This window comes from Ursus arctos, unplaced genomic scaffold (assembly GCF_023065955.2).
Source record: "Ursus arctos isolate Adak ecotype North America unplaced genomic scaffold, UrsArc2.0 scaffold_36, whole genome shotgun sequence".
In the NCBI taxonomy this organism is placed as follows: Eukaryota; Metazoa; Chordata; class Mammalia; order Carnivora; family Ursidae; genus Ursus; species Ursus arctos.
Window position 1 is genome coordinate 10,095,519 of NW_026623050.1, and position 144,179 is coordinate 10,239,697.

The 144,179-nt window shown below is 40.9% G+C and overlaps 4 protein-coding genes and 1 pseudogene across 5 annotated transcripts; 2 read left to right on the plus strand and 3 right to left on the minus strand.

The window, feature by feature from the left end:
* The first annotated feature begins 499 nt into the window (after positions 1-499).
* On the plus strand, positions 500-20,273 carry EIF3J (eukaryotic translation initiation factor 3 subunit J). The gene is made up of 8 exons (XM_026479833.4): positions 500-658; positions 745-848; positions 10,258-10,312; positions 10,806-10,897; positions 14,668-14,782; positions 16,626-16,787; positions 18,082-18,155; positions 18,487-20,273. The coding sequence occupies exons 1-8, from the start codon at positions 619-621 to the stop codon at positions 18,616-18,618; spliced, it is 774 nt and encodes a 257-aa protein (XP_026335618.1). The 5' UTR covers positions 500-618; the 3' UTR covers positions 18,619-20,273.
* Positions 20,172-99,386, minus strand: SPG11 (SPG11 vesicle trafficking associated, spatacsin). Of its 2 annotated transcripts, XM_026479831.4 has the most exons (41): positions 99,097-99,386; positions 96,020-96,204; positions 94,603-94,827; positions 92,963-93,164; positions 88,362-88,499; positions 87,738-88,186; positions 86,320-86,465; positions 77,726-77,858; positions 73,560-73,715; positions 72,964-73,139; positions 70,479-70,655; positions 69,584-69,655; positions 69,173-69,300; positions 68,675-68,850; positions 67,768-67,981; positions 64,739-64,942; positions 62,929-63,035; positions 60,731-60,876; positions 59,567-59,728; positions 57,494-57,560; positions 56,995-57,160; positions 55,490-55,695; positions 55,128-55,236; positions 53,809-53,968; positions 53,165-53,437; positions 52,348-52,548; positions 51,493-51,600; positions 37,597-37,762; positions 35,599-35,813; positions 34,180-34,930; positions 28,202-28,341; positions 27,106-27,304; positions 26,550-26,687; positions 25,489-25,622; positions 24,709-24,816; positions 22,972-23,140; positions 22,457-22,545; positions 22,118-22,273; positions 21,246-21,397; positions 20,619-20,794; positions 20,172-20,365 (listed from the first exon to the last, which is right to left on the minus strand). In XM_026479831.4, exons 1-41 carry the CDS (start codon positions 99,348-99,350, stop codon positions 20,313-20,315), a joined length of 7,386 nt encoding a protein of 2,461 aa, XP_026335616.2. In that variant the 5' UTR covers positions 99,351-99,386; the 3' UTR covers positions 20,172-20,312. The 2 variants fall into 2 exon arrangements, with proteins under 2 accessions (XP_026335616.2, XP_026335617.2); XM_026479832.4 differs by having other exon boundaries at positions 20,172-20,794.
* Positions 73,632-77,185, minus strand: LOC113242087 (F-actin-capping protein subunit alpha-1-like; annotated as a pseudogene).
* Positions 99,387-101,774: 2,388 nt separating the features above from the next.
* On the minus strand, positions 101,775-110,096 carry PATL2 (PAT1 homolog 2). The gene is made up of 14 exons (XM_026479818.3): positions 110,081-110,096; positions 109,260-109,477; positions 108,310-108,390; positions 107,451-107,593; positions 106,853-106,921; positions 106,495-106,636; positions 105,076-105,196; positions 104,878-104,975; positions 104,613-104,666; positions 104,381-104,514; positions 104,079-104,238; positions 103,453-103,593; positions 102,554-102,651; positions 101,775-102,003 (listed from the first exon to the last, which is right to left on the minus strand). Exons 1-14 carry the CDS (start codon positions 110,094-110,096, stop codon positions 101,850-101,852), a joined length of 1,629 nt encoding a protein of 542 aa, XP_026335603.1. The 3' UTR covers positions 101,775-101,849.
* A 21,582-nt stretch (positions 110,097-131,678) lies between these two features.
* Positions 131,679-137,781, plus strand: B2M (beta-2-microglobulin). Its single transcript, XM_026479829.4, has 4 exons — positions 131,679-131,807; positions 135,417-135,692; positions 136,234-136,261; positions 137,272-137,781. The coding sequence occupies exons 1-3, from the start codon at positions 131,741-131,743 to the stop codon at positions 136,245-136,247; spliced, it is 357 nt and encodes a 118-aa protein (XP_026335614.1). The 5' UTR covers positions 131,679-131,740; the 3' UTR covers positions 136,248-136,261; positions 137,272-137,781.
* Positions 137,782-144,179: the final 6,398 nt, after the last annotated feature.

Sequence of the window (144,179 nt, forward strand, 5' to 3'; positions counted from 1 at the left end):
CGCGCGACGCCCCCGTCCGAAGGTCGGGGCCGCCGGTCCACCGCCCCCACTGGCGGGCCTGGCGTTCACAGCCCGCTTCAGAGCGCAGCTTGGAAAGTTTGGGGGTCTCCTTGGTATCCGCCAACAGCCCCGAGCGGCGACCTAAATGAACAGAGGGAGGGCGCACCCGACCCGTCGGGGCGGGGCTTGGGTTGGCTGGGGAGGGCTGGCGAGGACAGGCGAGGGCCAAGCGCCAGGCAAGGGGCCGCCCTTCTAAATTCCTCGCACGTAACGATTCCTCCCGGAGCCCAGACTGGGGCAGCCGTGTCCCGGCAGCTTCCTCTCTTCCCGCCCACTACCTCCAAGACCACTACCTCCACACCGTGTAGTATTTTACACTCAGTCTCACCCTCCCGCCCCACAACCGCGCCGGCGGCCGCATTCCACGCCCCCTTCTCGCCTGCGCGCGCGTCGCCCTGCCGCCGCCGCCAGAGAGGGCGGGGCTTGGGTCGCGGCGCACAGTCAGCCACGGTCCCAGCCTGCCCCGCGCCGGCCAACGAGAGCAAAGCCAGTGACTCACCTCCGCCGCGCTAACTCCGCGCTAGCTCTCCCCTCACACACGCTCACACCCGGTTCGAGATGGCGGCGGCGGCGGCGGCGGGGGACTCTGATTCCTGGGGTGAGGAGAAGTTACGGGGGCAGGGCCTGGGCCGACGCTAACCTGAAGCCGAAGCAGGCACTAACGCGGCTCGCTCTCTTCCGTAGACGCGGACACATTCTCCGTGGAAGACCCGGTGCGGAAGGTGGGGGGCGGCGGCACCGCCGGCGGGGACCGCTGGGAAGGCGAGGACGAGGACGAGGACGTCAAGGTGGGTGCGGGCCGGGGCTCCCGGCAGCGCGGGAGTGTACTGGCGCTGTCGCGGGCGAGGATGCCCGCCAAGGGGCGGGCGGGTGGACTCTGGGCCCAGGGGCGCCGCCCGGGCCTGCGGGCTGTGGGTCCAGACGCGAGCGTAGGGCTCCCCGGTGCCCTTCTCTCCTCTGCTCGCTGGCCATATGGGCCGGAGTCGAGCAGCGGGGCCTTTTAGACTTTCTTGGCGAGGTTGGTGGCGGCCCCTACCCCAACCCTACTTTAAGGGTCTGAGCCCAGGCCTGGATCCCACCCGCCAATTGGCGACGGGAGGTGACAGCAGCGGCAGGGCCCGGCCCACGTGCAAACTTCGCGGTCTGGAAACGCTCGCCAGAAGGATCTGGGAAGTTGGGGATTGAGCCCCATGGTTTTTCCCATATGGAAAGTCTTGCAGCCCACCTGCCTTTTTGAGCTCAGGTCTCCCTAGGGGCAGTAACTCATTTATAAATGTCTCCGAAGGCCCATTTGTAAAGTTTGTTCGAGCAGTTAGATGAATGAAATACTGTGGTTTAATTTGTCTTTTTTTGTTTGTTTTTTTTTGTTTTTGTTTTTGTTTTTTTACACAAGATTAAAAGAAACAATAAAGTAAAATAACTTTAGGCTTCCCTCCCCCACCCTGTGGTAAAAGGATGAACCAAGTACTGAGATAGCCAGCGGCTAGTGGTCAGAAACAGGTAGTCCACACAGGGAGCTGGAAAACGGACAGTTGACAGAGTAAGTTATTTATCTACATACGAACAGCACCTAGGGAAATAATGGTTGGAATAGACGAGGGGACCATTGTTTTTCTTCTATGCCTTCTTGCTCTGAACCAGATGTACCTTTGTCGTTTGTTTTTGAAGACTCCTGGGGACTCATCAAATGGCTTCAGAGGACAGTATGACTAGTGCGTTATTTTTTTGTTGTTTTTGTTTTAAGTAGCTAACAAACCTTTCAAGCCCAGAATGTTAAGATTCTTATTAACAGAACTCTCAAGATCTTTTTATATTTGTGCAGATAAAGTTTTGTATAAATTGAGAAAATGGTTTCTCTTGGTTTGATTCGCTTAGTGGATGTTTTACTTTCCTAACTTCTACCCTTCAACACATATTGGGAACCCTATTAAGTCCTCTGCTTGGGTTGAGAAAATTTAAGCTGGGTAATTACTATGAACTTAATACTACTTTTCTTTGGATTTTACCTTTTTCTCCTGAGTCGGATGATGTGGATGACCAATTTATGGAACAGCTTGAGGTTCAGGAATAATGTGAGCTTTGCACACATTGGGATTAATAAATGAGTAGTACTCTTGTGAAGATACTTAGATGCTCCATTTATATGTTATAAGGGATGGGAATGGATTGTATATCAGTCTCATTGAGACTTTAGTTACCTCCCTACATTGTAGTGGACTTTCTGTTTTGAGCCTTCAGTTCAGATTTGTCCTTTCACTTTTTCTGTGCTTACTGGATGCAGCTGTTAGAACATCAGTTTTGAAAATTGGGAATAATTTAGCAAATGAGAAGAAAAGATTAGAGAAATCGGGAAAGAAGTACCAGAAACTGAAGTCCAAATGGAGTAGTCTGAAGTGATACCGTGAAGTAGCCTTCCTGAGATTATTGGATCTAAAGGGTGTCAGTCCTAATAAATATAATTCTGAGCACTTGGATCTAAGAGATTTGCAGGTTGTAAGAGATCATAAAGGTCATCTTGTCCACTCTTTCAGCGCAGATTCTTTCTTTTATGCAAATCTTAATTCTTTTACATAAATATTGAAGTTGATCTTGGAGAAAAACTGAACTTGTCCGTTTTGTTTCTGAGTTGAAATGTTGGTTTATTTCTTTTGAATTTCTTCAAGATTCCCAAGTTATGGTATTCAAGGAATAGTTTGATTCCTGGGCTTTGGAATCAGACAGACCTGGGTGTGTATTATTGCCTTGACATTTTCTCTATTTGTGGTTATAAACAAGTTTTTTAATCTTTCCTTTTAGTTTCCCAATCTAAATTTTCATTATAGGAGATAACTTCAGTGGGTTCTTTTGCATTTTACTTATTTACTTACTTACTTACTTACTTACTTATTTATTTATTTATTGTCAGGGGAAAGGGAGAGAGAAAATCTTAAGCGGGCTTAATGCCTAGTGCGGAGCCCGAGGCGGGGCTTCATCTCATGAGCCCGAGATCATGACCTGAGCCGAAATCGAGTCCAACCCCAACTCAGTTACTCAGGCGCCCCTGTTTTGCACCTTAAATTATTTAATATGTCTAGCATTAAGCAGAGTTACCTAGCACTTGGGAGGCACTCAATAAATGTTAATACTCTATTACTTCAAGATGTAGTCTAAATTTTTCTGGCTAAAGGAAAATATACTGGTTAGATCTAGTATCTGGGGTTTATTTTGTGCCACATTTTTTGATTTCCTGAGCTCCAGAGTAAGTTCTCTCCACAGTGGCAATTTACTGTGAATTTTGTGTTTTGAACGGGATGACCTTGGTTATCAAGCAAGTTTTGGCTCGCTCAGAGTTTACCAATTAGTTGAATTTTGTCACTTTGGATGGTAGTGAGTGATACCGAATTTCTGAATTCTCATGTTATGTACTTAATTCTTTAGTAAGGATACAAAAACAAGGCTTAGTTTTCATGACATCAAATAATAACTTTTAAATAGTACAACATATGAATTTTTTAAAAGTCTTCAAAGGTCAGAGCGCCTGGGTGGCTCAGTGGTTCAGCGTCTGCCTTTGGCTCAGGGCGTGATCCCAGAGTCCTGGGATCGAGCCCCACAGCAGGCTCCTCCACTGGGAGCCTGCTTCTTCCTCTCCCACTCCCCCTGCCTGTGTTCCCTCTCTCGCTGGCTGTCTCTCTCTCTGTCAAATAAATAAATAAAATCTTTAAAAAGTAAATAAATAAAAAATAAAGTCTTCAAAGGTAAGATATTGCAGAAACAGAATAAGTTCTTCAGTTTATGTCATCATCTAGTGTTTAACCATTAAGAATATAGATTTAATGTTATTTGTAATGTCCTGAGAAATGAAAACTGAGGTCTTTGTTACAGTAATTTGCTTCAGTAGTTTACTGTCTTTCAGTAGACATTAAAACATTCTGCTGTCCTTGACTTTTCAAATAACTGTCTGGTAGTGACAGAAATGGACTTAGGTGAAACCATAGAATTGTTAATATTCATGAGGAGAGAAGCCTATGCTTCTTCCCAGTTAAAAAGATGAGAACTAGGGGCCTCTGGCTGGCTTAGTTGGCAGAACATGGGACTCTTTATCTCAGGGTTGTAAGCTTTACCCCCATGTTTGGTGTAGAGATTACTTAAAAATAAAGTCCTTAAAAAAAAATGATGAGAACTAGGAAGCATACTCTCCTGTCACACTTGCTTTATTTTGCCTTTCTTGCTATCCTGATGTTATGCAGAGGTAGTGGGAGTAATTGTTCACTTAGCGTATTATCACTGGACTCCTTGCCTGTTGCTGGAGTGATGTGCAGGTTGTGTTGACTGAGAAGGCAGTGAGTACCTCTCCCCTGCAAGCAGGGACAATACAACTTTTCCTCCATTTTACTAGTCTCCTAGCCTTTCAGTATAGAATAGATTAAAAGCTGGATTTATTCAAGGTGTGTAGAATTGTTTTGAGGAAACTTCTCCTGGCTGTGTTCAAACATCTCTGGCATTTGCTCCTGTAATGTTGGATTATAGAATTTTTTAAAAAGATCTGAGAATGAACTTAGTTGAAAACTGCCTGTCTCATCCTACCCATCCAGTCATCTGTTAGGCTCCTATCCGGCTTAATAGTTTAAATCTACCAGAGTAAGGACATTTTTCAAACATTGGAAATAGCACTTCTGAAGAAGGGGATCTCTACTTCAGACAAATGGAAGATTATTGGGAAATACTCATAAGGTGGGCATTTTGCCAAGAAATGGGTATTTTGAAGTGTGTGTGTAACTTAAGAAAAATTCCAAATATAAACAGAGGTAAAGTTTAATAAACCCATGAACAATCTTATTTTTTCCTGTATCTCCACTTACCGTTCTCCTCCCCTAACCAGATTATTTTGAGGAAAGTCTCAATTGTATCATTTCAGTTCCCTGATAGTTTTTATAAACTAGTAAGTTTTTAGTTAGAAAGCATGTTTGTTACTGAAAAATATTTACCTAATGTGTTTGTCATGCTGGATGACTGAAAATAAATAAGCCATTTGTTTAGTGTTCAGTATCTCTATCTTGCTTTAGCCTAAGCATTTAAAATAGAATTGATTAATGACAGTACCACATATGAGACAGGTAGGCATTGAGATGGAATTCAACTGAGTGCTGAGCTGTAACACATAGTAGGATGCTAAAAACTTAATGAATTGAATTAAATGAAATAGAATTTATTGAGGAAGGTACCTTGGCTTCCAGAAGACAGCACGGTTCTGAGATGATGGAAGAACATTTGGGCTTCTTCTAAAAGACTGAACTTTACTGGGAAATTCAGCCTTCCCAGAAGCCTGTTACAGAGTTCTGAGGCCTCTCAGAGCAGGTCAGTACAGCTTATGGAACATCAGTAAAAGGCTCTTATCCTGCAAAAAGTTATTCTTTATCTAAACCAAACTGCTTAAAGAAAAGTAAAGGAGTATCTGTTAATTAATGGACTCTTGCTATGGAGCAGAAGAATTTTACCCTCCTTTGAAGCTACTTCTATTTGACGATCTATAAATATATCTTGCTTAAGTTGGAAAGCATTTTCAGCCCTAAATGTGTTCTGTTATTGCATGTGACATTCTGTAGTTGTACATGATAAAAATGACAGATTAGCCAACTACTGACTATATTATTAGAAATTTTTAAAAAGCAGGATTTAAAATTGTTTTGTTTTCACTTCTCAGTCATGTTCAATCGCGAAGCAGGTTTTAAACTTGAAAAGCAGCCATCTCTTTCAGAGAAATGGCTCAAATGATGTTGAGTGTGTATCCATAGAAGAGTATAGGTAAGCAAGTAGTTTATGAATTGCCTCTGTTTTAAGGAAGCTAGCCATTTTACAAGAGCAACCCGGGTGATTCTTTTGAAGATAAATTGAATGTTATAGTTGGCAGATTTATTACCTACCAAAAATAATTGGGTAAGGAATTTACTTGGTTATTGATAGGTATTGTCTGAAACCAAATAACCATTTAGAGCTTACTAAATTACAGATTTACTCACTATTTAAATGTGTTAATTTTAGTTGTTTCTTGAAGAACCTTTTTTGAATTTTATCTGAAGTTTTTGTCAACATTTACAAAGTCCTAGTGTTTATAGAAAATTGGGCAGATTTCGACATTCTACCTTACGTGTACTTTTTAGGCACTTGCAAATTTTATAACTAAGGAAACAAAAACTTTTAAGTTCTTGGGGAAAACTACCTTACCTGCTTTTGGGGTTACGTCTGTTTGGAAGGGTGACTAGTCTCTTTGTTAACATCATATGGTCCCTTCTTTAGGGACTTGTCCCCGATGTGGTAGAAGCTTCAGGGCAGATTTGGTTTTTTGTTTTGTTTTGTTTTTAAAAATATTACTTATTTTTCAGAGAGACAGAGAGAGTGAGAGAGAGAGAGAGCACAAGCAGGGGGAGCAACAGATGCAGGCAGAGGGAGAAACAGGCTCCTCGCTGAGGAAGGAGCCCGATGTGGGACTCGATCCCCGGACCCTGGGATCATGACCTGGGCGAAGGCAGATGCTTAACCAACTGACCCACCTAGGCATCCCCAGGGCAGATTTGTTTTGAGCACTCAGGGGTGAGGGTGACTGGCAAGGCTTGCCTTTCATGGTTCTTTTATGAACGCAGGAGCAGGTGCCATAGCTGTTCCCAGGACTTGTTGACAGAAGCCACTGCTTTTGCTTCTGAAATCCATTCTGCGGTGGAATTCTAGGTAGCCTCATTATGTCTGCACCGATGGGACAGTTTAACTTGAGAATAAGGTTTATGCTTTGATGGGGAAACCAGGAATAGGGATAGGGGTGGTACATAGAGTTGGTATAAATGAGATACTGAGGGAGCAGTGATATGAGTGGGGTTGATGTTTTACTGGGAAAGGGATCTGAGAAATGCTCCTCTGATGTATCTCTTTCTCCATTTTGGATGTACTGTGATGGAGCTGCTCATTTTTAGCCATACTTCTCCTCTCTTGGCCTCCTAATACCAGAGGCTGCTAGAGTAGTTTTGTAAAATTAGTAGAAAACCTGTGATGACAGGCAATTTGAGGTAGGTAACTGATAGAGTTGTAGCTTGGCATAATACTATGTGCCATAGCCTTCTCTTTGATGAGCTTTCCTGCAATTCCAGGGGAACTCATTCCAGAACTGATTGAAAGAACACATTTTGGTGGGGAGAGACCTAATTCTCAGATAGTTATTGTATACTTCAGGGCTCAAGTAAGAAGTTATGTTTACTATGACACTTTAAAGGAATTTTGGTCCATTTAGAACTGGTTCCTTCATTTTTTTTGGTTGGTGGTTTTGTTTTGTTTTGTTTTGTTTTTTGGTTCCTTCATTATATTTCACTGAGGTTTTGGGATAGCTGTCTCAGGGCCTTAATGTTCTCATCTGTAAAATGGGGATAACCACCTTACTTACAGACCTTTTGTGAGGGTTAACTGTGTTACTACACGTAAGGCCCTTTGCACAGTGCCTGGTGCAAAGTAAGCACTTGGTAAATGCTTTATCATCATCATCATCATCATCATCATCATCATCATCACTATTATTAGTAGAGAGTGGTGAATATGTACCCCTTTGAAGTAAGCAAATGGTCTTCCTGTCTGAAGCACCGCCTAAGCAGTATATCACTCATAGACCCAACTTTTTGTGTTCTGTAAAGATTAAAACAACAACAAAAAACTCCTGGTGGTTAATTTTTATTTTTAGCTCTAGAGTTCCTTTTGTACTACAGTATATTGATAACAAGCACTTAAGCAAACCAGTGAGATTATACAGACATTTGCTCTCTAATTTCTTAGATGTCCCAACAGTGACCAGCAGGTTTGCTTTTAGTCTGTTAACCTTGAAACGTGAGTTAAATTGCCAAAATAAGGTGATTATAAAAATATTTTACCTTTTTTTTTTAAGATTTTATTTATTTATTTGTCAGAGAGAGAGAACACAAGCAGGGGGAGAAGCAGGCTCCCCGCTGAGCAAGGAGCCCCATGTAGGACTCGATCCCAGGGCTCTGGGATCATGACATGAGACGAAGGCAGACACTTACCCGACTGGGCCACCCAGGTGCCCCAAAATATTTTACTTTTATACATACTTCTTTCTACTCTGCTTGTAGACTGTATGGCAGCCTTAATCAGGATTTTTTAGTTCTTTGGTGGACTTAGAGATTTTTATTAAAATCAAGGCTTGATTAGTTTAAATACCTAGACTGATTCAGATTATGACTTGTCTTGTTATAAAACAGAAGCTTGATGTCATCGTTAGGCACATTAGTCACCCTCTACATCTTCCAGTGGCATCAGGGCCTCCTGCTTTGCATCTGCAATTCTGTGGTTCAGCTTCAAATGGCATGTGATAGTGTGCCTGGTAGTTGCTGAGACAATGGCCAGGCTACCTATAGATTAAAGCCCTATCTAAATACAAGGCTGTGTCTGTCCCTATTAAACTCAAACATTCTAAATCTGTGGAGCCTTTGGGAAATTGTTTGATAATCAGTTTATATTTAGTGACTGTTAGGTATAGAGAAGACAAGAGCATAGATCCACCTTAAAGTGCCCCACCCAAGTAAGGGAGTGGATTCAAGCAGCTGTTGATCAGCTCTGACTGCTCTTAAATACTGGGTTTAAATATTATATGGATTTAATTCATTAATCAGGGTTGTGTTGAATGGAATATTACTTGAAATAATTGAGCCATTGCATTTGGGAAAGTAAGAAGTATAAAGTCTTTTCAGTTTTTTATTTAAAACAGCTGCAAATTACTCTAAGAGAAGTAGTTTTAGCTTGGTTATCTTGTATTTTGTTAGCAGAGAGGCTTTTTTACAGAATTAGACACGTTGATATAAAAGTTAATATGGAAAAACAAACATACAAGAATGGCCAGGCACTAAAAATCCTGAAAAACCTATAAGGGAGGGACTAGCCTTGGCCCATATAAAAACATGCTAAAAGTAAGGAAAGCAGTGTGGTATTGGTGCATGAAGAGAAAATAGACAGTGGGATAGAATAGAAAGCAGAAATAGACCAAGTACCTGTGAAAATTTATTATATGGTAAATCACTGGACTCAGGTGGACTTTTTAATAACTGATGCTATGACAACTGGATAACCATTTGGAAAGAGAATTAGATCCATACTCCATACCACACAAGGGAAAAAACTCCACATGGACCAGAGATCTAAATGAAAAAACAATGAAAGTGTATATGTTCTAGAAGAAGCTGACTTGAAATCCACAGGCAAGAGAAGAAAAGACTGATAACTTTTACTGCAGAAATGTGGTGGGGTGCATCTACTTCATGGGGAAATACCAGGGGCATTTCCATTGAGAGAAGAAGATAATGATCATTACCGCTGCTACCATTCACAGTGTACTAGAGGTTTAGCAGTGCAGTTGGATAAATCAGTTGTGGAGGCATAAGAATTGGTACAGAAGTAGGGCACCTGGGTGTCCCAATCAGTTGAGCGTCAGACTCTTGGTTACAGTTCATGATCTCCGGGTCATGGGATCTGCGGCTTCAGGCTCCGCGCTCAGTGGGGAGTCTGCTTGAGATTCTCTCTCCCCCATTCCCCCTGCTCTTTCTCTAAATAAATAAATGAATGAATGAATAAATAAATAAACAAACAAACGTCTTTAACAAGGTAGCAGGATATAAAATTAACATAAAAGCCAATTATATACACAAATAATAACCAGTCAGAGGACATAACAGGAAAAAAACCCTATTTACAGTAGGAACACAGAAATTCTTAGGAATGAACCTAAAGAGAAATTCACAAAACTTCTAAGAGAGAAACTTTATTTTTTTTAAAAGATTTTATTTACTTGAGAGCACTCATAAGAGAGTTTAAGTGGGAGTGGGGGTGGGGAGAGGGAGAAGCCTGACTGGGGGTTCAACCCTGGGGTTATGACCAAAGCCGAAGGCAGACATTCAATGGACTGAGCCACCCAGGCACCCCTAAGAAGAAACTTTAAAACACTCCTTGAAAAATATGAAAGTAAACTTCAATAAATGGAAAGACCTTTTCCTTGGCTAGGGTAGCTCAACATCATAAATTAGATTGCTGTTCCCCCAACATTAATTTATAATTTTAATGCAATACCAAAAAAATTCTAATAAACTTGTATCTGTGGAGTTAGAAAAGTTGATAATAAGGTGCATATGGAAAAGTAAACATGCGAGAATTATTAATAGAGGTCCTTTTCTTTAGGATAACTGGGATGATGATGATGATGAAAAAAAAGAGGAAGCAGAAGTAAAGCCAGGTGAGCCACTGGGGTTCCTTCATTTTTGGTTTTCTGTTTTGGTGAGCATGTAGTGCTGATGTTAAGACACATGATAGAATGCTCACAAAATTGAAAATTCTGGTGTTTAGAAACCCAAACATCCTTCTGTTCTCCCTTTATTCTTTTCTCCCGTATCTTTTCTCCTCAAATCATCATCAAATTGGATACTGCCTGCTGCTTTCTGTTTGGGTGCTGGTGTTAGGAGAGAGTAGAGGGTGTGGCCTCATATTTTAATGCTCTAAATCCTGCTGAAAGTGCTGGGAAATATGAGGGAGGTGTTTGGGTCTTAGGGGTCAGATCAGAGAGGAGAAAGGAAGAGTCCCAGAACTTTCCCATTCTTATTTGCCTATAAATCACCATATGAAACTGGAGCTGGGAGAAGTTGGTCTCTTGAAGTATACAAGTGTTACGTGTCTGTCTCATCCATAAACTTCAAAATATTCAAGGTAACTGATTAAAACATTTCTTTCAGAAGTAAAAGTTTCAGAAAAGAAAAAAATAGCAGAGAAAATAAAAGAGAAAGAACGGCAACAGAAGAAAAGGCAAGAAGAAATTAAAAAGAGGGTAAGTACCATTCATTTCCTGCAATACAGAATTCTCACATCAGTAGTGGTACAGTGTCTTGACATACCGCAAGTATTACCTAGCAATCTGAAGGACTTTGTAAAGACTGTTAATGGACACTATCAAATAAGCGAATCCCCAAACTGAATTTGTGGTTTTTTCAAAAAGTTAACTCAGAAGCTTATGTATTAGAATGCCTTTTAAGTTTCCACAAACATTTGGGAACAGTCATGATTGTGCAGTACCACAGTCAGTGATTTTTGCTAGTGGCTGCAGTTCTTTCTAGTTGTGATGAGTCTTTATTTGCAGTTACATATTGAGTGAAATAGAAAAAGTATCCACCTCTCTGCCATGTACTATATAGGTGTTTTTGTTCCTGATTATTTAGAGGAAGATCAGGAATACTGTATTAATTTTTTTTAATAGAAAATACATTTACATGATTAAAAAATCAATATTAAGAAGAACTCCCAACTCTTCATTTATATATCCTGTTTTTCTCCCTCTATCCCTTAAGAGAATATCAGTTTCTTACATCACTGAGGTATCTTTATGGATTTGGATACTCCTATATATTCTTATTCCTTGCTTTTCTTAACTTTTTAAAATTTTTATAGTTTTCACCTTTAATGTATCATTTAATCTCTTCATATCAGATCTTCATATCAGATCATAGCTTTTAATTTTTTTCTTGACTTTTCATTCAGAAAAATTTCAAACATAAAAATAGAGAAAGTGAATAATCATATATGTCACCTAAATTTAACAGTTGCTAATATTTTGCCATATCTGCTTCATCTCTTTTTTTGTTATTGTTAAAATATAATCAAGTACATAACAGAATTATGTATTTAATCTTTAAATACTTGAGTATGCATCTCTGAAAGAGCAAGACTATTTCTCACATGATTACATACCTAATAGAATGAACTGTAATTTCTTAACATTCTCTAGTATTCAGTTTATATGCATTTTTCTGATTGTCCCAAATTGTCTTTTATGTATGGTTTGTTCAGACAAAGAACTTGTATTACATTAGGTTGTTAACATGTCCTAAGTCTCTGGAGTGTCTCTTTTTAAAATGACATTGACTTATTGAAGAGAGGGGCCCCGTTGTCTTTATAAACATCCCACCTTCTTGATTTGTCTGATTGCTTGGAGTTGCAATTTCCTGTAACTTGGCAGATAAGTCTAAACGTTTGATTGGATTCAGATTAAACATTTTTTTTTTTTTTAAAGATTTTATTTATTTATTTGACAGAGATAGAGACAGCCAGTGAGAGAGGAAACACAAGCAGGGAGAGTGGGAGAGGAAGAAGCAGGCTCATAGTGGAGGAGCCCGATGTGGGGCTCGATCCCATAACGCCGGGATCACGCCCTGAGCCGAAGGCAGACGCCCAACTGCTGTGCCACCCAGGCGCCCCTCAGATTAAACATTTTTAATTGAAATCCTTGAGAGGTCATGCTGTGTGCTTGTATTGCATCACATCACACCAGGAGTCACATAATGTCTGTCCTATTATTAGTGATGCTAAAATTGATCACTCAGTTAAGGTGGTAACAGCCTGATCCTTCTGTTATAAAATTACACATCCTTGCAAGTAATCCAGTTTGACGTTAGCCTCTCACCCATTTAAGTATAGTGATGATTGTTGCCTAGTTTTATTAGGGATTGCAGACTGGTGATTTTTCTCCTCCTGTGATTTCTCTTCCATTTGTTACTGGCTGGCTTTTTTTTCCAGGGAGGAAAAAGTAAGAAAAAAGTAAGAAACTTTGCTGTTTGGTTACTTTGGATATGGTTTGTGCTGGAAGAGGAAAAGCTTAATTGTTTTCTTTTAATTACCAATTTTTCAGAGTAAGGAGGGAGTGTAATAATAACTTCAAATGGTGAAAAAAGAGATTTTTGTGGGTTTCTTTCTGAGTATATTTGTGGATTTAGAGGTTTTTATAAATTTATTGTGTTTTACTCAGATACGGTAATTACTTTTTTGATGCTCAAATTGTCCCAGGTTTAGCCTGTAGGAAACCCTTTAAGTTCCAGTCTTCATCTTTTTGACAGAATCTTTGAAAACTTCCTTGATTTCTGACGGTAAGAAATGTTGGGCTCACCTGGTAAACTCTCTTCTTTAGGCCTGGAATCAGCTACTACTTTATGGTTCTTTTTTAGTTGGAAATGATATTTAGAGGCCAAATCTAGTTGCTAGTAGTACTCACTGTTACTGAGGTGGCCTTGCCTTCTAGACCCTTTTTATGGGTGAAGCTAGGAAATAAATAAATGTACATGAGTATATGTGTTGTGTTCATATTGATGTTTTCTCTTATTCTGAAAATTCTGGTTTCTAATAACGTTAACATAATTTTTATTAGCTTTTCTACAATAACAGTAGAAATACTAATAATGTGGGGCGCCTGGGTGGCACAGCGGTTAAGCGTCTGCCTTCGGCTCAGGGCGTGATCCCGGCGTTATGGGATCGAGCCCCACATCGGGCTCCTCTGCTATGAGCCTGCTTCTTCCTCTCCCACTGCCCCTGCTTGTGTTCCCTCTCTCGCTGGCTGTCTCTGTCCTGTCGAATATATAAATAAAATCTTTAAAAAAAAAAAAGAGAAATACTAATAATGTATAGTAGTAATACTAATAATGTGAAGCTACTGAATCAAGTTTAGGATTTCCTTGCAGTTCTTTTGGGTTTAGACTATATCCTACTAAGGATGTAGAATTACGTTCTGGGTTCTGAAGTCATTTGTATTATTTTCCCTGTGTATTTTGATATACATTTTAGAGTCATTTGTTTCCATTTTAAGATTTTCTTTTCTTCTTTATCTAACTTTATTTTTTAAACATGAAATGTTTTCAGAAGTCAAAACTATACAGAAATGGTGCACTCCGAAAAGTCTCAGACATCCATTCCTGTTCTATCCTCTCCATCCTGTTCCCTGTCACCCCCTATAAAGAAACCATTTTCTTTAGTTTTTGGTTTGGAAATATCCAAGTTGCCCTAGAAAGGTTGTTTCAAAATACGGTCTTTAGCAGCAGAACATGAGAGTGCAATCTTTCCCTTTTCTGTAGTCTCAATTCCATATTTTTTAAAAGGCTGTTTTGGAAATAAACCCAGTCTCCTGGGTTCCAGTCTCCGTTCTCTCACATTACCAGCTGTTAACCTTCTGTTACCATGGGCCAGTTGCTTAACCTCTTTGTGCCTCAGACTTTTTTTTTTTTTTAAGATTTTATTTATTTATTCGACAGAGATAGAGACAGCCAGCGAGAGAGGGAACACAAGCAGGGGGAGTGGGAGAAGAAGAAGCAGGCTCATAGCGGAGGAGCCTGATGTGGGGCTCGATCCCAGAACGCTGGGATCACGCCCTGAGCCGAAGGCAGACGCCCAACCACTGTGCCACCCAGGCGCCCCCAGACTTTTTTTTTAACGTAAAATCAGGATAAGAGTATCTAAAGTGTTGGGGCGCCTGGGTGGCACATTTGCTTGAGCATCCGACTCTTGGTTTCAGCTCCGGTCGTGATCTCAGTTCATGGGAGTGAACCCTATGTCAGGCTCTGCGCTCGCTCAGCGTGGAGTCTGCTTGAGATTTCTCTCTCCCTCTATCCCTCGTGCTCATTCTCTCTCTCTCTAATAAATAAATCCTAGTGTTTAGAAAGATGCCTGAAATATAATAAACACTTCGTATGTGTTTATAAAAAAAATTCACACGACACAAAAATGTACGGTCCATCATAATGCCAGCTGTTTTAAAACTTCCTGTCTGTCTCATTTTAGTTAGAAGAACCTGAAGAACCTAAAGTGCTAACACCAGAAGAACAATTAGCAGATAAACTGCGGCTAAAGAAATTACAGGAAGAATCAGACCTTGAATTAGCAAAAGAAACGTTTGGTAAGGGGGGGGAGGGGCTGGTGGTGGTGATTGCAGTGAAGTAGTGACGTTCCAGGTGAATACAGTGGAAATGTTACTAGTTATGAAAGTTTAGAAAACCTCTTTTTTGAAATAATATAATACTGGCTGCAACTTAGGTATTAGAAAGTAGTTTTTAATGTTTATATTTGAGATTTCATTGCTTAAGTTGGAGTGAGATACATGTTCACGTTTTTTAATAATTGTCTTGAGTATCCAGTAAAATATTAAGATAAGCCATTGGACCCAAATAAAGTATACTGCTGCTTTAAATACCTTTATCAGGTGGATGAAATTTGGATGAAATGTGTGAGGCCTACAGCTTTGAGGTTTAAATGTTAAACTGACTATAAGGCTGTGCCTTTGCTCAGGGTCATTTCTTTCTGTGACCCTTCTTGGCCCTCGGAGGGCTTCCATTTGCCGTGTGCCATCCCTGCAGCTCTGGTTGGTACATGAGATGAAAGACATGTTCAGGGTCCTGTACGTAGGTGAGTTCAGAGTGTTCCAGGGGTAAAGGGTAAAGTAAGAAACATGGCCAAAGAAATAGATAAAAGCTCTCACTTTGTTTAATTAAGCTCATTGTTGTCATTACCTATTGAGTACTTTTCAGAGTAGAAGATCATGTTGAAGCAGTTAAATAACTTTGAAACCTAGAGCTAAGAAGGATCCTAGTTATCTTGCTTTTTACCCCCATCCTTCCTCGTTTTTAAAATGGATCAAGCAGGCTATAACGATCATTCTCCTTTCTGCGGGACATTTGATCTTCTCTGTCCCGGAGTTGCGAGCAGTCTGAGAGGAGTTGCTGTGGTGCTCCTGGGTTCTGGTGTGTGCTTGGCTTTGCATTCACAGAAGGCACGCAGCCATTATCCAGTGTCTCCAGAGGATGGTAAAAGCCACCCATGTGTTTATTAAAGAGAAGAGTTTACATGGTACCTATAAATTCTAATATGGGACCACAATTATAGATTCAAAGGCAAAAACATGCATTCATACAGGCATCATTTGGTTAATAGGATTTTAATGATGTGTTTCTCATGCCAAAATACTGAATCAGTGATATTGTTAACAACTAATTTACTTTACTATTGAGGATGAGACAGAGTGTACTGTCTTCTTAGCTTAGAATCCTTTTAGGCCAGATTTATTTTTCTGTTGGGATTTAACACATGGTTTACCCCTGCTTAGCCTCTGGAATCACTTAGCTGGATACTTTCACAGGAACCATGTTTTGTTTTTTGTTTTTGTTTTTGCTTTTTCCTTCTCTCTGCACTTTGCTGTGGGCTATTCTTAGACCTGTGTTTTAAGAGCATACTTTTGGTGGTCTGCTGAAGACTATGGGTCCCTTAATACAGTGTTTTTAAAAGTATAAAATACACAGGATTTTACTTAGTAAGGAAGCCTATTATATTGAAATAGGTATCAAAATATTAACTTGAGATACAGTAATAATGTGCTTCTTTATTAATGCATTAAATAAGATCTAGTGGCAGGTCTAGTAAGTAATGTAATTTGAAAACAGTATTTCAAGACAACTACAACTAATGTGATATGAAAATACCTGATCTTTTACTGGTAACAGGTTTTGCTAATATCACTGTGATATGTTGCCTGTAATCAAAATGAAAGGAAACATTAGAGGTTAGTGAAAATAAAGCTGTAAATTTTCTGATCCAACTTCACAGCTCTCTTGAATGCTGTCCAAGGACTCCAATGGACCAGGTTAAGAACCTGTGCTTTAGCATGAAATAACAGGGTTGTTCAGCTAGTTGGTTTATAAACTTGAAAACAATCTTTGATATTTTTAGTGCTCCCTCTTCTCCTGCAGGTGTTAATAATACAGTTTATGGAATAGATGCTATGAACCCATCTTCAAGAGATGACTTCACAGAGTTTGGAAAGTTACTAAAAGATAAAATTACACAATATGAAAAGTCACTATATTATGCCAGTTTTTTGGAAGCCTTAGTTCGAGATGTGTGTATTTCATGTAAGTAATTCTAATTTCTATCTTGGTGGGTAGATTTTAGGAAGGGCACATCATACTCAGGAGGATAGAGGTTTATTTTTTTGCTTTCTGTAATAAATGTAGAATTTGCTTTTTAGAAGTTACCTTGGGAATATTCTGCAAATAGATGGTGTGAGTGGTTTTGTTTTTTGAGGCTGCCTTCTTAATGTTTTTAAAATAGCTTCCCAAAAGGGACATCTGGGCTTTGCTGACCCAGCAGCTAATAAAACACTAGCTTATTCTTTCATCTAATTGTATCTTAAAGAGACTAGGAAGTATTTTTTGGGGAAAATGACCCCTGAGCATATGGAATTTTAGACCTGAGACCACAGCACGTGTCTGTTCATTTTACAAACAAGGATGCCTGTGATTCGGTTTAAGTCGCTCAACAGAGCTGGTCCCTATTCTCTGAGTCCGTGGGTGTGGTGCCATGCCCTGAGAGGAGTCATTCATTTCAGAGGCAGAGTGTGTGGGAGTTAAAAACCAGGGGTGGAGTGGACTAATGTGGAAGGGACTGTTTTTGCTAGTATTTGCTGTTAAGATTAAGAAAAAGGAATTCTACACAACTTTAAATTGGGTTTTCCTTGAGAAATCTTTACTAAGCTGGAGGTTCTGAATTTGATTAGTGATATACCCATAGCTGGTATTTTATTTGCACATACTTTTTTCCCCATGTTTGAAGGTGCACTCTAACCAGAACTGAGACACTTTTCTGGTAGCTGTAAATTGGTGTCTGTTTCCAGCTTGATATTTCTCTTAAGGATGGAAGGATGTATTGTCCCATAAACAGGCTTGTCTCCAATGGGACACTGAGATTTCTGAGACACTACTAGTTTTATTCTAGTTCCTGTGGTAGAAAATGGAGACCCCAAGGTGTGGAGAGTTGTCATTTGTAGTTTTAAGAATTGTTGTTCCACCTTCATTCAGCCACTCCTCACTGGTCAGTGAGGATGTGTTGTGGAAAGGCATGGTTATCCTCCGTGCCCCCCGCCCCCCACCGCCCATTCACGGGTGTGGATTAAGGAAGTATGGTAGGGAGCACTGTGAGCTCTGAAGATACTTCTCGTTTCTCTTTGGTTAAACAGTGGTGTCTTGGTTATTACAGGTCATTCATTATAAAGAAATTTAAATAGTTCTGATTCGTGAGCCTAACCACAGACTGAATGATTCCTTACCATCTTATGTTTAACAGGACAAATTCATAGTCTTTTCAAAGTTACTGAAGTTAATGATGGTCAAATTAGATATGGTATTCCTTTTTTTTTTTCTTCCTTAGTGGAAATTGATGACTTGAAAAAGATTACCAATTCATTGACTGTGCTTTGCAGTGAAAAACAAAAGCAAGAAAAGGTAAGAGCAAGCGTGTGGGGGAAATGCATATTACATGAGGACATGGGTGTAGGCATAATATTCTAAACAGGTGTAGTAAGAGCCTGAACTAAAACTTTAAATTGGAACAGAGCAGGAGTGTGAGTGCCGTTACCATCCTTTTGTTTACAGACATGGTCATAGTTTTCTTTTTGGAATTAATAGAAATTGCCCAGGGTTAGGGTATGGGATTTCCCTTTTTGAGAACTAAAGGTTTTTTTGGTACCAGAGGCTTTGGCGTCTGAGGGTTTCTGTACCAGAAAAGGTGCCCATAATATAGTAGTCTCATGAATTAACTCTCTTTTATCTTTAGCAAAGCAAAGCCAAAAAGAAGAAGAAAGGTGTGGTCCCTGGAGGGGGATTAAAGGCTACCATGAAAGACGATCTGGCAGATTATGGTGGCTATGACGGAGGATACGTACAAGACTATGAAGACTTCATGTGACATTTTCTCTTCTCCTGGTGTCTTCTTTCTGTTGCCCACAATCCCTTCAACATGTAGCACAACTTCCTTTTCTTTCAGTTCTGCCAAATGCTACAATCAGAAGTGCAGTATCTTTTGTGCTGGTTATTTAACCCCTTGACACTTAGGTGCTAATGTGCGAATGAGGGAACTTGGATCTTGTTGCCAAGGGGTTAAAATTGGGAACCTCAGTTGCTACTAAATCATAGTTTAAAAAAAAACAAACCTAATAATGTTGTCATTGTTGCTGATTCCATAGCAGCAGTCACTGAATTGGAAACAAAGTTTGCAACATGACAAAAATTGTGTAGTATTTACCAGCACCATTCAGTAATACAGCCTTAACCATACCTCCTTGAACTACTTCATAACTTGTCAAGAAAAGCAGTTTGCGGCAAGGGCATGTGGTGTGCACCTAGTATTAAAATTGCTTTGTCTTAAAATTGAGCGTGAGGATATTAAAAAAATACATTGTGAAGAAGACTGCTTATCTCAGAGTGAAGATACAACGGCTGAAAAGCACTAGCTTGATATTTAAAAGTTAAATGACCAAAACCCTCCAACTTTGAAGTTGAAGAAGGTAAACCTCTCCATTACTGCATTGCATTACAACTTGTGGAATCTCTCGAATGCATAGACTGTCTAGTTTCTGTTTATCAGACTGTTCTGCTGATGGAGTGCTTCAGATGGGGGAGGGAAGCTCACCTGTTTTATTTCCCTGATTTAAGTGTCTGAGAAACAATTCTCCTTTGTACTCCTAGGCTGCAATGGAACAACTTTAACAGGGTTTTGGCATTTTCTTTCCTTTATAAAACATGCTCAGCAAACTGCACCAGTTGACTACAGTTTGGTAAATTGTTATGTTAACAATTATGACATCTGCAATGTTTTATAAAGCAACTAATTTAATAAAATCACTATTGTGAGGACTTAAATTTTGTGTTAACTCCCAAGAGATGTTTTTGGAGCGTACAGAACACAGCTCTTGGGATTAGAGTTCTCTGTATACTTAAAAAGCTTAATTAATGCCTGACGAGCAGTTACAGCTTTAAGACGGAAAGTGATGTGCCAGGCCCTGAATAGTATCACCCCAGAGCAACAACGGTATAGGGCTGCCTTCCTCTTATTTATTTGAGCAAATTATTTGGTTGTTTAGATACTCAGGCCTAATTAAGTAACTAGAAGAGCTTATTTATTTGGAGTAATTGAGCTTGTTACTCAGGTTATGGCTGTAAGCATAGATTGGGTGATCTTTCTTATCTATTTTCTTTTCAGCAATTTAACCACATTTGTGGCTGGAGTCTTTTTTGAAACCATCAGAGAATCAAAAGCAGGGACAGAACAAAAAATGTTTTAAATTTCTCTTAAATAGGAATTAGGAACCTCAGAGTTCTGTTAGACTACTAAGACAGGACCACCTAAATGATTTGAGGAATTAACAGAAGCAGTGACTACACAGCAATAATTACAGCAAATAAAGATTGTTTAAGGCAGACAAGGGCTAAGATTTCCTTGGCAGTAATAATGACATACAATGAATTTAAAATCTATTTTATTATAGAGATCAGTTTCTAACAAATGGAAATGTATCTGTTCCTTAACTGTGTAAATAATATTAAATTCCTTTGAAACTGGAATCTGTAGGCACAGATAATTCTTTAATCAATATTGTATCTCTAACTAGAAGCAGCCTTCAGGAAGATGGAGCTTTCTGTCTTCATACCAATACCTATATAAAGTGGTACAGATGAACACTTTTAAATAATAATTTCCCTTGTGAAAATTCTCTCCTCCTTTACCCACTATTCACAGAGGACTGGTTATGGTCAGTCATGGGGTTTTACGACTCGAAAACAAATATCCCCAACGCATTACTCTACTCTGATCACAAACACCTGTCAGCACCTCGTCTCAGTACAAGAAAACAGGCACCGAGGCCATCTCGGCAATAACCACCCTCCTCTCATTTGAATCCACCTAACCTGCTAGCATGTCCTTCAGACAGCAGCCAGTCTGAGGGTCCTTCAGCAGCACGTTTACAATGTCATAAAATTTGTGTTCATACGCGAGCTTGTAATACAAGTAGACATCTTCACAGTATGTGAGTAACTTCTTCAGGTTTTTCACAACTGTGTCAGCCGGCTGGTGTTGTTTATATCTAGACAGACATAACGTACAGGTTAAGGTGCTGTATCTGGAGTGAGGACGGTCACTCTGACACAGCTACTTAGAAGAGGATCCTGGGATTTGAGAAATTACCTAAAACAAGTATTAGGGGGTACTAGATAATACTGAAATTATTTCATTAAAAATATTACCTTAATGCTTGCCTTATTTGTAGTCAGCGCACTACTCCCAAGGGGGCCCCTGAGGTTTAGGGTTTTTTCAGGCAGGCTGAGTAGCTGTCCTCCCATTTTAAATACAAAACACTGTGAGGACACTGTTCTCATTCATCTGTTTGCATAAATTTGTTAAAAGATCTCCTGCTTCTGGGGATTCTTGACATCTGTTTGCCATCTCAAGCAGACAGGTAGCTACAGGCATGTTGTATTTAGCCATAGAATTCTTACCCATGCCTTATCTCAAAGCAGAAGCATTTTAATACTTACTTTTTGGAAATCTCTTCAAATATACTAGATCTTAATAACCTTTGCTGCTTAAATTCTTCCAGGTAATTAAAGTCTCCTTTAAGAATCACTTGTTGGTAGAGGATTTCCGCCCAATCAGGAACAAAGTCATAGGCCTCTGCCACAATAGAAGCCTTAAAAGGATAGAGGGGAAGATACCATTAGGCACCATTTCGTGTAAAATTGAAGCAAGCTGTTCTAGAAGACGACTTGATACTGTACGTTCACAACGAGTGTGAGCATCACCAATTATGTTGAAAGGCTGTATCTATATATTAGGGTTGGGGAAAAGTTTGGTGTTAGTTTGACATTCCTCTGCCCTTAAACCCCAAACGTCTTGCAGTGTTTTTAATCTTCACAATGCGTTAATAAAACCTGCTGAAATACAAAATTTTCCCACTAACTCAACTGTGTAAGGAATAGGGAAAGGGCTGATTCCCTGGTTACCATTTCTCGTTCAAGGGCTAAAAGCCAGCCTCCCCAGCCCTGACTCCCTCTGCTAACCCGGGTGCGCCATCCTAGAAACACTGGGGCTAGGAGATGCTCGCTCCACCAGCAGGTCTTCTCCAGACCTCAGCTGTCTAAGGGGCAAGGTTGTGTCTCTGCTGGCCTCACAGCACGAGGCAAGGAGACTGCACCTGCCTCACCATTCTCCGACCTCTGTCCAAACAATATGCTACTAAATACTGCCACGGAAAGGCAGTTTGGTTTATCAGACAGCTAATGTTAAAAGCTTAGAATTGTCCTGATTCTGTCACTAGCCTTGACACCTCAAGCAAGTCACTCAACCTATGGGCCCCTTGAGAGGGACAGCAGGAGAGAAGATGCTGGCTAGATTTTCCTTCCTGGATTACCTGGTAGAACCGAGGTAGAGCGATGAGACAGTCCATGAGCCGGTGGCGGCCCAGGTTGATGATCATCGTGTTCTGGCCCGTGTTCAGAAAGTGAATCTGCAGTGTTATCAACTTGGTGAGCCGGTGACAGTGCAGGGCCTGTCTCACACACGAGTCCTGAGGGACAAGGGAGAGGAGGCACAGGGAGACTATTGCCATCTTCCCTGTGAACCTGCCAGCAACTGAACGCCTCCCTCTTGCCCCCCAGTTGGCCCCTTCACTTGGAAGAGCCCAGGGACAAGATCAAATCCTGCTGACACTAAGCCCTATGGCCAGGCTGAAACAAGGCTCTGCTGTTACCTTGGCATAACTCTCCGCCGCATCCAGCATGAGAGTCAGGGCTTTCAGCAGCAGCTGCTTCAGATGGTGCCCGTCCTTGAGACTGTCCTCTGTAGGAGAGAAAAGGAAACCTGTTGGATGTGTTTTCCAAGGCTGCTCCCATCCCACTCAGTGATGGTGGGCTGGACTAGAAACATCCCTGCTCACACAGGGAGGCAGGTACGTCTCACTCGGTTAAAGGCTACTGGGCCTAAAGGGTGCACACACTGGTAGGCCACCTCTAGTTCTCAGAAACATCAAGGCAGGCTTGCACGGCCTCGGCATACACACGGCTTCCCGATGGATGACACCCCAGGCGCACGGACCGCAAACGGGGCAGATGCCTCCCACATCGCCTTCCAGCTCCCGTCTGCTCAGCTAGGGCCCCACGGAGTGGCTGTGGATACTGGCCTCTTGGGCTCTTGCCTTTCTTGGCCCTAAGAACCTTTGCTGGCTGGCAGCCCCGGTCCGGGGGCGCCGCTGGGACTTGTGCTCACCCCAGGGCTGAGACTCGATCAGTTTCAGCTGGATGCAGGCAGCTGCCTCGTGGTTCTCCCCGATCTCCCGACACATGCTGAAGCACAGAGCAATCATGTTGTGCTTCTCGCTGTCCCCGGGGCGGCAGCGTTTGATGTAGTCCAGGAGGGCCGTCTTCAGGGTGCCGCTCTGCCCAAGAAAAAAAGGCAGTACCGAGGTCAACCAGTGACTGCAAGGCACGCGTGACAGGCTGAGTCCCTTGGTTCTGAAAGTTCCTTAGAAACTTGCCCAAAAAAGATAACCAAAAATGAATACAGAAGTTGATGCCACCCTGAGTATAAGAAAAAAGGCACATCCTCTCTGCTTGGTGGGAATGTGAAAGGTAAAACCAGTCAGAAGGGAGAACCTAAAAGATGTGCACAAGTGCGTTACTCCAGCAATCCCACGTCCAGGACTCGATCCCTTAAGAAGCAAGCAGAAGTGCTGAGATGCATGAAACAAAGATATTTAATAGCAAACAAAAAGAATCCAGATGTCCAAAACAAGGGCTAAGAGAATACCATGTAGCCGTTAAAACCAGTGTTGATTTGGAAGATATTCATGACATGCTTATTAAGTGAGAAAAGCTGGCTCTTTCATATCTACATATGTGATAAAAGTTTTGCTAAAACTATGTAAATATGTATGTATGTACGTGGGTACCTGTGCAGAGAAAGGGCCTATACCAAACTGTTAGCAGTGGCTGTCTCCAGACAGTCGACAACAGAGGGCTTTTTTCTGTGGCGTGCTGTTTTCCAAGTGTCTTTATGCTGAATATGCATTACTTTTGTAATCAGAAAAGTTATTAAAAGAATATTTACGTGCAGGGTGTTATACACAACTAATGAATCATCGAGCCTTACATCGGAAACCGGGGATGTACTGTATGGTGACTAACATAATATAATAAAAAATCATTAAAAAAAAAAAAAAAGAATATTTACGTGCAGAAATAAAAATGCCTCAAAAACAATCTTAAGAACCCTCTGGGGTATCCTGAGGGTGTACCTAGGTCCAGAACTTGCTCGTCTCCTGACAGTGGGACTGGCTGGTCCTGAAACTAGCCCAGCACCGGGGAGAGTTTTTCTGCTTTGTCCTTTTAGTCCTGCTGGGCTGAGCCCAAGTTCCCAGAAGCCAAAAATGCCTTCGTTTTTAAATCTTCAGAGGTACAAGAGGCTGAAGCAATGAATCAGGCAAATGAATGACTCAGAAACAGAGACTCTGTAAGTGACTGCCTGGTGTCACATAGCATGCTGAGGACAGACAGCCAACCTGAAAGCCGGGCAAGTCCGGCCTTTGCCTTCAAGCCTCCTTCGGGTCATCACCGTATATCACTCCACAGCCTTCCAGGCCCAGGCCGCGGCATTCACTTCCTAAGGCTTTCTCGTGGTCCTCTGAAACCTCTCCACTTCTGAGCTGCTGAGTTCACTTCCACCGAGCTCACAGAAGGGGTTCCTGCCCTGCCAGAGCCGGCATTCAGACCGGAGACACAGGCCGAGGTGCAAGTGCACGAACTCATTTTGTTCGTTATTTAACATCTGTTGGCAACACCGCCACCTGGTCTGAAGCTAACCTTAAGCTACGCGTTCTAGGGGGTTCTTTAATTCCCTCCCTCCATATCCGAGGGCTCCCCCCGATGAGGATTATTCCTGAGAGTCTGAGACTCCTAAATGTCAATAGTATATGCCATCCTGGAGCTCGAGATGCCGTACACCTACCGGATCCAGCTTCTTCCTCATCAGCACTTCAAAGTAGTGCTTCTTATGCAGCAAGTCAAATATGTAGGTCATCTCGTTGTACCTTCCGATGCCGGTCAGGAGGCGCACCTGGAAAGGGCAAGGGCCGCCCGCGTCAGCGTCAGCTGGAGTTCCCTGAGCCAGCCCACCACCACCCTTCTGTCTGGTGGCTTCCAGATGCCAAGCTCCAGGGGGCAGAAGGGCTAATGCCAGGCTGCCATTCTCCCCCACGGACCCCCGCCCTCCCATGGACCCAACAGGGGGCATCATCCGGAGGATTCAGAAAGGCTGGTCACTGGGACCCCGGGGCTGTGGCCTCCTCTGCTGGGTGTAAACGTGACTAAGTGCCGACGTGCCATCGTGGGCAGGCGCTCTTCCTCTTCCCACCGCTCCTCATTCCACTGCCCAGTGGCTTGCTCAGCCACCAGGGGCAAGTCGTCAGCTCATTTCAATTTAGAGATAACACTGAACCTCGTTTGGGGGGAAATACAGCTGACTTAGCCCTCCAGAAAAACCAACTGCCCTGGCAAGGAGGTGGGCCAGCCCTGGAGCAAGGAAGGGGTCCTCCTGAGGTCTGCTCCTTTGGAGCAGTCTCTGATTTCGACAGCAGTCATAAGCTGGAGCAGAGGGCTGAGCTGTAGGGAGTGGTATCCAGATGGGCAAATTCCCGAAGACCTCCTCGGCTCTGAACTGGCTGCCAGCCTATCTGTTCTCTCCAAACTTTCCTCAGAATGGAGAGTAGGGGATCAGGGGGTTACATACCATCAGCCCGTACTCCTCACTGGGGGCCAAGTGTTTGTCCGTGAGCAGTCGGGCAGCTTGCAGGACTCGGATGATGCCCTCCATGTGGCATGTCAGCGTGAAGCAGTGATGGGCCAGGATCAGCAGCTCCGTGGCTGGGTAGGTGAGGCAGTGGTAAGACAGGACTGTGAACCCGGGCAGGAGGGTGAAGAGGCCTATACAAGCCAGCCTGTCTGCAGAAGGCTCCCCACCAGTCCTCTGAGATCCTTGACCTCAACGGCCTTGGAGTAGAATTTGGCAATATACATATAAAACTTTGAAAATGGGTATACTCTTGAGTCAGGAATTTATCTTAGGGAAATAATCATGGATGAGCATATAAACTTGCCTGTAAGGATGTCTGTCACAGTGTTTGAAACAGCAGAAAACGAAGCCATCTAAAGGTCTCAAATTAGGGTATAAAAATTTTTAATTCTGTGAGAAATACTGTGCACCCAGTAAGAACGATATAGAAGAAAACTGCCATGGAAAGATGTTAATGACAGCATGTTTGTAACGTAATTATAAACAGTATACACAGGATAATGCCATTTTGGAAAAACAGAAGACTACAGACTTACACAGAAGAAGATGAGAGGGACGCATACTACTGAATGCCTAAAATGAACTAGGTATTGTGGGAAGCCAGAGGCTTTGAAGTCACACCGTCTGGGTTCCAGTAACACCTCCGCCACATAACGGCTCCAAGTTAATCAACTTCTCTGAGCTTCAGTTTCCTTCTAAAATGGGGACAGTGATCTCCACTTTGCGGGGTAATGGAAGAGGAAGAGGAAGCTACCTGACAAATGTTACCAGGTTGGCTTCTTGCACGATTTTACAGGTGGGGCTGCTTTTCCATATATGTTTTCTACATTTTCTTGAACGAACTGATGGCTCTCTACCAAGAACTTATAAACCATGCTGGAGGGGTAGGGATCCAGGGCAGGAACAAGGATCCAAACACAGTTTGGGAAAGGCTAAGGCCAGGAGAGTTCTTGGAGACCTTGGGCCCAAAACACGTAAGAAAATGGCCAAGAACTTACTGCAAGACAGTTCCCCGTGGGGAACGGAGGAAATCTTGTCCAACAACTTCATGCCTACCAACGTGCGGTCTTGACACAGAGTAGTCAACTGAAGAAATGTCTGGCTTTCCTCTGCTGGGGTGAACATCTGCTTCTGTCCTGTATGTAGAGAAAGATGGGAGAAGGGTGAGGCTTTACACTTGTGAGCTGAGAGCAAGGTCAGAGTCCCCGGCGAGGAGGCCCACTTTGCCCAGGCCCGGGCACCGGAAGGGGGTGCCAAAGGAGCCCCCGGGGCAGCTCTCAGCTCTGCTAAGCTCACATTCCTTGGCCTAGTGGTCATCTCACTGGTCAGCAGGAATTCACCAGCTCAGAGAAAGGCATGGCTACTCTAAGCATAATCGTAGAATAAATGAAACGCAGTAACAACATAAATGCCACGTGTTCTCCCGGCAAGTGCAACCTGGCAACGCCACAGGGCAGCATGCCGGATGCAACAGGAGCATGACACCCCAATCCTTACTGCTGGGAACTTGAGAATGTGGTCTGAGAGGCTGGGGACCCCTGCAGGGTACGGCACCTGTTCCCTCTGATGGGGTCAGCAGCTCCCGGGTCACCTCTTCAGCCACAAGTTCAGCCACCGTGTCTGGCTCGAGGCCCTGGGTGCTGATGAAAGCCTGGGCGCGCTTGCATCGATCGGGCTGCTGAGAGGCCAAGATTGCCCGGAGCATGGCCTCACCATCCTGAGCAGCCACGTCTGTGTAGGAACAGCCCAACTCCTGGGAGGAAGGTGAAGTTGGTCAAAGCTCCTGGGAGGAGCCAGGAAAAAGCTAGGGAAAGGCAGTCCTTTCTGAAAGCCCATGTGCACGGACTCCACTGTTCGCTGAGCTGAAAGATCCCTCACCCCGAGCAGGAACCTTAGAAACAGAAAGCACCTCTTTCTAGTCCTTTCTTTCACTTCACCAATGAGCTGAATCCAAGCAAGAGAAAGGTTTGTCTTCAGAAGCCATCAGGTGACTTACATCTTGTTGAACACTGAGCTTTTTAAATGTTATGAAATGTAAGAAAGTTGAATAAAAACGCGAGAGCCCCTCCTCTCCTGTTGCCATGGCAGTAGCAAACCCTCCATCTCCAGAGAAGCCCTTCCAAAGGGCTTTAGTGCTCGGCGTGATTTCTCCTGTGCTCCTCTGCTTCTTAGAGTCTATTATTTTTGCCCCTCAATCAGCACAAAGTCACAAATGATTCCTGGCTGCTCTGGTTTCTGTCTTTACAGTCATCACATTCCATTTTATTTTATTTTACAACTTACTTTGGGCTCTGCCCCATGGAAATCCCCCAACAATCCTGAAGCTAACTAAGATATTAGGGCCAGAAGGGACCTTCAGGGTTATGTCATGTACAGAGAACCAGGAACCCAGAGGTGTGAAAGTCCTGCCCTCGCTTCTGGTTGGCTGGGCCACAGCCAGGACTCAAAAGGCCCGGCACTTGGCCTGGCACCCTCCCCAGTATTCCTAGGGATGCATTTACAGGGGCCACCGTCCTGGTGAGTGATCTGCTCCCACATCATGATTATCATGTGAAGGGCCAACCTGGCAGTATCCAAAATCTACCTCCAACTTCCTGCTTCCCGCACCCTGCCCCAGCTTCCCCTGGGAGCCTCACCCTTGGGCACATACCTTGGCAAGTTCATACAGACACAGGACCTGTCGGCAGTAGTTCTTCCCATGAAGGCATCTGCTCGTCAGAGTTTCCAGATTAGTCACCACTTCATCACTGGGGGGCAGCATCACAAATGACTGACTATCCAAACTCGAAGCTGGAAACAGACACAGGTCTGAGGGGGACTTTAAGCTGGCAAGTAAAGGCCTCTCCCCAGCCCCCTATGACACTACCTTTCTGCTCACGGCTTCCTCCATTGCACCCCCATGACTCCCCCTGGGTCTGGGACCACTTCTGACTGGGCCCACAGCCCACTTAAACTTATTTCATTGCCATCTTCCAGGAAATCCCAGCCTAGGATACTTCAAAGGCCTCACAAACACTCTAGGCCATCAACCAAAGATGTCTGCTGAACTCTTCCACGCGCCCTCCCCCTTTCCTTTCACATCACATAAGTCGCCAGGTCTAGCTGACTGTGTCTCCAAAACATGTCCCCGGTCACGGCCTTCGTGACAGTGTTCATGACCCTACATCGGAGAGGCTCCCGCCGCCGGCCTCCCCTCTCCCCCACACCAATCTCCCACAGACTCAGGAGAATCTTTCCGAAATGCAAATCACAAAAACCAAGGCTCGTCTGGAGAGAGGCCTGAAAGGCATGGTAAAAAAAAATTAAAATCCATTCCTGATTTTAAAAATGAAACGAAAAAGCTCTTATCTGTAAATAGAAGAAGATGGTCTTAATTTGAGAAAGGGTTTCTACCAGGAAAAAAAAAAGTAGAAAAGAGTATTTAGATCACACTGTTCCTAATAAGAGAAACAAAACTGAAGAATTTATGTATCAATAAAATACTGTTACAGAATAAGATTTTAATTTAAGTACAATTATAATTTAAGTGTGTATCAATACAGCATTAAATAGTCCATCTGTACAGAATACTCTGCAGCCATTAAAAAGAATGAGGTCAATATATGTGTACTGACAGGAAAAAATGTAGAACAATGATGTAACTTTATTTTTGTAAAAACTAAACGGGGTGCCTGTGCGCACGTACGTGTGTAAACGCACACAGAGAGAACAGTGCGCACCAAGCGAGGAAAAGACGTCGTTCTGGGCAGCTTGGTGGGGGTGGTGTCGACTGGTAAGTGACTTTCACTTCGAACTTGACGCACTTCTGGACTGTGATCTGTTACACTAAGCACGTAATACTTTTGCATTTAAGATATTACACATTGAAAAATATGCTTTAAAGACAAAAACGTAAGTAGCAACTCAGACCATGTAATTCCCTGCTTCAAATCCTTCCCTGGGGTTCTAGTTCTAGGGCAGGCAAGCAGCTCACTCTACCCCGTCTCACCCACAGAACTCGTGTAAAACCCGGCGCACGGCGGGCGGCACTGAACGACACAAGTCACCATCTTGTCCCCACTGGTAACCTCTAGCCTGACTGCAACGCTGCCTGAAGCCGTAAACGAAGCACGAAGACCGACAGAGCGAGCATGCACGCCCGGAGAAGCCCGTTCCGGGCGCAAGGAGCGGGAACGGGAGCTCCTACGCAGCCCGGGGCTGTGCTGGCAGGGGCACAGCAGCCGCTGGTAAGATCCCACACTCACAGCAGAAGCTTATTTTTAGATTCGAGGCGTTCTGGTCCCAAGACCATGCAGTGAACCCTTGTTTCCTTTTGCGTTATCCTGCGGTCTGCTGGCCCGGGACGCAGGCGTGGTCAGGGACGTGCTGACAGAATGGGGGAGCTACAACTCCAGCTTTGGGCCAGAAGATTGAAAGAAAAGCCTCAAGGAGCCAGAAAATACTTGGGAGAGAGATTCAGAAAGCCACACAATAAAGTTGTTTATAAACTCGAGGGCTCACTCCCGGGCTTTGCATATACAGATCTGCTCCTAGTCAGTGTAGCAAGACCCTGAGAACTGGGTTCACAGACTATTTACTACCCAGGCTGCAGACTGACCACAGCCTGTTGCATACACACACCACGGATCCCAACGGCACCACAATAGGATTTGAAAACCGAACTGAAAATAGAACCACAGCCTACAGAAAGTGGGTTGGAACTTAGAGCCCAAACCTAACCAGGTCAACTGCCTGCTAAAAAAATTTTAAAAATTAAAAAAATCAGCATTCCTCATAAGATTTAAACAAGACCCAGGGTCTCGTAACATACTATTCAAAATATCCAGGATGCAACTCAAAATTCCTCAGCATACAAAATTGCAGGAAAATCTCAATTCATAGGAGAAAAGACAACAAACAGATGATACCTAGTACTAAAATGACATAAATGCTGAAATTACCTGATAGTTTAAAGTAGCTATTATACAAATTGTTACAATGAACAATTATAAATGTTCCTGAAACAAACTGAAAAACAAAGTCTCAAAGAAACAGAAGGCATAAGGAAGAATAAAATGGAAATTTTGGAAGTGAAAAATAACTGAAAACACAGAAATAAACTCAATAGCAGCATGCAAATACCAGAGGAAAGAGTCAGTGAAATTGAAGGTGGACAAGCAGAAATTATCCAATCTGAAAAAAAAAAAAAAAAATCCAATCTGAACAACAAAGAGAAAAAAGGTTGGGGAAAAAAAAAAAGGCATAAAGTCTAAAGGACTTGTGAGACAGTAACAGAAGTTCTATGATTTGTGTCACTGGAGTCCCAGAAGGAGAGGACTACGAGTATGATGCTAAAAAAGTATTTGAAAACATAGTGTCTGACAACTACTTAAATTTGGTTAAATACATACACCTAAACGTTCAGAAACGTTCAGTGAACCCCAAACAGGATAAACCCAAAGAAATACATGCCTGTCATGTATAATCAGACTGCTGAAGACTAAAGATAGAAAAAAAATCTTGAAAGCAGCCGGAGAAAAATACATTATCAACAGGGGAATGATGATTCAAATAGCTGCAGAGTGTTCACCAGACACCACGGAGATCAAAAGGGAGTTGTACATCGTTTTTTAAGCAGTGAAAGAAAACAATGTATATTCAGCAAAAATCACCCTCCACGAATGAAGGTGAAATAGACATTCTCAGATGAATAAAAACGATGAAGAAAAACTAAAAGAATGTGTCTCTAGTAGACAACTCTAACAGAACCACTAAAGGAAGTCCTTCAAGGGAAAAGAATCTAGAAGGAAACTTGGAACATCACGAATGAAGGGAGAGCAAAAAAACTGCAAATATCTGAGCAAATATAATTATTCTCCTCCCTCTTGAGTTTTTTAAAATATGGTTTTTGGTTGAATGTAAAAATTCTAGCAGTGTTTGATGGGGTGTTCAATGTTATACAGATGTAATATAATAAGACAAGCAGGGATGCCGGGGTGGCCCAGTTGGCTAAGTGGCGGACTCTTAGTTTCAGCTCAGGTCATGATCTCAGAGCGGTGCGATCGAGCCCTCCGTCAGGCTCCCCCCTGCTCGGCTCAGAGTCTGCTTGAGATTCTCTCCCTCTTCCTCTGCCCCCAGCCCCCACAGCCTGCGCATGTGCTCGCTCTCTCTCTCTCTCTCAAAAAAAAAAAAAAAAAAAAAAAAGAAAAGTAGGACATAAAGGAAAAGAAGTGACCTTATAGGTGTTAAGGTTTCTACATTCCAGTTGAGGTAGTAAAATATTGATTTTAAGTAGGCTGTAAAAAGTTATGAATGTTTAATGTAATCCATAAAGCAACCAATGAAAAAACTATGCAAAGATATATAGTCAAAATCAGAATAAATTAAAATGGAAGACTAAAAAATGTTCATATATCCCAAAAGGCAGGAAAAAATGTTTCCTTAAAAACCACAAACTACCAAATCTCTTCAAAGATGAAAAAGATAAACTGATTAGTTGTGTAACTAAGAAATAAATCCAATTTGTAAAGTCTTACAAAACATAAATCTCCAGGCTCAGATGGTTCTACTACTAATTCTACTGCACATCTGAAGAGGAAATAACACGAATTCCATTACAATGTCTTCCACAGGGAAAAAGAAGAGGAAAGAGTGCTTTCCAACTCATGAAACCAGCATTACACAGACACATAAAGCAGACAAAGACAGTACAAAGAAAGTACAGGTCAATATTCCTCAGGAACATAAATGTAAACATTTTCAAAGTAGAGCACTGATTATAGTAATGTATCTAAAAGAATAATGAGGGGCGCCTGGGTGGCTCAGTCGTTAAGTATCTGCCTTCAGCTCAGGGCATGATCCCGGCGTTATAGGATCGAGCCCCACATCAGGCTCCTCCGCTATGAGCCTGCTTCTTCCTCTCCCACTCCCCCTGCTTGTGTTCCCTCTCTCGCTGGCTGTCTCTCTCTGTCAAATAAATAAATAAAATCTTTATAAATAAATAAATAAATAAATAAATAAATAAATAAATAAATAAATAAAAGAATAATGCACTATGACCAAGTGGGATTTATCTTGGGAAGGCAAAGCTGGTTTAATATTTTAAAAATCAATTAATATAATCTACCTAATGTAATCAATTAATGGTCTAAAGAGAAAAACCCACATGGCCATATCACTGGACGCAGGAAAAAAATGACAAAATTCAACACCAATTCATGATAAAAAAAAAAAACTCTCACAAACTGGGACTAGAAGGGAACTTCCTTAACATGACAAAACCTATCTCCAAAAAACCTAGAGCAAATATTATACTTAACTATGAAAGACTGAATGCTTTCAAAGGCAGTCTCTTCAACAAATGGTGCTGGGAGAACAGGACAGCTACATGCATAAGAGTGAAACTGGACCGTTTCTTACAGCACACACACAGATAAATTCACAATTGATTAAGGACCTAAATGTAAGACCTGAAACCATTTCCTAGAGGAAAACATAGGCAGGAATCTCTCTGACATCAGCTGTAGAAACATTTTTCTACATATGTCTCCTCAGGCAAGGGAGAAAAAGCAAAATTAAACTATTGAGACTACACCAAAATTAGAAGCTTTTACGCAGCAAATGAAACGAACAAAAGACAGCCTACTGAATGGGAGAGGGTATTTGGAAATACATATCTGATAAGGGGTTAATCTCCAAAATATATAAAGAACTTCTATAACTCAACACCAAAAAACCACAAATAATCCAACTAAAAAATATAAGACACTAATAGACATTTTTCCAAAGACATGCAGATGGCCAACAGACATGAAAAGATGCTCAACATCACTGATCATCAGGGAAATGCAAATCAAAATGACAATGAGATATCACTTTACACCTGTCAGAGTGGCTAAAATCAAAACCACAAGAAAATAATATGTGTTGGTGAGGAAAAGGAACCCTTGTGCACTCCTGGTGGGAATGCAAGCTGGGGTGGCCACTGTGGAAGACAGTATGGAGGTTCCTCAAAAAAATAAAAACAGATTGCCCCTATGATCCAGTAATCCCACTACTGGGTATTTACCCAAAGAATACAAAAACACCAATTCAAGAAGATATATGCACTCCTCCGTTTACTGCAGCATTATTTACAATAATCAGGATATGGAAGCAACCCGAGGGACCATTTGTAGGTGAATGGATAAGGAAGATGTGGTGTGTGGGCATATCCACACAACGCCGTAACAGGCACTCAGATTGGAAAGAAAGACACAAACCCATCTCTATGCACAGACAATATTGTCTGTAGAAAACCCAGAGGAATCTATAAGAAAACCCCTAGGATAAGCAAGTTTAACAAGGTCACAGGATGAAAGATTAACACAAAAATCAGCATATTTTTATATACTATCAATACACAATTGAAAAGATGATTATTGGTACAGAATAAATTTCAATGAACTGGCTACAAGTCACATAGATTCCCTCTAACTTCGAAATACAGCTAGTTAGACTTAAGTTCCTATTTTATTGACTGGTTCATTACCTAGTTTATGGACTACCCTTGACTGTATAGCTAGGATGCCAAAAGGGAACATTTCTTTCCAGGAGAGAGTGCCAACAGCTCTGTTCAGGACTCAGGGCAGTTTGATCTCCTTCACTTACCGCTCTGCACTTTCCTGAGTGGAATGCCAGGTTCTTCTTCCTCAAGCCGCTCAGCACCTTGCAGGAGAGCATGGATCTCTGGGTGCAGCTCATCCACACTAGCTTCCCCTGAGGCCAGTGCTCGGCAGTGCAAAACCAAGGCGACATCTTGGTTATAGAAACGAAAATACCGACATACCCTACTTGCTTCGTGCACACAGCCGTCATCCAATAGGCGCCCAATCAGAAAGTTCAGCGACTCCTGCTCCTTCCCATCCAGTCTGTCCTCACAAGTCTCTCTGGATGGAAGGCCATTAAGTTCTAAGTATTTGGATGTGTTCAGAGCAGCCAACATGGAGAGTGAAAACTTACTGGCTACGCTATCAAAGGAAAGTTCCCCACTAGTCGAGACGTGTGGAGAAAACCCGGGCTCTGTTTCCTCCTGCTTTTCTCTGAGGGTGTGCTGGGCGATGCGGCAGAGCCAGATCTGCTTCTCCAGCTCCTCCAGTTCGTCCACAGGCCCCAGGTCCTCCTGAGCAAGCCAGTGCGCCGCCAGTGCGAGCAGCAGCTGGCGCTCCCCGACGCCGCTCCGGCTCCCCTCGGCTGGGGGCTCTGGCACCTCCCCGGCCTGAGCTGAGAAAAAGGAAGAAGCTGCTCTGCTTGAAATGGCATTTTTCTTAAAATTCTCATGACATTTTTTCCAGAAGTCAATTCTTGCTTGTTTCAGGGACCACTGGTCAATGTGTTTTAAGGTCTGCATTTCCTGTGTTACCTGTGAAATTTAACAGAACACTTTTTAGCCTTTCCTGGATAAAGAAGTATCATAAATGCTCATGTTCCCTAAGTATGCCGTACTTGTTAAAGCCAAATCAGGTCAGAGAACATGAGACGTGGCTACAGATGATCCTGGATATTTCATCTGGACAGTTAAACTATGAAAGTCGATTCTACATTTATCTAATTGAAGGGGGTTCAAGACGAAGCCATCCTATATTTAATTCTATTCCAAGCACAAGAGTTGTAGCGTAGCCTGTACGCTAACCTTGGTTTCAAGCACACATTCGACACTAATGGGCATCCTAGGGCTCATCCATCTCTGGAAGTAATGTGTGTATCAAAAGTAAAAAAGCCTTGGGGCGCCTGGGTGGCACAGCGGTTGAGCATCTGCCTTCGGCTCAGGGCGTGATCCCGGCGTTATGGGATCAAGCCCCACATCAGGCTCCTCCGCTGTGAGCCTGCTTCTTCCTCTCCCACTCCCCCTGCTTGTGTTCTCTCTCTCGCTGGCTGTCTCTGTCTCTGTCAAATAAATAAATAAAATCTTTAAAAAAAAAAAAAAAAGTAAAAAAGCCTCTTCTCCTATAAATCACATAGCTCATTCGGTTCTGTTTAACGCTAGTTCAAAAAGCTAAGATTTCAAATAACTTAAAAGACTAATGATACCTCTTCAATAACCAAGCTGTCAGCGGGTAGTTCTGCTAATTCTGCTACTCTTCTGGCCAAAGCAAACTGTCCCGCTGTCTCCAGTTTTTCCAAAATATATTTACATTCATGCTGAAAATTTTCAAGGCTGTAGCTGGTAATAATTGCATGATTAATGGCTATGGACGTGTCCTTTAAAATTTGGCTAAGGACACAGAGCTTCTTCACATCTGGACCTGTGCCAAAGAGAAGAGGGTATAAAACATTTAATCAGTAACATGCTGCCATCAGAGGGTAAGTATGTATGTTTAACACAATAATGTGATTAAAGAAAACACAAAAACCTATTTTTCTACTCCAGCTGGCTAGCAGATGAAACCATAAGCCATCTCCTACATAGGAAGAACTTTCAAGATTTGCAGAGGGCCTCAATCTACACAGCTGGCTTTATGCACAGGGCAGAGGTCGGTGGCCTGCCATGTAGTTAGTACCAACTCAGTCAACCTTGGGAAGATCTAGCCATTCATTCAGGCCAATCCCAACGCTTTCTGGATTTTTCTCCAACCTTGAACAAATTTGTTTTTATGATTGTTCACTTGCTCATTCAGTGCAGACACCATGTGGATTAAGACACAGAACTGGGAGGACAGCTCCAAGCGCGGTTGGCCAATATCCAGATCTCTTAACGGAGCATGTCATATTCAGAATGGAGCATCACTTGCTCCTTTGGACAACTACTTAAACCAGGGACCCAGCTGAGCTCTTGTTGTTGTTCCTTTTTTTTTTTTTTTTTTTAAGATTTATTAATTTGAGAGAGAGAGAGAGCATGGAGCAAGGCTGAGGGGCAGAAAGAGTCTAGGGCAGACTCTGCGCTGAGCACAGAGCCCGATATGGGGCTCAATGCCATAATCCTGAGATCATGCCCTGAGCCGAAACCAAGGAGGGGCATGAAAAACATTCTGTAGGAGCCTATTCCCAATGGCACCTGCTGGGCTGTGGTCTGATTTAGGTAGTTCTGGGGACTACCAGTAGGGGGATGCTGGGTTTCTTCGTTGACAGCATATAAAACCTAGGTTTTTAGAAAAACAATTTCTCTCCTCTAGGCACATGTGTGTTATACACACACAGAACATAAAATTATGTTATAAAAGCAGCATAACGGTTAACAATATAGACAATCCTTGTAATTTTTCAAGGATACAGTAACTGTGGCAAGAAAACAGGAAGTTCATTTCTGAAAAAAATTAAAATTACTACAGATCAATGAAAACACCTGTATGTTAAAAGGACATACTATTTGGTCTACAGAGTAATGGACAAGTCCCCTCTTACAGACACTGCATTTTGGAAACACCCCTCTTTGTTTCCTATCTTCAGCCCTGACAGCCTGCACCACAGGCACTGGGCCAGCATTCAGGCACTGTTCTGTGCTGATATGAGCTCTCCAGGGGAGTATCTGTGAGTAACCCTAGTAGTGAAAACGTCAGAATCTAGTATAAAACAACAGCATAATCATGCAACAAAAACTTGAAATTATCAAGTAGAAAAGAAGGTAAGGCAATAACTGGTTTCACCCGATCAGCAACAACCTTAGAGACTGCCAGTGTCTGGAGGAATCTGCAAAAAATAAGCATCATTTGTCTCTGAAACCTTCAAAATGGATTGGTCATTCCTGAAATAGAGTCTGTGACCCTGAGCAATGGCGACATAGTAAGGCTACTTGTCAGAAAAAAGAATGACAGTGACAGGGTGGAGACTAGCCAGGGGGAAACGCAGTTGACAGTCCGCAGAAGGAGCAGACAGGCGTTATTACTTAGGTTATACCCTGTCGTGCCATGTTTTGAATGCCTTAAGCAAGACTGAAGTTTCCTGCAACCTCTTCTTCATACCTCATTAGGGACTGTAAATGTAATGTTACATATCATATGCATCTTTATTTCCTGAATGCCCTTCTAAAATATTTTCAAGATTAAGGAAGCTAATTTCTTAACAACAACTTAACTGCAAGGACTGTCTTACCATCAGAGAAGAGATCTTCTATTCCAACGAAGAGCTGTAAAAGCTTCCCCAGTTCATACTGGGTCCCACACTGCCGCAGCATAAGCTTCAGAAGAAAACACACCTGCTCCTTCAGCCACGGGGCAGGGATGGTAGCAGTGTGGACCCTCGTGGCTGCTGTTTCAACCTAGGGAAATAAGAGGGGGTCAGGAAAGCCGGTTTCACAGCAACAGCAAATCAAAACCTCCAAATTTGGGAAGAGCTAAGAAAGCCAAGGTACCATCAAGAGTCATCTCCTATTACCAAGGGGAAGGCTTATTCAGGTCCTTTCCAAATGACAGGAATTGGAAGCACGCCTCAGAGGAGTGGCAAAAATAAGCCCTCCTTGGTAGCTCTGCGGTTCACCTCTCTTTGAGACATCCCACTGTAGAGAGCTGTGTGTGTCACAGCCAAGGATGGACAAGAGACCTTGAGACTGAATGCTAGCTATGGAGCGAACGGATGCAAATACCCACAAATTAGTGACTGCCCAGCTAATGACCCTGTGAGGTGCTGTGACATTAAGCTGACATGTTTCACTTAACAGCTTTAGAGAGGGATGTAGGCCTGCTCTGGAATCCAGAAGATCTGAAATTCATATATCAAGACGTCTTAGAAAGATTTAACATTGCCCAACGTACTCTACCCATTTGGTTGTAGTTTCGACTATAATTAGGAGAGGATCTCGATTAAGAAGCCTGGATTTACGTCACTACAATCAAATGCTAGCAATATTAATAGGAAGATGACCCCTAGTAGCAGGCTGCATTAGCTTGAATTAGAGCATGAGTTCTTAGTCTTTGTTTACTTGTTTATCTACTCCTGCTGCTCTAAGAAGAGGGTCTACAGCAGGCAGGTGATGGAGCTGGTGGAAGGAAAAACATACATGGAAGTAAAGGGAGGAGGCAAGGATGGAAGAGGCGCGCTGTCCCTCCACAGGGACAAGCTGAGGCAGGGGCAGTCAGGCAGGAGTAAGAAGACACCTGGGAGGATCTAAGTATACGATGAAAAACTATAAAACTCCTAAGAGACAATGTAAGAGAAAACTCAGATGACCTTGGATACGGTGAAACCTTTCTAGATAAAACACCAAAGACATAATCCATGAAAAAAATGATCAGATTGATTTCATTAAAATTAAAAACTTCTGCTCTACAAAACAAAATCTCAAGAGAATAAGACTAGCAGCAGACTGAGAGAAAATATTTGCAAAAGACACATCTGATAATGGACTGTTATCCAGAATACACGAAGAACTCTTTAAATGGCAAACAAACAAACAAAAAAACCCCCGCAACACTATTAAAAACTAGGCTGGGGGTGCCTGGCTCAGCTCAGTAAGTACAGCATGCAAGTCCTGATCTTGGGGTTGTGAGTTTGAGCCCCATGCTGGGCATAGAGTTCACTTAGAAAAAAAAAAAGGCTGAAGACCTTAACAGATACCTCACCAAAGAAGATACACAGATGGCAAATAAACGTGTAAAAAGATGCTCCCCATCATATGCAAATTAAAACAATGCCATATTGCAACGACCTATTAGAATGGCCAGAATTTGGAACACTGACAACCCCAGAGGCCGGCACGGATGTGGATCTGAGGAACTATCATACGCTGCTGGTGGGAATACAAATGATACAGCTGCCTTGGAAGAAAGTCTGATGGTTTCTTATAAACCTAAGCATACTTTTACCATTTGATCCAGCAGCTGTGCTCCTTGCTATTTACCCAAAGGAGTTAGAAATTTATATCCACACAAAAACCTACACACAGATGTTTAGAGAAGCTGTATTTTTTTTTTTTTAAGATTTTATTTATTTATTTGACAGAGAGAGACAGTGAGAGAAGGAACACAAGCAAGGGGAGTGTGAGAGGGAGAAGCAGGCTTCCCGCCGAGCAGGGAGCCCGATGTGGGGCTCAATCCCAGGGCCTGATCATGACCTGAGCCGAAGGCAGACACTTAACGGCTGAGCCACCCAGGCGCCCCACCCCCCCTTTTTTTTAAAGATTTTATTTATTTATTTATTTGAGAGAGAGAGAGGGAAGGGAAGTACACAAGCAGGGAGAGTGGGAGAGGGAGAAGCAGGCTCCCCGCTGAGCAGGGAGCGGATGCGGGACTTGATCCCGGGACCCTGGGATCACGACCTGAGCCAAAGGCAGATGCTTGCCCCAACTGAGCCACCCAGACACCCCTAGAGCAGCTGTATTTTTAAGTGCCAAAACTCGGAAGAAAACACTAAAAAGAAACAAGCTATTAAGCCAGAAAAAGACACGGAGGAAACTTAAATACATATTGCTAAGTGAAAGAAGCCAGTCTAAAAAGTCTATGTTTCATATAATTCCGACTATACCACATTCGGGAAAAGGCAATACTATGGAGACAGTAAAAAGATCAGTAGTTGCCTGGGGTTGGGGGGGGGATAAACAGAAGATTTTTTAGGGCAGTGAGACTACTTTGTAGGACACAAGAACAATGCAGGTATGCTATTATACATTTCTCCAAATGTATACCCAAAGAACGTACACCAAGAGTAAACCCAAAGGTAAACAATGGATTTGGGGTGATTATGATGTGTCACTAGAGCTTCATCCTTGATAACAAATGGACTATTCTGGTGAGTGATACTGATAACGGGGAGGCTCTAAATGTGTGGGGGCAGGGGATATATGGGAAATCTCTGAACCTTCCTCTTAATTTTGTGATTAACTAAAACTGCTCTAAAAAATAAATTTCTTTAAAAAAGGTGGGGCTGGGGGGGATGTTGGTACAGAGTGGAAAGTACCAGGATCTGTATCCTCACCTAGACAAATGCACTGGCAAGATCCATTCAGTGCAATTATTCTGGAACTCTAGAGGCCGTTGAAAGCTTGCAAGCTCCAGAGGAAGACCTAATGGAAGGTAAATTGCTGGTAATCGTGGTCAATTTCTGTCCTTAGCAGTTGCGGCTACCCACTCCCCACCCCTGGCCACATGAGGCAGCTGTGCACGTACACGTTCCTGGAGCAGCCTGGACACAGCTTGTAGGAGCTGCAGGGACAAAAAAGGAACCTATCCTTCAAATAACAAAAATTGGTGCTCTGATCACTGGTTGTTGTTTCTGACCACAGAGATACAGGCATGGAGGTGTGCAGCCATTGTTGTTTCACCTCACCCACCGTTGCCAGCCCCTCCCCCTCCAACTGAACAGACTTCCAGGAGATTTAAAGGGTTGGCACCACGTTGCCTGGGTGGCCCAGTTGGTTAAGTGCCTGCCTTTGGCTCAGGTCATGATCTCAGGATCCTGGGATTGAGCCCCACATCGGGCTCCCTGCTCAGCGGGGAGTCTGCTTCTCCCTCTGGCTTGTGTTCTCTTGCTTTCTCTCTCAACTAAATAAATAAAATCTTTAAAAAATAAAAAAATATAAAGGACTGGCACCCTTTTCCTCCCCACTTCCTTCATTTTTTTGCTTTTTTCCTTTTTGGGAGCCAAACATTAAAGATTAGGACAATTAAAAACTGCATATATGAGGAAAATTAGAAATTGACTGTGTATATGCAGGGAAAGGCTCAGAAAAGACCTGAGAAGACCTTAGGTTTGTTTACACTTCATGCCGATCCTTGGCACAGAAACGAATTTTGACCATCCAAAACCCCAAAATAATAAAGAAAACAATAATAAAACTAGCAAACCCTGGGGCAGTGGGAGAATCTGATTTCCATGGTTATCACATCATTAGATCCAAATGTCCAGAGTTCAATAGAGAATCACAAGGTATACAAAGAAACAGGAAAATAGGGCCCATTCAAAGAGAAAACAAAATGACAGAAACTGTTCCTAAAATAGACCTAACGGCAGGTACACTAGACACAGGTTTTAAAACAACTGTTTTAACCAAAGTGGATATACAGAAAGTTGAAAACAATGTGTGAACAAAATGGAAAAATCAACAAAGAAAGAGAAAACCTAAAAAGAAACAAACAAACAAAAAATCTGGAGCTGAAAAGTAAAATAACAAAACGGAGATAGAATTAAAATAACGAATTTACTAGAGAGATTGAAAGGCAGATGCAAGCAGGCAGAATAAAGAATGAGCAAATTTAAAGGCAGGACAATGGAAATTACTAAGTTTGAGGAAGAGAAAGAAGATTGAAGAAATGCAAACAGAGCCCTAAGAGACCTCTGGGACATTATCGAGTAGACCAACGGAAGTACCATGTGAGTCCCAGAAGAAGAGGGAAAGGAGTAGAGAGACTGCTTGAAGAAATAATGGCTGAATACTTCCCAAACTTGATGAAAGACATGAATATAAACAAAACATAAACATCCCAGAAGTTCAACAAACTCTAAGCAAGAAGAACTGAAAGGGACCCACAATGAGACACGCTGTAATCAAACTTTCTTAAGACAAAGAACAAAAAAAGAAATTTGGAAGCAACAGGAGAGAAGTGACAGATCACATACAAGGGACCCTCAAGAAGATTATCTGCAGAGCTCTCATCAGAAACTTTGGAGGCCAGAAGACAGTGGGCTGATATATTTAAAGTGCTCAGAGAAAAATACCGTCACCAAGAATCCTATATTCAGCAAAACTATCCTTCAAAAGTGAGGGGGAAATTAAGACATTCCCAGGGAAACAAAGCTGAGGGGGTCTTTGACCACTAGACTGGCTTTGCCAAGAGGTCCTGTAAGGTAAAATGAACGGACACTAGACAGTACCTCAAAGTCATTTACGTTTATACGTAAATACGTGTATTTACGTATAAATATGTGGGCAATAAACGTAAATATGCGGGCAATTATAAAAGCCAGTATTACTGTAGCAATGGGTTTCTGTTTTCTTTCTTTTTTTTTTTTTTTAAAGATTTTATTTATTTATTCGACAGAGATAGAGACAGCCAGTGAGAGAGGGAACACAAGCAGGGGGAGTGGGAGAGGAAGAAGCAGGCTCATAGCAGAGGAGCCTGATGTGGGGCTCGATCCCACAACGCCAGGATCACGCCCTGAGCCGAAGGCAGACGCTTAACCGCTGTGCCACCCAGGCGCCCCGGGTTTCTGTTTTCTATATGATTCAAGAGACTAATGCATATAAAGAAAAAAGAACAATTATTAATATAAAAGCTGGTATTACTGTAACTTTGGTTTGTAACTCCAAATCTTATTTTCTTCATAATTTAAGAGACTAATGCCCTGAAAGGAATTACTATGTTTTGGGGCACATAATGTATAAAGATGTAATCTGGTGACATTAACAACTAAAAGATGTGAGGTCAGAGCGGCAAAGGAGCACTTTTTGTATGTTATTGAAGTTAAGCTGGCATAAATTCATGGTAACCAAAAAGAAAATAGCTATAGGATAAGCACAAAATGAAATGAGAAAGGAATTTAAACATTTCCCTACAAAAGAATCAACTAAACACAAAAGAAAACAGTAATGCAGGAAATGAGAAACAAAAAAGCTGCAAGGCATAAAGAAAACCAAGAGCACGATGGCAGAAGCAAGTTCTTCCTGGTCAGTAATTACTTCAAATGTAAAGAGATTAAGCTCTCCAATTAAAGACCGAGATCAGCAGAACGGACAAAAACACATGATCCAACTACGTGCTGTCTACAAGAGACTCACTTGAGATCCAAGACAGAAACAGGCTGCAAGTAGAAGGATGGAAAAAGGTACTCCGTGCAAGTAGTAACAAACAAACAAAATAACAAGGGTGGCTATAGTAGTATCCAACAAAATAAACTTTAAGGAGATTAGATACTAATAAAATGTTCGATACAGCAAGAAAATATAGCAATTATAAACATTTACACACCTAATGACAGATTATCAAAATAGGTTAAGCAAAAGCTGATGGAATTGAAGGGAAAGATAGACAGTTCTACAGTAACAGTTGAAGACTTCAACTACCTCACTCACAATAATGGACAGAATAATGAGACAGAGATAAGAAAATAGAGGCCTTAACACAATAAACTGAATAGATCTAATGGACATATAAAGAATGTTCTACCCAAGAAAAATAGAAAACACATTCTTCTTAAGTGCACATGAGATATTTTCCCGGACAGACCATACGTTAAGCCACAGGTTTCAACAGATTTTAAAAGACAGAGATCATACAATGTATCTTCTCTGACCAAAATTGGATAAAATTAAAAGGAAGGAAAACTGAACATTATCAGAAGGAAAACTGAAAATTCACAAAATCATGGAAATTAATACGTTTTTAGAGAGACAGAAGTCTCAAATTACTAAAATCAGAAATGAACATGGAGCCATTACAACCCATTCCACAGAAATAAAAGAGATTATAAGAGAGTACCATGAACAACTGCATGCCAAGAAGTGGGTAACTTAGATGAAATAGGCAAATTCCTAGAAACGCAAAACCTACCAAGACTAAATAACAAATAAATAGATAATATTAACAGACCTATAACTAGTAAGGACATTAACTCAGAAATCCAAAATCTCCCCACAAAGAAAAGCTCTGGATAGGATGGCTCCACTGGTGAATTCTAAAAACACTTAAAGAAGAACTATGACCAATCTTTTGCAAACTTTCCCAAATTATTTAAGAGGGGGGAACACTTCCCAACATATTTTATGAAACCAGCATAATCTTGATACTAAAGACAGATGAAGACACTACAAGAAAACTATAGACCATTATCCCTTAAGAACACTGATGTAAAAATCTTCAATAAAATACCAGCAAACTGAATTCAGCAGCATGTTAAAAGGATTATTCACCATTACCAAGTAAGATTTATTCTCTGGGATGCAAGGATGGTACAACATACAAAAAAAAAAAAAAAATCAACGTATACATCACATCAACACAACATAGGGGAAAAATCCACATGATCATTTCAACTGATGTAAAAAAAAGTTTTTGACAAAATTCAATACTATTTCAAGGTTAAAAAACAAACTCAACAAATTGGGAATAGAAAGAAACTACCTTACATAATAAAAGCCATATGTGAAAAACCAACAGTGAACATTTTACTCGATGGTGAAAGACTGAAACCATTCTTCTAAGATCAGGAAGAAGGCAAAGATGTCTGCTTTCAAACTTGTATTCCACACAGTACTGAAAGTTCTAGCCAGAGCCTACAGGCAAGAAAAAAAAAAAAAGGACCACCCAATTTGGAAAACAAATAAAATTATTTCTGCAGATGATACAATCCTATATGTAGAAAACCCTAACAAGGGGCGCCTGGGTGGCACAGCGGTTAAGCGTCTGCCTTTGGCTCAGGGCGTGATCCCGGCGTTATGGGATCGAGCCCCACATCAGGCTCCTCCGCTATGAGCCTGCTTCCTCCTCTCCCACTCCCCCTGCTTGTGTTCCCTCTCTTGCTGGCTGTCTCTATCTCTGTCGAATAAATAAAAATCTTTAAAAAAAAAAAAAAAAGAAAACCCTAACAATTACACACACACACACACACACACACACACAAATCAACTGCATTTCTATACACAAACACTAAACAATCCATAAAGGAAACAATTCCATTTCCAAAAGCATCAAAAAGAATAAGTTACTTAGGAATTAACTTAATGAAGTAAAAGACTCGTACAGTGAAAACCACAAAATACTGCTAAAATTAAAGACATAAATAAAGGCATGCAATGTTCATGGTTTGGAAGCCTTAATGTTGTTAAAACATCAATACTACCCAAAGTGATCTCTGAATTCAATGCAATCCCTATCAAAATCCCAATGATGTGTTTTTACAGAAATAGGAAAACCCATCCTAAAACCATTTGGGATCTTAAGGGACCCTCAAAAGCCAAAATAATCTTGAAAAAGAAGAACTCACCCTCCCTGATTTCAAAACTTACTACAAAGCTGTAGTAATCAAAACAGTGTGCCACTGGCACAGAGACAGACATAAAGACCAAGGGAATAGGACAGAAAGCCCAGAAATATACCCTCACGTATGCGGTCTAATGATTTTTGACAACCGTGCCAAGACCATTCAATGAGGAAAGGACAGTATTTGCAACAAATGGTGCTGGGAAAACTGAATGTCCACGTGCAAAAGAATGAAGTTGAACCCACCTAACACCATATACAAAAATTAACTCAAAATGGGCCAAGGACCTAAATATGAGACCTAAAACAATAAAAACCCTTAAAAGAAAACATAGGACAAAAGCTTCACAACATTAGATCTGGCAGTAACTTCTTGGATAGGACACCATAGGCGGAAGTAACAAGGGAAAAAACAGGCAAATCAAACTTCATGAACACTTAAGAAATTGTGCATCTAAAGACACTACCAACAGTAAAAAGGTAACCCAAAGAATGGGAGAAATTATGTGCAAATCATATATGATTAATATTTCAATGGGGATTAATAATTCAATAATATACAAAATTCCTAAAAACAACAACAAAAATAAACAATGAAATTTAAAAATGGGCAAAGGACTTAAATAGACATTTCCCCAAAGATGATATACAAATGGCCAATAGGCATGAGAAGATGCTCAACATCATTAATCATTAGGAAAACGCAAATCAAAACTACAACGAGATACTACCTCCTACCCATTAGAACGACTACTGTCAAAAAAAAAAAAAATAGAAAACAATGGGGCGCCTGGCTGGCTCAGTTGGTAGAGCATGCAACTCTTGATCTTCGTGTCTTCACATTGGGTATAGAGCTTACTTCAAAACAAAACAAAACAGAAAACAAGTGTTGAAAGATAAACTCAAAATGGATGAAAGACCTAAATGTGAGATAGGAATCCATCAAAATTCTAGAGAGAACAGAGGCAGTAACCTCTTCGGCATCAGCCACTACAATTTCTTTCAAGACACGTCTTTAAAGGCAAGGGAATCAAAAGCAAAAATGAACTTTTGGGACTTAAAGCTTCTGCACAGCAAACAGTTAACAAAAGAAAGAGGCAACCCACAGAATGGGAGAAGATATTTGCAAATGACATTACAGATAAAGGGCTGGTATCCAAGATCTACAAAGAACTTACCAAACTCAACACCCAAAAAACAAATAATACAGTCAAAAATTGGGCAGAGACATGAACAGACACTTTTCCAAAGAAGACATACAAATGGCCAGCAGACACATGAAAAGATTTTCAACGTCACTAGCCATCAGGGAAATACAAATCAAAACCATAATGAGATACCACCTTACACCAGTCAGAATCGCAAAAATTAACAAGTCAGGAAACGACAGATGTTGGAGAGGATGTGGAGAAAGGGGATCCCTCTTATGCTGTTGGTGGGAATGCAAGTTGGTACAGCCACTCTGGAAAACAGTATGGAGGTTCCTCAAAAAGTTAAAAATAGAGCTACCCTACAACCCAATAATTGCACTACAAGGTATTTACCCCAAAGATACAGATGTAGTAAAAAGAAGAGGCACATGCACACCAATGTTCATAGCAGCATTGTCCACAATAGCCAAACTATGGAAAGAGCCCAGATATCCATCAACACGAAAATGGGTAAAGAAGATGTGGTATACATATAGAAGGGGATATTACTCAGCCATCAGAAAGGATGAATACCCACCATTTGCATTGACATGGATGGAACTGGAGGGGATTATTGAAATAAATCAAGCAGAGAAAGACAATTATCATATGGTTTCACTCATATGTGGAACAAAAGGAATAGCACAGAGGACCATAGGCGAGGGAGGGAAAACTGAAGGGAAAGAAATCAGAGAGGGAGACAAACCATGAGAGGCTATGGACTCCAGGAAACAAACTGAGGGTTTCAGAAGGGAGGGGGTGGGGAGATGGGGAAGCTGGATGATGGGTATTAAGGAGGGCATGTGTTGTGATGAGCACTGGGTGTTATATGCAACTAATGAATCATTGAACACTACATCAAAAACTAATGATGTACTATATGGGGGCTAAAAGAACATGATTAAAAAAAGAAAACAAGTGTTGAAGAGGACGTGGAAAGACTGGAACCTTGTATACTGTTGTGGCAATGTAAAATGGTGTGGCTGCTACAGAAAGCAGTATGACAATTCCTCAAAATATTAAAGATAGAGTTACCATATCATCCAGCAATTTCACTTCTGGGAGGATACTCAAAAGAATTGAAAGCAGGATCTCGAAGAGATTATCTGTACACCATGTTCATAGTAGTATAGGTAAAATATGGAAGCCACCCAAATATTCAAGGATAGAGGAATGGATAAACAAAATGTGGCATATACATACAATGGAATTTTTTTGCATTTTAAAAGTTATTTTTATTGTGGAAAAGATCATATGTGCAAAAACAAGCAAAAACATGCATAAAATACATCTACACTATTTAAGGAATAATAAAAACATTCTGATGCTGAATATACAAGGTGAAGAAATGGAACTCTATCAGTACCTTAGATTACATCACATGCCTACAATCTCCCTCCCAGGAGGAAATGTTATCCTGATTCTATTTTTTTCCTTTTAATTGTTATTTAAATTCAATTAATTAACATATAATGTATTATTAGTTTCAGAGGGAGAGGTCAGTGATTCATCAGTCTTATATAATACCCAGTGCTCATTACTTCATGTACCCTCCTTAATGCCCATCACCCAGTTACTCCATCCACCAACCCCCCATCTCCCCTCTAGCAACCCTCTGTTTGTTTCCTGTGCTTAAAAGTCTCTTATGGTTTGTTTCCCTCTCTGATTTTGTCTTGTTTTATTTTTTCCTCTCTTCCCCTATGATCCTCTATTTTGCTTCTTAAATTTTATATTTTATATGATATGAATTTTATATGATAAAATCATAACTGTCTTTCTCTGAGTTATTTTGCTTCGCATAGTACTCTCTAGTTCCATCCATATCATTGCAAATGGCAAGATTTCATATTGTTTGATGGCTGAGCAGTATTCCATTGTATATAGATAATACATCTTCTTTATCCATTCATCTGCCAACAGACACCTGGGCTCTTTCCATTGTTTAGCTATTGTGGACATTGCTGCTATAAACACTGGGGTGCAAGTGCCCCCTCAGATCACTACATTTGTATCCTTTGGGTAAATACCTAGTAGTACAATTGCTGGGTTGTAGGGTAGCTCTATTTTCAACCTTTCGAGGAATCTCCATACTGTTTTCCAGAATGGCTGTACCAGCTTACATTCCCACCAACAGTGTAAGAGAGTTCCCCTTTCTCCACATCCTCTCCAACATCTGTCGTTTCCTGACTTAATTTTAGCCATTCTGACTGGTCTGAGATGGTAACTCATTGTGGTTTTGATTTGTATTTCCCTGATGGCCAGTGACGTTGAGCACTTTTTCATGTGTCTGCTGGCCATTTGGATGTCTTCTTTGGAGAAACGTCTGTTCATGTCTTCTGCCCATTTCTTGATTGGATTATTTGTTTTTTGGGTGTTGAGTTGGTAAGTTCTTTATAGATCTTGGATACTACCTCTTCATCTGATAGGTTGCTTGCAAGTATCTTCTCCCATTCTATCGGTTGTCTTTTGGTTCTGTCGACTGTTTCCTTTGCTGTGCAAAAGCTTTTTATCTTGATGAAGTCCCAATAGTTCATTTTTGCCTTTGTTTCCCTTGCCTTTGGAGACGTGTCTAGCAAGAAGTTGCTGTGGCCAAGGTTGAAGAGGTTGCTGCCTCTGTTCTCCTCTAGGATTTTGATGGATTCCTGTCTCACATTTAGGTCTTTCATCCATTTTGAGTCCATTTTTCTGTATGGTGTAAGGAAATGGTCCAGTTTCATTCTTTTCCATGGGGCTGTCCAATTTCCCCAACACCATTTGTTGAAGAGACTGTTTTTTCCATTAGATATTCTTTCCTGCTTTGTCGAAGATTAGTTGACCATAGAGTTGAGGGTCCATTTCTGGGTTCTCTATGCTGTTCCATTGGCCTATGTGTCTGTTTTTGTGCCAGTACCATGCTGTCTTGATGATTACTACAGCTTTGTAATGGAGCTTGAAGTCCGGAATTGTGATGCCACCAGCTTTGGTTTTCTTTTTCAACATTCCTTTGGCTACTTGGGATCTTTTCTGGTTCTGTACAAATTTTAGGATTATTTGCTCCAGTTCTGAGAAAAATGTTAATGGTATTTTGATAGGGATTGCATTGAATGTGTAGATTGCTCTGGGTAGCATAGACATTATAACAATATTTGTTCTTCCTTTCCATGAGCATGGAATGTTCTTCCATTTCTTTGTGTCTTCCTAAATTTCTTTCATAAGAATTCTGTAGTTTTTAGAGTGCAGATCCTTTGCCTCTTTGGTTAGGTTTATTCCTAGGTATCTAATGGTTTTTGATGAAATTGTAAATGGGATCGACTTCTTAATGTCTCTTTCTTCTGTCTCCTTGTTGGTGTATAGAAATGCAACTGATTTCTGTGCACTGATGTTATATCCTGCCACTTTGCTTAATTTCTGTATGAGTTCTAGCAATACGGGGGTGAAGTCTTCTGGGTTTTCCACATAAAGTATCATGTCATCTGTGAAGAGTGAGAGCTTGACTTCTTCTTTGATGATTTGAATGCCTTTTATTTCTTTTTGTTGTCTGATTGCTGAGGCTAGGACTTCTAGTACTATGTTGAACAACAGTGGTGATAGTGGACATCCCTGCCATGTTCCTGACCTTAGGGGAAAAGCTCTGTTTTTCCCCAACATACAATGGAATTTTATTCAGCATTTAAAAGGAAGGAAACTCTGCATTCTACATGGATGAACTTTGACAACATCATGCTAAGTGAAATAAACCAGTCACAAAAAGACAAATATTGTACAATTCCACTTATATGAGGTACTTAAAGTAGCCAAATCATAAAGACAAAAAGTAGAACTGTGGTTGCCAGGGACTGGGAGTAAAGGAGAATGGGGAGTTACTGTTTAATGGGTATAGAGTTTCAGTTTAACAACATGACAAGGGTGACGGGGATGGACGGTGGTGATGGTCACACAACAGTGGGAATGTATTTAATACCACTGAACTGTACACTTAATGGTTAGATGGTAAATGGTATGTGTATTTTGCTCCAAATAATAAGTCAAAAGAAAAGTAAGAAAAGATATCTGGTAGAACCCCAGCTGTAGAAAGTGAAAGACTAAGGAAATTAACATTCTTATTTCCCGTGATTTTGGAACCTCAGGCATATTTGAATAACTGACTCAATTTTTCAAATAATATAACTTTTAAACCTTCATTACAGTTACTGATTGAGAGCAAAAGCCTATACTGAGGTCCCACTGTGACCTATTTGTTGGGTAGAACCAGCATATGGGTTTTGGCTCATTTATCGTAGAGTTCCTTTGGGGTAGAGAAAGCAAAAGTGCTAAAACCCCAAGCAGAACTAAGGCATATTTCTTGTCCTTCCTTATAACTTCCTCTTTTCTTCCATAGGGTTAATTAGCTCCATATGATAAACAGGCCTGAAACAAGCACTGAACGGATACAGCCTGAAATTGACCACACAGGTCAGCATCATTTGGACAGGGCCCATGAGTACTGTTGATGAAAAATGCCAGTATTTTCGGTCACAGTGAATAAAGCAGTATTAAACACCCTTCACACTCAATGCTGAGTTATCTTAGAGTGGCAAAGTGTGGCCCATGTACCACCACACTCCTCCTGCGCATCCACTGCAGGTCCTATTAATCCCTTTCCCATTGAGCTTGGCTGCAGCTTAGGACACAGACCAGAATTAGCACATTAGATGAAACTTCTCTGTCATGACTGGCAACTGAGGTGCTGTAGGCAAGGCCACTGTAACTCCTGTCCTGCCTCCCCACCTCTGGAAGAGTACAAATGAGTTAGCTTGAATTATGCCACATACCAGCTACTCGTCTGCTATCATAGTTTGACTACTAGCAGGTAACAGGCCACGCTAACCGATTTCGGATCAGTGACAAAGAGCAGCAGGGTTCCAACTTACAGTTTCAAAGCTCTTTTGGAACTCCAGAAGTTTAGCTTCAGCTTCCTTATAATTCTTGAAGAACATACACAGTTCGTACATCTCCATCATCAACAGTAGTGGGGAATCCTTTGAGGAAGAGTTTGGATGAAATTATAAAATCGTGAAGTCAATCAATGGTATTATCTCAATGAATAATGCCAATATCAGAGAAGGTTAAAGTAAAAACCTAAGTACTACCAATAACAGTTTCACAGAATTAAATCATGTATGTTAAAAAGAAAGGTTAAATTTGTATTTACCTTTTAGAAAAAAGATATTCAGACCAGGTATACCTACTCAACAGTCCATTTTCTGGCTGTTCTATACTTGGTCCATTGCACAGGAGGGGGAGACATTCCACTAGATGATGCCAGGAGAGCTCTACACACACTCCTGGAAAATGGGCTCCACTGAGCTGCCAACCTACTGCTGTCTGTGGCATTTCCATCACATCAGTGGGAGCTTTTCAGTCCAGAGACAGGAGTTTTGGAATGAGAAAGTATAGATCTGAACTATAAACACACTACTTACTGAAGTACTTTGAGACCCTGGGCATGTTACTTAAGTTCAGTGAGCCTGAGTTTACTACACAAAAATGAGGATGCTACCACTTTATAACATCCTATATTATTCTCTCTCTATATAGGATTATTGTGAGAACTGATGAAAATAATATATACAAAGCTCTTTGCTAAATAAATGGTAGTTCTGTTACCATTATTTGTTGTTGGCTAAAAAAAAAAATCGAGAGATTAAAAGAATTTAAAGAGCCAATGAGGATATTCTGAAGTAACCCTTTTAAACACAGGAAAGAAACGAAGTGACTATCACTACCTTAAAGAAAAGTTGGAAACCTCTGATGAGAGTTTTGCTCTTCTGCCTTGTTAATAATGTTCTCCAGATGACTGCGAGGTCTTGAAGGTCCCACACGTGGCCTTCCATTGAGCCCTGAATGTGCTCTGTTGCTTCAGCTGTAACACTGTCCTCCACAGATGTGATGATCCACACACAGAGACAAGGAACAGTACTGGCATCCTGCCACAGGATAAAAACTTCTCAAAATAAAGTAACAACTGTGCCTGGATTACCTGACAGAGGGAATTGGGGGCTCCCAGCAATGCTACAAACACGGATGGATATTTCCCGTTCAGAACGTCACGTCAATAAACTGGTTAAACTAGCTTGAAAAGCCTCCAAACATGGAATAAACTCTAATGAACAACCCAGGGACTATTATAAACTGTTCTGTGGAGTGTAACATATCAAAAGACCAAGAGACCGAGTGGGTATATATGGAAGTTGTGGAAGTACTAAGCATAAGAAAACAAGACTGGCTTCCACAGAAATGCTGTTCAAAGGACTGTCTAGAGCACCCCACTTCTCTGCTCAAGAGGCAGGGTCCCTTCTCTATGACTGCCAAACAGGAACCAAGGCTCGGACCACTTACATTACTGAATATTAAAGTACAAGGAAGTGGACTAGATGGTCTGGCGCCTAAGCTGGAAAATAACAAAAGTTGCAGTGACCTTGAAAACACATGCTGGAGCCTCACTGTCATCATCACCCCACTTCCTCTGATTATCAGCCTTTTCTGTCCCTTTCTACTTTTTCAATTGCTGAGTCCTTAATTTAGGTTTCTCATTATCCTCACCTGGAGACATGAGGCCAGGACACTAAGGATAGGGGCTTGTTGTTTCACTGCTTCAGCAAGGAGCCAGCACCAGGAGTTTGGCTCCTCTGAGCACTGGAGCAGAACTTCAAAGAAATCAGTCATCTCTTCTTTGTTTCTCTGCAATTCCTGGGGGGCTCTGTTGAAGACTTGATCACTGTCCATTCTGGAGTTAGACACTGAGGTCAAGTTCTCAAAAGCCAGTCTTAAGTGGTCTTGAAGGACAGGACTGAAATACTGAAGAAGAGATTTCACCTAGAAAACATATTAGACAATTAAAAAAGACCAATTTCATCTGAGCTGAAAAATGTTAGAGAAAAGCAGAGGCAAAACTGTTCTTTCTCACCCTGAACTGTGTGTGTGGGAAGTGACCATATCATTTTACAAAGTTATTTGTTGCTTTGGAGTGAATTTCCATATTTAATGTGGAGTCACAAAAACTCTTCCTTCAGCTCTTTAATACTAATGACTAATCCTCTGATGCCAACCCACTGAAATCTTAGTAAGAACAGTATCATATAAAACAAAACCCTAGGTATACACAACAGAAAGAACACTATTTGTCCTTCCAGAAGTCTTCCAATTTCCTCTTCTTGAAGAGTTGGCAACACATGGTGGCAGCTTACCTCCTCTGGGTGATAGTTGTGGAGTTGGCTGTGAATAATGAACTGTAGCCAGTCATTTGCTTTGGCACATTCTTTGAGGTAAGACGTGCTCAGTTTCACATTATGAAGCCTGCAGAACTGTACTGCTAATGCCCACTGGCTGCTAGATTCACTAGATACCCTGTAATTGTTAGTTGGGGCAGTAGAGGGAAAAAAAAATTTGTTAAAATATAGCTTTAAAGTGGAAAATTAGTAAAATTAAATTTAACTGCAGTATACTCTCTAAAAACCCTTTCAACAAATACCAAATGTTTATTAGGCTGCTTTCGAAAATAAAGAAAAAAGAGGGCTCTTGCATCCATAATGCATAAAAGCTTTCTTAGCATACTGGCAGAATTTATCAACCAAGTATCTATCCACAGATAGATTATAATAGCTATATACCATCTTAAGGAGAATTGAGTAAATAGTCACTCAGGAAATTTCCTGAGTGCTTAATTGTTTTGCATAATTCACTTTAGAGTATCAGAGCCCAGACAGGTGCTTGGGCTTTCTCAGAAAGAGGGAGTACTTGTTCCTGCTTGCAGCCAGAAACCATAGAGAACAGAGTCACTGAGAGCAGTACAAGAAAATGGTGCATTCCCAGGGTCTGGGGTGGCTAAGTCACCCCAGTGGCATAGCCCAGAGAAAAGATGGTATAAATGTGTAAGTAGAAGGGTTTTTGTGGATAGATGGTCACCTCAATGAGGTGTTTATTATCAATGAAAATATATCAGCAAGAGAAAATTAAGGACATCACTTAGAGTCAAATTTTGTGAAATCCATCCCCCATCTTACTCTGTTTTTTTTCTTAAGAGAGAGCAAGGGAGGGGCAGAGAGAGAGAGAATCTTAAGTAGGCTCCATGCCCAGCACAGAGCCTGATGCAGGGTTTGATCTCACGACCCTGAGATCATGACCTGACCCAAAATCAAGGGTCAGAGGCTTAATCGACTGAGACACCCAGGTGCCCCCATCCCACATCTTCTTAAATGATTTCAACATGTAACACTTAAGAGATTTCTCTGACCAACACGGCAGTGGAGGAGACAGAGTTCTTCGCCATCTCCTGGAAACTCTCTCTCTAAAGAGTGAATAATTATCTGTACCTTCCTTTTACTGAGGGCAAGAAGCAATTAAAACCCACTGTCCATTAACTGAGTGTCTGCTATGTGCTGGCTGAGTTAAGAAGGCCTGAAGGGATTGGTAAAAACATCCGAGGTGTTGGAAGAAAGATGAGGCAAATACAGATTGAAAGAATAAAGCTTGCTGGAAAAGAGAATGAGGCTGCAATTCAACAAACCTCTTCATTTCCTGCTGCTGAATGCTGTTCCATATACCTTCTTCTAAGAGAACAAGCAATTCCTCTATGGTGGCCTTTTCACCCACAGCCAGTTTAGATAGTTTTTCAGCTGTAAGAAAGACAAACAATAAGAAATGGTCAAGAGAAAAGGTCAGGAACTCCTCTGTTTGAAGAGTGTGACCTGGGGCCTTTTCAGAACCTAATTAAAGGGCCCAAGAAAGTTAAAGTGCAGACATTCTGCAGGAAAAAGATGAAACAGGAAGAGAATTTCTTCCTCCCCAACCACTCCCAATTCAATGTTTCAGACCTATTCATCCCTTGTCTCTAAACCAAACAAGCCCCAGATGGAAGAAGTACTGTACCTAGAGACTCTCTGATACAGCTGTACTGAGCATCTTCCTTTCTACACTTGTAGCTCAAAATTATATTGGCCACTTTCATATCAACTCTGAGCTTGAGGCTGTCGAGGCCAAGCAGTTCTAAGAAACAAACACAGGCAGCTGCTACTGAAGGTATGTAGAAGGAGGAGAGCCCTAAAACATAGGCTTCGTTGCCTGCTTGCTGGATCCTAAAAAAGAAAGGAATCAAAATCACATCAGAAAACTGTTTCTCACCAGGAAAAGCAGATGGAATTATACAGTGATACATGGAGTGTCAGACACCTGTGGTTTTTAGCTTCCTCCCCCTTCCCGTTTTGGGCCCCTGCACACATCCATTTAGGTTCTTGGTAGTTTTCAGTTGTCTCCATAGCCCCCCATTCCCTTATATTTACCCTTTTCCTAAAAGAAGGAGCCTACTCATAGGCCAAATTATTCTTGCTTCCAACTTCATCCAGGGAACATAGAACAGAATTTTACTATGCAGAATGAAGACAGGAGACTCAGGGACTTTTTATCTTTCATTTTTCACTTTTCTGAATTACGTGAATATTTTATCACTAAAATGCATTACATTGTTAACTACAAAACAACCTACAGTAAAGTAAATCTATATTTAGCTGACTGCATCAAATACTCCTCCCAATTCGGTGCTTTAAAAAGTGAATTATATAAACTGAAGATTTTTTTTTTTTTTAAAGATTTTATTTATTTATTCAACAGAGATTGAGACAGCCAGCGAGAGAAGGAACACAAGCAGGGGGAGTGGGAGAGGAAGAAGCAGGCTCATAGCGGAGGAGCCTGATGTGGGGCTTGATTCCATAACGCCGGGATCACGCCCTGAGCCGAAGGCAGACGCTTAACCGCTGTGCCACCCAGGCGCCCCAAAAAAACTGAAGATCTTAAATACAGAATTCCCATCTTATTATACAATTCCCTCTTAAGAGTAATTCCAATATTTGCCAAGCTCCTGGGTCATTTATTATTTTTAAAAAGATTTTATTTATTTATTTGACAGAGAGAGACAGCGAGAGAGGGAACACAAGCAAAGGGAGTGGGAGAGGGAGAAGCAGGCTTCCCACCAAGCAGGGAGCCCGATGCGGGGTTCAATCCCAGGACCCTGGGATCATGACCTGAGCCAAAGGCAGACGCTCAACGGCTGAGCCACCCAGACACCCTGCTCCTGGGTCATTTAAAAAAAAAAAAAAAAAACACAAAAAAACCCCCAGAATTTTAAAAGATATAAATAGTATCTTTTAATATTACATTTATTATCTTTTTCCCATTAACAAAAGACACACTATATCCCCCAAACTTGTATATACAGAAAAGCACAAATGGAAGGGGAAAAAAAAAAAAGACGACCAAATTACTAGCCAGATATAACTACTTAACTGTGATATATTTCCAGCACATTTTTTCAAATGTATATGTAAAAATACATAGATATGTCTTTTATTAAGAGTACAAATTATGTTTTAAATACTCACAGCTGCTTGGGAGTCTTGCTCTTGGTTAATTCCTGGACCAGAAAAGTACCAAATGCAAATGATGGCCGTCCATGTTGTAAGTAATATGCAAAATTCAGACGTTCTACTATAGCATATTTATTAACCAGGTCAGGGCTAGAAAAATGTGGGAGATGACTCCCTGCGTCTGGGGGGAAAGTGAAGCAATATTAATCCTCTGCAACTCAGCATGGTTAATTTCAAATCTGCAGGTGGGAAACTTAACTCTGCAATGACACCGGCAGATAGTACATCTTACATTTCCCAGCAAGAACAGCGCTAGTGACGCACTACGATTACTTTTAACTCGCAACACGTTTTTAATTCAGACTCCTAGAAAATGTTTTCCATTGGAATGCATCTTTATTTTTGAAATGTAAAGCAGTGAAAAAAACTGGATTGGTTTTACATACATTAACGTCTACCGTCAACACTGCTGTAATACTTACTTCTAAAGCCCTAGGTACCTGGAATGACTTACCTCCTATAGCCAGTGTGTTGGCAGACTGCCAGCCAAACAATCTACTAGGGTCAAAGGGCAACAGTGACTGAAAAAGCAGAAAAGTCAGAGTTGAAAGTTAATTGATTCTAAAATAAGTAAACAAAGTTATATGAAAAGACTTCACAAGTAGTCTGCTTCCCTTCTCCAACCTTATCTTTCTGGACATAATTCTGTGATTGCAGCTTAAAAAAAAAAAGAATGCATGAGACACTTTCCTATTTAATAAAAATAGAACCAGGTATGTTCCTTTTAAAGACTCTTCTCACTTCAAACTATGTCTGCAAAGTGTACTCTCTCTTGGTTGAAGCCGCATCAATTATAATGTAAAATGGACTTTTGAAATGCTTTTGGAATCCAAACCCAAGAGGACTAAGAGACTAGACAATGTTGCCATGTAAACAGGACAAGGTGAGCTACAGCTGGTCTGTCTGGAAAGGAAAAAGGGAGACAAGTAGATCAAACATTAGAGGAATGTGATGAACAAATCACCACCACCAACAAAAAAGGAGTGGAGTAAGGTTTGAAAGCAGGGAGCCGTGGCTGTTTGAAATCTGTCTAGGTCAAAGATGTAGCAAAGACAGTAAACAGATGATAGGAAAGACAAAGGAGAATATAAAAAAAACCTTTAAGTCACGATTTGGGTGGCTAAGGAAAGAGCAGCTTTGATTTAAAATTATAGGAGAATTTATGGTCTATTGAAGGAGGACTACTTTTCGTAAAGTAACAGGACTAAAACTGCATGGGTCAACTTGAAAACAGAACAAAGAACAACCTGAAACCACTTATGTTTTAGGCTGATTGAATCCACTTTGGGTAGAGAAACAATATAATCAATTTATATAATCCACATATATAGTTTATAGCGGTGCTACTGGTCTGCAATGAGATGAGAAGCTTGCAATAAATTTAAATGCAGCTAAATGCTTCCTGCTTCCAGAGTGTCTTGCTACATTCACAAACACACTCTCTCTCTCTCTCTCTCACACATACACACACACAAAGTCGGCTGAGCTGAAAAGTGTACTTAATGACACAGATTTATAGAATAGTGCAAGATCCTAACGTCATCACATACCAGCAACAAGCAGTTCATGGACTGGCAGCCATCCGGGGACCACATTTTTGAGTAGGACTACTCTATAAATTAAGGACTGTTCACATTAGAGAGATTTTGTACCTTTATAGATTATAGAGCTTATGTTGAATTCAGGACACTATGGGAGTATGTGCACCCAGAGAAAAAAAGCAAAAGCCCTTTGAAATGAGAAATGAACAAAAGAATGTGTTCATCACAGGGGACCTGAATAGGTTTCAGGGAATCTGAATTCCTCTGAAATAGAAGCAAAATCATACGCGTATGTGCAATTTTTCTGGGTAGAGGACTCCTAGCTCTCACATTCTTAAAGAGATCTCTGTCCTGAAAAAGGCTAAGAAGCACTGATTTAAATAAGCAAATAGCCTTATGCATTGAGAAGACAGAGCGAGAAGTTATCAGGAATAGAATGAAGTAGCTTTCGATGAAGGCAGCAGACAAGCATGCTGGCCAAATGTCCGTCTGCTTGAGGATCCATTCCCATCTTTCTCCCCTGTTCTGCAGAGAACTACACTTCCTAAGCTCATTTGCCCTTTGGCTACCAGATAAATTTAGCCAAGAGAGACAACATGGGAGATTAAAAGTGGGAAGAGGAGAGAAACCAGGATATTTTCCTCCTCCTTTGTTTTCTGGGGTATCTCCTCCAAGGTTCCAGCTCCACCCTCTACTTCTCCAGCTCCCACTAGGCAGCCTGGTCATGAGTTTAGTTCCCAGAGAGACAGGTCCAGCTTCTGGGTTCTAATAACACTACCTTCTTGCACCATTCATGAAGCTTTAGGGGTGTTGACAGCTTCCTTCTTTGTCGGTTTTTGAGTTGTCTCACCATCGCATGTTTGGATTCCCCATTCTGCTATGACTGTGTAAGTAATTACCTATGTTCAGTGTCCTCCATTTGAAAGACCCAGAGTGGGTTTCGGTTTTCCTGGCTGAACCGTGACTGATACTCCTAAATACTGTACCTGAATAAGGTGGTAAAGCGTAATATCAGGTGGCAGAACATTAGAGGCAGTGTACTGTGGGAAGAGAGCAGTTTTTAGCTTGGGATAAGGAGTTAATGCCATCTTCAGTAACTGGGGATCTACTTTCTTCAAACAGGTCTCATTTTCGCCATTTTGAACAACCTAAATAAAAAGACAGATCACATGGTGCAGAGTTAAGGTTCTTCTCGTCTCCAAATTTAGTCTTTTTTTCACAAGAGTGGAACAGACATTAGTTTGAAAAACTACATGGTAGTGAAAAAAACACTGGTCAAGGAGTCAGAAGCCAATAGTTTTAGTTCTGGTTCTAAGAAAAACTAGCTGGTGACCTTGGGCCAGATGTTTAACAGCAGGCCTCAGTTTCCTCATCTACAAAATTAGGAAGTTCAACTACATTAGTGGTTTTCAAACTATACGTGAAAATATTGTTTGAAAAAAGGCTCTGCTACTAAAATATGTAAAACATTTAAATAGTAAGTAGTAAATATTTTTAAAGGGAAAAAAAAACTACTAGACTAGATGACTCCCACGTAGGTCCTTCTCCCTCAGTTCTCAAGTTTTTCTACGACTAATTTCTGACAGGTGATTAAAAACAGAGGCATAGATAACCATATGAATTAAAATATATTATAAGAATCTGGAAGAGGTGGTATTATCAGTAAGAAGCTTTTAAAGATTAGATGTTAAGCAGCATTCTTAAGTTCCCTATAATGAGGCATACTACGTACTTTCAAAAAAGCAGATGGGCAAATTCCCACTGGGTCCCTTAGAAGAGTTTATATGGATAGCTAAAAATTATGATTTCCTTTTTGCCTAAGAGTACAAATAGTAGAGAGTAATTCCCAAGCCACACATCTAAAGTATAGTTACTCCCAGGAGCAATCAGATCCTGATTCTATCCTGAAAACAAATCTGAAGTTTAGAAAACAAAGGTAAAAAAAATCTCTAGACCACATATTAGTTCCCTTCCAACTTAACAAAAATTTAAAACTTCATCCTTGTTTTATGCTCTTTAATAAAATGAAACAGTTATGTAGGTGGTTGTATTTGAATATCAAAGGAGTCTAGAAGATCCATAGATATTTCTGCTACATTTAAAAACAGTCCATATATATTTGCCATAATAGGTAAGAGTGCTATCCATACCTGGCTGACACCTCCAGGGGCATACATTGTGGTAGCAAGGGCCAGGAGAGTATGTCCTTCCAATAGCATACTGCTTACACTGGCCTGGTTGCTGGGGATCAGTATCTGAGCATTTGCAAGGCTAGCCTGGAAGATCAGTTTGGGATCTGAAAAATGAAAGAGTAGGTTTTTCTCAAGAGAAAGAATTACATAATTCTGAGGAAGAAAATTTTTAACTTTATCCACAGTAAGAAGGACTTTCTAAGATGAAAAGCAATAGGAAAACACCATAAAGGGAAAAAATGAATTGTCCACATAAAATAAAAACTTCTATCCAAACAATTGAGACAAACAAGTGTTGAAACTGAGACAAATAGAAAAAAATTGAAAGGTGGTAATGAACTAGGGGGGAAATTTAAATAACAAATTAACAGCAAATGACAACCTAGGGATTAATGTCTTCAGCAAAGAGCTCATACAAATCAATGCCCAAAATACTGACTCTAATAGGTAAGCAGACAAAGTAAATAACCATTTACAAAGGAGGAAATATAAATGTTTGACACATAAAAATATGTAGTTCATTAGCAATAAAGAAATGCAAAATAAAATAATAATTATATGCTGCATATTCCTTATCAGCAATGATTTTTAAAAAATAATCATCCTCAAGCATGTAGGAAGCTGGGACTTAGGGATAATATGCTCTAATTCCCCTGAAAAGCAATCTGGCCATATAGCAAGAACCTTCAAAATGTGTATAACCTTTGATCCAATAGTTTCATATCCAGGAACCTATCTGTAATAAGGAAATAATCTGAAACAAAGACAAAAATTTTATGTTCAAATATACACAAGACTATTATTTATGATTAAAAAAATTGAGAACAGCATCGGTGTCAAAAAATGAGAGAACGGTACATTAGTTAACAGTACATACATATGATGAAATATTATGTAGACATAAAATAGTCATTGTCTCTAAGAACACAGGAAAATTCTTATAATTACTATGTGAAAAAAGCAGTACATAAATACATAGATGTTTCAGAAAGTTGTATCCCTAGTACTTCGAGACTGTCACATGTGGGAGCTTAATAAATATTTGTTGGATGAATGAAATATAACATAGACCAGGCTAAAAAAAAAAAAAAGTATAGGGAAAATATCCAGAACAAAATACATTAAAATATATCAAGAGTTGCCTGTGGATGATTATCTACCTAGGTTATCCACCTGCGGAGTTTTAGCTTCTAGATAGTTGTCTGTGGTTTCCAATTTTTCTTTACAATAAACATGTATTATTTTATAATCTGTATCCAAAAAACCCAAAACAAAACAATAAAAAAAACTCAGTCCACATTATGAAAAAATACTTTATTTGGGAAAAAACCAGGAATTCCGTAAAAGATTAGCTGTTGATATTTCTTGCCTGTGTAGTGGCTCTGCCTGTCCCCTTTCGGGAGCGAATCTCTGGAATAATGCCAGCTAAGCCCTCAAGCTGGGGGGAATGGGGGTTACAGGGCTTTTTTGATTCTATCTGGAGCAAAATTCTCCTTCAGTAGCTCCAATGCAGAAGACAACAATCCCACATATACTGTGCATTTTTTCCCCCTCCAAATGGAGTTACTTACTAAAGGGTTCAGGGCAGGCACCTGGAAGACAGACCACTTCTTCACAGAAGAAGGGTGTCCATCTACCAGAGAGCAGGAATTCAGCCTGTGTTAAACTGGTAAGATGAGAGCTACCCAAAGACAACAGAGCATGAGGCTGAGGGGGAAGGGAACACACGCACACATGCCATCTCGGCTTTTCTTGGCTGCCGAGAGGGGAACATTTTTGGTCTCCTGCTTCTTAAATAAAACTTGAGCCTAAGTTATAGTCAGATATTTGTCTACAGCCAAGTGATTTATATAGAACTCACAAATTAAATGCCATTCAACAGACCAGTTATTTAGCTAAAAAAAAAAAAAGAATTTAAAAAATATTACTGATTTATCCTAAAGAAAGAAAGAGCGAGCAAGCATGAGTAGGAAGGCAGAGGGAGAGGAAGAGAGAATCTCAAGGAGACTCCTTGCTGAGCACAGAGCCTGACGGGGGGCTTGATCTCTAGACCCTGGATCATGACCTGAGCAGAAACCAAGAGTCCGACACTTAACTGTGTCACCCAGGCACCCCTAGCCAAAGAAATTTTGTATTTTAATACAATACACCCATACCTGTTAAATTACTGGAAACTTGTCGACACTGAACTAAAAATTCAAACCAAGGGTAAGCTTCATATAATTCTTTTTTTTCCAAAAAGGGACAATTTGAAGGACTAAGTCTGCATATAAAACAAAAGAACAAATTCTGGTTAATATACAGGATAAGACAATTTTAACCATGTTTATACTCAGATGATAATGAGCATCTAAAAAGGACTTTGGAATTAAAAGTAAATGTAACATTATATACTCCTTGTGTTGTGCTTTATATATTCCTTATGATCTGGAAATAGAGAAAAATTTAGAGACAGGTAATTTTATTTATAATGTGTTTACTTCCATGATGAAATTTTACCAACCCTATAAGATTAACAGACACCTTGTCCTTTCAGATACTTTATATTTTATTGTATTTATTTTATTTCATTTTTAAAGAATTTATTTATTTATTTGACAGAGATAGAGACAGCCAGTGAGAGAGGGAACACAAGCAGGGGCAGTGGGAGAGGAAGAAGCAGGCTCCTAGCGGAGGAGCCTGATGTGGGGCTCGATCCCAGAACGCCGGGATCACGCCCTGAGCCGAAGGCAGAAGCTTAACCGCTGTGCCACCCAGGCGCCCCTATTGTATTTTTTTAAAATTTATTTGAGAGAGAGAGAAAGAGTGAGCATGAGTGAGGGGAGGGGCAGAGGGAGAGGCAGACTCCCCACTGAGCAGGGAGCCCAATGGCGGGCTCCATCCACCACGGAGCCCAAGGCAGACACTTAACCAACTGAGCCATCCAGGCACCCCCTACTGTATTTTTTTTTAAACATCAAAAACTCTTTAGCATTTTCAAACTTCAGAGGTTTTTGAAAAGTTTTACACACTACAGAAGCTAGGACTGAGGAATTCAGTCTCAGAATACATCCCCTGAATATATGGCTTTGATATCTTCTCTTCAGAGCCAGTAGCTTTGGGGAAAAAATTTCTGTGTCCAAATAAGCCTCAATGGTATGAACCGGAGAAACATCATCTGTTTGAATTCCTAGTCTTTAATACACAAAATAAAATTAAAATGTTCTCATTAGCACATAAATGTGGGCTCTGGAATCAAACCTAAGTAGAATGAAATCTGGCTGTGCCATTCACTAGAACTGTGCACTTCAAGTAAGGCACAGTCTCTCTCAACACTCCAGGCCCCTCACCTGTGGAATGGAGATGGGAGTAACCACCTCATAGGACTTTTGTTGAGTATTAGATGAATTAATGCACATAAAGCACTTAGACTAGTGCCAAGAACATTGTATTCTCATGTATTAGAGACTACAATTCTTTGTATTACTGACCCAACAGTATTCACAGTGGCCACAGATGATTCTGCAGGCTGATCTTGGGCAGGTACGTACTGATGTATATTCATTCACCTATCTAAACTGTAGAGCGTATCTAACATATCTTGTAGTGGTTATGAATTCAAAGTTGTTTAACATTCATTTGTCTGGGAATGAAGGTATCAAAGGACTCCAAGTTAACTTTAGAATTTTCCTCTCTTTTAAACTTCTATAGCATTTCTTTCATTTTATTCTCTCCAGTTTTTAAAAGGTTAACAGAGATGTACAGGATTAACATCTCCAAAAAGCACATGGTAAGCATTTAGTTGAAGGCAACACGGAACTAAGGTACCAAGTGCTAGAGCTGGCAGGGGAGAGGGAGAACTACTTGAAAAAGACCAGCATTCTTCAAGTGAATGTTCAGTATTTTCCTAAAAGTCATGTTCAGAAGTAGTACGGAAAGAGGAAACGTGAAGACCTGCTCAAAGACAAATCAGTTTTCAGTACTCACTTGTAACAGTCAAGATAGACATAGAGAAGATACTGCAGACTGTGTTCCAAACAATAGAGAATGAAGTGAGAATGGAAATCCCAACCTTCTTTGGATCTGTAGTTTTGAATGGGGAGAGCATCTTGCATCACACCCCCAATGCGGTTCAGTCTTAGCAGGAAGAGTTCAAAGTCTTCTAGTTCAGAGTTAAGAAAAATCCCATTCCTGTTGGGCAGGTTTCAGAGATGGCAAGTTACAAAGCCGCTAGATTCAGAGCAGACCAAACCACTTCCATTGCTGAAGTCTCAACTACTTAAAAATAAGGATTTACAAATTAAGACTGCCGAGTCTCACTCTATAACGATGTTCTGACTATATTATATTTCTAGTTTCTGATGAAGGTTCATGCACCATTTTAATGTTTAAAGATAGTAACGACAGTCTAGAGTTCTCTTAATATTTCAAAAACCTAATCTATCTCCATTTTTTTGTGGTTTTGACTGGAACTGTACAATCCACTGTGGCAACAGTGGCTAGCTCTTGAAGCCAGAGGCTTTAACCACCGAGAATTTCCAAAATATCCTCACAAAATCATTTAAAAAACCAAAGCAGAATAATTTAACTAGACCAACTACTAAACAAGAATAGAAATTTACATTTAACTATTACTTTTTAAAAATTTACTGTTAAGTATATATACCATATAAAGGATAATAGAACATATATACTGTGGCATTTAAAGAAACACTCAGATAATAGAATATTGTACCTGGAAGCCCTTGGTGTATGTATTCCTTCCCCACTGCTTGTCCCCCAGAGGTAACCGCTATCCTGATTTTGTAATAACCATTCCCTACTTTTATTCATAGTTTTACCCACTCCTAGTATGTAACCCCAAATAATGTATGGTTGAGTTTTGCCTATTTTAAACTTTATATATAAATGGCAGATTCTGGATATATTGTTCTTAGTCTTATTTCTTATATTCAATGTTGTGTGATTTATCCATGTTGATACCTGTGACTACAGTTTGTTCCTTTTCGTTGTTATATAATAGTCCACTGTATGATTATAATATACTTTATCCACTCTCTACCTTTGATGATCATTGCAGGTGCTCCTCAATTTTTGGTAAACCAAATTTATATTTCCATTTGTGCTTCCTCTTTCGTGAAATGCCTATGTGCCCTGATATCTTTCCCTTCCAGATCCAAGCTCTACTCTTCTCCTGTGCTCTATCCCTGGAGGATCACCTGGACAGAAGACTCCAGTGTCCTCAGGCTTCCATTTTGGTTCACCCTATGGGAAACCACCATCAGATGATAAGAGTCAGAAAAAAAGAAAGGATGGGGATACTTTGGCTCTCTCTGTGCTGGATGACTGCAGGTTGGCTGACACTCTCCACTAGGGGACACAACTCTTGCTGGGCAGCTCTCTAGATATCAGTAACTATTTAGAAAGCATATCCTAGTCCCAGGATCATGAAGATACTCTTCTACATCTTCTAAAAGCTTTACAGTTTCACATGTATCATTTAGGTTTTGAGATCTACTTGGAATTGATTGTATACATGATAGAAGGCAGAAAGTCCAATTTAATCCCCCCTCCCCCACATAGCTATCCAGTTATCCCAGCACCTTTTGTCAAAAACACTGTTCTTTGCCCACTGTGCAGTGCCACCTTTGTCATATATAAAGTGAGCATACATGCAGAAGTTTGTTCCTATGCTCATTGTTCTGTTCCACAGTCTGTCTATCCCTGAACCAATACTCCCACTGTCTTAATTGCTACAGCTTTAGAATAAGCTTTTATATCTGGTAGGGCACGTTCTTTTTCAGGGCTATTCTTGACCCTCTGCATTTTCATATAAAAACTTACAATCAGCTTGTTAAAATCCATAAGAAAACCTGCTGGGATTTTTACTGAGATTGCATTATATCTAAAGATCAACTTGGGAAGAATCGATGACAGGTTTGTGTTGGATCAAATCAAAGAAAATGTTTGTGATGTTTCACCATCAAGCATAATGTCAGCTAGAAGATATTTTTAGATAGCCCTTTCAAGTTAAGGAAATTTGTCTAGTCTTAGTTTGCTAATATGTAGCTTTTATTACAAATGGATGCTGAATTTTATCAAACACTCTGTATCAGAGATTTTTTCCCTTTAATCTGTTACTATAGATCTCATTAATTCCTTAATGTCATAATTCATGTTAAATCATACATATACTAGCTTTGTAAGCAATCAAATATTAAGCTACATATTTGATAAGCATGCAAGTTATACGCAATTTTACTTCTGATAAACAAGAAAAGGATTTAGCGTAATGCAAAGAACAGCGAATAGAAAGTTAGGGGTAAAAGAACTGAAGTCTGTAAGTAACTGGCTGGGACAAAGCTCTTCTCTAGATCTCACTCTCCACATCTTCAAGTTGGGTAGGACAATACAGCTATACTTTCACAATAAGTATAAATAAATATACAATAAAATAAATACACGGGGAATAACTTTATGAAACTTAAAAATTAACATATATGTTATGGTCTCCTTATATTATGTTTATAGCTTGGAAAGACAGATTAGGTTTAGCCTTATGAGATTTGCTGATATTCAGTCATTTCTGACCCACATAAATGGCAAGTTCGCACGTTTCAACCTAACAATTATAATTTTTAGCAATGGATTAAAATTTTAAAGTCTCCACTCATCACTTCAAGAGCTACTTCCCCTCACTAATTTCTTAATTGAGAAGTTCTCTTTAGTTCAAAACCTCAATAGATGATAACACCCTTATAGTTCTGAATACTTTATTTTTTTTAATTAATTTTTTTTTTAAGATTTTATTTATTCATTTGACAGAGAGAGACAGCCAGCGAGAGAGGGAACACAAGCAGAGGGAGTGGGAGAGGAAGAAGCAGCCTCCCAGCAGAGGAGTCCGATGTGGGGCTCGATCCCAATGACATGGCTTTGGATTTATGGCATTTCAGAGGAAAAATTACACCATTATTTTTTATTGCCCTTTCTTGTATTCATCCCCGCAGTTACAATACCTGGCCAGCTGATCTAAAATTTCATTCCTCATATAGTTGTTGCAGCAAGTATGCCGATCGATAACATCAGTGGTCAGAAGGGGCCATCTGTTCTGTTGAAGCGAAGCACAACTGTTCTGAGTCTGAAATTCTCCAATCCACAAGATAATGCTTGACCAGTCATGGCGAGCTGTAAGATAGCTCCAGAGGGCTTCAGGAGAATACGATTTGTATTCTGCATTAAGAATAAAATACACTTTAAAATAGCAATGAATTATGATTATTGACACATAGCTCAACACTAACTGACTAGATATGATGATCTGCACATTTATATAACATATGAATTACTCAGGCCCTCTGCTTCTTTTACTATTTTCCTCTTTCATGCTCATTTCATAATCAATACTTTGGCTGAAAGAAGAGCTGAATGTTGCTTCTCATTACTACAGTGGTTAAATGAAACTTGGAAATCAGCTGTGTATTTCACTTATTCTTCCAGGCCTCTTCTTCCCTTTTCTTTTCCTTAATAAAAACTTTGGCTGTAACAGTAAACATGAATTTAACATTCTATGAATTACCACTGTTTGTTCCTCAGAGCCCTGGTGCGATACAGATCCTTGGTTTATACAAGAAGAAACATGAAAACTATTTGGAAAAACAAAGATGTCACTTTGAGGCTGAGAATTCTTAGCCTTGAAATCTCAATTCACTGAACCATATGGCTTTTCTCTTCCAGTATCACATTATAAATCTGTTACAAAATCTTGAGATAAGAAAGAGGTCTTAATGCAATAACTTGCATTTTAAAGCAACTATTTTTCCTCCAAAAGAAATTCTAAAATGGAGATTCATGAAACTATTCAATTACCAATGCCTACTTTAACCCTTATTCAGTATGTTAGATTTTAGGTTCTTTCACACTTGCCTTCTGGACTTATCCTGGGGAGAAGGATGGACTCTTGTGTTAGTTGATTCCACCACTGAGCCCAATTTAACACAACTCTACGGTCCTGTTTGTTAAATTTATCTTTAGGATCATATTTCAGGAGTGAGTCCAAAACAGATTTGTGCTTGAAAAAATCCTGTTCCTTTATCCAACACCTACAATGGTGATATAAATGTTTTTAATTCTGGGGAGAAAAACATCATTCCTTTTTATCTGTTCATGAACTTCTACTCTTCTAATGAACACATAATTCAATACTCTCATTTTTGTATTTATTATCTTAGAAATATATATGTGATTATACACATATGGAAATGACAGGAAATTCCTGAATCCTCTCTGGTGATACAAGTTTTATCTTCATAGAGAATGTAAGTTCAGTTCCACATAAAAAAATCTGTGCTCACTAACAATTATAAACTAGACACTGTCCACAGTATTTTTTCCATATTATCAAAAGTGGGCTAACGAGACTACCTGGCAAAGGACTGGATCTGCACATTTTCTTGGAAACGTCCTGAATAAAACTTCTCAACTTGATGCACGAAGTCTATAGTTCTTTTTTCATTTTCAGAAAAATAATTTTTTTCTTTTAAAATTTCAACCTTGAATAAAAAAATAATTAGTGATCTCACAAAAATCAAGCACAATTGCAAAACAAATGTCATGAGATTAAATGCCATTTAACAATTGTATTTTGAATTTCTGAGGCATATATAAATTCACACAAATTTTTTTTACCACAAATACAAAACAATCATTAAAAAATACAAAAGAGTTCTCATAATTTTACATACTAGATAGTAGCTGAATATTAAAATAATTCATTTTGGAGTCTCACCAAGGTTTACTAGAAGATGTAAACTACATAGCCTCACCCTTACCTACCAAAAAGTCCCGTATGTTTGTCTCAGTTGTATAGAAGCATATCTTGAGCAACTGGTCTTTTACATCAAAGCCCTACAGTAAACAGAGAAAATTTTCAAAACCTTTACATTTTGTAACAGGGCTATTTTAAACATGAATATATATTGGATAAAAAACTACTCTATTACAGGCATGTATCCTGTTAGAATTCTACAGCTTTTCTGCTCTTGAGAACATTCTCTGTATTTATCATACATACCTACTGCCTATCCCTAAAGTCCTTAGCTATTTCGCCAGAACAAACACAGCACATAGACCAACCAACCTAAGGTAATGCTAGGCGACCGTATGACCAAAACTATAGGTATCTGCTATAATGATTCACCTGAAAACAAAAGTCAAGCAAACCACAACCCTTACATAGTTTCGCTCCTCTGTACCTCCAGAAGGTTATCATGGGCAAACCCCAACCACGCAGATTAGGGCCAGGTCTCAGCTTAGTCCAGGAGGCCTACCTCTGGGCCTTCCCCTTCTCAAATGAAGTAAAATCATGGAGCACAAAGCCAAGGTATAAGCCATTAGAAAGTTCAAATGGAGATGTAAGGGGTCACACGAACAACCCAGAATGTCCCCCTAAAAATGAAGCCCTGGGCATGCTTTGACATGTGAAGCCTTCTAGGAGAAGCACTGTCTCCTCCAAGACAAGTGCTAAGTCTAACAGCAAATGATAAAATCTCTTCAAAAAAGTTCTCAGTACTGAAGAACATTTCTATTATTATTTTCCAGTACAAGCTATATAAATTTCTTAGTTTGTGATACAACTATGAATACAAGTCAATTTTTCTATCAACCAGAAACTGTATTAAATTCTTACATTAGAGACTTGAAGATCAGACAAACCGATGATGCAACTCACCATGTTCTTCAAAAGTTCAGAGGCTTCCTTTATATTGTTCTTTTTCAAACTGTCAAATACCAAATTCAGGCCTATTCTAATCAGCTCCTCAAGTCTTTGAGCAGAATGATTGTTAATCCTGAAGAAAGTCTGTGCCTCTGGTATTTTGTTGTTTAAAATAGCATTGGCAATAACTTCCTAGTAAAAGGAGGAAAATATTTGCCTTTTAAGTTCCTTTTCATTTCCTTATTATGATGATCAACATGGGACTTATATATTTATTGAGCACCTAATGGACTTTTATTGAAAATCTGCTGCTAGATTGGGGCTTTGCACAGGGGAGATGAAGTTGACCAAAACACAGACCCTGCTTTTAGACTAGTAGAAAATACACAAATAAAGGATTGTATAGTCCTGTATGACACAGGCAATGATACAGGTATCCCAAGGTGCTAGACAGGAGGATCCAGAAGAGGAGCAGCTAAATAAAAGGCGGAATAAAAAAGAAAAGGTTTCCTAGCAGAGAAGACAAGACTAATAAGGTGAAATTAAAAGGCAAATGTTATATACATATATTGAGGAAAGAGGACAAGTGTTCCAAAAAGAGGGACTATGGGGGAGCCTGCATGGCTCAGCTGGGCATCTGCCTTCAGCTCAGGTTATAACCTTAGGGTCCTGGGCTCCCAGCTCAGTGGGGAATCTGCCCCTCTCCCCTGCTTGTGTTCGCATGTGCACACGCTCTCAAATAAAATCTTAAAAAAAAAAAAAAGAGGCATTATATACAAAGGCATACATTATCAGTCTTTAGGAACCTCCAAATTACATAATTTAACTGGAGAAAAAGCTAGACAGAGTAGCAGATGAGACCTGAAAGAAAAGCAGAGGTTCCGTCACGTAGGGCGTTATACATGGGAGATGGATTTTATCCTAAAATTTATGTAGAGACACTGAAGGATCTTAAAAGCAAAAGGTGATATAATCAGATATATATTTTAGGAAGAATATTTAGGCAGCAATGTGGAGAATGGACTGAAAGGGGTTCAAGCTTAAGACAGTAAGGCATTAGGTTACTACACTAGTAAGAAGAAATAAAGACCTATACTTAAGACCTATACCCAACACAGAACTGAAAAAGACATTCCTAACCTGGGGCTTTTGAAGGGTCTATAAATCCCATGAAGCCATGTGCAAAATTGTATGTATGTGTACATGTGTACATTCACAAACATGTTTTGGAGACAGAGTCCACAGCTTTCATCAAAGTAGACTACAACTTCCAAAAAGTTAAAAATAGATTATTTTGAGTCAAAAGAGAGAGGACCATGGATGGCACCTTGAAGCACATTAAAGAGGGAAAACAGGAAGTAAAACATGCAAAGGAGACTGGAAAAGAGAAGCCAAAAAAGGTAGAGGGAAAACCAAGTAATTTTTTGGCTCGAGAATGAGAAATACAGAAAATGCAGTCATGCCAGGTACTTCCCCATTCCTCCACCCCAGGATCCTGTGAACTTACCCGTCTGTCAAACTTATCCCATTCAATCCCTACTGAGTATTATCATCTGGGTTAAGCTATTTCGGTCTTTTTTTTTTTTTTTTTTAACATATCTGTCCCCCTTTTTTTATAATAATTTTTTATTATATTATGGTAGTCACCATACAGTACATCCCTAGTTTTTGATGTAAAGTTCCATGATTCATTACTTGTGTATAGGGTCTTTGTCTTTCTAAAGTCAATACTCTCCATGTGGGTGGAGGGATTCTTACAGACCCCAGTCATCAAGAGGGCAAGAAAGTTTGGTTGTACAGACTTCTATTATAAAAAGAAAAGCAGGGACGCCTGACTGGCTCAGTTGTTAAGCGTCTGCCTTCAGCCCAGGGTGTGATCCCACGGTCCTGGGATTGAGCCCCACATCGGACTCCCTGCTCTGCTGGAAGTCTGCTTCTTCCTCTCCCACTCCCTCTGCTTGTGCTCCCTCTCTCGCTGGCTGTCTCTCTGTTAAATAAATAAAATTTTAAAAAGAAAAAAAAAAGAACGAATGAACGAGCAAACAGGTGAGCACAGAAAATGTAACTGGCAAGATATCTTAACTAGAATCTGAGAACTCAAACGGAGTATACTTCCAAGACATAATGGCATAAAATAAAAGTTTCCTAAGATCAAACCAGGAGCAGCAATTTGATTTATCAGGCAGAATGCTTAAGTCCAAAGCACCAGGCCCCAACCACTGAGGAAGTGTTAAGATTGTGCCACTGCACGTGGGTTTGGGGCTGGATGCCTGTCACCGGAAGCAAGTGGGCAGATCTGGCATTAAGAGGGACCCTATCTGTGTTCCAAATAAATGAAGCTTGTAGACAAAAATCTGAAGTCGTGTCCAGAGATCTCCAAATCTGTAAAACCTAAACCCTTGCCAAAGATTCTGAGTCACAAGTTAAGATTCTAAATTGTTTGTTTTCTCAGATCCTCTAAATCTGGCAAATAAAAGAAGTGATGATTGCTCATATTTACCTCAACGCTGAGTTTCTCCCATATATTGCTCTCTCTTACTTTGGGAACATTTTCATTTACATCATATTCATCTACTGTATCTATTATCTTCCACGGAAACTTTATCATGAAGGTTCGAAGTTCGTTAATGTAGCTGGTCAAAATATTCACTCCCTTCTGTAGATGTTCATCTAGTTCTATGGAAAACACCAATTTGCCAATATCATATATGCAAAAATATATGTGTGTGTATACATATACATAGAGAGCAAGAACTAGAGAGAAGGAATAAACTATAAGCTGTTATGATTATAAAGATTCTAGAAAATGCCAAAATTTAAACTCAGCATTTTCAAATTTCAGACAAAAAAATCTGAGCTTTTTCCTAGTCACAAGTAGCTCTGTATTTTAATATAACCCTTTCACAATGATTGGTCCTTTCTGTCAACTTTCCCAGTATTTGAACCCATGTCACTCACTCAATGATACATTGACTTCTCTCAGCTTTAGTAAATAGCACTCTACCAGCTCACGCTCTCTCATGCAATAGGACCACTTGTATCTCTGTCCTGACACAGGAATAGGGCAGTTGAACCCCTCTTTGCTGCTATTCTTACCTTCACTGTGAACAAAAAGTTCCTTTATTTGTTTGTTAAGAAAAGACAGTGTAAGATTAAGCAACTGTTCTGAAAAGTGTTTGCTCTGGGTTTCAGAATCACTTTCTCTGATTGCTGAGCAAAGTAAATCCAACGCTGGTGTGAGCTTTTCCACATCTGGGAAAGAACCAAAGAAATTAACATGAGCATCAGTATACTCCTAATAAAACTAACATATCCAAAAATACCATGCGGCAATACTTTTTTTTTTTTAAAGAACAAAACTGGTATATTGGACTACCTGACAGAGAGCATAGGGCGGTATGAATGGGTAGTATGAATGACACACATAGTACAAACATATTTTATTTGAAATAAAAATGCTTACACGGCTCAACAGGTCACTTGGAAACAAACTTGCTTAACTGTATTACTGAGTAAAAACAAAGCTGAAGCACAAACACCTTTCTTTTTTCACATGCATTTGGAGACAGGGAGGAAGACACTACTTGGTTTTTTAAAAACTGACCTTCCCTTGAGGCCCGGGCACAGAAGTATAAACAATGTAAATGAAGCCATCGTAACTAGCTGTCACACCATACCTATGTCGCCTGTGTGTTCTGAGATCACACATAGACCCGCCAAAATATCTGGGAAGGGTTGCTGTATCACAGTTACATTTGAGTTCTTGGCAGGCAGGACTGAGGAAGAGTAATTTGGAATACGTTTTACATCCTATTTAGAACAAACCACTAGTATTCCCTTAAATAACAGGTTACAAGAGAAAGATCCTACCTGGAACATATCCTTTTCACTCTGGTTCATTTTTAGTTTTTGTTTGGGATTTGCATAGTTGTTTGATTCATCTGCTTATAGTTCAATCCTGCCACAAAGTATTAAAGCACAAAATACCTATGATTCCTTCAACATCTGCATTTTCCAAGTTTTATACTCTACTACATCCCTAACATGTCTTGAATAATAAATAATACTAATAAACGGGTAAAACTCTTCTAAAGATGCAGATGTCTGTAACTATAATGGTACTAGATGGGAAGGAGACAACGAGGGAAGAGAAAAAAACCACATTCAGGGAATGTGGTTCCCTGCTTGGATGTAAAAACAACTTCTGCAGAGAAGTGGCTATAATGGAATTTCCAGAAAACTTCCTTGTCCCCGTAAAAGGATCTGAAAAGCCCAACCCCAACTTTTGAAAACTACAGTTATGAGATGTAAGAAACGCTAATCAAGGCAGTTGGTGGAGAAGGACAAGTGTGTCTTCCATTCAGCTAGTTTGTAGCATACCCTCTTTGGCTATTGGTAGGTGAGTAAAAACCACCGAAGTACCAGAAGTGCTTCAAAGGACAGGGGTGGAAAAGTACTGAGCATATTACCTGTATCAGTAACAGGACTTCATGGCTAGGAAAATTTTCTAAACATTAAAATGACTCCAGGATAGATCTCTCTCACCATCATAAAATGTGGCAGATTAAAAACTTTACTAGTAGATATAGTGAAAATAGAAAATTACAAGGCAGAGAACACAAAAGAATCAAGATGATGTTATAGGTTCAACAGTATTCCGTAAGGCTAGAAAATCTGTTAACTTTGAAAGCCCTAGGAAAATACACTTAAATATTTGGGGGGGGGGTGCCTGGGTGGCTCAGTTGGTTAAGTGTCTGCCTTCTGCTCAGGTCATGATCTCAGGGTCCTGGATCAAGTTCCACAGCAGGCTCCCTGCTTAGTGGGGAGTCTGCTCCTTCCCCCTCCCTGCACCCCCCACCCCGCCCCTGCTCATGCTTCCTCTCTGCCTCAAATACATTTTTTTTAATCTTAAAAAAGAATTTTTTTTAATTTTTTTATTTTTAAGTAATCTCTACACCCAATGTGGGGCTCATACCCAAGACCAGGAGTCGCACACTCTACCAACTGAGCCAGCCAGCTGCTTCTTGAACTATTTTTTTTTTTTTAAGATTTTATTTATTTGACAGAGATAGAGACAGCCAGCGAGAGAGGGAACACAAGCAGGGGGAGTGGGAGAGGAAGAAGCAGGCTCATAGTGGAGGAGCCTGATGTGGGGCTCGATCCCATAACGCCGGGATCACGCCCTGAGCCGAAGGCAGACGCTTAACCGCTGTGCCACCCAGGTGCCCCTGAACTATTTTTTAATCAAAATAACACTCTCGTTTATAAATCACTTATCATATGACCACGTATTGAATCCTTTCTTTCCACATTCCAAAGAATCCTACACTCAGCCTTTAAGCATTCTGCATTGCTTTACCAATTTTGCAGCTGAGTATCTTGTTCCAGTCAATTTTGGTGCAAGTAACTGGAAGCTGCCAGCGCAAGGCCTTAAATGTGATGACGTTGTCTGACAGTTTTCACTAAATGCTGTCTGGTATTCGTTTTCTGCATGCTCTATGGTTTTAATAAACTCCTTGGCAGTTTGGACTTCATTTGCAATGGTTACTGAATCCTGCACATCTTTATGACTAACCAACTGAATATTGCCATCTTCATAGCAGTGAACCTGAATCTTAAGTACTCCGACCACCTGGGCTGTAGGTGGTGTGACAGTGAACTTCCACTCTGATCTCCAACAACCATTCCAGAGGTTTTTAAGCTAAAACTGGTGGTTTTTCAATATATGCAGTGATGGTCTGCAACAGCCCATCTACAGTTTTAGCATAAACAGTACAGAAGCTGTTGGAATAATGATCTTTCACATAGGCCCTTAAAGCACTGTCACAAGATTCTCTCCAAGAGTTCAGACCTCCATCTACGTTCTCTGGGTCACTTGCTTCTTTCCATAACTGATCAAACTTAAAGGAAATTTTGTTACTTGGATCTAAAAATCTGCTATTACCCAGGTCACGTGTTCTCTAATTAAGACCTGCTCCTTCCCGCGCTCACACGCTCTCAAATAAATAAAATCTTTTAAAAAAAAATGTAAATCGTTTGTCTCTTTGACCTGGAAATTTCACATCTACACATTTATCTCAATAATTGTACATATGTGAAATTATACACACACACAATTTATAGCACATTACCAACAAGAGTAAAAGTTGGAATCAATCTAAATGTCTTACAGAAGTACAGTTAGGTAAATTATGGTATAGCCCATACAATGAAATTCTATACTACCACAAATAAAAAGTGTATCTATTAACAAGAAAGAGGTCTAAAATATATCATCAAGTGAAAAAAAAAAGGCAGATTATAAAATTCTATGCATAAGGAAAAACATACTTTATTACCCTATCCCTCTAAAGCAAGGATGCACATGGCTTCCGGGTCCAAGAATAAAAACTAGGTTTCCAGTTTATTAAATAGGAAAGCCAAACCTTAAAGAGAAGTGTTGGTATTATAGCAAAAAAGCTGAAAAATTAGGCTGAAAAAAAGTTTAAAGATTTTATTTATTTGACAGAGAGAGCACAAGCGGGGGGAGTGGCAGGTAGAAGGAGAAGAAGGCTCCCCACCAAACAGGGAACCTGATGCGGGACTCGATCCCAGGACCCTGAGATCATGACTGGAGCTGAAGGAAGACGCTTAACCAACTGAGCCACCCAGGTGCCTGTAGGCTAAAATTTTGTTTTGTTTTTTTTAATCATATGATCACCTCTATAGATGTTAAAGCGCATTTTAAATTTTTTAAAGATTGTATTTGTTTGACAGAGACAGCAAGAGAGGGAACACAAGCGAGGGGAGTGTGAGAGGGAGAAACAGGCTTTCTGCCAAGCAGGGAGCCCAATGCAGGGCTTGATCCCAGGAACCTGGGATCATGACCTGAGCCGAAGGCAGACGCTTAACAGATGAGCCACCCAGGCGCCCCTAGGCTAAAAATTTTTATAACAAGTCTCAATCCACAACTCAGCCATCACTAAATATCTCAGATAGTTGCAAGAGTGGGCAATTTTGCAAATGAATTTTATTCTCTTTTGAATAAAATTCCTTGCATACTGAAAATACAAAGCACAGTATAGGATATGAACAATAAATACCCCTACTTCGAATGAGAACATTTACAGATTCTTACAACTCCCTCAAAATTCCACAAAGTATATAAAATGTCATGACTGAGTTTTGGCAAGTCTATCAGTCGTCAGAAAGCACAGCAATAATATGAAAGTGACTAAAAAGATAAAATGATAAATACAAATGTAGAAGCTTTTTCCACTTACTTCTTAAATACAAATGAGATGGAAAGTCATCAAGCTGATCAGGTACGGAAGATTTTGAGGACAGATTCAAAAGATTTTCTTTGCTCTTCAAAAAGAAATCTACTGTGTCCAGCTGATGATTTTCTATCCCAGCCTGAAACAGGAGAAGATCAGAAAAAAATTACAATAGGAAAAAACTGGGGACACAGATTTTTTACTTTTTTAACTTTAGAACTTAATGCACTGAGACTGCAAGAGACACAAGGCTATCTATCTTGCAGCAGTACCCTGGTTCTGGTGAGGATTCTGACCATGACTATGAAATCTGGGGCAAGTCTCCAACTTTTCTGAATATCAATTTCCGCTTCAGTAGAAACAGGAAGTTAGACTAGAAAACACTTCCAAATCTACCATCTGTAATTCTACTACTACTCAAAGCTAGGCACTTGGGGAGCATCATTACAGGTAAGTTAGAGTCCATGTGAATTAAAATGTTAAAGCAGTATGATATAAAGTTCACTGAAAAAGCAGGCTAAAAACAGATTGCCATTTCTGACTAGGCATCTTGAGGAAGCTTTCCATATAGCTTAAAAATCACTTAAACACTTAAAAATCAGATTTACTCTCTTGCGCGTGTACGCGCGCGCGCGCGCGCACACACACACACACACACACACACACACACACACAATCTTTAAATGCTGTAAACAAACAAACAAAACTCCTCCCATGATAAAAATGAGGAAAACAAAGACAAATCCAGAAAAGTAACAGCTCTAAAACCAACTGCTATCTGAAGGATTCTGCATCTTTCTGATGGCCTAAAGCAGGGGTTGGAAAACTAAGGTCCATCAACCAAATTCAGCCCTTGCCTGTTTTCGTAAATAAAGTTTTAAGAGAACACAGCCACACCCATTCCCCCATGCATTTACATGTTGCCAATGGCTACAATGGCAAATCTGAGCAGTTGCAATAGAAACCTACCTGTAAACCCTAAATACTTACTATCTGGCTCTTCACAGAAAAAGTTTACCAATCCTACCTTAAAGCACTGTGCCTAAGAATTATATGGAGAGTTTGTTTAAATGTAAATTGCTAAACCCTGCCACCAGAGTTTCTGATTCAGTAAGTCTGGGGTAGGACTTAAAAATCTGTACTTCTAACAAATCTCCAGGTGATGGTGATGCTGTTAGTCTGGGGACCACACTTTGAAGTTCTGGGTGTTAACAGACCAGACAGGTTGAGGTGAGAGGTAATGGTGGAAGTGATACATGGAGGAGAAGAGGATAAACCTAGGGTCCATGCAAGGTGACACTGTCCAAAAACAGATAAACTAGAAAAACTACCCCCAAAGCAGACCATTTAAAAAAACAAACAAACAAAAAACTGCCTTTGCTCTGGTTGGTGGGAGGTCAGACTGAACTGTATATGATTAAATAAGAATATTATTGTTCTTACAAGATATATGCCAAAGTACTTAAAGAGTTACGAAGTAACTTTTAAATAGTTTGGCAAAAATAAAAAAGTACACAGTCAAGACATTTGTGGCAAAATGTTAACAGCTGGTGAATGGTGAAGGGTAACTGGATGTTCATTTTACTATTTTTTGTAATTTTTCTGTAAATTTGAAAATTCTCAAAATAAATATTTAAAAACAACGACCGGGGTGCCTGGGTAGCTCAGTTGGTTCAGCAGCTGTCTTCGGCTCAGGTCATGATCTCTGGGTTCTGGGATCAAGCCCCAAAGAGTCCAGAGTTTGGCTCCCTGCTGGGGGGGGGGGGAGTCTGTTTCTCCCTCTGCCCCTCCCCCTGCTCATGCTCTCTCTCTCAAATAAAATCTTTAAAAAGAAATATGGTTAAAGGAATCCCCTCCAATCTCAAATGACTTCCGCCTCACCCCACCATTTGTTCTCTCTCAAATAAAAATCTTAAAAAAAAATGAAGAAATAGTAATTCTAGAAATAAAAAAATAAAAAATTGAAATTAGATACTCAAAGGATGTGTTTAATAATGGATTAGACATAACTGAAAAGAGACCTGGTGAGCTGGAAGAGAGATATGAAGAAATTATCTACAATATAACAAAGACTCATAGAGAATAAGGGAAATAAGGGAAGTATGTTAAATCTAATTACTTCTTTTTTTTTAAGATTTTATTTATCTGCCAGAGAGAGAGCACACAAGCAGGCGGAGCAGCAAGCAGAGGGAGAAGCAGGCTTCGCACCGAGCAAGGAGCCCTATGCGGGACTTGATCCCAGGGCCCGGGATCACGACTGTAGCTGAAGGCAGACACTTTAACTGACTGAACCACCCAGGCGTCCCAAGTCTAACTACTTCTGATTGAAGAACCACTGTGACTTCACACATGTGGGGGGAAAATACATATTCAATGTTCAAGCACATGGAACAGTTGCAAAAACTGAGTACTTAGTAGGCTAGAAATGAAATCTCAACAAATTTTAAAGAATTGGTATCAAACCAATATTTTTCCAACTAAAGACCATGACTCATTAGTGAGACATAAAATCGCAAACTGGAGAACACTAAAAACAAAGAGATTGCAAAAGTAGCCTGAAGGGAAAAAACTAAATTTCCCTCAAAGAAATAACAGCTGATTTCTTAAAGACAGTAGAAAGTGATCATGAGTGTTCTGAAAGAAACAACTACCTACCTACAATTCCATACCTCTCAAAATATCTTTCAAAAATGGCAGCAAAATAGATATTATTAGTTAGGTAAAAACAGAGTTCAGCACCAGTCAGTTCCTCAAAGAGATTCTAAATGATACACTCTAGGCAGAGGGAAGGCCTAAAATGTGAGAAGAAACGAAGAGCAAAGAAAATGTTTCATACCTGTGTAAAAAGAAATAACCTAAATACATAATAATGATGTCTATTGCGGTTAAAAAAATTAAACACAACAGTAACTTAAGTAGGGGAAAAGTAAATAAAGTTAAAGCATTCAATTGACTTGTATTATCCAGAAGAGTAAAGTTATGAACTTTGGATTCAATAATTTAAATATGTATATTATGTTTCCCAGAATATCCTCCAAAAGAACATAAACCGAATATTTAATATCCAAACTACCAGAGGTCACAGGAGCTCCTGGAGAGCTGGTAATGTTTTATTTTTTGACCTGTCTGGTGGTTACAGGAGTTTTTGCTTTGTAATTATTTGTTAAACTGTATATATATTCTGTACACTTTTTTTATACATGTTTTATTTCACAAAAATAAAACTGATTAATGTGCTTTATTACAGTAACAGATGAAAAGAGAGGATTCATATGATTGTATCAATTGATTTAGAACAAGTTTTCAATATAATTTCAAAACCCATTCATGATTTTAAAAAATATTTCACAGCCAGGAAAAAAGGAGAACTTAATCTTATAAAGATTTTCTTTCTCTCTCTCTCTTTCTCTTTCTTCTTCCCTCTTCTCTTTTCCCTTTTCTTTCTTTTCCCTCTCTCTCTTTCTTCCTCCCTCCCTTTCCCTTCCCTTCCCCCTTTCTTTCTCTTTCTTTCCTTCTTTCTTTTTCTTTCTCTTTCTTTCTCTCTCTCTTTCTTTTAGTGAGAGAGAGGTGGGGGAGGGAGGGCAGAGGAAGGAGGAGAGAGAATCTTAAGCAGACTCCCTGCTGAGCATGCAGCCCAATGCAGGGCTTGAGATCATAACCCTGAGATCATGACCTGAGCCAAAATCAAGAGTCAGATGCTCAACCAAGTGAGTCACCCAGGTGCCCCATAAAGATTTTCTTAATATACATGAGTGCATGCGCATGTGCACTGACACATACTTTAATAGGTAGACATTACAGGTATTCTTTTTTAAAATCAGGAATAAGATAAGGATGCCCACTGTTACTTCTGAGTAAGATTATGCTAAAGGTCCCAGCAGCAAAATAAGGAAAAGTAAAAAGAATAAGGATTTGAAGAGAAGAAACAAAATTATATTACTTTGATGTTATTGTACATTAAATATATAAAAACTTCAAGAAAATCTAACAAATTATTAGGATTAATAAAATTTAACAAATTTGCTGGATACAAAAATCAATGTATAAAAATTAAATAGTATTTCTTTATACTGGTAATAAACAAAATGTAACTTAAAATATACCATTTATAATAGCAATATGTAATATAGTTTTAAAATATATATAAACATATACTATATTTAAACATATAGTACTTAAATATAAATATATATCCAAAATAAAAATAAAACTAACAAAAGATGTTAAGCTCTTAATGGAAAAATTGTAAAACTTGTAATGTTTCATTGAAAGACATTAACGAAGGTATGAAAAAATATGTTTTTGTTTATGGATAGGAATATTAAATATCCTAAGGATGTCAATTCTTCCCAACTTGATATATAGATTTAATTCTAAGAAAAAATCTTAACAGTTTTTCATGAAACTTGACAAGCTGATCCAAACGGAGGGAAGAGAGTTAAGGGAGAGAGAATAATAAAGACATTCCTGAACAATAATATAGGAGGGATTTATAATTAAGACAGAGTGGAACTGCCCCAGGACAGACAAAGACCAATGGAACAGAATAGAGCCCAGAAACAAATTCATGCGCATATAAAAACTTGACACACAGAGATTTCATATAGTGGTAAAATGAAGAACTTTAGGGAAAAAAATGGTTCTGAGACAAATGGTTATCAATACAGGGCAGGGGTTGAGCGGAGGGAATAAGTCCTTACTTTATACCATGCATAAATATAAGTTCCAAATGGAAAAGAACTTAATTGTCAAAGTCATATTTTTAACACTTGGGAAAAAATATAAGAACATCTCCATGACTTAAGGATAGAAGAAGTCACAAATTACATGCAGAAAGGAAAACACTGATTAATGAAACTACACTAAAATTCAGAACTACATTAAAATCAAAGACCCCACAAAGAAAGTAAAAGGATGAGCCACACATTAGAATATATTCACTTCACTTACAACCAAGAATTAGTATCTAGAATACACCCAACATACAAACTACAAACCAGCAAGAAAAAGACAAACACCCCAAGACAGAATAGGCAAAAGACATGAACAGTCACTTCACAAAAGAAATCCAAATGTCATATATACATCAACTTTAACCAGCAGGAAAATGCAAATTAAAACCCATCATAGTATCAGACTGGCAAATTTTTTAAAAATCTGGATATGCCAAATGCTGGAAAAGACATCAACAATGAAAACTAACATACACTGTTGGTGAGAGTATAAACTGCTAAGTCAACCCTGGAAAACTAGAGTATCATCTAGTGAAGTGAAAGATGCACATGTCCTACGACCCGGCAATTCTACCACCACCACCACAGAGAAACTCTTGCACACGTACTGCAGTAGATGTGTACTGTTTACAGCAACATGGTTCATAACAGCAAACAACTGGAAAAAACCTAAAGTTGGATAAAGATATATTTATACAATGGGATACCATATGGGAGTGAAACTGAATAAATTATAGCTATACAAATTAACACTGGATGAATCACAAAAAATCATGTTTAGTGTTAAAAAAAAAAAGGGGGGGGGCCCTAAGGAATATATACAGTGATTCCATTACATATGAAATTCAGCAACAGCCAAAACAAAATAGCATTATTTGAGGCTATATTTATACCGAGTAAGATAAAGAAAAGCAAGGGCATTGTTAAAATTTTCAGAATGCTAGTTAACTCTGACACTAAGCAAAATAAGAGAATAGGATGGAGAGGGGCACACAGTCAAGAATGTTAACGATAATCTAGCTCTTGCCTGGACGCCGGGTACAAGAGTCTTTATTATTGTTGTTGTTATCACTAAAATCATATATACTCACTCATTTGTATGTGGGGGGAGACCAAGGCCAAAACAATGCTCCACATACCATGCAATCCTTTTTTATACATTTCTAGGAATTTATCCATCCTCTTCCAAATTGCCCAATTTGTTGGCATAAAATTCTTCTTAATATTCTCTTCTAATTGTTTATATTTCTGTGGTGTTGGTTGTGATCCCTCATATACCATCCAATCCTCATTAAAGTCACACACATCTGAGCACTGTATAAGGACACACTGTAGGCTCTGTGGTCTGTAGTCACACTGCCTGGGTCAAATCCTGGCTAACTACCACCTGCTGTCCATGTATATCTGAATTAGATTTCCTAACCTGTGCTTCCTCATCAATAAAATAGGGTTAATAACAGCATCTACCTATAGGATTGATAAGAAGATGAATGAAATAAGACCTTATTATTAACATTAATATTTAAGAAAAACAACCATATGGAAATAGGCATGATTACTTCTGGATAATAAATTTATAGGTGACTAAATTTTCTTTTTTCCCCCAATTACTCAAATTTTCTTTAATGATATTATGTAGTGTAGAAAAGTAAGTTCTTCAACAAATGGTGCTGGAAAAAATGAGTATCTTTCTGCAAAAGAATGAAATTGGATCCCTAATACCACATAAAATACCACAGAAATTAATCAAAATGTACCATACACCTAAAATGTAAGAGCTAAAATGATAAAACTCATAAATCTCCATCACCTCAGTTTAGGCAATGGTTTCTTAGACATGACACCAAAAGCACTAGAGATTTAAAAAAAAAAAAAAAGTAAGCTGACTTTATCAAAATTAAAAACCTTTTTCAAAGGATGCCACTGAGAAAGTGAAAAGACAACTGCAGAATGGGAGAAAATATTTGAAAGTCATCAGAGTCTAGTAACCAGAATACATAAGGAACTCTTAGAACTCAACGACAGAGACAAAAAATTTAAAAATGGACAAAGTTTTAAATAGACATTTCTCCAAAGACATATACAAATGGATAATAAGTACATGAAAACATGTTCAACATCATTAGTCATTCAGAAAATGCAAATCAAAACCACAATGAGGGGCCCCTGGCTGGCTCAGTCAGGACAGCATGCGACTCTCAATTTGGAGTTGTGGGTTCAAGCCCCACACTAGGCATTGGGCTTACTAAAACAAACCAACCACACACAAAAACAAAAACACACACACACAAAATACCCACAATGAGATATTATTTTGACTTCACTACTAAAAGGATGGTTGTAACAAAAAGGTCAACAATAACAAGTGTTGGTGAGGGTGTGGCGCTGTTGGAGCCCTCATACAGTGCTGGTGGGTATGTAAAATAGTGAAACTGCTGGGAAAAACAATTTTGTGGTTCTTCAAGAAGTTAAGTGACCCAGTAATTCCACTGCTAGGTGTATACCCAAGAGAAATGAAAACATGAAACAAAACTTATACGCCATGGTTCACAGGATTATTTATAATAACCAAAAAGCGGAAACAACACAAATGTCCATCAATGGATGAATGGATAAACAAAATGTGGTATAGCCATATAATGGAATATCATTCAGCCATACAAAAAATGAAGTACTGATATATGCTACAACACTGAGGACACCTGAAAACATGCTAAGTGAAAGAATCTAGTCACAAAAAGGCTACATATTTTATACTTCCATTTATATGCCCAGAATTGGCAAATCCAGAGCCAGAAAGTATATTAGTGTTTGGAACTTAGAGGCCACAAGAAATTTTAAGTGACTGCTAATGAGTACAGAGTTTCTTTTTAGAGAAATGAAAATGTTCTGGAATTAGATAGTGGTGATAGCTGTACGAGCCAGAATACACTAAAAACGAATGGATTGTATACTTATGTGGGTGAATTTTATGGTATGTGAATTATAATTTATTTTTTAAAAAAGATTTTATTTATTTGAGAGAGAGAGAGCAAGAGAGTGAAAGAGCGAGAGAGCGAGAAAGCACAAGCAGGGGGAGAGGGAGAAGCAGGCTCCCTGATGAGCAGAGAGCTTGATCCAAGGACTTGGATCAAGTCCTTGACCCCAGAGGGTCATGACCTGAACCGAAGGTAGAGGCTTAACCAACTGAGCCACCCAGGTGCCCCAAATTAATTTTAATAAAGCTGTCATTAAAAATACAGATTTGCAAATAACATGGTTTACTTTCAGTTTTTTACCTTTCAGGGACTGTGTGGTATAGAGAAAAGTACCCTAACTTTGATTCTAGCTCCAGTTCTTATTAGTAATGCTATGAGCCACTCACTCAACCATTCTGAGCCTAAGGTTTTTCATCTGTAAAATGGAATAAAAAAACTATCCAACCCATCTCATGTGGTCATTTTAAGACAAAACTAGATAACTCATCTAAGAGTGTGCACTATAAAATGCTATACAAATTCAGGGTATGTTGCTTCTACAGCTGGAGAGAAGACTAGAGACCACAGGTAGAAATAAAAGATCACTCTTGTTCATGCTTTCCATAGCTTGCTTCCACTTCATTTAGTCTTATCAGCTTACTGTTGCTTCCATTCCTTGCACCTTTTTTTTTCTTAGTGGTTATTATAATTTTATATCTTTGAAGGCCAAAAAGGGTCAACTGCTAAGCAGAATTTGGGTAATGAAATAACGAGAACTAAGCAAATGGTTGGGTAAAGACTATAGTTCTTTTTACTGCTAGGTTAAATGAATTCTCCCAAATCTTCAGTCAAATAAGAGTATATACAGAAAATAGTCAAGCAAAGTCATACGGACATTTAATTTTGTTACCTCCAGTGCATGTATGGGGATTGAGCACCTCCCCCAACCATTGAGATGGCAAAGAGAGTCCACAGTGCTGGCACTTCCATGGATCATTAGTCTATTTAAAAACTCCTCCTGAGTCAATCCAAACAAAATCAGAGAGAGTCCATTTTCTACAGGGAAAAATAAAAGTTACATTAAATAAATTATGAGGACTTAGGTTTTAGAATTATAACATGAATTAATTTCGAATAACTCAATACTTCAGTGCTGTAATTACAAATATATTTATTGGACATCAGGTACTACTATGACCATAGTTAATTTGATTTTTTAAATGTTTTTAAAGAGGACTTTTATTTTTTAAACATGGACCACAGGGTACATTCTAGTTAGAATAATGCATCCTATGAAATAGTACTAAATCTCACTTCTCTACTTTCTATTATCCTGCACAATCAATGCCTGGAATTTAAAATTATTTATGGAGATGTTACATTTCTGATTTACTAAGTTAAAGCAAAGAGCATGCTCTTGACACAAAGAAATACATTATTACCAAAATTTGGGTATTAAAGAGACACATAGTATGATCACATCATTCAGTAGCTTTGTAGGAGGTTATAGCATAAATGCTGAATGAATATATATCCAAAATACCAAACTCAAATGTCTACAGGGCCAAACAGGTGGTGAGACAAGTGCAAGAAAAACCTAACAAGAAAATGGCCCATCTAAGAGAACTGAAATTCAGCTCCAACCCGTAAATTACTATGCAGGAATGCAGGCCTAGTGTTGCCAGATCTTACAATTTTTTCAGTAACAGCAGGAAATCCTCTTATTTTGCATATTTATACTAAAGTCTTTTTTTTTTAAGATTTTATTTATTCGACAGAGATAGAGACAGCCAGCGAGAGAGGGAACACAAGCAGGAGGAGCGGGAGAGGAAGAAGCAGGCTCATAGCAGAAGAGCCTGATGTGGGGCTCGATCCCATAACGCCAGGATCACGCCCTGAGCCGAAGGCAGATGCTTAATCGCTGTGCCACCCAGGCGCCCCTATACTAAAGTCTTTTTTAAGGAGCTTAGACAGTGCAAGCCGAACAAAATATATTTGGTTCATAGATGGTCCACAAGCAGCCAGCCTGCAACTTTTGCTTTCACAGACGAGTCAAGTGAAGACTCCCTGGATTAAAACCAACCTTTATTACTCCTAAGACTTTCTCTAACTTAGTATCTGAGCTGAGCATTTAGCTGAGCAAAATTAACCTTAGTTAGAAATCAAATATATCAGACAAAAGTATCAAGAGTAACACCAAATTTCCCCCATGAGAGACTACCACTTAGAGGAGAGAGTAGGCACTAACATCACCAGAGCAGAAATAACATAGGTTTAAAAAGCACACCTCTGAGCGATGGATTTCAACCTGATATAAGACATTCTCACCTGTCAAAACAAGGCACAGCTGCTGGTCTCCACTAGTTTCTATAGGAATACACTTTTTGCCAAGGGAGAAACACTGCATACCCTGGGTCTCCAAATCCCAGAGGCCAATGGTGCAGCCGGTCCTTTCCACTGCCCAAGTAAACAGTGCACTGAATCCTGTCACAGACATACATGTAAGCTCAACAGGTTCCTCTTGTTCACTAATGTTCATTATTTTCCACGATCTCCCTGGTTCACTCGTGTTGGCATGATCCTTCTGTGGAAACTTAGAGTGGCTGTGCATTACGTCCTGTGGAATGAAGGCCCAGCCTGGCATACTGGTACTGTGGTTACCAGATTCAGGGGATTCCAAATGCGAAATATTCTGGAACCATGGAGCACAATAGGAAACCTCCAGTTTGGAGCTCTTTATTGTTTCATTCAATGATACTAGCTGGGCTTTCCAAGACCTGGAAGATAGGGTAGAACTCACAACTGTTACAGTGAAAGGCACTAAATAAAACACTAAGTCAAGAAGAACATGCATTAAAAAAAAAAAAAAGGTGTCTACTTCTGTAAAGCCCTTTAGTAAAAAGGACAAAAAATGGAAATAATAAAGTAAATCCAAAAAGGGAGTTTCTGTACCTATCAACTTGAAAGGAAAACTTGGTCAGTTTCATGTTGTAGTCAGAATTAACAGGATCATCTTCATCTATGCCCTTAGGGCCTTCAATAGGAATGTCTTCTTGAGTTCTTTCACACAGTAGGTGTCCTGGGTGTTGCCTACATTTTAAAATGATAGCCATGGTCAACAATGATGATCAAATCCAAATCTGTGTTACTACTGCTCCTGTTAAAACTGGAGGGGCGGGGGTGTCACACAGACGGAACAGTACAGAAAGTAAGTTTCTGTGAACAGGATTCCTTAACTCCATTGCTTATAGCAGAATGATAAAGTCAGCCTTAAGAATCTGACCCATTTATAACTATGTGTGGCAATGAACTGTTGGTAGTGTTCATTTCATAATACATACATATACTGAATCATTATGTTATACACCTGAAACTAATATAATGTTGTATGTCAATTATATCTCAAGAAAAAAAATTTGACACGGGCAGTTAGCTTTATGAAGAGATAAGAGCACTTACTGTCTACTATATCACAGGTGTGGTGATAAAAACTTTATATAAACTAAACCTTTCAACACTATGAGGTAAATACACCCTCATTTTATAGATATGGAAACGAAGCCTCAAAGTGGGGCTGGATTTGAACCCAGTCAATGTGACCATAAAGCCCAGGTTTTTAACTGCTCATAATACTGTCACCACAAAGTAAGATGTAGGCTGATACCAGGAGAATGCGTAAGAACTAGAAAGACAAAATACAAGTGCAGGTGTACATGTGAGAGTGTATGTAGAAAGAGGGCTGTCACATTTGAGAAACACAAAGAAGGCAAAGGTGGCTAAAGCATAGGGAATGAGAAGCAAGGTGGTGTGAGATGAGGCAGGAGAGCCTGGCAGGAGACAGATGGTATAGGGCTTTATGGCTACTAAGGATTTTTAGTTTCATCTTGGTGGGGGGAAGCTAAATAAGGGTTTTAAGCAGAAAAGCAATATGATCGTATACAGAAGAGTAGCTGGGGAAGAAAGAGAGGCATTTAAACACCCTGAGCACTTAAACTACTATTAACCGTTTCAACAATTTGAAGGTATTATGTTAACATACATGCATCAAGGAGATGATGAAAAGAAGTTAGAGAAGACAGGGTAACAGTGAGAAAAGATGAGGCATGGAGACGGTCGTTCCCCATCCCCCCTGCCCAGAGGTAGATACCCTGCCCCCAGATGTTAATATCTGGCTAGTTCTCTGATAAGCTATCCATTTTTACAGCATCACTGTGGCTATTGTACAGAGCATGAAGTTGAGGGGGTAAGAGCAGACATCTGGAGACCAATTAGGAGCTGTTACCTTACCTTAGTTCAGGAAGTGATGACTGTGGCATGGATGAGAGTGATAACAGAGGACTTAAGTGGACAGATTCAAGAAACATTTAGGATGTAGAATGACTAGGACCTGGTGATCAACTAGATATGGGTCAAATACTTAAAAGAGGTTTGAGATATAAAAAAGGGAGGAAATGGAAAAGAGTCCTTAAGAAAGAGGGAAGAAATAGGATCCAGAGCACAGAGGGATGGGCCTTCATAGAAGGAGGGGAATCCATTGTAATAGAGGGGAAGATGAGGAGTTGGGTACAGGAAAGTGGGGTTGTAACTTAATGTGAGAAACTGAGGGAGCTCTCATTAGATTCTACTTCCTTTATAAAGTAGGAGGCAAAGTCACCCAAGACTTGGGGGTAAAGAATGAGTAGAGACCTGAGGAAAAGAGAGGTTTAAAAACATTGTCGTAGGGGCGCCTGGGTGGCTCAATCATTAAGCGTCTACCTTTGGCCCAAGTCATGATCCCAGCACCCTGGGATCGAGCCCCGCATTGGGCTCCCTGCTCCACAGGGAGCCTGCTTCTTCCTCTCCCACTCCCCCAGCTTGTGTTCCCTCTCTTGCTGGCTGTCTCTCTGTCAAATAAATAAATAAAATCTTTAAAAACAAAAGCAAAACATTGTTGTAAAGAATGGGCTCATGAAAATCATTATAAAATTTCCAGGTAATACTCAGAGACCAGTTAAAGGTAGCAAAAGTGAACTTACAGTGCTATCAATTTTCCTTTGTGGTTTTCTCACTAGTGCCTGGTTGCTTGGGTGCAGGGACAGAGAAGGCAGAGTGTGGGGGGGGAGATTTTGTCAGGCCAAGTGCTACCACAGGGCAGAAGCAAGAGTTTAGGGGGCATGCAAAAAAAGAGACTGAAATGAGGGTCAAAATTCATGCTAGAAAGGGAGGGATGTCAAGACAAGAGGGGCCAAGAGAGTGGAAGGTCAACTGACCGGAAATTCTAATGATGTCAGACAACAAGAAGAGTGGGGGTACTTGAGTAAGTGATGTGGAAAGTTTGGGAAGTTGTGGTTGGGAAGTGAGATGTGTAGATTAGTGATCTGGGGGAGGAACAGTTTCAAACAATGACAAAGCCAGGGTAAGAGCATGGGAGGGGACAGCTAAAGTAAAATGGAAGAAAAAGTCACTGACAATGAACTGAAAGAACCATGAGTTTAGCTTCTCAAGGAGCTTACAAACTCTATAGGAAACATGAAAAAATGAGAGAAATAATACAAGACTATACAATTAAGTGCCAAACTGTAATTCAAAGCAAAAGTGCTACAGAAGTTCAAAGAAGAAAAAATGATAAAAGGAGTATAAAATTACAAGTGGAAGGGGTTTTAGTAAGAAAAGGCCTCGTGAGAGAGGTAGATCTTAAAGGATAAAATGAAAAGGAGAGACTAACATTCTGTATTGGGGAAAAAAGCTAAAACCAGGAGTGACGAAAGAGAAACACATTTTTAACTTCAGAGCACACTTAGAAAATAAAATATGCAGTCAACTCCAGAGAAATCATACTAATTAAAGAGCATTCATGTAAATAATAAATAGAGATTACTCATTTAGTTGGGCAGGACAGATCCCCAAATTTAGTGGAAATAAAACACTAGCTTTGACTGATGTTAAAGTAGCTGAGTTCAACGCAATTTGTTCAAAGGAATGTGCCTGATGCCCTCTTCAGAGCTCTCCTCAAGTGCTACCAAAACATCCACAGGAATGGAACCCTACACTCGAGGATCAGGGTGGCTGAGTAGGCTTTCCTCCCACCTCACCTATCAAATTATTTTCTAAGGTACATGATCAGGAGATAAGTCTATATACACAGAGTATGTTTTAGTCAGGAAAAATGGCCTACTGATAAACAAGCACATGATGTGAGAATGTGTTAATCATCCCTGCTTAAAGATTAAAAAAAAAAAAAAGGAAAGCATTAAAAGGCCATTTAAAAAAAATCACAGTTCTGGTAGTTATGTGAAGATGAATGTGTCCTTTCTTGTGATCCAAACAATAAGCAATAAAAGCCATCAAACTGCATTCCCAATTACTCAAGGATTTGTTTATCTCATTCTGATCCTAAGTTAGGATCAGAAATCCTAATGGTTCTGCATGACCCTAAATACTGGAAGTCATAAATGTGGACTAGCCTACTTTTAGATAAGTCGTAAGGTACAGGCTGGGGTGTGTACTTACACCTCTCGTATCATACCTCTCTCAAACATTATAAAATCAGAGGTAACTGGAATATCTAAATCAAAAAGAAACACAAAGAAGCACTCAATTTTTACTAATGTATTTAGATAGCCACAAATGTGGGTCCTTCAAGGGAAACACCTGAGGAAATCCTGGCTGGAGAAAGCTAGTTTAATATATCGTATCAAAGTCCTTCAAGAGAAAAGTAATCCCTAAGGCTGCCAGGACCCCGAGCCACATAAGCAGCAATTCTAACACAGGGTAAATCCCTTTTTCTCCTACTCTAATGTAGGGCAAAAAGTGGGTAAATAATGTTTTTTTTTTTTTTTTAAGATTTTATTTATTTAACAGAGAGAGACAGCCAGCGAGAGAGGGAGCACAAGCAGGGGGAGTGGGAGAGAAAGAAGCAGGCTCCCAGCGGAAGAGCCCGACGTGGGGCTCGATCCCAGAACTCCGGGATCACGCCCTGAGCCGAAGGCAGACGCTTAATGACTGAGCCACCCAGGCGCCCCAAAAAGTGGGTAAATAATGTATTAATAGCCAACTGTGCTATTATGTTTTATGTACTTGATTTTTTTTTAAAAGATTTTATTTATTTACTTGACAGAGATAGAGACAGCCAGCGAGAGAGGGAACACAAGCAGGGGGAGTGGGAGAGGAAGAAGCAGACTCCCAGCGGAGGAGCCTGATGTGGGGCTCGATCCCAGAACGCCGGGATCACGCCCAGAGCCGAAGGCAGACGCTTAACGACTGTGCTACCCAGGCGCCCCATATGTACTTGATTATTTTTAAAACTATGCTTGATAATGTTTTTCCTTACATGATATAAGCCATATATAATAACATACACAAATCAAAATCATAGCTTTGATATACATTAAGAAATAAAAAGGTAGCCAAGGTCATTTGCACAATTTTACAGTAACAACCCCACTAGGTAGTAGCTAGAACACAACCTAGCTGAATAGAGAAATAAAACTGCTTTAAAAAAAAGCTAACAAGTACATTTTCTACCTCTTACGGCTTTATTTACCTCAAATTAGAGAGTGCAGTAATTTACATACCTGAAATACAAGTTTAAGTTAAGAGCAATTGCAGAGCTGGAGGAGCCGACAATCACTACAACATCTAGGTCCTGAGACACTTTCAGTGAAGTAAAGGAAGAAATCTTGGCTGGCTCCTGCTGCCGCTCACCATACATGTCTTCTTGGTGAAGTGCTAAATCCACGTGAGCTACATGTGTACGATCCACAACGTCAAAAATGTCTTTGAGTTAGAGTTAAAGAAAATGTCAGTCTTAAGTAAGCCTCACCACTTCAAGCACAGGGTGGGATGGAGCTTATAAACCTTCATGGCTGCAACCTTGCAGGGATAGTAACAAAAGGAACAGCGGACACCGAGAAAGCCCTCATCACAGTAATCGGAGGACTACGAAGTTGGTGGCCCAATAAACCTGAGGGTTCATTCAGCAATACTTGTTGAAAATCCATTCATTCTGTGCCAGGCCTTGAATGATACCTTGCTAATATTTTCCACTAGTGTTCGACAATGGTGCTGTCCAAGAGAAATACAATGTGAGCTATATTTGTCACTGTAAATTTTCTAGTAGTCTTATTAAAAAAAAAAAAAAAAATAGTGAACCTAATTTTAGCAATACATTTTATTTAACCCAAATACCCAAGATATTACCATCTCAACATGTAACTGATATAAATAAAATTGAGATATTTTACAACCTTTTTTTCATATAAATGTTCAAAATCTGGTATTTTACACTTGTAGCAAATCTCAGTTTAGACACTCAATTTTCATTGGAAATACCTGATCTGTATTTAAACTTCATAAAATTCACATTTGGGGATTTAAATATACTTAGAAGTTCTCCAATAATTGATTCAACTATCAGCTTTTAAATTTAAAGTAATTAAGTAAAACTAAGAATTCTGTTCCTCAATCACAGCAGCCAATTTCAAGTGCTCAACAGCCATAGAAGCCTAGTGCCTACCATGCTGGACAGCACCATTCTATAACCTGGCAACAAAAATGAAGTTAATGCAACATTTTATAACATTTTTACAAAAGAAATTTTAATAAAGGCTATTTTATACTAAAGTAGAAAAACCATCCCTTTAATTCAGAAATACAAGTTCCAAAATCATGTAAGGGGTCATTTTCCAAGTCTTCAGAACAATTTTGCTAATGATCTATGGATCTGCTAGAGACAAAAAAAAAAAACTATAATATTTCCAAAACCAAATTAAAAGTGGTTAAGCAAACCCTATGATTCACTAATATGATGGAATCATTAGAGATAAATGGATTATATTTATACGTGACAATGAACATATCACATCATAAGCAGTCCTCGAAATCCTTTCTGGAACAAGCACATAATAGATATTTAACAAGCATGTTTTAATAAATGGGTAATATAAAGCATATATAATTTAGAAAAAACACAAATAAGTTGGATGATTATATGACCATGAAAAAATATGTACATACACTAGAAAATATTTCAATAGAATATAAAGCAATATAGGTGAGTATTTTAAGTTCATGAAGATCTTTTTCCCTGGAAAGTTTTACTGAAAAACTAACCATTCTACCTATATACCAGTCCCTAAAACTAAAAGCCTAAAAAAGGCTCATCCTTCTAGGTATTCCCTCCCCTACATATCCCCATCTTTATTGTCAAGGATACAGATCCAGCCTAAACTATTCAAAGCAAAAAGAATTCCTCGGCAGAGCTGCGTGTCAATAATCCTGTCCACTGCCTGTGCAGGCAAGGGTAATGTGAAACAGTTGAGAACTTCTATCTCAGCACCTCTTTCAGGAAATACAATGTGTAGGACAATACATTTGTTGATGAACAATAGTGACTTGTTATTCCGAAATGACAGAATTTTCAAAGATAATAAGGAAACACCTAGGAAGCAAAAGGAGATTATTTCAAACTCACTGGTCACAATTTCACAGTTGGTAATTTTGATTTTGTAAACATAGCATGAACAGGTGAAACAAAGAAGAAACAGCACTTTGTCCGACTCTAGGCAGTTAATGCTCATACCCACCTAAGCAAGTGATGACTGGTAGGTAAGTAAGAGGATGAATAAAGATAGCCTACAATGTCTCTGTTCATTCTGTTTATGGTCAGAGTCTGATCACAACAGAAGATTTAAAAAAAAAAAAAAGGGGCGCCTGGGTGGCACAGCGGTTAAGCGTCTGCCTTCGGCTCAGGGCGTGATCCCGGCGTTATGGGATCGAGCCCCACATCAGGCTCCTCTGCTATGAGCCTGCTTCTTCCTCTCCCACTCCCCCTGCTTGTGCTCCCTGTCTCGCTGGCTGTCTCTATGTCTGTCGAATAAATAAATAAAATCTTAAAAAAAAAAAAAAAAAAAACCTACTTCTCTCGGGAACTCCACAAGATCAGATTTTTTTTTTTTTTAAGAAAAAGAAGGGAGGCAGCCGGCGGGCTCCGTCTGAAGAGGACGTGACTCTTGATCTTGGGGTTGTGAGTTCCAGCCCCACATTTGGTGTAGAGAGTACTTAAAAATAAAAAAATCTGAAAAAGGAAAAAAAAAAACCCAAAAAACGAAGGAACCTTAAAATCAAGGGTGTTGGGTATGCTACTGCCTTAAATATAGAAGCCTGAGTACTTTTATTTCTGTTCCCTGCAGTCCTCAGGATGGGTAACCAGTCTACATCAGCACTATCCAACAGAAATACTGTCAGGCACAAATGCAAACCACAATGTAATTTTAAATTTTCTAGTAGCTGCACTGAAAAAAGAAACCGGTGAAACAAATTTTTTACATATTATTTATCCCATTACATCCAAAATATCATTTCAACATGTAATTAATACAAAAAACTATTAACGAGGCATTTTACTTTTTTATACTATATCTGGTATGTGTCTGACACTTAGAGGACATCTTAATTCACATTAACCACACTTCAAATGCTCAACAGCCCCACGTGACCAGTGATTACTGCATTGGACAAGGCAAATCTCCCTCCCTGATTTCATCCCTGTAAGAACTTTTCCTGGAATACATATGATTACACAGCAATGTCACAGACTAAAACATGCTGAAAGACCACCTGTAAATACTTACTAATATTTTGATCTTCAATGAGCTTTTGCAAGGTCTCCTCACTACAGCTATACAAAATGGTTGCATCACATCTTCCATCTTTCAAATTAAATTCATAGATAAACAGTTCATAATTTTCACTAAGAGCAAGCAGTTTGGGCTTGTCTGTTGGTGAGCTGCTGATATGAGAATCCTCCCATACAAAGCTAAGGAAAAAGCATAGATTATTATATTCTATTATCCACAATAATATTTACCCACAACGGTGAGGGTAGAAGGGCAGAAGGAGTAAAGAACAATTCTTTAGTTCACATGGTAGTAGCATTAATTCTACACCCAAGTTAAGGGAATGTACATTGCTCTGGGACCCCCCCCCCCTTCAGGCCAACAATATAGGAGTGGGTGATGAAAAGAGGGCATGGAGCAATAAACGATGGCTGCTTCTATTGCTTCATCTTAAATCCTGTCCGATGAAATATTTAAAGAACAGTCATAAGGATAAGTTTCAACAACCAAATATGTATATTATTTACAAGAGGTGGTACTCACAATTAACAAAATAGGTTTTGCTAACTTAAAGGCTTTCAAAGACTTTTAAAAAGTGACTATTTGTATTTATAGACTATGAAGACTCTGAGATACTATATTATAGAATAGCTCTGTCCAACAGAACTTTCCATGATGATGCAAGTGCTCTATATATCTGCACTGTCCAATATAGTAACCAAAAGCCACATGTGGCTACTGACACTTGAAATGTGAATAGTGCCACTAAGGAAAAATGCAAAATTTATTAAGTCACATGCAGCTAATGGCTACCATGCTGGACAGCTCAGTTACAAAATTATTAAAGCAGTATAATGTCAACATACCAACAATGGCTAACAATGGTGGAAAGAGACTAATGAGTGATGCTACAGCTTCAAATTAAATTAAACTACATTTAAAAAGTAAGGGGGGGTTGCCCGGGTGGCTCAATTGGTTAAGCAACCAACTCTTGATTTCAGCTCAGGTCATGATCTCAGGATCATGGGATTGGGCTCCTCACTCAGGGGAGTCTGCGTGAGATTTCTCTCCCTTTCGCTCCCCCCCCCCCAACACATGCCCACACACAAGGGCTGTCTTCTCTAAAATAAATCTTTAGGGGCGCCTGGGTGGCTCAGACGTTAAGTGTCTGCCTTCAGCTCAGGTCATGATCCCAGGGTCCTGGGATTGAGCCCCACATTGGGCTCCCTGTCCGGCGGGAAGCCTGCTTCTCCCTCTCCCACTCCCCTTGCTTGTGTTCCCTCTCTCTTTGTCAAATAAATAAATAAAATTTTTTAAAAAATAAAATAAATCTTTAAAAAAATTTAAAAATCAAAATAAATAAATAAAAGGGCTCACTTCTGAAAACACTACAATGGAATGAGAGAAAGCTACCATACTGAGAAAGTTTCATCTTTTCTTTTTTCTACAGAATAAATTTTATATCTAAAAAAAAGAAAAAAATCAGACTTGGTGCTCTAATGTACTTACTAAAGAAAAAAAACTGACATACTTTATATTTCTATCTTTATACCTAAACTGATGATTTTTCATGAGCACCCAATTCCTGTTTACAGTGAAAATCTGGAAGATAACCTGAATGTCGAATATGGAAAAGATTAAACAAATTAAGGTATATTTAAAAGGCAGAATACAGTGACACCATACACATCATTAACATATGGACTATACCATCACATGAAAAGACAGGAAACTTTCAGTAAAAATAACTATACAGTATACATGATTTCAACATATATAAAAAGGACCATATACACTTTGAGATAAGTAAAGCCTGAATAATACAAATTTGTCCTTATTTTTACCCTATGAAGTACTTGAATTAAAATTAAAATCCAATTCAAATAGAAAGTCCTTCCTGATTCTCCTTCAATCTACTAATTTCATGCCGTAGCTTATGGATGCCCTCAATAAATTATTTCCTATGTGTGTCTTCTGTTAAGTTCTCGAACACCTGAAGAGTTTCCTTTTCTCTGCCTCATTCCTTTCTTTACAGGACTGTGTCCACAGGTACTTAACACAGTTGAATTAACTAAATTCCCCTATGGAGATATTCTTCCTCATAGCATCTAGAGATCAGGAGTAAAAGAATACAAACGCCAAACCGATTAAAACACCCCCTTATTTAACAAACAAATCTCTATTGTCAGGCACTGTTACAGAACCGGGAAATGCTAAAACACCTCTTAACTACTTAATGTTTTTGGAGATGGTTTCTAAACATTTTCTATTATTAAAAAGAGCCCAGGGGTGCTGGCTGGCTCAGTTGGAAGAGCAAGCCCCTCTTGACCTTCGGTTTGTGAGTTGAGCCCCATGTTGGGTGTAGAAATTACTTAAATAAATAAAACTTCAAAACAGAGAGACCCCAAAGACTAAGAGGGCACTCTCAGACTTCATGACATAAACTAACTCCTGAACAGAGTTACAGAAGCGGAAAGTTAATACAGGATTATAATTGTTTTTTTTTTTTTTTCTGCCTTCCCAAGTCATGCAAGCTTCACATTTAAGAGCTGTCTTAACTCTTTAGAGACTGCTCCTAAGTAACAGTTTGCGTGTAATAAATATTTGTTGAGTGAATAAATGAATGGGCAAACTAGACTATCCCTGAAGAAGGCGGCGGGAAGCCCAGGTGTAAAGGAAGTCGCTGTTTCAGGCACAAGAAAAAGGTATCAGGATGATTCAAATTAGAGATGATCCCCAGCTGTTATCTTTAAGGGATTTAACTGAAAGAAGAAAATGGGCAAGTTGCACAGCACCGTAACAATTAACCTACGTTGAATTAATGAAAGAACCCCTACGTTGGGACCTGCTCCGGGTTCACCGAGGCCAGCACAGGAGCTGGATGCCTCTTCCGCGCCCCGGGAACGCGGAAGCGAGGGTGGGGCTGCAAAGCGAGGAAAAGGTTCCGAGAGGGTACCCGGATCGCATCTGAGGTGTTTCCCGCGGCTGTCATTCCTCTCCCGCTACCTCCACGCCTAGAGGGGAGCACTGGGGCCAGCCGAGCTAAGGCTCCGGACTCCTCCGACATTGCCCAGCCCTCCCGCAGCACTTACTGCCGAAAACGGCCACCGAGGCAGCAGGTACCCCCGCTCCGGCCGCCCGGCGCCAAGGAAAGCACTTGCAGGCTGCCTGCAGCTGTTAGGCTCCCCAGAACCTCCTGCTCTCTGTGCAACTGCGCCCGGGATCCCAGCCGCCCCGTTGCCTCCACAGGGACCGGCACCAACAGCATAGGTAGAACCCGCTCCATGGCTTTAGCGCTACAGGCGCCGAGGCCGGCAGCTCCCCCCGCTGCCTTTTCTGCAGCCATTTTGACTCGGCCATTTCTTCCGGTCACCTGAGCGCAGCTGCGTCCTAGGCATGCGCCGCGTAGCCCACCGGCTCCCTGCCTCGTGACTCCCAATCTCGGCCGATTGCATTCCTGGCCTGTGGAGGCTGGCGCCAATTACTCCAGCAAAGCTACGTCTGCCTTTGCTTCAAGCCTGTTTACTTCACTACCTTGAAAGAGTTAAGGGCCAAATTTAGCGGCCTCAGGCACGCTGTAGCAGCTTCACTCACTCCGTGGTATTACCCTCCGCCTTCTTACTGTTTCCCCTCTATCGGAACCCGGTTCCTGTCTCTCCTTTTTCTTTTCCTGTTGTGCTTTTACTTTTACAGGCCCTGGGTGCTACCATGTCTTTGGTAGTGGACTGATCCATCGTGAGGGAGTGGACCTGAAAGTTGAAGTCAAATAATATCCCTTGTAAAGGGCAGGGAAACAGGGAAGTTAAGAGGTGGTGTGGGTAGAGTTCCCATTTCATTACTAGTCTTTTCTCAAGGAAGTATGATCCAAGGCCTTCAGCAGAGCTGGAGAGGAGCAGAGGGGGTGAGGAAAGAGGGGTGGAGGAGGAATTCGGAGAGTTGTCGTAATGAATATCAGTACCTTTCTTAACACATTCTTTTTCACAATAACTGGGGTCACACAGGTAACCAATAGGCCAACCCCTCCACTTGGGCTCTGATTTACATCCTCTTCTTCTAGGATCTGTAAAATTCTTCTTTCTTCTGCATTTCTTTCTCTCCCTTTATTGGGGTGCTTTATTATGTGAACATGCTATAAAGTCACGCTCAAAAGAAAGCCTCCCTCAACCAACACCAACCACTACTGTCAAATTTTGCTTCCCCTTTAGAAAATTTTTGCTTGACTCTTTTTAATGCCCCCCAACCCCTTTTTCCTCATTACCCCCCTACTTCTCAGACATTGCTGATGGGCTGGATAAAGGTGGTGGCTGTCAACTCCTTCTTCCAAATTTCTTACTTCTAAATTTCTTCTCTTTCCCTCACCCCTGCTTTTCAATTCTTGCCTGAGCTGATGGAATAAATCTCTGAACATTTTTCTCTGCTTTTTTCACTTGTTCCTCTAAGACACAGCAGTCAGAATGATCTTCTAAAAATGAAATCATATTACATTCCCATTTAAAGTTCTGACTTCCCGTAGTTAGAATCCCGATTTTTAAATCATGGCTTATAGATCTATACACTGTTTACCTCTCTCCAACCTCAACACCCTTCCAGCTTATCTGTGTACTTCAGCTGCACTTGCCTCCTTCCTGTTCCTGAAACACATTAAGTTCATTCTCGACTGGCAGCTTTGTGCTCACCCGTGCCTCTACAGGGAGTACTTCCAGCTTAATTGTAACCACTATTGACAGGCCTTGCTGGACCATTACACTTCAGTCACTTCCCACCCAGTTTTGTTTTCACCAAGGTATTTATCACTACTTGATGTTTTCCATCAGTCCCTGTCTAACCAGAATGTAAGCTTCAGAAGAACAGGGAGTTTTCACTGCTCAGTTACCCTACCACCTAAAACGGTGACGTGTTCATAAAAGGGACTCCAGGGACTGATGAATACATGACCTTGTTTGTCAGCATAAACCAAACATTTCATATCCCAAGGGAGATATTTATAGCGAACTCTATTAGCTTAGCTACTCTTTATTAAAAATGTCAACAATGAAGAAATTTCCAAGGTCATACTTTTGTTAGACATAACAAGGCCTTGTCCCTTTTATTAAGGACAACTTGGGGCATTCACACATAAGAAAATGGCATTATACCTAACTTAGGACAAGTTTCAACACATCATTCTATTATCTCTGTAATTATGCCTTATTATGTCATGCCCTGTTAGGCATATCATTCAAGTTTTTAAGGAGAGCATAAGAAATTGTTTTGGGTGAGATCCTCCAATGTATCAAGGCATAAAAAATGTCCTGAGTCTCTGGATCCCTGTAGACCTAGCCCATATAGCTAGTGTCTAATGATTAAACTTTTCCCACATATACATATTTCAGAACTGGATCAGTAGACCCAAGCAAGCCTACAAAGAGAACAGATTTTTCACTATAAATCATTCTATTTTCTAAAGTATTTGTGTGATTTGATTACTATCTGACGCTTTCCAGCAGCTGGTAAATGCTGAGGACAGAAGTGACCTTCATGTCGCTCATGCTTTTGTCTTAGAGTAGCTGTCCCTCAAATATTTCTTGAATTAACAATGAACAATTCAGTTTCTCATATTAATCCTTGCCCTTAAGTAGCTTAGCATGATAAATGAGCAAAGCATCTGGGAGAAAATTAAAAGGTTTGGCTGAAGAAACAGGCTTCAGGATCCTCACCTGAGCAGACTGGTTACTGGGTAAATGTTAGAGTGTCTAGAACTACTTCTAAATACAACTTATCTTCCATATTCTTGCCTTAAAAGAACTACATGACAGAATCTAGACAGGGCTTGAACAAGGGGCTAGGACCTTGTTTCTGCCTTCCCTTACTCCATCCTAGCCTCTAGGTGCTGTACCAAGGGTTTGTCCACGTGGTGACAGAACAGAGGAAGAAGGTTGCTGGGGAAGGCTAGGGGTTCTGCCAGAGAGGCTGTTGGCATTTGGGCTATCTCCCAGGCAATCAGAATCACCATGTCAGTCCTGGAGAGCAGAGAAGACAGAAAAACATCAGGGTCTCTGTATTTATGCAGGAAATAGACTCAAGGCCAAAGCTCCTAATTCTTTTTCCACCACCTACTATCACCCTCTGTGCTTGTAACAGTTAAGAGAACATTTGCATATTTTGTATGTGCCAGGCAATGCTTAGTGCTTTACATATCCTCGTATCCCTACATCCCTAGTTTATAGATGAAGTAACAGGCTTAGAGAAGGAAAGTACCATGTCCAAAAGTTGCAATGCTGGTAAATAACAAAGGCAGAATTCCAACTTAGGTCTGTTTGACTCTAAAGCTTGTCCCCCTTAATCATTTCTACTGCCTTCTGTGGGAAACCAACACTCTAGAGCACAATGGAAAAGGAAGAAAGGGAAAAAAAATGAAAAGGGAGAACAGCTATAACTGATATTTTTCTCTTCTCTGTCCAACTTCCTCCCCAATACTTGAATATACCACTCAGGTAATATCTCGCCTAACTCAGCCTTTACATCCCCAAGGGGACTGAAATAGCATTTACAAGGCCTTTAGGATCTTACCAAGCTGTATGATCACTGTTGGGTTCCTCAAGGGAAGACTCCAGGGATACCAGCTGCTCCCCATGACTCAGTAGGGCATAGAGCAAAGATATTCCAAACTGCAAGTGATACAGTGTGCAAGGTAAAAGGAGTTCACCAGAGGCATTCCGTGCTTTCCTGGTTCTGCCATTTTCCCAACTAAAAGGGCAGGGTCACGTGTAAAAAATGGAGTTCAACACTTGAAAACTGTCAGATTTTACAATGGCTGGCCAAAGAACTTTCAGACCTTTCGAAGGAAATCCCTGCTCTGAACTTTCCAAAAGATCTTTGTGGAGAGTTGATTAAAAGCACACTTGTGGGTTTTACTCTCAGGAATCAGAGTCTATAGATCAAGAAACTGAGGCAGGTAGTTTGTGGACCCCACTGAAAGCAGCATTGCTTTAGGCAAAGATCTTCAGAGGGGGGGTTCACAAAATAATCCACTGGGGTATTAAAAGATATCAGAACCTTAGCATCTAGTTTCTTCATTTCAAATATTCTATCTTGTGTTTGTTATGTACTTAGTATAGTGTTATTTGTTTCCGACTTCTAGACAACCGCGTGGGTGATAAGGTTCAGAACTTAGTACACCATCAAAAAAGTTTGGTGACCTCTGCTCTAGACGGCACCATCAGCACCATCGGGGAGCTTGTTAGAAAAGCAAATGCATGGGCCATGCCCCGGGTCTACTAAATGAGACTCTCTGGGGGTGAGACCAAGGAACTGGTGTTCAGTAAGCTCTCCAGGTGATCCTAGGGCTCACAAGACACGGAGAAGCACTACAGAGAAGATGGAGAAGGAACATTCCTTTGCTCATTCCTTGCCAGTGATACCACCTGGAGGTCATCTATGGAAAGAGAAAAGCCTCCCCACTATGTTACCTGGTTCTGAAGCACCAGAGTGACCGGCCGCTCGGAGGAGCCAGGTGGAAACAGCATTAGCCCCTGAAGTCCTTGGAGGAGTTCATGGAAGGTCAAGTGACTGATACATTTGCCCAGAGGTTTGAATAACATTTGTAGAGCCTGCAAGAAGGTCAGTAAGTGCCTCTCTCAGACTCCACTACAACTTCACCTCCTCCTCCTTTGCCTCTACCCCCTCTTCTTGATGACCTGTTTTTGGTACTTTCCTGGTCGGGTTACTTACTAAGCCTATCACCATTCAGGTCTCTCCAACCTTAATACTGGTCCTTCAGAACCCACTTATCTAGGAGGCCTTCCCTAAAGAAGGGTAGCAAGGGGGCTCAGCACTTCTCAGGGAGTCCTTATCTTTGCCCACTCACACCTGTGCAACCACATGTCTGTGTTTTTTGGTCATTGTATCTCAGGATGATGAGTTGTTCCTATAGTAGTTGGTTTTGTAACCTCCTCACCCAAGGGTGGCAGGTTTGGCACCTCTTCCTGCCCAGCAGTTTCTTGGGCATCTCTGGGGGTGGGGGACAGAGGATGGAGAGGAAGGGTCCCTAACCCATCTACAAAACCATCCTCTTCTCTCCTCAATGCCACAGTACCTGATCAGCTACATCCCTCCTGACTAGGAGGGGCAAATGGTGGGTGATAGCCAGAAGAAGGCTAACAGCTCGATCCTGGGGCAGGAAAGGGAGCAGTCTTGCCACTAGAGCTTTCCCCTTCCTCACCAAGAGCACCTGCAGGAAGCCATCTGCTGCCTCCCTACACATGAGAAAGGAGAACATTTTCAGGGCTCTGCATAGAGGGCTCTGGCTACATGCCAGAAAGGAGGGGCAGAAGGAAAGCCCATGTGTTCACTCATCTTTCCCTTCCTGGGCTGGAGATGTGACCCTTCCACACTCACTCCAGATTATTCTGCTCATGTGTCTTTAAGGCCTGGAAGAGCTTCTCAACCTGGTTGCTCTGCTGTTCAGAGTAGCAGGGCTGTGGACACCCATCCTTCTGGCCCTCCTCTATCTCTAGTAACTGAAGAAACATCTGGGAATTTGAAGGTGGGAAAAGAAGAGGTCAATTTGAGCAATATTCCATTCCCAAGGGTAAATTAGGAACTCATCCTTAAGGAGTTGACATCTCACCTTCTCAATCCGGGACAACACCTGAAGCCTCTGACTGCTTGCAGCTCCTATCTCCTAGGAGAGAATCCCAGGCCATCAGCCACACCTTCGTAGCAGCAGCCCAGGCCTCAGGCGAGCTAGAAATGGAGCTGGAAAGGCTAACAAAAAGTCTGACCACATTTCTTTCTCACTCTTAAGTCACAATCACATCTGAGCATGAGAGTGCCCCTGTCCTTTCTCCAAAACAGGGGAGATAAGAAGGGTTGTGGGAAGGTAGCATTTCTACCTGCTCTTGGGATCCATGGGGTACAGCGTCAATAGCTCGGCGAGGGCTAAAACACGTCGATACAGCTACCTGGCCCAGGGAACCCTCAATTCGAACCACTGCACGAAAAGGAGTCAGGACAAGCATGTTCCCCTCCCCTTTCCACCCTCTGTCCATCCAGATGCCTATCCCAACCCAGCAGGTCAGCCCTGGTCCTACCTGACTCATAAGCCTCTGCCTTCGGAATGTAAGGCGTTACCAGCTTGAGAGATTCAACCTTGCTCCTTCGTCCAAGTAGCTCTTCATCTGACTGCTTCTTCTCTAGTTTCTGATAATATTCCTGAGAGTCCATGGGATAGAAAAATGTATCCTCATCTTCTGAATTTAGAATTAAAGTTCTCAAGTGCAACCTCTTAATACACCCTTCCCTACAGCATTCATTCCAGAAAGGATCCTGGCCCCTCAGGTCCTTCTGCCAACCACTCTGAAGCATCTTGAGTACCCTGCGCCTCACAACATCTGGCTTGGGGTCCCCATATTGAGAACTTGAAGAACTAGACACCACCACCAGATCTGATGAAAAGGCAGAGAGCCAAGTGGAGAGCCAGGAAGCAAACCGTGTCAGCATCTGCAACCTTCTTGCATTCCTTCTTCCTTGGATACACACTGCACACTTTTCCTCCCCTCTCCCCCTTTTAGTTTTATGATCCTACCTGTGCTTTCCAAAAATCAGAGTTATCTGATGGCATGAAGACCATCAGCAGCTTGCAGTACCGAGATAATACTACTGTCAATTGGCCAGTAGCTAATGCACTCTAGGCCAGTTTTATGCTTCTGAAGAATGGCTCAGCAGCTCTAATGTCTTCTTAAAGAAATCTGTAAAATCCCAAGCTAAAATAAAGCCGCTGACTGTGAGTCAAACAAGGACTTGAATAAAGCTCCTTCATTTTGGAGCAGTGCCAAAAAACCAAGAGTATAAAAATATTTCGCTTTCAGTGATCCAGGCAGGAAGAGTTTTTGAAGCATCGTGGAAAGAAAGGAAGAAATTAATCTAAATAGGAAGAAGATAAAGGTGGGAACCTTGGTAGGGGACTCACGGAGGTTGAAAACAAAGTGGAACACAGCTTAGACAACCCTAAAACCCACAAGCAGAGCTTGCCTCATAAATATAAAGAAGATAGGGGGTCCAGGGTAAGGAGTTAAAATGTCCGCCGGCATTTATTCAATTTAAGAGTTTGAATCCCAATATTTATAAAATTCACATGTTTTATATCTTAAAAAAAGCAAAAAGTAGATGGATGTTTATAACAAAACATTTCTAAGACCCACAGAAGTATACAAAAGTGGAAAAGTCCATATTTTAAGGCTGAGTACGGGAAATTCTTGGCAAAGGATGAAGACAAAACCTCAGTGTTGGGGTAATTGCAAATAATCCCATTTGTCCAAAGTGTAGGAGAGTAGAGGGGAAGGATCTTGGGATGTCAACTTTAGAAATGTGGCCCCCATCCTGTAGTGATTGCCTCTTCCACCTAACTGAACATGGCTTTTAAGAGCTGGAGAGATGATCCAAGAGGGCCCATGGAGTCCAGGACCATTTAATGCCAAGGTCGGAGGCTAAGAAGAGCACCTGGGGCTCACCTGATAGTAGTAGTCATCCAGGCAGGGGTTCTTACTCTGCAGCTGAACCATCTGTACTTTTATCACCCAGTCTTTCTCTTTTCGGGTCATGAGATTAACATAGGGGTCTGGCTGCTGAGACCAAGTCTTCTTGCCTGGAGGACTTCAAGCCAGAAAGGAACATTCCTTTAGACCTACCCACCCCCACACAGTGAGCTTCCCAAGAAGTGGTGAGTAGGGAGAGATGGAACAGAGTACAGAGGTGGGCAACATGGGGAGAGTCTTTTTGTGCAGAGGCTTTGGGGAGACGCCCAATCACATGGGGGTAGCCAGCATGCAAATGAGCTGCCCCAAACCCTGCTGCTCATCTAGGCTTTACTTTGGTGTTCGACTGTGTTGCTGCAGCTGCAAGATCCGTTGGTGCTGAGGGTGGAGCTGGGTCAGATGACTAGGAAGACGCAGAAAGAAACTTGGGCTTAGTCAAAGAAAGCACTCAGCAACCTACCCTTCCATCCAATTAGCCTCTAGTAAGCTCAGCTGAACATCTAAGGGAACCCTACCTGTCCATGTGCCTACCCAAAGTCCGCCGTATGAAACAGCACAACCCTGGCTCAACAGGGCTCACATTCCCCTCCAGGATATATTTTCCTGCAGATCAGCTGCAGGAAATCTTGACACAGTAGAAAGCCATTTGGCCTGGTTGTTGGGAGTTCTGAGTCCTAATCCTGGTTCTGCTATGGCAGCTAACCTCAAGTAAGTTTTTTTTTTTTTTTTAGTCCCCCTGGGCCTCTACTTCTGCCTCTGTGAGGGAGAAGGGACTGGACTCCACTGCACACTTCTGACTAGGTTTCTGTAGGTGTTTTTCTGTGGCAGCTGATAGGTGGCCCCCATCCCTCCTCAGCCACTACGTCCTGAAACCTCCAGAGAAGAACTCAGTCTGGGGGAGATGCTGGGGGGCCCGTGCCCTGAACCAGTACCTGAAACTAGGGGGCCATGAGGTTGGAAGGCTGCAGGAGAGAGTTGGGTCTGGCAAGAGAAGTCGAGGTCCAAAGTGCCGTGCTGGAGAGCTGGCACTGGGAAAGGTAGTCCGGAAAGGAACTGGAGAGAGGTAGTCCAGCGTCTGAGAATGGAATTCAGAGGTCTGGGAAAAGGGCAGCTCCACCAACAGAATGCTGCTCCTGTTGCCACATGTGCCTTTCCCACCTTTCTATTCTCACCTGCCTTTTCTCCCACAAGAACCTCACCCAACAGAGTTTGGCACCTCCTAGCGAGCAGCTCTTCAGCCCCTGACAAATGTGGGGGCATGTGCTTTTCCTGTCTGGTGAGTGAACACCTGTCTCTTTCTCTCTCTCTCTCTTCTCTGTGATGGTCTTTTTTTTTTTTTTTCAGGCTCTTGTGCCTTCAGCCACTGGGGCAATGCTTGTTTGCCTCTTTTTGGACTCCTCTGAAGCCCTCCTCAGAGCTGCAATTGTCTTCTCATTCTCCCTGCAGGATTTCCTGCAATTCCTCTAGCCCAGATCATGTTCTCATGACAGTTAATTTAAAGGCCGCTGCTCTTTCTAGCACTAAGCTCCGTGCTGCTCATGTGCTGAAATGTAGGGAGGTGGAAGTAGGGCTCTGGTTTGTCCTTTTCATAGGACGGCCAGTTATCCCAGGACCACCTCTGTCATTTACCAAGTGTCCCTACATTATGGGTGTCTCCCACCTCCCATACCTACACTTCCCTTGGGGTGCTTCATCGCCAGAGCAAGGTCAAGAGCAGACTAAGGGACGCTCCACATGCTCCTTCTCCACACGTCATTACTTTCTCACAGGATGGAGATTGAAGGGACTCACCTGCCACACAAAGTGCAAGGAAGCAGGGGACATCCCCAGTACACCAGAGGCCTTGATTCCAGGGGAGTTGAGAAGGCCTCTCTGGAATGGGAGGGAGGAAAACAGGCTTGAATGAGTGCTGAGGTGTCTTCTATAGTCACGGGTATGGAGCGCAGGAAGGCCAACCACTGCCAATATCTGAGACCATGGTAGCCTGACCCTCCCTTGTAATCAAAAATCAACTAGGTCAGGCCCTTCCTGCTTTCTCTGAGGGGAAGCAAGACTGGTATCTTAGGAATAAGTTGAGGGAGACTGAGTGATTTTATTTCTTTTTTTTTTTTTAAGGTTGTTTATTTATTTGACAAAAAGCGCACAAGCAGGGGGAGTGGCAGGCAGAGGCAGAGGGAGAGGCAGGCCCCCCGCTGAGCAGAGAGCCTGAGTGACAGAGGTGGGGCTCAATCCCATAACCCTGGGATCAAGATCTGAGCTGAGGGCAGATGCCTTACCAACTGAGCCACTCAGGCACCCTATGATTTCATTTCTATATAGGAATCCTTGTCTCTCTCCACTGGTTGTGGGACTCCAAGGGAATAAATATCAGGAATGAACTGCTGAGACACAGGGGTCAGGGCCAAAGATGACTCACCTTTAGTACCAGGAGCTCAACCAGCACCTGAGCTATGCACAACCCTGCTAGGACCTGGTTTTTAAGGTGAAGACAGCATCAGAAACTAAGTGAGAGATAGGAAGAAAGAGGGAAGGAAGGAGAGAGTCTCTACTCAGGTTCAAGCCTGAAATAGTAATTGTTAACCCAGAACCTGTCTTAGGTGTGGAGGTCGTGTAGTCGTGGCCAAATGGTTAAGGCGGTGGGCTAGAAAGGAGCGGAGAAGAGAAGGATATTTAGCAACCGTCTGTAAGCTGCAGAGAGTGCAGGCCAACTGTACTCCGCCCCCCCCCCCAGCCCCCCGTACCTGGGTGTTCTGGATAGCACTGAGGACAGCTGGATCCCCGAGATCATGCTCTTCCTCCTCCACCTCTTCCTCCTCTTCTTCCTCCAGCTCTGGAGCTAGATCTGGATCCAGATCCTCCTCCCCTTCCTCCTCCTCCTCTTGCTCCTCCTCTTCCTCCAATTGGGAGGCAGACACCAGCTCCTCCTCAGGAGCCAAGGAGCTACAGGACTTGCTTGGGCCTTGGTTTAAGTAGGGGCCTGAGGAGTAGATGGGGAATCAGGTGCGAGGAGTCTCGTCTAGAGAGACTGCTTCTCAGTAATCCTTCTGTTCATAAGTCATCTCCAACACCGCCTTCAGTCTCCCCTCTTGTTACCCCTAGCCCCCACCCCCCGACTAGAGCAAACGGAACCTGGCAGGTGCCAAACACCTTTGCCTTCCATATCTCTTCAATTGCCTCATTAGGTACCACCCCAATCTTCTCTACTTGCTCTCCCCCACCTGACAGCCCTCTCAGTGCCTCTTTAACCAATCCAGTCCCAGGTGCCAGGACTCACTGCAATTGAAGCCTACTGCGCACCTGATACTTCACACGTATATGTCCATTTAACTCTCTGAGCAGTCCTGCAAGGCTGGTAGTGATCATTTCCCCATGAAGTGGAGGAAAATAGGGCCCAGAAACATGACCTCGGTCACCAGTGTGATGTAGCTAGCAAGTCCAAGAGTTTGGAAATCACTCCCAGTAGTTCTGGACACCCAGGCCCACATCCGTCCACTAAACCATACCAGCAAGTCTCTGCACCCCAAGGCTTTTCATCCAGATTCCACAGCCTAATGAGCAATACCTTCAAGACATTTCATCTTTGCAGGCTGGCAGGCTTCCACCATGTCTGTTTCTTCTGGTGAGAAAACACTGTCGGCCTCTGGAAGGTAAATCTGAGACAGGAAAGAAACCCAGAGACACCCTTCTCCTCAGTAATGATAGCATGGCCTAAACAGCCATGATCTCTCCCCAGCAAGGTTGCCAGAGGAGTATTGGCCCAGGGTCTCCAGGAGCAGGACCCTGGACTCTCAGACTGCCCTAAGCCCCACCCTTTGCCCTCACCAGCCCAGCTGCAGGGAGCTGTCCTGCCAAGGGACAGAGCTCAGAGTTGGAGAAGCACTTCCACACAGATACACACAGCACCTCAACAGCAGCTGCCTTGTTGCCGACACCCACCGCCTGACTGTTGCTGTCCTTTCTGCTTAGTGTAGCCAAGGCAGCCTAGGCCGGGTCTGATTTGCTGCTCCTGTCTTTAAGAGTCCCAGCCCCTCCCCTGCTGCCCCCTTAAAGGGCCAACATCCCCCAACCGCTGCATCTTGATAGAAATATGAGAATATAATCTAATGATAAAGACAACTCTTGAAAGGGTAAGAGAAATAAACTGCATTTTTAACCCCCCAAGGGTACAGTTTATGGGGATTGGTATTTGGGAGCAGATTTTTTTTTTTAAAGACCCTGTTTTCCACACCCTTCCTAGGAGCTTTATGAAGTTACTTCCCTTCAGTCCCTAGGTTTTGCTCCATCACAATTGGATACGAAAGCCCTGGGCGGATCCTAAGGTTTGCTAGCAACCAAGATCTCAGCACTTGGGCAGTGCACCTGGGGATTCTCGCCCTTCGCGGTGTCCCATGAGTTAGGTCTGCCGCTCAGCTCTGATAACAGACCCCTGTGAATTTAGAAGCCAGACCTTCAAGGCTAAAACCCTTTTGCATGAGTTACACAGACAATCTTATATCTTCTTGGGTATTCTAATGGAAAACTGGTTCAAAAGCTCAGAAGTGAAAAGAAAACAAGATAACAACAAAGGCGAGAATATGGGTACAGCTGGTAGGCAAAAACCTAAGACCCACCTGAGCCTCTCCTAACCCCTGAGTGATCCTGGGTTCTGCGCCCACATCCTGTGTTTAAATGAGCTCCACATGACTTTGTAGAATTTCTGAATAAAAATTTAAATGAAGCTAATTTCTCTGTATCAGAAATGCTAGTTAGGGCCCTATTGTCATGGTTATAGGATCGTGGTTCTTGGTGCCTCTAAAGAAAAATTTTGTCTCAAAAGTTTTGCTGTATGTCAGAATGATATGAGTGAGGGGAGAAAATTTAGTAGCTTAAGTTTAAGTTACTGAAAAACTTTTCAAGTATCTGAATTGGGTTCAGATCTTTTTTGGTAATGTCATTCAGCTGTTTTTCTCAAGAATTTCCTGATAGCTCACTTTGGTATTATTAATAAAAGGACCAAATGGTGAGTTTCAGTGTACCAGAAGTGACTTATTAGATTGTTGTAGAGACCAGGTCTTAGGGAGAGCCACTTGCTGCATTCACAGCGTAAAAATAACGTGTTCATTCTTAGAAACAAAATCCCTTTCTTGTTTTTGTTTCTCATTTTAATTGCCCTTTATCTCTCTCCTACCAATGAACCAAATTTCTCCACTTTCTCGACTCACATTGGTCCTTCAACCATTGCTCTCTGCCTTTTGACTCCATCATAAGGAGGGCACCAAGGGGCAGACAACGAGTCCACGAGTTCCTCAACCTTTTCTATGGACAATTTTTCAACTGCATGTTAGTATGCTGCAAACACACTCTCAAGACAAATCTACCCTCACTTCTACCCAGATGCAGCCCCTAACCACTTCTTGGATTAAAACAAATCTGGAACTACCATTACCCATCACCCCTCAGAAACTATTCACAGTTACCAACGATTTTTTAACTGTAAGTGCAAAAGACATGTTTCAGTCTTTACCTTAGTTCACGTCTGTACAGCGTTTAACACATGCCCATGCCCTCCTCATGTCTCTGTCCTCCTGCAGCTTCCCAACACTTTACTCTCCTGATTCTTCTTGTACTTCTTGGGTCATTTTTCTCTGGTCTCTTTCCTGCTCTCCTCATCGTCATCCAAATATCCTCTTCTTCATGCCTCTTCTCTTTCCCCTCTACATCGAATATTCTTAACTGGACAGTCCCCTGAAATTGTGTATGTTTGTGTAATGTGCATTTTTCTGGAGAGACAGTCCAGAGCTTTCATCGCATTCTCAAAGGGATCAAGAATCCCTCTAAAAATTAAGTCCTCTGCACCTTGGTATTCCTGGGCAATCTCACCCACTCATGTCTTCCTACCTAGCACACTCGGATGATTTCTAAGTCTTTGTCAGATCTGACACTTTCCAATTAAGCACTTCAGTGGTTTTTATCTCCTGTCCATTACAGAAGGCATAAGATCCTTAAAATCTGCCTCTCCAGCCTCCAGTCTTCAAGTTCCCTGCCTTCTAGTTTGGGTTTCAGAACTCGTGAGCTACATTTGGCTGTGTGGGGGGAGTGGAATTCTGATGGAGCTTTTTCTCATAATCAGTGTGCACCAGGATGACTCTCTCTGGCCTGGGCACCTCTCTCCTTTGGTCTGGGAGCTGTATTCAACTGTTGATCAAAACAGTTCCCTATCCCAATTCTTTCTGTCTTTCTTTTCGGTGATATTAAATGTGTATCTTAGCAAGTAATATGCTCTTCATTGTATCTCCCAAGCAAAATGAATTTGCAGAGGAAGTTATTTTAATTGGAGGGTGATTTCAGATGTTTATTAAATTGTCTTATTCAAGTTTTCTAAATATCCAAATAGGCGGAAAAACTTAGCTCAGGCTTCACTTCCTCCAGAAAGCATTCTCAGATACCCTCCGCCCTTCCAGGCTAGATGAAGTGCCCATCTTAGGGCCACTAATTGGTCCTTACACTATTTTCTCATTGTACCTGCCACTTATTTGTAATTCTTTTTCTGGATTTGTCACCCCCATTTGAGAACAGTTACATGTCTTCTTCATCCTTGCGCTTCCAGCACTTAACACAGTATCTGCAACAGAGTAAGTTCCACAGTAAACGTTAATTGAGCTAAACTGAAATGAAAACATGGTCCTTCCCCTTGGAGACTTCCTCAAATGGAGTTTCTAGCCTGCCACCTGGGTGTGTCCTGCTCCTGCCCACTCTCCACATTATTTCCAAGAAATGGCATTCTACGAAAACAAACCTCAAATATTTATGCCAGAAATCATAAAAGACATAAAGATTTGACTAAAAAAGTAAAAACTTCTATACTGAAGACACATTTATGCCAGTGGTAAATTCTTACAGAGCAAAGATTTAAATTTTTTCAAAATTAAACCTCAAAAATACCCAAAGAAAGTGTGAATTTTTAAAAAAATGTGAAGTAGAGAAGGTCCTTCTAACCATGACCCCAAATCCATCAGCCATGAAAGGTGATTGATAAATTTGCCCACATAAAAATGTAAGGCTCTCGAAAGGCAAAAAAAAAATGAAAAGAAAAGAAAAAGGAAAAAAAACATAAAAGAAAACAAAATAACTTTATTTTGATCTGGCAATCTGAAATTTACCTTTAAAAACTATTTAAAAGAACTTTTAGATGAAGATTCTTTTTATTGTTTCTGAAGATTTTGAGGGCTCAGGAAAGGAGATATTTATGTTAAGTCCAGATCCTTTTAGCAATACTTCCTTCACAACTCCTGATAATCAATAGATTCCAAACAGCAACCATGTCAAATTTAACATAACATTGTTGATAGATAATATAAAAATAAGATTACTAATTTCTCTCACATTTACTTTTAAAATCCTATACTTTGGCTAAGTGCTTAACACAGAATATCTACATCCTTAGTGAGACTGAAAAATCTTTTTTTTTCAAAGATTTTATTTATTTATTTATTTATTTGAGAGAAAGAGTGAGAGAGATCACAAGGAGAGGGGGCGCTGCGGGAGGCAGAGGGAGAAGCAGACTCCCCATGGAGCAGGGAGCCTGGCTCCATCCCAAGACCCTGAGATCATGACCTGAGCCGAAGGCAGACGCTTAACTGACTGAGCCACCCAGGCGCCCAGAGACTGAGAAATCTTTGACCATACTATTCACTTCTTCTTCAAAAAATTGTCCTAATTTAAATAAGAAAAGTATGACTTTGTCTTAGTCCGTTTGAGCTCCTATAACAAAATACTAGAGACTGGGTCACTTATAAACAACAGAAACTTTTTTTTCTTCACAGTTCTAGAGGCTGAAAGTCCAAGATCGAGGTGCTGGCAGATGCAGTGTCTGGTGAGAGCCCACTTTCTGGTTCACAGATGGTGCCTTCTCACAGTGTCCTCACATGTTAAAAGGGAGGGGTGAGAAAGCTCCTCAGGGCCTCTTTTATAAATTTGGGAATCCCATTCATGAGGGCTCCACCCTCGTGACCTAATCACCTCCCAAAGGTCCCCCCTCCTAATACCATCACCTTGGGATAGGATTTCCACATATGAATTTGGTGGGGGAAGGGAGGGACACAAATATTCAGTCTATGGTCATGGCCTTGGGGGAATATAGGCTAAGTATATAAAACTATTATATTTTTACCTATATTTTACATTTTGATATACTATTCGGTTATACAAATCTCAAAAATGTTATTGTTTCTCGAAACCAAGCTTCTGTTTACATTATAGGAGGTGTATATGCAGACAAAAGTTGAGACTTTGTCTTCCAAATCTATATTCAATCCATAATCAGGTAAGTCAGCTTTCTGGGATTAATCTGTAATTGCCACATGTACATAAAACTCCTGGTTAAGAGCAACTTTTTATTTTTATTTTTATTTTTATTTTTATTTTTGAGAGAGAGAAAGAGAGAAAGTGGGGGTGGGGGCAGAGGGACAGAGAATCCTAAGCAAGCTCCAGGCCCAGTGAGGAGCCCAACACAGGGCTGTATCTCACCACCCTGAGATCATGACCAGAGTCTAAATCAAGAGTCAGACACTGAACCAACTGAGCCACCCAGGCACCCCAGGAGAAACTTTTTAAAACAGATTGTTTGGTGTTGCATGTAGGCTTAATGTTCATTTATTTAAATCACCTATGACATTTGAATTTTTTTTCAAACTTAGGAAAATGCAGTTATTAATAGGGCTTCACTGAATTATACATAAAGTCTACAAAATATTTCTGTTACACAATTAAGTACAATTGAATAAATACAATTAGACAAAAGTAAAGACTTTCACATTTAAATTATATTTGTTTCATACATCATAAGACTGCCTGAAAACAAGTTGGAAGAGACTATTACTGATCTTGACTGTGACAACTTATTGCATTTTTCAGCCTCTTTTTTAAAAGTTAAGTAGTATGAGTTTCAAATTCTACTTTTCTACTTATCTTCAAATAGATGGTTTAGCATAAAACTTGAATGGGTGACACCATTGACCACCAAATTGTGGACCAGAAATCAACTCTATCAAAGTATATCTCGTATATCTCTATCATGAGCTTCACATACTCTAAGCAGAATTTGGGTATGACTACTTAATCCTGATTCGATGATGATGATGATGCTGATGGTTCCATGATGCTCCAGGTTCTAGACCTTCTGGTTTCAGATCCAACACATCTGTGCCTGTAATACATTCCCTCTTATTCTTGCCCCTGTCCTCTCATGATATTCAGGATTCCGAGAAAGTCACCTTTCAGAAATGGTGCTGATTTTACAGCACCAATGTCAGTTTCCATTGTGTGTACTTCACCTGATTTTTTCTATTCAAAAACTGAGGTTTTATTTCCGGTAGAGGCAAGATGAAAATCAATATCGTATCCTACTTGGTCGAAAACTTGGTAGTTCATCTCCAGCAAGGCCATCAGGGACATGGCCTGATGGAAGTCGCTGTCCTGGAGGGCTGAGGCTGCTGCAGGAGTTGCCCGGCTCTGGTCACCCCATCATTAAAGATGGCTGGAACCTCCAGGCAAGAGCAGAGGTCGTCCTCGGAGCTGAGAGGAGAGTCTGGGAAAGGGAGGGATGGAGGATCAACCACAGTCACTTTCCCAACCCTCCCCTGCCTTTTCCCCCTCAGGGCTCTCTTCCTTCTAACATTTTATTTTGAAAAACAAAGAAACAAGTCGTGAGGATGATAAAATTAACTTCTGTGTATCTTTCACCTAGCAGTTGGTAACATTTGCCTAACAAATACTGTTTAAGCACACTCCTCCCTACAGTAGTCAGTGTTTTTCCCAGTGACTAGGGATTTTGGCTGACAGTCACTCACTGAACAGAAAACACAAACAACAAGCAAACATGTGAAAAACTGTTCAACCTAACTGCCTTTTAAAAATATGAAGTCAAGGGGGCCTGGGTGGCTCCGTGGGTTAAGGAACTGACTCCTGATTTCACCTCAGGTCATTATCTCAAGGGTCATAAAATGGAGCCCCGCCCCTGGCTCTGCCCTCAGTGGGGAGTTGGCCGATGATTCTCTCCCTCTGCCCTTCCGCCCACTCAAGCACACTCTCTCTCTCTTTAAAATAAATACATCTTTAAAAAATATATGAAGTTAAATGAAGAGATGCAATTTTTCACTGATAATGACCAGCTTAGGGAAGGATGTGGGAAGATGAGCACTCTTTCTAATGGGCAGTGGAGTGTAACCTGGTACAAAGTCTATGGAGGGCAATTTCAGTGTAGAGGATGTGGTATAATAGGAAAAAACTGGAAATGTCCCCAGTGCAGGATTGGGTAAAAAGTATGGTATATTCGTGTAATGAAATACAGTTGACTCTTGAACAACATGGATTTGAACCATGTGGGTCCACCTATAGGTGGATTTTTTCCCCATAAATACAGTACTGTAAATGTGTTTTCCTTATGATGTTCTTAATATTTTCTTCTTTCTTAGCTTTATTGTAAGAATATAGTATATAATACATATACAAAATACGTGTTAATTGAATGTTTATATTATTGGTAAGGCTTCCGGTCAACAGTAGGTCATTAGTGGTTAACCTTTGGAGGAATCAAAGTTGTAAGCAGATTTTCAACTGCGGGGCTGGGAGGGTGAGGGGGTGCCTATAACCCCCATGCTGTGCAAGGGGCAACTGTATTATGAAAGCATGAGAAAACTACGTAGATCTCTATTATTATAGAAATGGATATATTGTCCATGACATATAGTTAAATTAAAAAAAACCTATTTGCAAAGAAATCTATGCAGAGTAATTACATCTTTGTAACCATGTAGATCCATATTTTTTTTCTTTTTTTCTTTTTCTTTTTTTTTTTATAATGATTTTTTATTATATTATGTTAGTCACCATACAGTACATCCCCGGTTTTTGATGTAAGGCTCGATGATTCATTAGTTGTGTATAACACCCAGTGCACCATGCAATATGTGCCCTCCTTACCCATCACCAGCCTATCCCATTCCCCCAGCCCCCTCCCCTCTGTAGTCCTCAGTTTGTTTCTCATAGTCCATAGTCTCTCATGTTTCATTCCCCCTTCTGATTACTCCCCCTTTCTTTATCCCTTTCTTCCCCTACTGATCATTCTAGTTCTTATGTTCCATAGATGAGAGAAATCATATGATAGTTGTCTATCTCTGCTTGACTTATTTCACTTAGCATTATCTCCTCCAGTGCCGTCCATGTTGTAGCAAATGTTGAGAACTCGTTCTTTCTGATAGCTGAGTAATATTCCATTGTATATATGGACCACAACTTCTTAATCCAGTCATCTGTTGAAGGGCATCTCGGCTCCTTCCACGATTTAGCTATTGTGGACATTGCTGCTATGAACATTGGGGTGCATATGGCCCTCCTCTTCACTACGTCTGTATCTTTGGGGTAAACACCCAGTAGTGCAATGGCTGGATCATAGGGTAGCTCAATTTTTAACTTTTTAAGGGACCTCCACACGGTTTTCCAGAGTGGCTGTACCAACTTGCATTCCCACCAACAATGTAGGAGGGATCCCCTTTCTCCACATCCTCTCCAACAATTGTTGTTTCTTGCCTTGTCTATTTTTGCCATTCTAACTGGCGTAAGGTGGTATCTCAGTGTGGTTTTGATTTGAATTTCCTTGATGGCTAATGATTTTGAACATTTTTTCATGTGTCTGTTAGCCATTTGTATGTCTTCATTGGAAAAGTGTCTGTTCATATCTTCTGCCCATTTTTTGATTTGTTTATTTGTTTCTCGTGTATTGAGTTTGAGAAGTTCTTTGTAGATCTTGGATACCAGTCCTTTATCTGTAGTGTCATTTGCAAATATCTTCTCCCATTCCATGGGCTGCCTCTTAGTTTTTCTGACTGTTTCCTTGGATGTGCAGAAACTTTTAATCTTGATGAAGTCCCATAAATTCATTTTATCTTTTGTTTCTCTTGCCTTTGGGGATGTATCATGAAAAAGGTTGCTTTGGCCGATGTCGTAGAGGTTGCTGCCTATGTTCTCCTCTAGAATTTTGATGGATTCCTGTCTCACATCGAGGTCTTTCATCCATTTGGAGTTTATTTTTGTGTATGGTGTGAGATAGTGGTCAAGTTTCATTCTTTTGCATGAGGCTGTCCAATTTTCCCAGCACCATTTATTAAAGAGACTGTCTTTTTCCCACCGGATGTTTTTTCCTGCTTTATCAAATATTAGTTGCCCAAAGAGCTGAGGGTCCATTTCTGGGCTCTCTATTCTGTTCCATTGGTCTATGTGTCTGTTTTTGTGCCAGTACCATGCTGTCTTTGTGATCACAGCTTTGTAGTACAGCTCGAAATCCGGCATTGTGATGCTCCCAGCTTTGTTTTTCCTTTTCAACAGTTCCTTGGAGATTCGGGGTCTTTTCTGGTTCCATACAAATTTAAGGACTATTTGTTCCAGTTCTTTGAAAAATGTCCTCAGTATTTTGATCGGGATAGCATTTATAGTGTAGATTGCTCTGGGTAGCAAGGACATTTTAACTATGTTAATTCTTCCGATCCATGAGCATGGAATATCTTTCCATCTTTTTATGTCTTCCTCAATGTCTTTTAAGAGTGATTTATAGTTTCTAGAATAAAGATCCTTTACGTCTCTGGTTAATTCCAAGGTAACGTATGGTTTTTGGTGCTATTGTAAATGGGATGGATTCCCTAATTTCTCTTTCTTCGTTCTCGTTATTCGTGTACAGAAATGCAACTGATTTCTGAGCATTGATTTTGTATCCCGCCACGTTACTGAATTGCTCTATAACTTCTAATAGTTTGGGAGTGGCTTCTTTTGGGTTTTCCATATAGAGTATCATGTCATCTGCGAAGAGAGACATTTTGACTTCTTCTTTGCCGATTTGAATACCTTTGATCCCTTTTTGTTGTCTGATTGCTATTGCAAGGACTTCTAGTACTATGTTGAATAATAGTGGCGAGAGTGGGCATCCTTGTCGTGTTCCTGATCTTAAGGGAAAGGCTTCCAGCTTTTCCCCATTGAGAATAATATTTGCAGTAGGCTTTTCATAGATGGCTTTTATGAGATTGAGAAATGTACCTTCTATTCCTACACTCTGAAGCGTTTTAATCAGGAAAGGATGCTGTATTTTGTCAAATGCTTTTTCGGCATCGATTGAGAGGATCATATGGTTCCTGAGTCTTTTCTTGTTGATATGATGTATCACGCTGATTGATTTGCGAATATTGAACCACGCTTGCATCCCAGGTATGAATCCCACTTGATCGTGGTGGATAATCCTTTTAATGAACTGTTGGATTCTATTAGCAAGTATCTTGTTGAGGATTTTGGCGTCCATATTCATTAGGGAAATCGGTCTGTAATTCTCCTTTTTGAGGGGGTCTTTGCCTGGTTTGGGGATCAAGGTAATATTGGCCTCATAGAATGAGTTTGGTAGCTTTCCTTCTGTTTCTATTTTTTGAAATAGCTTTAGGAGAATAGGTATTACTTCCTCTTTGAATGTTTGGTAGAATTCCCCAGGAAAACCGTCCGGGCCTGGAGTTTTGTTATTTGGAAGGTTGTTTATCACTGACTCAATTTCTTCATAATTAATTGGCCTGTTTAAGAAATCAATTTCTTCCTGTTTCAATCTTGGTAGTTTATAGGTTTCCAGGAAGGATTCCATCTCTTCCAGATTGCTTAGTTTATTGGCATATAGCTGTTGATAAAAATTTCTAATAATCCTTCCAATTTCAATGGTGTTCGTCGTGACCTCTCCTTTTTCATTCATAATTTTAATAATCTGGGTCCTTTCTCTTTTCTTTTGGATTAGTCTTGCCAGTGGTCTGTCAATTTTATTGATTCTCTCCAAGAACCAGCTTCTAGTCCTGTTGATCTGCTCTACTGTACTTCTGGTTTCTGCTTGATTGATTTCAGCTCTAATTTTGGTCAACTGCTTCCTCGTGCGTGGATTAGGCCTGTCCCTCTGTTGCTGTTCCAGCTTCTTGAGGTGAGAATATAAAAACTGCATTTTAGATGTTTCTATTCTTTTGAGTGAGGCTTGGATGGCTATGTATTTCCCCCTTAGGACTGCCTTTGCAGTATCCCATAGGTTTTGGACTGTTGTATTTTCATTCTCATTGGTCTCCATAAATTGTTTAATTTGATTTTTGATTTCCTGGTTTATCGAGTCATTCCTGAGCAGGATGGTTCTTAGTCTCCAAGTGTTTGAGTTTCTTCCAAATTTTTCCTTGTGGTTGAGTTCCAATTTCAGAGCGTTGTGGTCTGAGAATATGCAGGGGATAATTTCAATCTTTTGGTATCGGCTGAGACCTGTTTTGTGTCCCAGAACATGGTCTATTCTTGAGAATGTTCCATGGGCATTAGAATAGAATGAGTATTCTTTGGTTCTGGGGTGTAGTGTTCTATATATATCTATGAGGTCCAACTCGTCGAGTATGGCATTCAAAGCCTTTGATTCTTTGCTTAGTTTTTGCCAGGGTGTTCTGTCTATTTCTGATAGTGGAGTGTTGAGGTCCCCTACTATTAATGTATTTTTATTTATATGTCTCTTTATTCTGGTTAAGAGTTGGCTTGTGTATCTTGCTGCTCCCCTGTTGGGGGCATATATATTTATAATTGTCATATCCACTTGTTGAATACTTCCTTTAAGAATAATATAGTGCCCTTCTGCGTCTCTAACTATAGTCTGTAATTTAAAATCCAGTTTATCTGATATGAGAATTGCTACCCCAGCTTTCTTTTGAGGTCCATTTGCGTGAAAGATGGTACTCCATCCCCTTACTCTCAGTCTGAATGCATCTTTGGGTTCGAAATGAGTCTCTTGTAGACAGCAAATGGATGGGTCATTTCTTTTTATCCAATCTGCAACCCTGTGGCATTAAAGCAAGAATTTAAACCATTAATATTAAGACTGAGTACTGAGAGATATGCTTTTAATGCTGCCATGTTGTCAGTAAAGTCTTTGTTTGTATTGGCTGTGACTTTCTGTTCTGTATCACTCTTGGGGCCTTTTTACTTTTATAGAACCCCCCGTAATATCTCCTGTAGAGCTGGTTTCGCGGTTACAAAATTGGTTAGTGACTGTCGATTTTGAAATGTCTTAATTTCTCCATCAATTCTGAATGACAGCCTTGCTGGATAAAGGATCCTTGGCTGCATGTTTTTCTCTGAAAGAGCTTTAAAAATGCTCCCCCAACCCTTTCTCTCATTCCAGGTCTGTGTAGACAGGTCTGACGTAATTCTGATGCCTTTGCCTTGGTACGTGAGAAATTTCTTTGCCCTGGCCGCTTTCAATACTGTATCCTTGGATCTAATATTTGCGAATGCACTATGACGTGACGTGGCGTAGGTTTGTCGTGGTTGAGCTTGGGAGGGGTCCTCTCTGCCTCTTGGACACGAATGTTTGTTTCCCTTGCTAGATTAGGGAGGTTTTCAGCTACAATTTGTTCAAATATCTCTTCTAGACCTCTGTTTTTCTCCACCCCCTCGGGGATGCCGATGATTCTAACATTGGATCGTTTCGTTGAGTCAGTAATCTCCCGTAGCCAACATTCGTGGGCGTGGATTTTTTTAAGACCATCTTCTATTTTTATTTTTTCCTCTATTAACCCATCCTCCAATTCACTAACCCTTTCCTCCGCTTCGGTGACCCTGGCCGTCAGAGCCTCTAGTTTTGCCTGCATTTGGCTCATAGAATTTTTAATTTCTGTCAAATTCGCTCTCATTTCCGCCCTTAGGGATTCTATATTCTCAGTAACATTTTCCTTAATATTTTTTTCAAGTCTACTCATCATCTTGACCATTGTTACTCTGAATTCCATTTCTGATAATTTGGTTACATCCATATCCGTTACTTCTGTGGCAGAGGCCACAGACTGTCTTTTCTTTGCTGGGGGGGGCTTCTCCTTCTTGTCATTCTGATGAGGAGAGGTTGTGGGGTTGTCCAGAGCCCAAAATTATTGACTGGGTCCCAGGCCGTGCCCCTTGTTTTATAGGGATCTTAGAGATGTGGGCTTCTTCTTGAAAGATTTTATTTATTTACTTATCTGAGAGAGGGAGACAGACAGTCAGCAAGAACGGAACAGAAGCAGGGGAGTGAGAGAGGAAGAAGCAGACTCCCAGCGGAGGAGCCCGATGAGGGACTCCTTTCCGGAACGCCGGGATCACGCCCTAAGCCGGAGACAGGCGCTCAATGACTGCGCCACCCAGGCGCCTCGGGTTGTGGGCTTCTTGATTTTTCAGCCTGCCTTCTGTGTTCCAGGGGAGGGGCCTGCCGCGCCGATACTCAGGCAACCCTGTTTGGGTATAGTCTCCGTGTCCCCTGCGAGGGGGGATGGGGATGGGCATTCTCTGAGCTGGTATTTCCAGGCTTTTGTTCTCTGGCGGCTTTCCCTGGCGGTCGGCTATGCCTCTTCTGAGAGTCAGAGCAGCAGAGGCTGCATTGTCACAGAACAGAGGGATTGCGGCCTGTTCACTGATGTTCTGGCCACTTTAACTCTGTTACTGTTGGTGCAGCTCAACCCTGCAGCGTCCCGGGATGTGCGCACCAACCCGGCGTCCCTGCCCTCACTTCCAGGGCCGGCACGTCTCTGTCCTTGTGTTTCTAATGCTGCCAGCCACCGGCCGCCCCGCGCGCTCCCGGGTCTCCCGGTCTCAGTCTATGCCCGGTGAGCACACCAGGATTCAGGAGTTCCGTGAGAAGCCTGGTGGCGCGCGCACCCAGTTCAGGGTCTCAGTCTGCTGTTTTGCGGGTGCCGACCGCGAGTCCGCCCGCTCCCCCGTGCAGGTGGCCCGCCAGCCGCCCCGCGCGCACTCCGGGAGCTTCCGGTCTCAGTCTGGATCCCGTGAGCACACCGGGATTCCGGTGTTCCGGGAGATGCCTGGTGGCGTGCGTTCACGGCTCACCGGTCTCAGTCCGCTCTCTCACGGGTGCCCTCCAGGAGTCCGCCCGCTCCCCCGCTCCCCCGTGCAGGTGGCTGCCGCTTCCCGGCACCCAAACGCGGCGGCTCCCTCCCCCTTCCGTTTATCTTCCGATATCTCTGCGCGGTTTTAGGGCTCCCCTCTTGGTACCTCAATACTCAGCGCTGGAGATGTTCATTTGTAGAGATCCAGATGTATCTTCCTGTGTCTCAGGCTGATTCCGTGGTTATTTAGGCTGGTCTGTTACCTATCCAGCTCGACTCAGGGGACTGGCTGAAAAAGGGGTCCCCAACTCCTCCGCCATCTTAACTCCTCCCTCCATGTAGATCCATATTTATATCTGTATATTAATAGACGAAATCTGGAAACAAACATCAATTCTTTAGCAGTAGTTATCTTTGCATGGTGGCTTAACAGGCAATTAAAATTACTTTTATTCTTAACTATATAGTCTGAATTTTTCATAATGAATATGTATTTTATAATTAGAAAAAACATGAAGCTACGTGGAAAAGCTTTTTAAAATATCAAACAATAATGCCTCAAAGACAAACAAGTTAAAAAAAAAAACAACAACAAAACCCAGCTTTGCTGTACCTGCATCATGATCGAAGGGGTAAAGTCCATATTTTTTCCCTGGCACCAAAGTCCTCTGCATGCACTTTAACCCCTCCAGGTGGAGTTAATTGATTTCCCAGAATCATAATTTAGTCATACATCTATAAACCAGAGTCTCTGAGCTCTTTGAAGAAATATGTTCCCCCAGTGCCAGTCCAGTGCCTGGGACCTAGCAAGGTGTTCAGTAAAGGTTTGTTGAATGATTGAATGATTGTGGTGCACACTGAGATCTGATGGATAGATTGGGGCCAGGCTAAGTAGAAAGAAGCCAAAGTTTTGAGAGACCTTTGTCCTGGGGACTAGAAGGCTCTTCCTGTTCTTCTCCTTCTCTGTTCAACACTGGCAACAGAACAGCAGGTAGGGAAGAAGTGGTTTGCCCCACTTGGCGTGTGACGTCTGTGAAGTGGTCCAGAAAAGATAGTTGGGACTAACTCAGGTGGGTGAGGACAGTGACGAGAGGGGCAAGACCAAAGCTCCTGATCAGCCCAGGTTCCACCCAACTTCCACCCCTTTAGCTATGAACTGACAATAGCCCTTCCTCAAACATGAGTGTACCCAAAATGCACTATTAGGCCAGAATCTGGTTAACCAACAGGTAAACTTGACTTTGAAAGGCAAATATTTCTACTGAACTAGACTCCTGGCAACCCAGGCCCAAATATCCATGATTCTGAAAAAGAGGCAGCATGAATTATTTTTTTCTTGCTGCTGTAACACCACAAATTGCACAAATTACCACAAACGTGGTGAATTAAAACACAAATTATCACCTTACAGTTCTATAAGTCTCAAGTCTAACATAAGTTTCAGGGGGTTAACATTAAGGTAGGGCTGCTTTCCTTTCTAGAGGCTCTAGAGGGAATGTGTGTTTCCTGATAATCTCAAAGGGAGATGGGAAGTCCTTTACACCATTCACATTGATTAGGACGTGAACAACTGGGCAGGTGGGGCATTATTCTGCCTACCACAAGGTATGATATGGAGAAAAGAATAAAATTGTTAATAATAAGAAACCAGTTCTGTACATAATGACATAGAAAATAGCTATATTATTAAACTAAAATAATCAAGTTCAGCTCATATGTATAGAATGATCCAAATTTTGTGGAACCCCCCTTCCCCTCACTAAACTCTGAGTGTAAGCTCCCTGAACCACCTTCCACCTTTCATGGGCAGGCTTCTTGGGGTAGATGGTGGAGCCCATCTCACCCACTCACATCCTCAGGGGATCAAGTGGCTAGAGGGGTCAGTCCCACCTCAGGTTTTGCTGTCATTGGTCATTGGATAAAAAGACTTTTGGCTAATTTTACAAATTATAAATTATCTTTTGGCAAACTCATTTGTGGCAAGTTGATCTACAGTTGTAACAATGATGAAAATAAATAAGGAAATAAGGAAAAAATATCACAAACTCACCAAACTTCTATTTTCTGACTTCTTCCTTTGTGTCTTGACTGCTCCAATTGTGTGTATGGCGGCTCTTGAGTATACGTCTCTCACCTTTTTGTGTTTATTTTGTTTTAAATTACTGATTTTTTACTAAACAATTCTTCCCGGTTTCTTTATAGTTTTCTTTTAGGAGAAGAGTTTTCAGCAAGTTCCTGCCTTCTGAGCAAAGAACAAAGTGGTGTCTGTCTACTGGACACCTAACAATGAAGAAAAAAAGGCAAAGAGTTTAGAAAGGTCCAAGACATCAGAGAGTAGAGAGTATAGAATCAAATGAAGGTCCAGCAGAGCAGGGGACAACCAGAAAGGACCACATATACTCACTGGCCAGTATCAGCTAAGCAAGCTGGAAAGTGGAAAGCTGGGGTTTAGAGAAATTTGCTAAAAGGGAAAAGGGGCATTTGAAGGAGAGTTTTTTTTTTTTAATTTTATTTATTTGAGAGGGAGAGCATGAAGTGGGGGAAGGGCAGCGGGAGAGGGAGAAGGAGACTCCCCGCTGAGCAGGGAGCCTGATGAGGGATTTGATCCCAGGACCCTAGGATCATGATTTGGGCTGAAGGCACACACTTAGCCAGCTGAGCCACCCAGGTGCCCCAGAATTCTGTAGGTTTTAAATAGAAACTGAGATGCAGACCCAAGGACCTATGAGGAGAAAACATTAATTGAAAAGAGGCTGTGCCAGTAACTTAGTCACTGGGTGTAATATCCCCAGGGATGGCGCCCAATCCGTGGCTTCTGGGTTTGTCCTGTTGCCCCTACACTGTTAAAGGGTTTTGGCTTCTGCATTTACTTAACACTTTTCTTCATCCAAGCTGACAACTGATGATGCCTCTAATCCCTCTTATAGTGGGTGCTGTGTTCCAAACTCTAGTAGTCTTTGTAGTTGTAATTTTAAAATTCCTCACTTTCCAGACTATATACAATATATATCCATGGCAGGAGAAGCACCACACCTTAATGGTTTCTGAGGGGAGGAGAGTGAAACAAGAGACGGATGAGGGAACTTTCACTTTTACTTTGTTAGCATTTTTCCAAAGGGCATACATTCATGTGTTGGGCTTGTAATTAAAAATAAAAAGTACCTTAAATACTGTGGTTACTACCGTCAAGAGGATTTGAGAGAAATTGGAATTTCATAGGTCTGTACAGCTTGATGTTTTTAATACCAAATGTGTATGGTTTTCCCAATAAAAACAAATTGGCAATTGAGACAGCTTGGCGGTTACACACAAGCCCGAGGCAGAGGTTCCCCACCATCTGGATATTTCAACTCTCTTAACTCTAGTCTTCCCTTGTACTCTCCCTCAAATAGCGATAATAGTACTTACTTTACATGGCTCTTGTGAAGTATTTTCCCCCCCCTATGTATGGTGTCTGACTTAGCAGCTATCAAAAAGAAGAAGAAGGAGAAGAAGAAGAAGAAGAAGAAGAAGAAGAAGAAGAAGAAGAAGAAGAGGAAGAAGAAGAAGGAGAAAAAGAAAGAAGAAAGAAAGAAAGAAAGAAAGAAAGAAAGAAAGAAAGAAAGAAAGAAAGAAAGAGAAAGAAAGAGAAAGAAAGAAAGAAAGAGACTCATACTGTGTTCCATTTCCTTTGGGCCTGTTGCCCATTATGTAACAGCTCTCAAATCTGAGAAGTCAATTAGCACGGACACCTTAGGTGGGTGCTAATAAATTAATTATTGTGCTGATTTTAACTCAGGATTGGAATCTCCTGGTGGGCAGAGTCTGTTGTCCCCTTCTGCTTTATTAACAGTACTTTCCACAGAGCCTGCACCTAACTGACATTTGCTTAATTTAATGGAATTGAACCCAAAAGATTGAGCACTTTCAGTCTCCAGATAGACCAGTTTTAATTTTTTTCTTTTTTTTTTTTTTAAAGATTTTATTTATTTGAGAGAGAGAGAGAGAGAGACAGCATGAACAGGGAGAGGGGCAGCCCTAGGGAGAAGCAGACTCCCCGGTGAGCAGAGAGCCCGACTCTGGACTCTGGGATCTTGACCTGAGCTGAAGATGCTTAACTGAGTGAGCCACTCAGGCACCCTTAATTTTCTTCTTTATAGTTTTTAGTATGTTCCGGTTTTCTGTCATGTGCATATATTACTTTTGTGGGCAGAAAAAAATATATCTGTTAAGAAATAATCCTATACATCTTGGGGCTGGTTCCTATTTATCTACTTCCCCTTAACTTCTCATATGCTTTTAATCCTTGTCCAGATCTCCAAGCCAGCCAATGAATCCTTCCCATGAACCCCTTCTCTGAAAGTGATTTTTTAGTGGAAATTGTGGGGCCTCTGGAATCAGATGGACCAGTGTTTGAATCCCAGTCCAGTATAAATGTGGGCAAGTATCTTAGCTCTCTTATCTCCTTGTCTGTAAATGAAAGTAACACCTACCTTCTAGATTGTTGTGTAGTTTGAGTCAGCATCCTCACAAACTTTAATTTGTATATGGATCACCTGGGATGTTACTTAAATGCAGACTCTGGTTTAATGGGTCTGGGATGGGCCCAAGAGCCTGCATTTCTAAGAATGCTTAGGTTTTGCTGATGCCAGTGATGTATAGACCACACTTTGAATTGCAAGGGATTAATGACATAACATTTGAAAAAGCCCTGGCACAAATGTCCTACCTATGCTTGGTCCTCTCCTCTTGACTGGGCCTGGCTTTCCTGGCTGTTTGGATGGGCCCATCTCAGAAAACTGCTGACTGAAATCCACTCAGGTGCAACCCAACTCATTTGAGCATTAACCTATTCCTATTTTCTCCCCACTTTAGTATTGTTCTTTTTCTTTCTGTTCAAGCACTTCATTCTTCTTCTGCCTAACAACACAGGTCTCTGTGCTTTTTTTTTTTTTTAACAGCTTTATTCAGGTATAATGGACGTACAATAAAGTGTACTTAAACTGTACAGTTTCATAAGTTTGAAAATATGTATACGTCCATGAAATCATCATCAGACTCAAGATAAACTCATATCCACCAACCCCAAAGTTTCTTTATGCTCCTGACTCTCCCCAACTCTGCACTTTCCCGAAACCACTCACCTGCTTTCTGTTCCATAGATTAGTTTGCCTTTTCTAGAGTTTTCTATAAGTGGAATCATACAGTATATGCTCTTTTTTGTCTGGTCTCTCTCATTGAGCATAATTATTTCATCCATGTTGTTGTGTACAGTACTTCATTCCTTGCTTATTGCTGACAGTATTATACTATATGGGTATACCACAACTGTTTCTCCAGTCACCTGTTGATGGACATTTGGATTGTTTCCAGCTTTTGGCTATTACAAATAAAACTGCTATGAATATTTGTGTACAGGTCTTTGTATAGACATATGTTTTTATTTTCTCTTGGGTGGATACTTAGAATACCAAGACTGGATCATACAGCCAGTATATGTTTAACTTTTTTAAAAACTGTCAAATTATTTTCCAAAGTGATTGTATCATTTTACATGATATGAGAGTTTCAGTTCTTCCACAATCTTGCAAATATTTACTATTTTTAAAAAAGATTTATTTATTTGAGAGAGAGAGAAAGAGAGAGAGAGTGGAAGGGGGAGGGGCAGAGGGAGAGAATCTTCAAGTGGACTCCTCACTGAGTAGGGAGCCCAATATGGCGCTTGATCTCATGACCTTGAGATCATGACCTGAGCTAAAACCAAGAGTCGGCTGCTTAACCAACTGAGTGACCCAGGCACCTGAAACATTTACTATTTTGAATAAACATTCATTGTAAAAAAAATTTTAGGAAGGTCATACAGGAAAAAAAAAAAAATCCAGCTGTTATTCCCATGACGGGGAGATAACACTATTAAATTGCCGTGTTTATAGATTTCCACAAGTTTACCCTACTAAACAGTGCTCTCAATTAAAAAAAAAATGTTTTGGGGCACCTGGAAGGTACAGTTGGTTGGGTGCCTGATTCTTGGTTTTGGCTCAGGTTGTGATCTCAGTGCCATGATGCCCAGCCCCGTATCAGTCTCCGCCCTCAGCACAGAGTCTGGGATTCTCTCTCCCTCTCCCACACCCCTGCCCTTTTGCTTTTTCTTTCTCTATCTCAAGTAAATAAGTCTTTAAAAAAAAAGTTTTATATCTCATTTTCATTCTCACTATTCAAAGCATGTCATAAATGGAAATTTAAGAAAAATTCTGAGTTCCCCAAACACAGAAAACTGAAAAATACACTTTTCTCTGTCTTTATTGCATTTTTAAACTACTTTTTAAATTGGTTTTCTAAGTGAATAGGTCAGAATCTATCTATAGTGAATTTTAAGTATAGTATTTCTCTGTGATGTAGTAAACAGAATTTAGAGGTGAAAAATACCCCTGTGTCTTCCTATACTCCCAGGGCGCTAGAAGACAATTCAACACAGACATTTCAGGCCTTAAGAGCCTTAAATGAGTTTTAAAACACAAGTGAACAAATGAGAGAAGCAAGAATAACTTTATGCATAACAATTATTATATTTTGAGAGAATTATGGATAGAGCTGGTAGGAAAACTAGGTAAATAACATCAATAATTATAATACGCTTGCTAAACATTAAACACTCTGTTAGGAACTGTGTGAGGCTCTCTGGGCATTATCTCATTTCATTAGGTCCGTGGAGAGTATTCTACTTTTTCTAGTTCAGACTTGGCTTCCACTATAGGGGTTATTACAAGGTCTAAAAATATGTAAAAGAAATATATAACATATTTGTTGTCTCCTTGGGGGAATCACAACCCAACTCCTTTTAACTGAAACCATGGTGATTTCCAAGATCTCTGTCCTCCCGCCCCCATGGTTCACTTCCTTTCCTCACCGTTCCACTGAGAGAGTGGTGGACTCAGCGGCCATGTGATGTCAGTATCTTTTTAAAGGTATCTCTGAAGAATAGGTTTTTCTTAAGCGGTCTAACATTGTTATGCTCTTACAGTCAGTAGGTTTGACTTCTTTTTTTTTTTTTTAAGATTTTATTTATTTATTCAACAGAGATAGAGACAGCCAGCTAGAGAGGGAACACAGGCAGGGGGAGTGGGAGAGGAAGAAGCAGGCTCACAGCAGAGGAGCCTGATGTGGGGCTTGATCCCATAACGCCAGGATCACGCCCTGAGCCGAAGGCAGACGCTTAACCGCTGTGCCACCCAGGCGCCCCAGTAGGTTTGACTTCTTTGGCTGGGCCCATGGCCTATGCAATCCAAATTCTCACTAAAATTTCAGAGCCTTTATCTTCCAAGTGTCTAAAGCATGGATGCAACGGCATCAGAAAAGTTTGAATCCTAGTCTCAGCTTTTTTTCCCCCTTATCCATAAAAATTGATGGGGTAATTCCTATTTCCTGCTGTTTATTCCCATATTTACTGGTTTGTTCATTCAGACATTCACTCAATCATTCATTCATTCCATTTACCAAATACCTACTACGTGCCAAGTGATCCTAGTGTGGTAATTCACAGAGAATGACTACCTAAAAAGTCTGTGATCTCTAAGGCTCTACGCAGTTATGCTTTTGCTATCAGTGGTTGTTTTCCCCACAAATCAACAAAAAAAGAAAATTACCTAAACAACAGCAGGAAGATACAGAGAAGAATTTCTGGGCACAGGGCTTTATTTACAAAAAGAAACTTTTGCCTGAAGGAATTCAGGAGTCAAGAAGGTCCTTGCCCACTCTGCACAGTTCTCTGAGCCGTCCTCAGGAGGCCTCGAGGTTCCTGGACTATTTTTCTTTCCCAAACAATCTGGAAACCCTACATTATATTCCTGGGCCGTAGTTATTAATCAAAGTTCTTATTCTGCCCCGCACCATTTATCCTTTGTCCGCTCTCTTAATCTTTTTGGGCTTGAGTTTCTCGAATGAAAACCACAGGTTCTAAGGTCCCACCTGGCTGGGACATGGTAAGCGAGTTACTCTGAAGCTGGGTGGTTCTCAAAGAGAGGGCGCTGGACCAAGGTAGGTCCCGCCCAAGTTCTACGATAGGAGGCCCTCTGCCCTGGCTCTGGCGCGCACCCAAGTCGGAGCGCGCGAGTCTACAGACAGAGAAACCACTCGGTCCAACCCATGCCTTTCTAAGCATCACGGGACCTTATAGGAAAATGAAACTGAAAACGGGAAAGTCCCTCTTTCTAACCTGGCCGGGCCTGGAGCGCTAGGAGACAAGTGACGGCCCCTGCCAGAAGGGTTCTGATTGGCGGCGCGCGCTTGGAATATAAGTGGGGGCACCGGGTAAGTCGGCCACACTGACTTAGCCAGCTGCTGGAGCGAGAGTGGCGATGGCTCCTCTCTTGCCCTTCGTTTTCGTCGGTCTGCTCTCTCTCTCTGGCCTGCATGCCGTCCAGCGTGAGTGTCCCCTCTTGCCCTAGCCCTTCTCCTGTGCCCGATCTTTTTGGCATTCTCGGCATTAACTCTGTAACTCACCCACCCCTCCCTAGTTCTTCTCCCCGGCCTTGGGGCTAGCAGCTGGCTTGGTCTGCGGGTGGGGAAGCGGTAGAGTGGCCGGGGAGTGGGGTGGGGGTGCGAGCCCAGGACGCAAACCTCTTTTTTCTACTTCGGGAGAGGGGGACGCGGGAGGCCTCCGGCATGTGCGTGCCGGGTGAGTCAGGACAAAGTTTCGGAGTGATGACAGACTTCGGAGCGACCGAGGTGGGGGAGGGTTTCTCTTCCGCAGAACCTCTAGCTCCCCGGGTGCAGCTGTCTGCCTGGCAGGGCAGAAAGGCGGGTCCCCAAAGCGCCGAGTTGAGGGCTGTGAAAGGGTGGAGACATCCGTCTGGGCTTTGCGGGAGGCACCGCGCGGGTACATCGGTCCGCTGCAACTGCTCGGATCCCGGGGGCTTCGGGCTTCCTCCGCAACGCCCAGCCGGTTGCCCGCCCCACAAATAGTCGGCGAAACCGTGGGGAGGAATCCACACGTGGAGTTTGTAGAATGCTTGGAGGTGTTACAACGCGCTTTGACATCATTAATTCACTTGTTCCCGTTCCTTGTCGCTTTTAATAATCGTTAAGAGCTAGTCCTTATTGATAAGGAGTGTGCTGGGGACGTTGTGTGCTTTATGCCATTTGATTCTGAGATGAGCCTACGATGTAAATGCATCGGTTAATATCACCAGCATTTCATAGGTAAGGAAATTGAGACGCCAAGAGTTTAACTAACTTAATCACACAACACGGGGGGAAATGGCAGACAATCTAGTGGGAGCAGAGCTTTTCTGTGGGGGTGTGCGCCCTTTGGCTGCAAACTGCGGTTTTCAAGTACCTCCTCGTCACCTTCTGGTGTGAGATTCTTGCCAGCAAGCTGGAGAGCCTGGGGCCTCTGTTGCCTTTTCTTCACAGAAAGCTTCCTCTTTGGCTCTTTGCCTGGTTCTTTCCAAGATGAACTAAGCTGCTACTTTCTGTTTTGAAAAAGCGGAGGTTTACCAGTGAGGGAGATTGTAAAACCAGTGATAAGGGTAATCAATATGGTTACCCAGGTTGTCTGTCAGGGACACTCTAGATCTTGAGCACGTTCTCAATACCCCGCAATATACCAGAACCCTCATATTTTCCCCTCACAAAACCCTCTGTGAAGTGGGGTTTTCTGATTATGAAAAAAAGGTATTTAATTTATAATATATTTACAAAATAAAGCACAAATAGTATTATTGATATTTGCTGGCGACCATAGAAATCATTTAAAAAATAACAAGCTTGGGGCGCCTGGGTGGCACAGCGGTTAAGCATCTGCCTTCAGCTCAGGGTGTGATCCCAGCGTTGTGGGATCGAGCCCCACATCAGGCTCCTCTGCTACGAGCCTGCTTCTTCCTCTCCCACTCCCCCTGCTTGTGTTCCCTCTCTCGCTGGCTGTCTCTATCTCTGTCGAATAAATAAATAAAATCTTTTTTAAAAAAAAAAATAAAAAATAACAAGCTGACATTAAAAGAAAAATCTTAATTTGAAGATTTCCAAAGTAACACATGCATAGTAGATCATTTCTAGTAGATACTCTGGAGGGGTGCCTGGGTGGCTCCGTCGGTTAAGCATCTGCCTTCAGCTTGGGTCAGGATCCCCGGGTTCTGAAATCAAGTCCTGCTTTGGGCTCTCTGCTCAGCGGGGAGTTGGCTTCTCCTTCTATGCCCTCCCTCTCTCCTCTCAAATAAATAAATAAAAATCTTAAAAAAAAAAAAAAGGTACTCAAGAAATGGGTAATGGGGGCGCCTGGGTGACGCAGTTGTTAAGCATCTGCCTTCGGCTCAGGGCGTGATCCCGGTGTTCTGGGATCGAGTCCCACATCGGGCTCTTCCGCTGTGAGCCTGCTTCTTCCTCTCCCACTCCCCCTGCTTGTGTTCCCGCTCTCGCTGGCTGTCTATCTCTGTCAAATAAATAAATAAAATCTTTAAAAAAAGAAAGAAAGACAAAGAAATAGGTAATGATGATGGCCTCTGGGAGTCCATGTTTTGCTCTGTCCTTTATGTGGGTTTTGTTTCACTATGGACATAAATTGATGTTTCCATTAAGCTTCAGAAGCTCAACTGTCCCCAAGTCACAGAGCCAGTAAATGGCTGAGCCCAAATTCAAATCCAGGCCTTGTCTGATACTTGTCCTCCTCTTAGAAGAGGTTACTGCAATGTTCTTGCAGAACCCTGCCTGGCTCCCTCAAAGAGAGAATTCTAGGCCTGATGAACCTGTACTCTGACCCTTGTGGCATTTATTGTGTTCTAATTATTAGAAGTTCCAATACAAAGAGCTTTCTGATTTGATTTCATTTTCATTTTTAACTTTATGGGAAAAAATCAGGGCTTCATTGGGATCCCCAGGCTAGCTCCTGGTGGGGCTGGTGACCTTTCCTTTGATGACAGGGTGTTTCTAGACTGATAAACCTGGTCAGAGTAGCGTGGTACTCCTCCTCCCCACCACCTCCTGGACACAGAGGAGGTGCCCTTTAGTAACCATATACCCTGCATGTATGTGTATTTAAAGTGAATTATACACATATATTAATGTCAATCTGTACATTTAGTGGCAGTAACACTTCACTACATTGGATGAAAAATATGGAAATGGAGTTTATAATAGTTTCTTTGCATATCTCCAGGGATGGTCTAGTTATGCATCCCATTTTGGAAACTGCTGTTCCATAGTAGCAACGTATTTCCAACGTGGCTAGTTAGAGCGGTCACTTGAGGGTGCTAATTAAAAATGCAAATACCACTTGGTCACAGTGGAGAATATGTTCTTTCTCATTTGCCACAGTCCTCACCCTTCCCTATTGTTCTTACCCAGCCCAATTCACTCATTTATGGTATTTCTGGCTTCTGTACCCATTTAAGTTTTGTTTGAGGTAATAATAATAACAATATCTGCCATTTACAGAGCAATTGCTGTGGGCCAGCCACTATACTAGACAATACGTATTGAGAAGTCAGATGGGTGTGGATCTAGGCAGGAGCAGGAACCAAAAAGGAAAGGAGTAAACATTAAAAAAAAAAAAAGATGGGCTGAAACAAGGTACCATAAGTTTTTTGATGTGGCTATTATAAAGAGTGTGTGAAGTGAGAAATGAAGTTTGAAAAGTAGGTTGGGGCCAAATCATGAGGACTCTTGAGAGATGTGTGGTGGAGTTATATGGGTGCTAAGAAGCCATCAGAAGTTCTTGAGAGTCTCCACAGAAAGGTTCTTAAAGATTTGGCACAAACTCCAGTGACAGAAGATGATACTACTAGAAATCTGCTAGGAAAAAAACCAAAAAGCCACGAGTAGAGGAATTACGTGGAAAAGATACTAAATTGTGGTTTATCCCTCAAAATGGAAGTAGCCTTTTGGAAAAGTGGAGGCTCATCTGGCCAGAGTAGAAATGGAATTGGGAGAAATCATTGATCAAATTTAAACATTTGTTGCCTAATACAGCTTTAGACCAAGGTAGTCCCAAGTGAAATACTCTGCAATTTTCATTTGTCTTTCCTTCATGTCCCTCAGATGCTCCAAAAATTCAGGTTTACTCACGTCACCCAGCAGAGAATGGAAAGCCAAATTTCCTGAACTGCTACGTGTCAGGGTTCCACCCACCAGAAATTGAAATTGATTTGCTGAAGAATGGAGAGAAGATGAAGGCAGAACAGTCAGACCTGTCTTTCAGCAAGGACTGGACTTTCTATCTTCTGGTCCACACTGAATTCACTCCCAATGGACAGGATGAATTTAGCTGCCGTGTAAAGCATGTTACTCTCAGTGAGCCCCAGATCATTAAGTGGGGTAAGTTTTTAAGTTCTTTCCTTAGCTACTGACAGTTGTATCTGAGTATAGGCACAGCTTAAAGCTGCTTCGATATAAAAAAATCTGCATACTGGGATTGACAGGGAACATTATTAAAGCTCTGCGAAGTGGCACCTTCTGAGACACCTCTGCACAGCCTGATCCCCAAAACAGTAGTTTCCCTGTAGCACAAACAGGGAGCAGCAACAGCCGGCACCTGCACAAATGCACATGAACTCCAAGTTTTTCTTACCTACTGGCCTCCTTGGGCTTTCCTGACAGCCTCATGGATACTTAGAACCACCAAAGGTCTCAGGGAGGCACGGGCCTTTGTCTGTAGGCCCTGCTATCCTAGTGCCCTACCCAGTACTCCCTGGCTGGGTTGGGATCTGAGGCTAGTAGGCAAGGTTGGGCCCTACTGGGTATTCGTGGTTAGGGACAGCAGGCTATTCTGGTAGACTTATTTATAAACAGTTTTAGACATTTGTTAATAGTATTATTAAGCAAAACTTACTCTCTTTCTCTGTTTTCTTTTTCATAGAACGAGACAACTAACCAGCATCATGCAGGTAGGTTTCTAACCTTAAGAACATACTTTTCTTGTTTCACTGTCCTGGGAAGTATTTACAGACAACTCTGTAGGATAACCTCATTATAGGCAAGACATTAATCAGGGTAGCATTTCAGCAGATAAGAAGGAATCCTACAGGGAATACATTTTCTTTTCTCTGGAGTGGCATGAGAAAGGTGTGTAGCCCCAGTCTAATGCTGCCAGTGTCACCAGCCCTCTAAACAAAGTCAGAGGAGCTGTTGGAGTGCTGTAACAGGGTAGAGGCAGCCAGTTACCCATACTACCTGCGAGGATTTGATCTTTCTTCCATTTCTACAATGGGAATTTCTGGGCCTTCAGAAATGAACCATTCTCTTCCTTTGCACAGCAGTTGCTTTATTATTCAGCCCAAAGAGAGGGATGACGTGGTTTTGCAGATATCCCGTTCTTTCAATCTCTTGTTCAGCCTTAGTGTGTGGGCACTGTTTGCCTTTTAGAGGCTCCCAGTCCAACAGAAGAGAGAAATGGAAACAGACTGTTACAATGCAATGTAAAGATACCATAATACATGTATCTACAGAAACTTCTAGCAGTGTGAAAGAGGGAGGAATTGGATATCTCTGCATTGTTGGAGTCCAGAGATAGAAAATCCAGCTTTTCAGGAAATTCTTCTCCACAGGGTACCATGGTGCTGAAAACCTATTCAAATTTCCTGTTACATCCTAGCATAGGGAAATTAATTTGAGAGAGCATCAGAGTTTGGGTGACCTGCCCAGAGTTACACAGTAACTAAATGGGAGAGCCAGGATCTGAACTCTAATACCAGCATTCTTTCCTGTAAGGTTGTGGGAGAACCAGTGGGATAAGTTAATGGGATCTGCTCTTTGTAATGGGTTTGGGAAATTGTCTGCAGCTATTTCATTTACAAACAGTGATTCACATGTCAAAAGTTACACAAATTTGGTGGTGCGATCTATAATCTAAATAAAATAAATGTATTTGCTAACAAGTCTATTTTCTTTTTTCCAGGCTTGAAGATGGTGCATTTAGATTGAACTAATCCCTAATGTATTCTTTTTAATGCTGATATGCCTTTATGCTTTATGCATACAAATCATAAAGTTATATTCATGATGATACAAATATAATCTGCTTGCTAATTGTACATTGGTAATGTGTCGCCATATTTGACCTGTCTGAGCTGGCAGCTGTAGTTGCGGGCCTGGAAGCTTAGAGGTGGGGAGGGCAGAATTCTCATGTTCACTATCAATATCTTGGTCAGACCTGAACTGTTCAGTCTGTTCACACAAAACTGGATAAGAAGGTAGTTAATGCATGTTTAGAGTTCATTTCCAATTTGCATACTTTGTTTAGAATTGGGGGGAAATTTTTTGAAGGATAATTGTCGAATTATTGGAAATTTGTTACAGTGGATAAGACACTGTCATATAAAATCCATATTCATCTCTCAGAAACATTGTTGCACATGATTTGACTTATGTTAATTTTGTTTCAATAATTAAAACAATGGTAAAGCTTGATGTGTTCAGTTTTCTTATATATCAGTCCCTCTCTTACCCTTTCTCTTTCATTCTTTCTTTTTTTTTTTTTTTTTAAGATTTTTTTTTTTTTAAGATTTTTTAAGATTTTTTTAAGATTTTATTTATTTGAGAGAAAGAGAACACAAGCAGGGGGAGACTCCCTGCTGATCAGGGAGCCCCGCTGCAGGGCTCGGTCCCAGGACCACAGGATCATAACCTGAGCTGAAGGCAGGCCCTTAACTTACTGAGCCACCCAGGTGCCCTCCCCACTTAGTTTTCAAACAGGAAAACAGTCTTCCAAGTGTCACTTGGAAAAGAGTGTAAAACCCCTGTTGTATAGGGCTTGACTCACGGTGGAAAGGGCCTCAGTGATCTGTGTTTTACAGATGAGGAACAAGGTCCCAGGGAAATTAAATTACTTAGGGTGACACAGTCGTCTGCTGGGAGACCATGCCTGTCTTTTAGCCAGTGTTCTGTTCCTTGGGCCAAGACACAAGGAATGTGCCGACTCTAAGAGGGAACAAAAGTATCTGAGGGTTTCATATTTTAGCAAGCAATAGATAAACTTTGAATGAAAAATACTAGATTTTTCAATTTCAAAATACTTTATAGATGCAGTATCATGCATTTGTTTGACCAAGAACTTGAATTAGTGCTAAGTACTGACAGGATGAATAAAACAACGCTGCTCTCAAATTGCTCGGTTTAGTGGAAGGGCAGACATGTGATCAAACCATTAAAAAACATCCTGCTAGAGCGTATAATGTAGGTATGCCCAAAGAACTAGGTGATAGGAAAATGTGTTCAGGGAACAACAAGAAACTTTAGGTAGGTGTTAGGAAAGCCATTTGCTTGAGGTGAGACTTCGTAGGTAGTTGTTCTCCTGATCGGTGAATGGAATTTGGGGTTTCCAGGCAGGGAGGCAAATTATGGGAAGTATGAAGGTATGACAGGTGTGGGTAATTCTAAACAGCAGAACAAGGGTATTTGGGGGAATACTTTCAGGAACTCCCCTGAGCAGACTGAGCAGTGACTTACTTAGGCTGGTTACTCTCCATCCAGAGGCACATCAGAATCACCTGGGGAACTTGTTAAAAAAATACTAGCTCTAAGAAAGAAAGTCTATTCAAAACAAAAACAGGCACCTGGGTGGCTCAGTAGGTTAAGCGTCTGCCTTTGGCTCAGGTCATGATCTCAGGGTCCTGAGACCCAGCCCCACATCAGGCTCCCTGCTCATTGGGGAATGTAAATCAAGACCACAATGAGATGTCACCTCATTCCAGTCAGAATGGCTATTCTCAAAAAGACAAGAAACAGGTGTTGGTAAGGATTTGGAGGAAAGGAAACCCTTTCCCTTCCTCCTGGTAGGAATATAAGTTAGTGCAGCACTATGGAAAATAGTATGGAGGTTTCTCAAAAAATTAAAAATAGAAATACCATACAATCCAGTAATACCACTGCTGGGTATTCACCCAAAGAATATGAAAACACTACTTTGAAAAGTTAATATGCACCCCTATATTTATTCCAGCATTATTTACAATAGTCACGCTATGAAAACAACCTAAGTGTCCATCCATAGTCTGTAGATGAATGGATAAAGAAGTTATGGTGTGTGTGTGTGTTTATGGTATACATATATGTATATATACAATAGAATATTACTCAGCCATTAAAAAGATTACCACTTGCAACACATGGAGGGACTTAGAGGGTATTGTGCTAAGTGGAATAAGACAGAGAAAGACAAATACCATATGATTTCACTCAGATGTTAAATTAAAAAAAAACCCAAATACAAACAGACTAAAACAGAGAATAAACTGGTGGATGCCAGAGGGAAGGGGGATGGAGGGTTGGGTGAAATAGGTGAAGGGGATTAAGAGGTATAGACTTCCACCTATAAAATTAATAATCCACAGGGATGAAAAATACAGCAAAGAGAATATAGTCAATAATAATGTAATAACCTTGTATGATGATAGATGGTAACTACAGTTGTGGTGAGAACTGCACAATGTATAGAATTATTGAATCATGTTGTACACCTGAGAAGAATATAACATTGTTTATCAACTATACTTCAATTAAAAAAAACTTATGTTTTTAGAGTAGTTTGGATTCACAGTAAATTTGAGGGGAAGATACAGAAATTTCCCATAGACCCCTTAGCCCCAAACATGCAGAGCCTCCTCTATTATCAAAACCCTCCATCTACATTGACATAGTATAATCACCAAAGTCCATAGTTTACCTTACGGTTCCCTCGTGGTGTTGTAGGTTCTGTGGGTTTGGACAAATATATAATGACATATATCCATCATTATGGTATCAGAGTATTTTGCTGACCTAAAAATCCCCTGTGCTCTGCCTATTCATTCCTCCCACCTAGCTCCTCCTCTCCAATTGCTGGCAGCCAACTGATCTTTTTACTGTCTCCGTAGTTTTGCCTTATCCAGAATATCATAAAGTTGTAATCATACAGTAGGTAGCCTTTTCAGATCTTTTTATAACAAAAGATTTATTTATTTGGGAGAGAGAGAGAGAAAGTGTGAGTGGAGGGAAGGGCTGAGGGAGAGGGAGAGAGAATCTCAAGCAGACTCCATGCTGAGCTCGGAGCCTGATGATGATGCGGGCTCAATCTCACGACCCTGAGATTACCTTAACCAAAACCAAGAGTCAGTTGCCCAACTGACTGTGCCATTCAGGGGCCCCAAAAATAAATCTTTAAAAAAATTCATTTTAGAATTGTTCTAAAATTGTCCTTTTCATCATCAAATAATGAAAATAAAGAAAAAGTATTGTAAACCTCTGCAATCTCCTAAGACAGAGATCACTACCTTTTGGACCTCACTGGGTTCTTTCAGTGTGTACCCATCACTCTCCATTTCATGTAATGGCTATTTTATTTTTTATATTTTTAAAAGATTTTATTTATTTGAGAGAGAGAACATGAGCGGAAGTGGGGAGGAGAGGCTGAAGGAGAGGGAGAAGCAGACTCCCCACTGAGTGCGGAGCCCAATGCAGGGCTTGATCCCAGGACCATGACCTGAGCTAAGGGCAGGCACTTAACCAACTGAGTCACCCAGGCGCCCCTTATAATGGCTATTTTAAATATTTAATTTTTATTAAATAGTTCTCTTACATTGATTCCATTTACAATTGCACCAAGGACTGTAAGATACTTAGGAGTAAACCTAATCAAAGAGGTAAAGAATCTGTACTCTAAAAACTACAGAATTCTTATGAAAGAAATTTAGGAAGACACAAAGAAATGGAAGAACATTCCATGCTCATGAATAGGAAGAACAAATATTGTTAAAATGTCTATGCTACCCAGAGCAATCTACACATTCAATGCAATCCCTATCAAAATACCATTAACATTTTTCACAGAGCTGGAACAAATAATCCTAAAATTTGTACGGAACCAGAAAAGATCCCAAGTAGCCAAAGGAATGTTGAAAAAGAAAACCAAAGCTGGTGGCATCACAATTCCGGACTTCAAGCTCCATTACAAAGCTGTAGTAATCATCAAGACAGCATGGTACTGGCACAAAAACAGACACATAGGCCAATGGAACAGCATAGAGAACCCAGAAATGGACCCTGAACTCTATGGTCAACTAATCTTTGACAAAGCAGGAAAGAATATCCAATGGAAAAAACAGTCTCTTCAACAAATGGTGTTGGGGAAATTGGACAGCCCCATGGAAAAGAATGAAACTGGACCATTTCCTTACACCATACAGAAAAATGGACTCAAAATGGATGAAAGACCTAAATGTGAGACAGGAATCCATCAAAATCCTAGAGGAGAACAGAGGCAGCAACCTCTTCAACCTTGGCCACAGCAACTTCTTGCTAGACACGTCTCCAAAGGCAAGGGAAACAAAGGCAAAAATGAACTATTGGGACTTCATCAAGATAAAAAGCTTTTGCACAGCAAAAGAAACAGTCGACAGAACCAAAAGACAACAGAATGGGGGAAGATACTAGCAAACGACATATCAGATAAAGAGCTAGTATCCAAGATCTATAAAGATCTTATCAAACTCAACACCCAAAGAACAAATAATCCAATCAAGAAATAGGCAGAAGACATGAACAGTCATTTCTCCAAAGAAGTCATCCAAATGGCCAGCAGACACATGAAAAAGTGCTCAACGTCACTGGCCATCAGGGAAATACAAATCAAAACCACAATGAGTTACCATCTCAGACCAGTCAGAATGGCTAAAATTAACAAGTCAGGAAACGACATGTCGGAGAGGATGTGGAGAAAGGGGTACCCTCTTAAACTATTGGTGGGAATGTAAGCCACTCTGGAAAACAGTATAGAGGTTCCTCAAAAGTTTGACAATAGAGCTACCCTATAATCCAGCAATTGCACTCCTGGGTATTTACCCCAAAGATACAAATGTAGTGATCTGAAGGGGCACCTGCACCCCATTGTTTACAGCAGCAATGTCCACAATAGCCAAACTATGGAAAGAGCCCAGATATCCATCGACAGATGAATGGATAAAGAAGATGTGGTATATATATACAATGGAATATTACTCAGCCATCAAAAATTGAAATCTTATCATTTGCAATGACATGGATGGAATTAGAGGGTATTATGCTAAGTGAAATAAGTCAATCAGAGAAAGACAATTATCATATGATTTCACTCATGTGGAATTTAAGAAACAAAACAGAGGATCACAGGGGAAAGGAGAGAAAAATAAAATAAAATAAAATCAGAGAGGGAGACAAACCATAAGAGTTTCTGAACCATAGGAAACAAACTGAGGGTTGCTGGAGTGGAGGAAGGTGGGAGGATGGGGTAAGTGGGTGATGGGCATTAAGAAGGGCATGTGATATATCACATGAGCACTAGGGGTTATATGCAACTGATGGATCACTGAATGCTCTCTGAAACTAATTATACAATATATGTTAATTGAATTTAAATAAAATTAAATTAAAAAAAATAGTTCTCTTGCATTATCTTATAATTCTCCCCTTCAGAAAAATTTATAAGGGTCCAAGACACCAGAGAAAGACAGCATATGTTATGACGCAGGTTCTAGAACTGCAGAAACAGCCCAAGAGGATCCCATACTTTAAGTGACCAAAGCAAGTGATAGTGAGAAAAAGCTGTAAGATGGGAGCCATGGCTTAAGGCAATTCACCAAGGTAAATCAAGGAAAAAAATATCTGGAAGAGAGAGTCCAAAGAAATACAGAAATGTGAATTAGAATTCAGCAATTTTAACCTGGCACTGCTTTGTTGACCCAAAGACCTACAGGGAACATTGAGACGAGACTGTGACTATAGCTTAGTGGTTTGTGTGTAATAGTCCTCAAGAATAGTGATGAGAAGGGTGCGTGGGTGGCTCAGTCGATGAAGTGTCTGCCTTCAGCTCAGATCATGATCCCAGGGTCCCGGGATTGAGCCACACATCAGGCTCATCAGGGGGTCTGCTTCTCCCTCTCCCTCTGCTCCTTCCCCCCTCATGCTCTCTCTCTCTCTCAAATAAATAAATAAAATCTTAAAAAAAAAAAAGAATGGTGATCAGATCTTGACAGCTGTGCAGCAATCCTGCTCACCCCGCATTCAGAACACCAGTATTTGCCTATCTCAGGCATTCCAAGCTGAGGTGCTACTTCTGATCTTATTTTATATAGTTTTAAACAAACTATACTAGCCTTTAAAATTTTTTTCTCAACCTCTTTAGGCAGATATACCCACAGGAAAAGGTCCAGAAATATATGCAATAACCTCTTAACAATGTTTACCTAAGGGCAGGAGATAAAATGGCAGGAGTAAGATAAAAGTAGCCTTTTAATTTTAATTTTATTTTTTTTAAATTTTAATTCCAGTGTAGTTAACATATAGTGATATATTCATTTCAGCTATACAATATAGTGATTCAACAATTCTATGTATTAGTCAGTGCTCATCACAAGTGGATTCCTTAATCCCCATCACCTATTTCACCCATTCCCCCACCCACTTCCCCTCTGGTAACCATCAGTTTGTTCTCTATAGTTGAATCTGTTTCTTAGTTTCTCTCTTTCTTTTTTTCCCTTTGTTCATTTGTTTAGTTTCTTAAATTCCACATATGAGTGAAATCATATGGTATTTGTCTTTCTCTGGCTGGCTTATTTCACTTAGCCTTATACTCTTATAGAGCCATCCGTGTTGTTGCAAATGGCAAGATTTCACTCTTTTTTTATGGCCAAAAAATATTCCACTGTGTGTGTGTGTGTGTGTGTGTGTGTGTGTGTGTGTATACATGCCACTCTTCTTTATCCACTTTATCCATACATCTATCAATGGACAAGGATTTTTGGATTTTTCCCTTTCGGCACTTTGAATATATTATGCCACTCTCTTCTGGAGCCT

What these genes read in the sequence shown, in the direction of transcription:
- EIF3J (XM_026479833.4), top strand. Translation starts at nt 619, where the DNA reads ATGGCGGCGGCGGCGGCGGCGGGGGACTCTGATTCCTGGG. An exon ending in GGGGGACTCTGATTCCTGGG is followed by an intron (nt 659 to 744) that starts GTGAGGAGAAGT and finishes TCTCTTCCGTAG; the next exon opens with ACGCGGACACATTCTCCGTG. An exon ending in TCGAGATGTGTGTATTTCAT is followed by an intron (nt 16,788 to 18,081) that starts GTAAGTAATTCT and finishes TTTCTTCCTTAG; the next exon opens with TGGAAATTGATGACTTGAAA.
- SPG11 (XM_026479831.4), bottom strand. Translation starts at nt 99,350, where the DNA reads ATGGCTGCAGAAAAGGCAGCGGGGGGAGCTGCCGGCCTCGGCGCCTGT. An exon ending in CAAACATACGGGACTTTTTG is followed by an intron (nt 69,301 to 69,583) that starts GTAGGTAAGGGT and finishes TTTTTATTCAAG; the next exon opens with GTTGAAATTTTAAAAGAAAA. An exon ending in ACTCAGGAAAGTGCAGAGCG is followed by an intron (nt 28,342 to 34,179) that starts GTAAGTGAAGGA and finishes GTCTGTTTCCAG; the next exon opens with CTTCGAGTTTGGATAGTCAG.
- PATL2 (XM_026479818.3), bottom strand. An exon ending in TCATGGCCCCCTAGTTTCAG is followed by an intron (nt 106,922 to 107,450) that starts GTACTGGTTCAG and finishes GCGTCTTCCTAG; the next exon opens with TCATCTGACCCAGCTCCACC. An exon ending in GGCAGAGGCTTATGAGTCAG is followed by an intron (nt 104,976 to 105,075) that starts GTAGGACCAGGG and finishes CTTTTCGTGCAG; the next exon opens with TGGTTCGAATTGAGGGTTCC.
- B2M (XM_026479829.4), top strand. Translation starts at nt 131,741, where the DNA reads ATGGCTCCTCTCTTGCCCTTCGTTTTCGTCGGTCTGCTCTCTCTCTCT. An exon ending in TGGCCTGCATGCCGTCCAGC is followed by an intron (nt 131,808 to 135,416) that starts GTGAGTGTCCCC and finishes CATGTCCCTCAG; the next exon opens with ATGCTCCAAAAATTCAGGTT.